Below are 137,477 nucleotides of genomic sequence, written 5' to 3'. Positions count from 1 at the left end.
TGAATAGTAGATATATATATATCTCAAAACACAACAATGAAAAAAAACCAACCCCATTTAAAAAATGGGCAAAAGACTTGAACAGGCACTTCACCAAAGAAGATATACAGATGGCAAGTAAGCACATGCAAAGATGTTCAACATCATTAGTCATTGGGAAAATGCAAATCAAAATCACAATGAGATATCACTACATACCGATTAGAACAGCTAAAATAAAAATAACAGTACCAAGTGTTGGTGAGGATGTGGAACAACTGGAATTGTCATACATTGTTGGTGAAAATGCAAAATGACCCAGCTCACTTTGGAAAACAGTTTGACAGTTTCTTATAAAGGTAAGTGTATGTTTCTGCAATTCTACTCCTAGGTTTTAACTCAAACAAAACCTATGTTCACAGAAAAGCCAGTGTGCAAATCTTTAAAGTGACTTTTTTCATAATTGCCAAAAACTGAAAACAATCAAAATGTCCTTCAACTGGTTAATGGATAAAGAATTGGTAAATATATCCAGACAATAGAATACTACTCAGCAATAAAAAGAAATAAACAATTGATACACTCAATAAAATGGATGACTCTTAAAGGCATCAATTTTGCATCATGTTGGGTGAAACAAACCAGATTTAAAAGGCTACTGATTCTGTTTGCACAACATTCTGAAGAAGCAAAACTTTAGGGAGAGAAAACAGATCAGTGATTGCTAGGATCTAGAAACAGGAGGATGGGTTGACTACAAAGGAGCAGCACATGGGAATTTTGGGGGTGATGCAACTGTTCTATATCTTGATTGTGGTGATAGTTATATGAATGCATATATTTTTTAAAACTCAAAATAATTGTACACCAAAAAAGGTTGAATTTTACAGTATGTAAGTTAGATGTCAACTTTTTTAATCCTAAGAAAAATTGCTTATGTCTAGAAACTATAAGTAAATAAATAGGCCAAGAAAAAATAGAAAACTTGAACTGATGAATAACCATTTTTTTAAACATGGGAATGTTAATCAAAACTCATCCTACCCCAGTCCCCAAAAAAAGACCCAGATGAGTTTTAACTACTTTCAAGGAATCTCTATTTTTTACAAATTGTTCCAGAAAATATAAGAACTGCAAAATCTGTCAAACTCATTTTATGAGAGCATATAACCTTTATACCAAAACTGGGTAAGAATAATTCAAGAAAAACAATTTTAATTCTTAGTTTAGTTTCACTTATGAACATAGATTTGGACAGATAGCTTTCTAAACCTTCCATGTAACATTATCCCGGTATTTCATTTTATTACACTCCTGGGTTAGTTCCAGTTTTTCTGGTATGCCATATCTTCCTGTTTCTTGGTTTTCATTGTCTTTTTGCTAGAGTAAAACCACAAGTAACTTTCTAGACAAGAGGGGAAAGTAAAGTTTCTGAGTAATTGCCTGACTGAAAATGTTTCTTTTTCCTTCACACTGGAGGGACAAAGTGTCCAGGTATAGAATTCTACTATGAATAGTGCATTTTCCCAGAACATTGAAGACATTGTTCCACTGTCCCCTAGCGCTCAGGGTTGCTAATTAGCATTCCTTTGTAAAATAGGCCCCACCCTAAACAAACACACCCAGCTCTCTCCTCCTCCCAAGATTTTTTCTCTTTATCCTTGGGGTTCATGCATTTCATGAAGATGAGTCTTGGCATAGGTCTTCTTTAATTCATCCTGTTACCCAACAGACTCTTTCAATCTCAAGTCTTTCTTGGACTTTGGGGAAATGTCTTCCATTATTTATTTAATAATTGCTCCCCTCCATCATCCCTATTCTCTCCTTCTACATTTACTTTTATTCAAACGTGAGTTCTCCTACATTAGTAAATTGAAATCCCTTATATTTTCTCCCATATTTCTTTTCTCTTTTTATATATTCTCAGATAGTATCTTCATTTTGTCTTCCAGCCCTTATCTTGATTTTGTTTCTGGTAAGCAATGGTATTTTTCATTTCAGAGGGTCCTTGCCCACCCTAATGGCTCCTTTTTAAAAAGCATCCTGTGGTTGTATGCATTGTGGTCTTTTCTAATGCCTGAGGATTCTACACTTGGAGCTGCCTGGGTGCTGCACCCTACCTGACTGGCACAACTATTCCAGATACTTTCAATTTTCCCTATATTTTTAAGATCTCCAAATCACATGCCAACTCCAAGCCCTAAGCCTCTCAAGGATTCCACTGAGAAGATCTGCAACCAGATCTAGTGTATCCCCTCTTGCATGCATGGTAGGAAGCTGATTTCTCTTGTTTTCATTTGTCAACATGTAACTGAGCAAGTCTAAAGCCAATCAATTGCAAGAGGTTCACTGGGGGAAAGGGATTTATTCGATTAGCCAGCGAAATCAGAAGATGGCAGACACATGTCCCAAAGACCATCTTAAACAAGCACATAATCTTGAGACACTTATACAGGGACTAGTAGGCTATCAAGGAGGGGATCAAGAATGTTGACCATCTGGCATCAGTGACTAGAGATGCCACACCAGGTCTTTCAGTTGTCATCAATGATGGATGTCAACACAGATGTTCTCTGAGGAGGTCATCATGTCCTAAGAAACTCAAAAGAACAAGGTTATCATCTATCACTATTGAGAGATACACGTGTCAACCAGGAATTATTTCCCAGAGGGTAGCTATTTATCTCCTAGGCTATATGCAAGGTAAAACATATACAGCTTGGGTGAGTTAGTCAGAGGTTATTCTAAGTTACAACATAGCTTCCCTCACGTCAACTTTGCTTTAGGCCAGTATCAAATACATTTCCATCTGCTCTCCAACTTCCAGTCTTTCATATCGTTCATCCACTGATTGATACCACCCCTGATATCAGCTCCCCTACATTAAACCGAGCAAATATGGGGTTAAAACCAAAAGCACTCATCCCCTTTCCCTGCTTACTGCTAGGCTTGCTGGCACCAGCATCCACTATCCACCACCGAGGCAGACAACCAAGGACACCCACCTGCAGATTCCCTTCTCTCTCAGCCTCCTCCCTGCAAACAGACTCACAAGGGCAAAGGCAGGCTGGTGGGAAAGCACCAACTAGCAAGGCCATGGGCTCCCCCTGCCTACAAGCAGCCACATTCCTCACAACCTTTAAAACACCTAGCTTCCCATTTTCAGGGAGATTAGAGGAATTTGAGAGTTCACTCTTGTCTCCCAGCTGGCATCACCCAAAATAAAAACCCTTTCCTTGCCATAAGCCTGGTGTTCCAGTTTTTATTTGGCCCCTCTTGTGTGGCGGGTAAGTAAGGAGCCTATCTTTCTAGCCAGTAACATGATGACCCCTGCCATTTTTCTCTTTCGTTAGAGGTTTATTTCCATTCCATTCATTTTACGGAAGAGAGACACTATGCCCTCCTGAATCCAAAGACCCAAGCTAGAGATGAAAAAACAACATACACAAAAACTAACAATCTCCAAAGTATGTGACGGCAATAAACCTAAGAGCATAAATTAAGGAGCAGTGGGTGGGTAATGCTAACTCGTGTACAGGGATGAAGAGGGAATAGTGGTGCCTGGGGGAGGTTGAGGCGTTGAGCAACACTGCCAGGGTGTGATGGGAAGAGAACTTGTCAAAGGAAATAGAGAACAGGTAAGCAGAGGAGGCAGACAAAAAGGGCGGGAGACTGAGGGTGTGGGGCGCTCACACACGGATGAGGATAGTTGAGGATAAGCAGGAGGGAGTTGGGGGGGGTTGGGTGATAAGGGGCTGAGAGGAGCGCACGTGCGGAAACGGCTGTCATGGGGTGGGACGCAAGCGCCTAGGGCTGAAGGAGTTAGAAAAAATATTAGTGATGCGGGGTCGGTGAGCCGAGGAGTCGAAAGAAAGATTTCTTAGACTCTTAAGATCTGGCAGTAGTGCTCTTTTATTTAGAGAATAGTATAGAATAGCATGCGGACAGGACCCATGGGCAGTCAGGCTGCTACGTGGGGACAGGGCCCATGGGCAGGAGGAGCCATTGCTGCTGCTGCTGCTTCTGCTGCTGCCTCTGCTGCCCCCGCTGGCATGGGGACAGGACCCATGGGCAGGCAGAGCTGGTGCATGGGGACAGGACCCACAGGCAGTCAGAGTTCCTGCTGCTGCTGCTTCTGCTGCAAAGTTGGGTGGAGAGTAAGGCTAAACTTAAGGCATGGGTATGTGAGTTATCTCTTTACGAGACAAAGAAAAAAAGTTAAAATGGTACCAGTGCCGGTAGGGTCCGGCCATTGGGCGGTCCCACAACTTTTAGATAAGAATCAAACCGGATTGAGTAAATGGCAGAAGTCACCGCTCAAATATTAGCTTCAACTAAAGACAAAGGAGGATTTTGGGGTGGGGGGTCAGTTACATGAGGTTGCCAGACAGTAAACAACTTAAGTTCTTGCCTTCCCCATTAAGAGTTTCCAGAGATAAGGCCATCCCCCCTTCCTCCTGGCGCAGAGAGGGAGGCATGGAGATTTCCTTCACAAATGCAACTGTCTCTGATCAAAGGGCAAGCAAATTCCACTTCTCGGAGCCTGCTTCTTATCTGTAGTTTTAAAATTAACCAGCCTAAAAATCCTCATCATTAGGACCTAACTGCTTCTTATATCTACAGATCTCCCTGTTTCAGCCTCACCTCGCAGAAGTACCAAGTACAATCAATTTCTGAGCCTTTGAGAACTGTCTTTAGCGCCAATCAGTTTTCCGGTTTAGCATTCAACTTTCTCCAGATGCTAAATAAATTCCTCTTCGTCTCCTTTTACGGAGCGCACGCACTGGGGACTGAGGAGGCGGGGCAAACGCTAAGGGTCGGGACGCACTTGCCGGGCCTGAGGAGCAGAGCGCACGCGCACTGGGCTCTCAGGGGGTGGGACGCACGCGCAGGGCATTGCGGGGGGGGCGGGGCGGGGGCGCGCCGGGGATTGAGGAGGGTGAGTACATGCGCCGGGAGCTGCCGGGCGGCTGGCGCGTGGCGGTCCCCGGACAGCCAGCGCCGGGCTGGGTCTTGATTGACGCCTGTGCCGTAGCAGGGAGGAGACTTGGGCTGGTTTCGCCGTTAGGTAAAGGCGTTGCGGGCTGGGAGTGTTGGATGCTGCTCCCGGGCGGTGGCGGTTGTGGCACCGAGGGAGGCGTGAGCGCCTCGTCAAGTTCTTTGGGCAAGACTGCTGCTGCGGTGGTCGCGGAGGAGAGGAGCAGTCGGGCGACAGTCGGCGGACTCTTCGGCTGCAGCTCCTCCCACCCATCCATCGCGTCCTCTCCCCCTTGGGGCACACAGCCCCATCCCCGCCCTGCTGAAGGCCCGAGGTCTAAAGTGGTGTGCAAAAGTTGTGGCTTTGTAAAAGTTCTGGAACGTTTAGGTTGATTTTTGGAATGCTAAGGAAAATTTTAAATAACCCTTTTCCATTTACCCAGTACAGGACTGAAGTGACTTTGTGTCGTATAATTTGATTTCTACATGAAATTATACCGTGTATGTATTGTTTCAGTGTTAACATATAGTTTGTTGGTGCAGTAACTACAAAATAAGTAATTTTATTTTAAACATGTTTAAAATTGAATTTTAAAATGTTTTAAGACTTTAAGGAATCTGGCAGCCTTTAGTTTTTTCCTACTTTTTAGATGCTTTTTGAAAGCCACCATTTTTACTAAAAGACAGATTTTTAATAGTTTCTGAATTAAGCATCTTAAGTATCAAATAGAGAATAAAACCTGTTTGAGAGCCTTACCGTCTTTGTACCTCTAGGACCTAGCATTGTGCCTGGCACATTGTAGACATGTAACAAATGTTTGCAGAATGGGGGGATGGCAGTTTTAAATGGACAGACCAGTTAAATGAAGCCATTTAAACTCATCGTGCCCACTATATCATCTTTAGGACCTGTAGTAGTCAGACTTGCATAGAGAGTTATCTTTAAATACGCCTGTCCAAATTGCACCCCAAGAGCTTCTCTTTCTTGAGATCTGCAGTGGGACCTCAGAATCTGTATTTTTACCAGCCAGGTGATTCTTCTGCACAGCCAAAAGAAAGGATTTATCCCAGAGAAACTGGGATCTCAAGGCTGTATGACCAAAGTTGACCAACCAAGCTTCGAGAATTAGGCTAGCAATGAGAATTTTGTGCACTAAAGCATGGCCAGCCTTTCTCAAGTGCTCTCTGCATGTCAGCTTAATTTCTTCTACATTTAGTCTTTTCTCCCATAGTGGGATGTCGCTGCTGCTGGCTTACAGACTCACATCATCACATTTTACCATCAGAGAGAAGTTTACCCCACTCAAATTAGAAAATGCCTAGGATTCTGACTGACTTTGCTGAGGTCATGAATACACCTACCATTCAATCTGGCACTGGTGGTGGTGGTGGTGGGAGGGTAGAATCTTTTGTAGATACAGTGACTGTTGCATCCTGGATTCCCCAGGACAGCTCTGGTCTGTAGCTCTTGTCCTGACATTTAACAACATGAGTTTGACTGATATTTAAAAGCTTACTAACAAGACTGTGGGCCAAGAAAAAGCTGTTAAGGCACAAGCTAGTTTAGACAAGCTGACAAAATCTTTTCAAATTCCCTTTCCTAACTTTCTCAATTCCATTAATGGTTCCCCAAGTTCAGATCCATGTGGCTGTTTTTTAATCATTCATTTCCCCAGACTGACACTAAATTTTGCCAAGTTTTGGTATAATCTAGTTAAGGGCCTATATGCTTCTGAGTAGTTTAGGTCAAGGATCCAATATTTTTTCTATGGAGGGGACTGCTTTGAATTTGCCTGAAGTTTTATGATTATTGGGGTGAGTGAAAGAGTGAATGTGGCAACAAAGTTATAGTGGGGGCAACTGCTGTGAATTTCTTGAAGCTTGAAATAAGTGGTTGGAGGATGTAACATTAACAGTTGCCTAAGTAAGCCATTGAAATCTTCAAAGCTCCTGAGCAGCCACCGCCAACCTATTAAAGACAAGTTTGGGACTTAGTCTGCCTGAATGGAGTTAGCAAAGCACCTACTTCTCAAGGTCCCAAGGTCCTCATCCTTTTCTTCTAGTAGTTTAGCTTACCACACAGTCCATGATTTGAATTGATTCCATTCACTCATCGTATTCATTGAGCATCTGCTTTGTTTCAGAAGACACGATAGGCATTCAAGGATGAATGTCATCATTCAATGATGAACAAAACAAGCATGATCCAATGGAGTTATCATTCTAGTGGAGGGGGAAGTGGATAGACAAATAAGGTATTATTACTAGTAATTACTACAAGTAATTGTAATTACTAATTATTGCTAATTGTGTGTTACTAATTAAGATAAATGCTATGAATGGAGAAAAACAAGCATGCTAAGAGGAAAACTATCAAAAAAAATGCCTCTGGAAAGGTAGCATTTAAACCAAGAACTAAAGGATGAGAAGATAGCGGCCAGCTAGCAGAGGTTGGGGTGAAGAATGCCTTCCAACTGGAGAGAGTATCATTTCTTCAGCCACTGAGGCTGGAAAAAGATCCATGTGTTTAGATAATCTGGGAAAGTTGGAAAGGTGGGCAGAGGCTCTGTAGGCCTTGATAAGGAGTTTGGATTTTTTAAGACTAATTGTATAATACCTTCAACAAACATTTAGTGGGAACCTGTTGTTAATTGTGCCAAATTTAATGGTAATCTCACATTAGATTATCAACTGGTCCTTATTAACCTCTGAGAGGAAGTGTAATGCAGTGGTAGGGACAAGAGCCAAATTTTATGGGGTTAAATAATAGTTGGATAATGATAAAAATGAAAGAGTAAATGTAGTCATTTTACCCTACTTAACTAGCCTAAAAGAGGTATAACTCTTTTAAAAGCTTTTTTATTGCATTCCCTGTTTACATTATATTTTCAGATCTGAGAGCTACATAATTTAGATACCTCATATAAGTGGAATCATACAGTATTTTTTGTATGACTGGCTTATTTCACTGAGTATAATGTCCTCAAGGTTCATCCATGTTGTAGCATGTCTCAGAATTTCTTTCCTTTTTGAGGCTGAATGATATTCCATTGTACCTAAATACCACATTTTGTTTATCCATTCATCCATCTGCAGACACTTGGGTTGCATCCACCTCTTGGCTGTTGTGACTAATGCTCCTGTGAACATGGGTATGTAAATATCTCTTCAAGATGCTGCTTTTAGTTCTTTGGGTTATATACCCAGAAGTGGGACTGCTGGATTGTATGATAGTTCTATTTTTAATTTTTGGAGGAGCCTCCATACTGTTTTCCATAGTGGCTGCACCATTTTACATTCCCACTAACATTGCACAAGGGTGGAACCCAATGATTTAAGGGATGCATTCTTACTAGAATGTTACCTACTACTTTTAATGTAAACTAGAGAAAGATTTCTTCCCTTCAGGAACAGTAAAGGGAAGCCAAAAAGTTAATTGCAGGGGAAAAAAACACAATCAAAGATAAGTGAGAGAAGCACCTTTTTGCCTTGATACTTTTCCCTGGTGCAAATAGAGGGACACAAAACTGATCTGCACCTCCTTCCAACAGTTCTCCTGTTGCTATCCCTGTGCATTTTTATGGAACACAGAAAATAGGGATGTATAAGATAAATCTGCAAGCAACATTTATATGTTTTTTTTAATTAGGAGCTTTGAATTATTCCCTCTTTTGAATTGACTCTAGCCTTTGCTTTGGTTTGAAAACTACATGTGCCAGGAAATAACCCTCGTTCCACCTTATCCCTCACAAAAAAAGTGTCTCTTTCCCTTTTTCAGGCAGCTCCCTAAAGCATGAGCACCAAGGGATGGTCCATTACCACATGCCTAGCAAGGACCTTACGTGAGGAAAGGTGAGTGTGGTACCAGGCCCTCCTAAAATCATAGAAGGTGTTTGACTTGAGAGTTGGTGGATAATTTAAAACATTCAAATTCAGGCATTTGAGAGATTTCAGTCAAACTTGGCTCCATCAGTGACCATTTCTAGTCTGGAATCTGTTCTTCCCTTTCTTGGATACCTTGTAAAGCCAGTACAGTTTCTCCTTAGCTCTCACCATAGTAGTTTACATGTCTCAGCCTTAAATTGTTTTGGCCTCTTAGGAGTTATTTGTAATTTGAGGGCATAGATAGATGAGTGCTGTATCAGCAGGTGTGAGGTTTAAAATTCGCAGTATCCTGGGAAGCTGACATTAACAGGGGTAGATGGGCAAAACTTTTCCTCTCTAACTGGGATTTATTAGCTTAATAGGGAGTCTCCAGGTCCATCCAAGGTGAGAATAAACAGAGCCTTCTTCCCTCTTCTTCTCTCCATTAATCCAGTATTTTTCCCCACCTGCCCCTTTGAGGGCCTTTAATAACAGTGATTTCTTCTGCTGTCCTGAAGGTATTTAGTATCTTGGAGTCAATCAAAGATGAACATGGATGAGATTATTCTATTAGTCAGATCACACTGAAGCAAGTATTCCTGAGTTTAGGCCAAACAGAAATCAAAAAACTAAACCAAAGTTATGAAGATAATTGAACAGTGGTTCCAACTACCATCTCACCCCTCCTGCCCAGTGTTACCTATAACTGATAACATAGCGACAGCATCTCTAGATGTGTGTACATATGTGTCTTTAGTGTGTGTGTGTGTGTGTGTATGTGTTAGTAAAAAGTGTTCCCTGGGAATAAAACAAATCATTATTTTTAAAGAAGTTTCCTAATAAGTTTATCTTCCATTGTAAGGACTACAGCAAGGACCTATGTGTACAAAAAGCCCTTCAGATGTGTGAGAGACATAAAAGGAGCTGAGATCTTTCAGCAACATCTCTCTAATTTTTATCCCAGAGCCAGCTCCGATGACAGGAAGAAAAAAAAGAAACCTCTGATTTCTGAGGGACAAATACATCAGGTGATCAAAGTCTCTATCATGAGGGACAGCATTTGGAAGTTTAGTATAAGAGCAAAAACAGGGATATTGCTCGCAGAGGACCAAGGCATCTTTATTAAGTTTTCTGGGAGATTGTGATGCACTGTTTTCTTATGGTTTGGGTGACTATCTGCCCATTTTTTAATAACTTCAGTGAGGTGTACTTTATGTATAATTCACTTGCTTTAAGTATACAGATTTATGATTCTTGGTAAATTTGCTGAGTTGTGTACCGTCACCACAATCCAGTTGTACAACATTTTCATCACCTAGTAGGATCCCTCATGTCCATTTACAGTTAGTCCCTTTTCCTACTCCCAGTCAACCACTAGTCTTCTGTCTCTATAGATTTGCCTTTTCTGGACACTTCATATTTAATAGAATCATGTTTTTTTGTGTGTCAGGCTTCTTTTTACTTAGCATAATGTTTGTGAGGTTTATACTAGTTTCCAATTGCTGCTATAACAAATTACAACAAACTTAATGGCTTAAAATAATGCAAATTATCTTATAGTACTGGAGGTCAGAAGTCCAAAAGGGGACTTATGAGGCTAAAATCAAGAAATTGGCAGAGCTGTGTTCCTTTGGGAAGCTCTAGGGGAGAATGCATTCCTTGTTTTTCCAGCTTCTAGAGGCTACCTGCATTCCTTGGCTTGTGGCATACAGCTCTGGCCTTTGCTTCCATTGTCCCTCTTATAAGTACCCATGTGATTACATTGGGTCCACTATAATAATCTCATCTCAAGATCCTTAACATAATCATCTGTAAAGTCCCTTTTGCCATGTAATGTGTTCAGATTCCACAAACTAGGAATAGATATCTTTATCCTGCCTACACCAGGTTCATGCATGTCATAGCATGTATCAGTATTCCATTCTTTTTTATTGCTGAATAATACTCTATTGTATGAATATACCACATTTTGTTTATGCATTCACCACTTAAAGGATATTTGGGTTGTTTGCACTTTTTCGCTATTATGACTAATGCTGCCATCAACATTCACATGCAAGTCTTCTTGTGGACATATGTTTTCATTTCTCTTGAGTATATATCTAAGAATGGAATTGCTGGGTCATATGCTCACAGTTTATTTTATCCTGGTTTAATTACTAATAGTTCCCCCCTTTAGTCTCAAAATTGCCTTAGTTTAGGGCTGGCCCAGTGGCATAGTGGTCAAGTTCACATGCTCTGCTTCAGCAGCCCGGGGTTCGCAGGTTTGGATCCCAGGCACTGACCTACACACTGCTCATCAAGCTATGCTGTGGCAGTGTCCCACACTAAACAGAAGAAGATTGGTACAGATGTTAGCTCAGGGACAATCTTCCTCAATCAAAAGGAGGAAGATTGGCAGCAAATGTTAGCTCAAGGCCAGTCTTCCTCACCAAAATGAACAGACAAAAAATTGCCTTGGTTTGGTAATAAATTATATGGTCACCCTAATTATAGTAGCTTATAGACCAGAAGGCATATCGATCAATATAGTACCCCCTCCTGTCCCCCAAATAGGTGGAGTGAATAACGCTAATTATAAACTTGAGGTAGAAACATGGGTAGTAACACCAGTTCTTAGCTCAGAGGGCTCTCCAAATGTAGAGATATTTTTAAACTAAATGAAAATAAAACAAATAAACAGAAGTGTTGAAGGATGGAGGGCAGGAAAGGAAGGGAAAGCAACCAGCGGTCTGTTTGGTGCTTGGATACTTCAGTCCCCAGACATCTGTGAAATCCCTACCGCAAAAGGCCAGGAGGGCAGCCCAGGGCAGAGAACAGGTAAGTACAAGCAAGAAAGGAGAAAATAAAATCTAGGAAGAATTCAGTAAAAGTAGGTTAAAGGGTTGTAAATTCTGCAACTTTTCTGCAAGTTTTCTGTCCTGTCTTCGTGCTTTCTTTGTGTGAGAGCAGACAAGAATTTAAAGGCATAGACTCCTGGTACATCCTAACTACTGCACAGGGGCAGATGCTAGCCTAGCTGTTCCTAACTTCGCTGTGCACTAGAATCATCTGGGGGCATTTGTTTAAAATGCAGATTCCTGGATTCCAAACTCTGGAGATTCTGATTCAATCAGAGTGGTGGAGAACCCAGGAATCTGCATTTTAACAAGAACCCCCCCCCCCACACACACACACACACACATAATTCTGATGCAAGTATGGCTTTGGGGGGATAAATGGGCTAGGCCTTCCAGGGGATTCTCAAATTAAGGTCTGCAGTTTTAACGCTTAAGAAGTCATTTTTATTCTTAGGAATTTTTTCTGACATGAATACAAAATACCACCAGGTAACAGCATATTTTCAGTCATGTCACCATTCAAACAAGACTTATGCTGAAGCCATAGTGAACAGATGATAAACACATTTTTCCTTCCTTTATTTCACGAAATTTACCAATGTCACGACCTTCTTGTCAAAGTAGCTTTGGCTACTTGAGTCTGAAAATAATTTAAAGAAGACAGACCAGCCAAACTTGCTTGCAAAATTTTAGACTGTATTGATGTCATGAGGTCTAACAGGACATCATAAGAACTAGAGTATGGACATCTAGACTAGCTCCAAAATATCCGTTCTAAATAAGGTGTTAATCCTGAGGTGCTTCCTTTCTGATCTTTGCAATCTCATGACACCAGTGATCTCCACTGCCTTCATATCTCATGTCTGCCCCTGAGGTAAATATCAGACTTACTTAGATCCCACACACAACTACGAGAAAAGGGAAAGCAGAGTTTTTAAGACAAAAGGGATGCGAGTGTTTCTGTTTAATAGGAAATACAGAGATGCAAGAGAAAATGGGAGAATAAAGATTAACTACAGCAGGTTTGACTTCAGATCTTGACCACTTAAGTGAGGTTTTAAAAATTACCAGGCCCCTCAGTTATGATTGAAGCCATCTTAAATATTTATGAATCATAGTTCTCTCCATTAAGGAGCTTAAAATAAAGAAAGACAAGTAAAATGTTGATGATGCTTGAAACTGGCTAATAGTTACACAAATGGGAGTTCATTATATTATCCTTTTAACTTCTGCTCATGTTGGGAAATGCCAATAATGTTTTTTTCTTTAATCTAGTTAAGGGAGATAAAACATGAATGTAAAATTAATTATCAATACAAGGCAGTAAAGTTAAGACAGAGAAGGGAGAAAAAACTCCAGACTAGGGTGGTATTTACCTGGATGGGATTCTGAGAGGAATGGGAAAGGAAGTGCCAACCATCAAAATTATGGATTAGAGAAGCCATGATTAATGCCTCTGGCCCTAACATGGCAAGGTGATGTTCCCAGTTATAAGATCAAACCACTTTCCTGGGATCTGTTTGGCTCCCATGATAGCCTCCTTCCCTTTGACATCCCCCGTACCTCCGTGCATATGCAACCAGCCAATTCCAGCTCAGGGCAAGGACTTGGGCTCCATGGAATCAGATTTGACTCCACATTAGGAAAACTAACAATTAGAGCTTTCCAGCAATGCACTCATGTGGTCTTCCATGTCTACTCTCTTCCAGTCTGCTCAATTCCTCTCCCTGGGGCTTTCAGTGTCTCCTATGCAGAAACAATTTCAAGGACCTCATTTTCTTCTGTAATAAAATGCTAGAGTTCCAGCAGAAACCTGGCATGAGCTGGTAAGGCAACCTGGAGAAAAGTTAAGGTCTTCTGTTGCCTACACCCTTGTTTTTATGCTAGACTGGGCCATGGGCATTATAAAAGAGATTTTTTTTAAACTATATTTAATTAGCAACATTAATGAGTAAGAAGACATAAGCAACCTGGAACCTCATCTTGAGAACCGTCTTCTTCCCTCCCTTTTGTCTTCTTTATTTTTTCTTCTCTTGGCCACCTACTTTCTCCTTCTGTGTCCTCCATTCTCAACTCTTTTACTACTTCCCTTCATTACAGGGGCTTACCACTCCAAGCATTAACTCTTCAAAGGGTATAGGAATTGACAACACAAAATAAAAACTGAAGCTCATAGGTCCAGCCTCCTCCAGCACTATAATTATGTAATTAGCTGAAGAAAAAGCATGAGATGGAAAACACAGCACCTTCCAATACCACACATATATGTTAATAATAGCATTCCATCTCAACTGTTCTCTCTCTCTCTCTCTCTGTCTCTCACACACACACACACACACACACACAGGAGTTAGGTAGGGCAGGATATGATGTGGAAGTGGTAGATCTGTCCACAAGATGGCAGTCCTACTTTGTCCTTTAAAGCTTAATAGGAAATTTTGTGATGCTGTGAAATACTGAATAAAGCTAGGATTTTATTATTTATGTAGCTGACACCATGAATTGTGTTTCAGATCCTACCACAATTTGAAGAGAATTTTTCATTTGAGTCACAGTTATGTTTTGATGTGTGAGTGGTGTTATAACCAAAGAATAAGGGAACATTCTACATAGGGCTGTGTGTGTATGTATGTGTCTGTATCAGACCTAACGTGAACTGTTGGACGATGAAGTTCCAATGACTGGACTCTCAGGGGTGCAGCTAATTTGGAGGTAGTGATTAAAAAGTACTGGAGCTGGAGGTTTGTATGTGATGTTGATGAATTTGAACTCTATCCTGAAAAAGATACGGAATCATTGAAAAATTTTAAGCAGGTGGGTGACTCAATCAGAGCACTGTTTCCCAAACTTCACTCATTGGTATAACACCTTCATTTTTGCCATATCTCCCTATCACCTATAGTTAATTTACTTAACGTTGTTTAAACCAACTAACTTTTATTCTTTTGTAAATGTATTTAAAGAGGAAACATTACTAGCATTGCTTGCCATAATAAACATTTAAAATAAGTATATAACTATTAAAATGAACAATGTTCATTCATGTGCCAACTTAAAATCATCTCCTGCACCACTAATGTAAGTCTACCACACTGTGGGTAACTCTACTGTATGGTATGGATTGTTAGCGTTGCTCCCTGAAGGCACAGAAATTGGGTTGGGTCAGATTCTTAATGACCAGGTCTTAGCTGTCACCTGGAATCCTGTTAAACAGCTGTAGGTGTGGAGCAATTCAGCCACAGGCCAAAGAGGACAGAAATTTGTCTAAGCCTTGTAACATCCACAGCACTAGCCCTTTTGAAACTTTAATGTGCATGTGAATCACCTCGAGATCTCGTAAAGATGCTGATTTTGATCCAATGTGGCACCTGGAGAGTCTGCATTTCTAACAAACTCCTAAATTGTACGGAAGCTGTTGGTTTCTGAACCACGTTAAGTAACAAGGTACGAGACTCTTTAAGTCTCTGAAAGGCAGAGACTACGCCCTAACCTTTAGCATAGTGTCTGGCACAAGACAACTCCTTAGTTAACAGGAGTGAACTCTTCCTCTAGATCGTTAAGACTCTCTCAATAGGCAGTTTTCAGCTCAGAAGTCTTACACTCACACACACACCCTACTATTCAAAACATTTTTTGTCATACGAAAACTATACAGTTTTTATTTTCTACGTAACCCCAACCTAGAAAATAAATTCCATGAGAGGAGAGACCTTAGTCGTGAGAATTCCCTAAGTTTCGGGCTCACGTAAGTGTCCCGGGCCTGTTCTGGAAATTAGAGCAGCGAATTCGTTGGACAAGGCCTCTGCTCTCATGAGGCTAATGATCAAATGAGGACTTCACCAAATAAGAGGCAATCACGCCCGGCTTCGAAGCCTAAGTCTGCAGAACGGGACACGGGGAACACGATCCCAGAGCCTCCCGCTTCCAAGTAGCTGGACGCCCCGCACCTCCAAAGACCGCGGAGGGGAGCGCAGAAAAGGGGCCGTTTCATTGGACTTTCCGGGTTGGGAGAATCCAAAGTGGCGGGGGAGTTGTGATGCGCTGTTGTAGACGTAAAAGAGAATTACAGCGGGGCTATCGGGGCCGGGAAGAGAACCCAGAAACCTAAGTTGTCTCCTGAATATTTACGTATGAAATTATGCGTCTCCCTCCCCTACGTCTTGCAGGAATTGGACTGGTCCAACCGCTTGCAGGGAGCAGTAGAGCGCAGTCCGTATAGAGAGTCCCCCTCACGAAGAGGGCGTGGGAAAGAGTGTCGCGGGGAAAGCTGGGATACTCCCGTCGTCCGCCACCATCTTGCTCTCCTTTAAGCCGGCAGTGAGAGTGGGTCCGAGGAATATTGAGCCATGAAGCTGCTAAGCAGAGCCGGGTCCCTCTCGGTGAGCACAGCCGGCGGGCTTGGGGAAGAGGTGGAGAGCAGTTTGTTAGCAAGGTGATAGGGACCAGAGGTGCCTGGTTTGGGGTCCCGGGGCCTTGGAGTCGGTCTGCCCTTCAGCTGAACCCTTCGGGCCGAGTGAGCAGCTTGCCGGGTGGGTCGGGCATTCGAGGCCCATCTCATGCTGTGAGCAGAAGAGACCTCACCCCAGAAAACCCGAAGAGAGGGAGAGGGCTTGAGAGCGGAGGTGAAGCCTGTCGGCGGAGAGACCGCTGAAGGTCACTGCTGCACTTGGCGTGCCGGAGGAGGAGACCGGACACCTGGGGGCAGGAGGCCGGCGTAGACCTGGCCCCCAACTCTTACCCTATCGGCTGCGGCCTCTGCTTCTTGGTGTATCACCGAGCATCACTTTGCCCAACGGTTAAGTGGGCTTATGAGTAAAAGTATAAGAAAGAAATGAGCTAATGCCTGTATAGCGTTTATTGCTGTGCCTGGCACTTGAGTGTTACTCTGGTGTCGCGCTGTCTAACGTGCGCTTTTCTTGATTTCTCGTTAGAGACTTCCTCTAGGAGGGGCTCTTGGTCGGCCTTCAAGAACTCGTTAAGGCTCCTCCTTCAAGCCCAAGTGAAACAACTGTCATTTGGGGAAAACTTCTCTAGTGTCAGTGTTAGATCACTGTGGAGTGGTAGTTATCGAGGGGGGCAGATGGGAAACACTTTTAAAAATGTCAGCGGGGCCAATTTGTCCCCGGGGGGGTTGGCAATATCTGGGGACATTTTTGGTTGTCACAAGGTGGAGGAGGGTGGTGCTACTGGCATCTAGAGGCCAGGGGTGCTGCTAAACATCCTCAGTGCACAAACACACCCCCCCCACGACAAAGAATTATCCAGTCCCAAATGCCGTGACTACCTGGGTTACTAGGTAACCTGCTAGAGGGAGGTTTGGAAGACCAGGGAATGGAGCTTCCCTATGCTTCATGTTTAAATAGATACACTATGGATTATATAAAAGGCCATAATTTGGGCTGTGATTATCTTACCCTTTCTAGTGTGCCTAGACTAACCAATGATTAATAATTCTTTTAGGGGGCCCAGTTAGACTGGCAAAAGACCCCAAATCTCTCATTCCATTCATCCCCACGTTCCAGTAGAAAAATAATTATAACGCTTATTTTACATAAGAACAAATTTACCCATATTTTGTTATTAAAACAAAATAGTCTAGTAATTGACAGTTACTGGGATTTGAATGGGACAGATTATAGGAAGCACATAACCCACAAAGTGTCACTGTCGAGGCACATTTGAGGAGAAAGCACCTAAATCTCCCTTGGCAGTGGAACTATGGATTATTCATATTTGAACTGCTACGCCCACATATCTTAAATTTTACTTTTTGGAAAATCAAAAGCCAAAATCACAAGTAGGGTTACCTATACCACACCCAGCAAAGGAAATTGATGATGATAAAGCAAAGTTAATTGTAATTTATGATTAAAAAGTACTAGCAGCAAATGAAAACTGGAAACCGCCTTAGTACAGCACTGATGCTGAATACACAACAAACCCTTCTGGACCTCACAGAGTAGGGGCATTGCAGCCTCTGACGAGGGTCCTTGGGGAACTCCAGCAGCGTGTTCATTTGCTCTTGGGAATGCCAAGTTTAATTAATTCTTAACATCGCGACTAATAACCTTGCTTGAACCTTAGGCATAATCAAAGTGAATTCTGTGGCACTGTGTATCATGTGCCTCAATAAACTGAATAAAGTTATACATTTTGGATCTGTTATCTGACATTTAAGAGGACGCCTTTATCCTTTCAGTGGTTGTGTATTATATATCAAGAATCTGCTGTGGGTGAAGCTATTGTTAATCTCAGGATAATATAAATTTGTCTTAGCCAAAGAAGATAAAACCCTTGTTTGTGAAGTCATAGTGTAGCACACAAGAGAGCGAAGATACTATGGGAAATATTGGGGGCTTCCGAAAGTTTTCCTTGCTATACTTTGTCTTTTTTAAAGATTACTAAAATGATTAAGGAGATGAAGTCATTTCACTTGGAAATGGACTAAAAAGATGAGACTCTTTGGGCAGGTAAGGGAAGTAGTAATGCCAAAATCTATAAAAGAGTATGGATGTGGCAGTCACACATTTTTTAAAAAATTCCAAAGCTAGAAAGAATCACTTGAAGCTTTAGTAAGATAGTTGAGAAGTAAAAGAAAATAGGGTAATTCTTTACATAGTGGAAAAAAAAATAGCATGTAGAACTCAATATTTCTTCTGGCTCCACAAATCACAAATAAATAGAAGTTTAAGAATGGCTTGGGTACACTGGTGGATTAATAAGTCCACAATAACTTAATTAGCTAACTGCTCCCATGGAATTCTTTTACCACAGAACACCCTCTATTGCTTGGGCACACTAGGGTACAATGTACTGTTCTCATGAGAAATGTGTATACCTGTCTTTTTTGTGTTTAGAGATTTTATTCTCTCAAAGTTGCTCCCAAAGTTAAAGCCACGGCTGCCCCCGCAGGAGTGCCTCCACATCCTCAGGACCTTGAGGTTAGTCCCACTGAGTTGCTCACTGGAACCCATGCATGCCTTACTGTCCTGTCTAATATAAAGACATTAATCATATCTCTATTTTAAATACAGTTTACCAAATTACCAAATGGTTTAGTGATTGCTTCTCTGGAAAACTATGCTCCTGCCTCAAGAATTGGTTTGTTCATTAAAGCAGGCAGTAGATACGAAGACTCCAACAATTTAGGAACCTCTCATTTGCTTCGTCTTGCATCCAGTTTGGTAAGCATCTTTGCTACCTCAGTATGTTTAGAAATGCTATGGTATCTTGGTCCTACAGAAAAGAAAAACTAAAAGCAATGTCCCTGGGTTAGTTTCCTGGAGCTGTCATAACAGATTACTGCAAACTGGGTGGCTTAAACAACAGAAATGTATCCTCTCACAGTTCCAGAAGCTAGAACTCAAAAGTCAAGGGGTCAGGAGAAAATTTCACCAAACCTGAAGTGGATTTGCTGACCCATCGTACAGCAAGCCAATCTCTAACACTGGGTGTAGTGGAAAACAGTAGGATTTGATTTTATTGCAAAGCACTGAGCAAGGAGAAAGTGCAACTAATGCTATAATCCCAAACTCCCTGAAAAGCTACAAGCAAGGGTTTTTATTTGGGGTTTTAGGGGAGGGGGAGCATGTGACCTTGAGGGCTGAAGTTCTAAGAGTCCTCTGAGCAGGTGGGACTGTCTTTCATAGTTCTTTGTAGGTCACGTGGGCAACTTTGGGGGGTTCTATGGGTTATATGCACTGGTATTTTAGTCTGTGACACCTAAAGTTTAGAATCGGTCATTGTGGCTTCTCAGTGTTCCTGCATGATGTTTAGTCAGGTGGGGGCTTGTGGTTTGGAAACTTTGGTTACTTTTTTTCCCATGTTAACCTTGTGGGTACAAGACAGTTTCACCCTAATCCAGGAAAAATTTTAACTCCTTCATTCTTGGTTTCAGAGTCCTGCTCCTTCTAAAGGCTCTAGGAATAATCTTTCCTTGCCTCTTCCTACCTTCTGGTGGTTTCCAGCAATCCTTGGTGTGCCTTGGTTTGCAGCTGCATCACTCCAATCTCTCTGTTGTCACATGGCCCTCTGTCTGTGTCTCTGTGTCTGAATCTCACTCTTATTGGATTTTCCAGTCCACTTAGATTTAGGACCCACCCTAAGCTAGTATGACCTCATTTTAAATACTTACATCTGCAAAGACCCTATTTTCAAATAAGGTCACGTTCATAGGTTCTAGGTGGACATGAATTTTGGGGCGACACTATTCAACCCAGTACAGTCCCCTAGTCTAATATGAAAAACCACAGAATACTCACCACAGAGAAGCATTAAATTAGTGTCCATTTTAAACATGTGCCTAAAATGAAAGAAAATTAGTCTTTCCTGTATGGAAATCTTTCAGAATAGACTAATGAATCCAGTAAGCTTGTATTTAATAATATAATTTTTACCTGAATGTAATTTATATAAAAATCTATACTTTTGCTTTTTGATAAACTTTCTTTTATAATTTTTTTAAACTAAAAAGCATCCACTATTTAGGTAAAGTTCCTTTTGAATCTAATGACAATCAGACATTAGATTTTGATGTAGTGTGATGTTTGGCAAACTTAGCATTAAAAACTACTAAAAACAATTATTCTTTCTTTTTCAAGACTACAAAAGGAGCTTCATCTTTCAAGATAACCCGTGGAATTGAAGCAGTTGGTGGTACATTAAGGTTTGTTAAAAATAAATAATTGGAAATAAATAGTGAAAACACCAGAAAATATTTGATTGTAAGGGAACTTTTCTCTGTTATCAGGATTGTTAAGGATTCCTTAAACAAGGCACAAGGAGGAAAAGACTGTTGAATTTGACTACATCAAAATGTAAAATGTCTTTATGCCTCAGAGTAAAAATTTAAGTAACTGGAAGTAGATATTTGTAACATACATAACATGGAGAGGTTATTTGGAAAAATAACTACAAATTAAAAAACAACTAAAGAGAAAGTTGGTGGACATAGGATAGGAACAGACTATTCCCAGAAGAGAAAGCCAGAAACAGCAATTTTCACTTAAAATCAACAGTGTGTTACCATTTCACACCCATCGGATTTTTTATATATCCTGTGTTGGCAGTGGTAAGGGAGATACAGAATCTCTTATACTGCTGGTGGGAGTATAAATTGATACGACTACTTAGAAAGGAATCAAGGAATATCTAGTAATATTGAAAATGAGCATATCCTACAACCTGACACTTTTTAATCCACATACAGAAAGGTATTCTTTATCTTTGTAAAGACTGGAAACAATCTAAATGCCATCTTTAGGGAAATGGGTATATAAAGTATGATATAGTCATGTGGATGGGACTACTACACAGCACTTAAGGAATGAACTGTATCTCTATATCAACATGGCAGACTTAAAGACAAAATGTTTTGTGGGAAAATAAGTTTCAAGATTTTTTTAAGTTACGAGGCATTTTTAATATTTTTAAACAAAATAATAATATGTCGTGCTTATGATTATGTTTGTTTCTAGAGTGAGAGAGAGTGAGAGAATTAGCCTGGGAAGGTTACAAAGAGATCTTCAACCTTAGTTGCCTTTTTTTTTAAGTTAGAGTAGAATATACACAACATAAAATTTAGCACTTTTACAGTTCTCTAGCATTAAGTGACATTGAGCAGCCATCACCAGCATCCATCTCCAGAATGTTTTCATCTTCCCCATCTGAGACTCTGTACCTATTAAACACTAACTCCTCATTGTCCTCTTCCCTCAGCCCATGGCAACCACCATTCTATGATTTTGACTACTGTAGGTGCCTCATATAAGTGGAATCATGCACTATTTGTCCTCTTGTGACTAACATGTCATTTAGCATAATGTCTTTAAAGGTTCATCCATGTGTAACGTGTCAGGATTTCCTTCCCTTTTAAAGTTGAATTATTTGGCATTTTCTTATTTAAAATATTTTTTAATTTTTAAATTTTTATTTGATGAATATGTGTATTTTTGTTATATTATTATTTATGCTTTTTATACTTGAAAATATTTTTTTCCAAAAGAATTGGTTGATTTAACAAAGATATAGAGGAAAGCTTATTCTTCCTGTTTAGGTAATTCTCTATAATTTATTTCCGATTCAGTGTGACTTCAACAAGGGAAAACATGGCTTACACTGTGGAGTGCCTGCGGGACGACATGTAAGTACCTGCATTTGTTTAGGACATCTACTTTTTTTTTTAATTGAGGTTATGATAGTTTACAACCTTGTGAAATTTTAATTGTACATTATTATTTGTCAGTCATATTATAGGTGTGCCCCTTCACCCTTTGTGCCCAACCCCAACCCCCTTCCCCCTGGTAACTACTAGTCTGTTCTCTTTGTCCATGTGTTTGTTTATCTCAGGACATCTACTTTTAAAGAAACATGAAGCGGCTCAGTTCTCCTCTTTTTTAGTGTGGCATTATAAACTCTGACTTTAGTTTTGGATTGTTCCTCACAAACTGCTTAGAACACTGTGCTTACCACGAGGCCTAAAGTTTAATACTGAGATCATTACAGTTATATAGAATGAACGTTGATTTTAAATTTTTGACTCAATCTTATCTTGATATCTTCCGTAGTGATATTCTAATGGAGTTCTTGCTCAATGTTACCACGTCACCGGAGTTTCGTCGTTGGGAGGTAGCTGCCCTTCAGTCTCAGCTACGGATTGACAAAGCTGTGGCTTTTCAGAATCCACAGGCTCGTAAGTGTATTTTCAGATTACGTTCGGTTGTTTCTAAGATACTGGGTTTTTGAGAAGATCAATTTGTAGAGGGAGAAAATTGCTGTTGAAATTTTTTTCTTCTTGGGTTTGAAAATGCCTTTTCCAAAAATTTGTCCAGTTTTTTAAATACATTGTTCTTTTGTTTCTAAACATTTATATTGTTGATTATTTTTCATCTTTGATGGTATTTAAATTGTTTATAGAGTCCTAGGTGTTTTTCCTGTCCGTCCCCCACCACCCGTGTTGTTTGTTTTTTTTTAAGATTGGCACCTGAGCTAACATATGTTGCCAATCTCTCTTTTTTTTCCCTTCTTCTCCCCAAAGCCCCCTAGTACATAGTTGTATATTCTAGTTGTAGGTCCTTCTGGTTCTGCTATGTGGGACACCGCCTCAGCATGGCCTGATGAGCGGCGCTAGGTCCACGCCCAGGATCTGAACCAGCAAAACCTGGGCTGCCAAAGCAGAACGCGCGAACTTAACCACTCAGCCACAGGGCTGGCTGCCCCCGGTGTTTTTTTGATGGTTGTTTTGCTTACACCAAATCCAGCTGCAGTTTATTGTTGCTGCTGCTGCTATTATTGTATATGGTTGTGTATTGCTAGTATTGTGTAGCCAACTCACCTTTATTGGGTCTTTGCAAAGCAATCAACTTAGTTTTTAAAAATAAGAACTTTTCATGTATTTCTATTTTTGTCTTTATATAATGTGTATATAATCTTGACAAGTACAACTGGCAAAACAAACCTATAAACAAGCACTCTTGACTCTTGGAAGTCTTACAACTTCTGGGAGGAGCAGAAGTGTGCAGGTAAACCACTCAGGTCTCAGTAGGTGACCAGCTGCAGGGACTCAGCTTGGGGTGGGCTTCACTCGGAATGCAGGCCAGTCAAGAGAGGGGCTCCTGTCAAGTGTGGAAAATAGCAAGTGTTTGGTTCATGTTAGCTAATGTTATTTCATACTGATACTTTGTGTCACAGAGGAGTATGATCTTTGTTACTCTGGACCTCTATCAAAGAAAGGGGTAGAATGGTAGAATTGTAGACAAGATGATTTACATGTCCCAAGTGGCTTCTCCCCCATTAGTAGCAGTGAGGCTCCAGCCCTCATCCCTTCTGCCTCAACAATTAATGTAGTCCCCTGGCTGCTGTCTGCCTCCAGGCTTACATCTTCAATCAGTCTTCCACCTTGCCTTTACAGTGATCCTTCTGACCTGAAAACCTGGTCAAAATCCTCTAAAGGCTTCTTATTATCTACAGGATACAGTCCAAACTCTTCAACTGAGCAGTTATGATAACTTTGATGATCTGGCCCCTGCCTACCTCCCTTGTTTCTTCTTCTACCCCCTTCCCCTCCCAGCTGCTATTCCCCTTTGAATCTCCTGTTGTCATGCTTTATGTCTTTGTCTGTTTCCTCTGCCTGAAATGCCATTCCCAAATCATTCACCTGGGAAACCTACTCATTGTGTAAGACTCATTCCAGATTTGACTTCTGTTAACTCCTTTCCACTTACCACTGCCCTTCCCTTGTGCCCCTGCTACACTTGTGATATACTGCTGACATCGTGCCCATAACACTTTGTTTCAGTTTTTCCTGTCAACATTTTGAGGGCAGGCATGGTGTCTTACTCATCTCTGTATTTCTAGCACCCATCACAGTGCCTGGTATAGGGAGACTGCCCAAATAATGAGCAACTGAAAAGACAATACATCAAGCAAAGGCACTGAAGCTGAAAAGCAGGGCCAGGGCCAGGCACCAGTGAGGAGTGCAATTTGACAGCAGCATTTGACCCCTGAGAGCTACCAACATGACCTAAGACCGACTCTTTCATATCTCCTCTTATCCCAACAACTCCCTTGTTACCTAGAGAGGAAACCTAGAAGTAAGTAAAATTCAGATTAAATGATTTATCCAAGGTCATATGGCAAGTTGGTGGCAGAACTGTAACTAGATTCAGACTTTCTGAAACCCAGGCCCTTATACTTTCCAGATGATACCAGGTGGTTGAAAGGTAGAGAAGCATTTAGGTGGCCTCTGGCTTATAGAAGCTGCTGTCATATAATCTCTTATTTTCTCAGCACATTGGACTGGTAGAATTTTAAGTTGCTAGAGGTTAAATGATAATAAATTTGAAGTTCTCTTAAAACTCGAATGCCATAAGATGACCAAAGTTGTATAGTCTGTTTGCTTTCTAGTTTCTAAAAATGTTGTTGTCTTTATCTAAATTTCATTTCTGTAACTGCTACTTTACATATTTTACAGATGTCATTGAAAATTTGCATGCTGCAGCTTACCGAAATGCCTTGGCTAATTCCTTATATTGTCCTGATTATAGGATTGGAAAAGTGACACCAGATGAGGTACAAATAAAACATATTACATTTTAAAATGTGCTTGTTTTCACATTAAGTTGAATGTTCATCTACCATTTCAGGTTTATTTGCTAATTTTTCTTTTTATCTTTTAACTTAGGAAACTCACTTGCTTTTTTTTTTCCATCAGCTTTTTAACTAAAATTCTATTTGAATAGTTTTTGTGTATCTTTTAACTATTAAAAAGTTTTTATTACAAAATGGACATGTTTACAGAAAATTCAGAAAACAAAGACATGCAAAATGAAGGAAAAGAAAACATCTCACACATCTCACAGCCCTCATTGATAACACCTAGGTATATTTTCTTCTAGACCCTTTTCTGTGATATCTTTTTTAAACAGTATTTAAATGTTTAAATATCATAATTTGGGATTAAAAGTCTTCCTTTAACCCTGCTGAATATGTTGGTAGGAATGAACCCTGCTTCCTTACCTCCCATTCCCTCATCAGCCTGCTCTCTAGCTCATTCACCTTCTCTAGGACATCGGCCTAACTTTGCTGGTGGTACAGATATGTCACGTGTCAACAGCCATGTATATATCATAGAACTTTCTTCCCAAAATGTGAACATTAAGTGTTAAATCTGCAAGTGTAGAGATGTGTATGTAATCTTAATTTCCTACTCCCCACCCACCCCCCAAAAAAAATTTATCAAAAGATATTTGGGGGACTGGCCTGGTAGCATAGTGGTTAAGTTTGCACACTGCTTCAGTGGTCTGGGGTTTGCAGGTCCAGATCCTGGGCATGGACCTACACAGCTCTCATCAAGCCATGCTGTGGCAGCGTCCCACATACAAAATAGAGGATGATTGGCACAGATATTAGCTCAGGGCCAGTATTCTTTACCAAAAAAAAAGATAGGAGGAAAATTGGAAATTATCAACACTTTGAAGGTATACAGTCATGCATAGCTTAATGGTGGGGATATGTTCTGAGAAGTGCAATGTAGGTGATTTCATCATTGCGTGAACATCATAGAGTGTACTTACACAAACCTAGATGGCAAAGCCTACTACACACCGAGGCTGTGTGGTACTGCTTTTATGGGACCATCATTGTATACACGGTCTGTCATTGACCAAATCATTGTTATGCGGAGCATGACTGTCTATGACTTGGAAATTAAGGTTTTTATTCTCATTTCATTTCTGATTAGCCACTACGTAAAAGTGAACTGTATATCCCTTCCCTCTTTTTACTTATCTCCTGGTTAAGAAAACTATCCACTTATCAATCAATAATTTAATGCCCATCATTCATATGGCACTTTTTTAAAAAAATTATAACTGACATCCAACTTGAACAGCCAACATTTTTTGTAAGACTGGCCTCTAAGAAGTTTTGAGGTTTTTCAGAAATCACCTTTGTGAAGATATATTATTGAGGTAGCTAAAAGAATACACATAGCAAAATATTTACCTACAAGGATGTCTATTGTGGCATTGTTTATAATTGTGAAAAATTAGAAACAAGTTAAATATCTAACATTAGGGGACTAAATAGCTTATTAAATATCCATAGAATGGAACACTATTTAACCATTCAAAAATATTAATTGATATGGAAAAATTCCATAGTCAAGTGAAGAAAAGGCAATTTATGAATAGGATATACCAAAGGATTCCATTTTTTAAAATTAAGGTGTGTGTGTATCATAGACAAATACCAAGATGTTAACCATGGTTATCTCAAAGTTATTAGCATTTTTTAAATGTGTACCTAGGCTAAAGGAATTTCTAAAGAAATTGGTGCATTCCTTTGAGCAGTAGCAGCATTCAGTAGAAAAACCTCAATGGAAAAAAAGAATATGACTTTCCAAGGTAACTCCGTAGATGTAGACACCGTTCATTTTAGAGCGCACATTCTGATAACTCGATTAAAAAATTCAGTCTCATTACCTTGGCCTGGTGATTCTCAACATTGTGACCCATCCCCAAGGAGCCATAAGAGCCAATTTTTTGAGGCAATTTTTTCTACCCTCCCCAATGAATTTTTAATACCACAGATACACTATATATCATTTTGTGTACTGTATGTATATTTGTAGTCTGTATATAAAAGGAACAAGATTTTTTTCTTACTCCCAAGAACCAATTTTCACTCCCTTGGGAGCAGTAGTGCTGCTGTTGAGAATGCATGTTTCAGCCCTACTTTTGTATATTAGGTCTAAGGTAATAGTATAAACCGGTGAGTCTCAAATCTCACTGATCCTCAGGTCTCCTGGATGGTTGATTGGATGGGGGCGGGGAGAGGTAGGTGGTTTTAAATAAAGATTCCAAGATTCCACATTGAATTCTACTATTTCACTCTGTAGAGTGGGTCCAGCAATGGGGTGGGGAGGGGAGACAGTGACAGTGTTCATTTTTGTTTTTTTAAACTCCTCAGGTAATTCTGTAATCATCCAGGTTGGAAACCCTGATATAGACAGTAACCTCATAACAAGAAAACCTGCAAAGATGGGTGGGAGGGGTATAGTGATAGGACTTGATTATAGAGTGTTAATGGTGCTTTATTTTTACCAACACCAAGACAAAAGAAACCTGGTGTACTGCTAAAATTACATTATAATAGAAATCGTAAACTTCGTCCCATTATTTCAAGTTCAAGCCAGTGTGTGCCCTAATTTTTCATTCCTTTTTCTCCCCCAGTAACAGCTTTATTGAGATATAATTCACATACAATACAGTTCATCCACTAAAGTGCACAATTCAGTAGTTTTCACTCTATTCACAGAGTTATGTAGCTATCACATTAAGTTCTAGTTCTTTTAAGCAATAGTTTTAAAAATAAAATCTCAGGGGCCAGCCTGGTGGCGTAGTGGTTGGGTTCCTGCACTCCTCTTCAGCAGCCTGGGGTTCACTGGTTCAAATCCTGGGCACAGACCTGCACACTGCTTATCAGGCCATGCTGGGGTGGTGTCCCACATAGAGGAACTAGAAGGACCTACAACTAGGCTATACAACTACGTACTGGGGCTTTGGGGAGGGAAAAAAAAGAAGACTGGCAACAGATGTTAGTTCAGGGCCAATCTTCCTCACCAAAAAATGAAATCTCAGTGTAATTCAGCACTAGTTAGTTCCTTGTAGGTCATTATAGCAGCTTTTAAGCCTGAGTATTTATTTTCTCCTGAACTGCAGTTTTAAGTTTTTACAGCTTTTCCTATTTATACCAGTATAACCTAATAAATGTTTTTAACTTGCTCAGTTACATCACTACGTTCAGAACCATTTTACAAGTGCAAGAATGGCTTTGGTTGGACTTGGTAAGTTGGGAATTGCCTGCATGTCAGTGTGCTTCCTTAAGAGCAGTCTTCAAACTGTGATTATGTGAACACAGGATTGAACAAAATTTGAGAACTGAGTCCTCTGTTTATGTCAGACAGGCAGTATGTGATAGCATTTTAATTGCTAGTCTTTTTTTTCTCCCCCTTGGAAAGCAGAATCCAATTTTTAACTTTGTAAACTACTGGCTTTAAATTCATGACAGTATTTGCAAAACCTATGACACGGGGTAAATTTCTCTAAGCAAAGAGCTTTTACAAGTTTTTTTTTTTTTTTTTTAAAGAGTAGTACAGTTTAATAGAAAAATATGCAATGGGCATGAACAGTTCATGGGGCGCGCGCGTGTGTGTGTGTGTCTGTAGCCAATTATCATTGTAAAAGATAGTTAGCCTCACTAAAAATTAAGAAAATTTTAATCTGTGAGATTGGCACAAATTAAAAGATTGACACTGTTCAGTATTAAGCAGAGTATGGAGTGACAGGCACTCTCAAAAATTGATGGTGGAGTGTAAACTGGCACAACATTTTTGGAAGTCTATTTGAAATATTGAAATTCTAAATGTTTATAATCTTAGACCCAGCAATTTAACCTTTAAGAATTTATCCTACAGAAACACTTGGTCAAGTTTACAAAATAGTTGCATGAGAATATTATTTGCAACATTGAATTTTTTTGTTCATTTGTTTGGTAAGTAACAGCCTAACAGAAATATAATTCACATACAATAAAATTCACCCTTTTAAAGCATACAGTTCCATGGTTTTTAGTATATTCAGAGAGTTGTGCAACTATTAACCACTAGCTAATTTCAGAACATTTTCATCATCCCCAAAAGAAATCCCATACTCATCAGCAGTCACTCCCCATTCCACCTCCTCACCTCTGGCAACCACTGATGTACTTTCTGTCTCTACAGAGTTGACAACTCTGGACATTTCATATAAATGTAATTATATAATATGTACCCTTTTGTAACTGGCTTCTTTCACTTAGCATAATGTTTTCAAAGTCCATCCATATTGTAGTACATAGCAATGTTCCACTCCCTTTTCTGGCTGAAAAATACTCTAACCACATTTTGTTTATCCATTCATCAGTTGGACATTTGGGGTTGTTTCCACCTTTTGGCTATTGTGAATATAAACAGTCATGTGTGAGAATTGTGTTTTGTTAGAACACCTGTTTTTAAATCTTTTGAGTAGATAGCTAGGAGTAGAATTGCCAGGACATATGGTAACTCTCTGTTTAACCATTTGAGGGACTGCTAGACTGTTTTTCAAAGCAGTTGTGCCATTTTACATTCCCACTAACAGTGCTTAAGGTTCGAATTTGTTATTCCCTGTCATTTTGATTATAACCATCCTAGTGGGTGTGAAGTGGTATCTCATTGTGATTTTGATTCACATTTCCCTAATGCCTACTGACATTGAACATCTTTTTTTGTGCTTTTTGGCTATTGGTATATCTTCTTTGAAGAAATGTCTATTCAAGGCGTTTGCCCATTTTTGAATTGGGTTGTTTTTTATTGTTAAGTTGTAAGAGTTCTTTATATGTTCTAGATACTAAATCCTTATCAGATACACGATTTGCAAATTTTTTTTCCATTCTGTGGGTTGTCTTTTCATGCTCTTGAAATGTCCTTTGATACACAATGCACTATCATTTTAATGGCCAACCATTGGAAATATGCTAATGTCCATCAAGAAGGGATTGATTAAATAATGATGGTACATCCATATAATGGAATTCTTTTTAAGTATTAAATGTTTTATGTAGACCATTCACTTAGATGTAAATTACAAAAGACAAGTTAGAGATAATATCAATAGAATTACACCATTTTAAAAATAAAGAAAAGAAAATGAGGATAATATTAATACATGGATAGAAAAAAGTTTTAGATGAATATATAGTAAACTGTAAATTGATATATCTGGGTGAGTGGTGTTATGGGGGGACTCTTGTCTTCTTTATGGTTTATTTCTATAATATTTGAATTGTATAATCATTTTAAAATAGTAATATTTTAAAATAGTAATATTTTACAGTTGTATTTTAGAAATTCTGGTTCTACCTTGGTTTTGTTTCTATTGAAATAGGTGTGAGTCATCCTGTTCTAAAGCAAGTTGCTGAACAGTTTCTCAACATGAGGGGTGGGCTTGGTTTATCTGGTGCAAAGGCCAGATACCGTGGAGGTAAGCATTTTGTTCTAATAGGGTTAATTTATCATAAGGATGTCCCCTCCCCCAATAGCATACAGGAGTGAAATAGGCCTGATTATTTACTAAAAAACAGTCTCAGTGTGGAAGCAAAGAATTAGATTGCTTGGGTATTGTATATTAAACATGTTTTGTGTGTGGGTTGGGGCAAGGGCAGGGAAGAGTACTGGCCACAGAAAAGCTTAATCTTAGTGGGTTAATACTGTGTTGTAGAGAATACTGGAGAATAAAACCAATAGTGACCAAGCTACTTTCTTCTTCACTCTCTCCTTATATGGCCCCAGGTGAAATTCGAGAACAGAATGGAGACAGTCTCGTCCATGCTGCTCTTGTAGCAGAAAGTGCTGCCATAGGAAGTGCAGAAGCAAATGCATTTAGTGTTCTCCAGCATGTCCTCGGTGCTGGACCACATGTCAAGAGGGGCAGCAATGCCACCAACTCTCTATACCAGGCTGTTGCCAAGGGAACTAACCAGCCATTTGATGTGAGTCTGAGCAGTTGATAGCACTCCTTTTAGTTTTCAGAAGCTCATTGTTTACGATGTCCTAATAATCTGCTCTTAATGTTAATTTGCTCTTAAAACTTAAAATGAACATGAAGGCAGTCTTCATAAAATTGAAGAGACAGCAGGCTTGATTTTAGTACCTTACTAGGTCTATCAAAAACTTACTGTCTTTTCAACTATTCTAATATGGAAAGAAGAACTGAATGCTTAAGAAGTCATAACTTCACACTTCAGTTTCCTTTAGAATAAAGTTTTGATATTAAACATTTCCCTAGATTCTAATTTGTCTTTTTTGCTAGATTTTCTTGTGTTCCCTTCTGTTCTTGTGACTACTTCCTGAATTTCATGTTTTCCCACCAAGTGTATAAGATCTACACCAAGAACTTTTATAGACCCACCCCTCCAGCTTGAGATTAAGTTAAAAAATAAAAACTGACATTTAATTCTAGCAAAAAGCCTATGTTACTTTAGAAGACACTTTCTTACGATAGGAAAGTGCTAAAGCTTTCAAAATAATCATGTTCAAATCAAGAGAATGTGAAATGTCAAGCAACAAAGTATTATCAGTGACCATTGTTTGCCCAATTTAATACCTTACATGACCTTCAATGACAGGCCTTAAGGTAACAAATGCACTAAATTGTAGGATTAAGTATTGTTCATAATTTCAGCAACAGTACGTGGCACAGGTGGGTTTATGCTTCAGTAAGTCTTTGGCCATTTGACACAACAGTGGAAAATAAAATCAACCTTCTTTTTTTGTCCCTCTGTTTAATACCTGAGTGGTAGTTTTCAAACTTTTTTTAGCAGAGGAGGTTTTCTTCCCATACAGTTTCCCAAGTGCAATGCCCAACACAGAGTTTTTGCTTTTTAAAGAAGTTTTGAAGGATTTCTTGACAGTAAAACCCTTGGAATCCTCTGTACTGAGCCTTCGGGTTCCCTGGAGCACAGTTTGAAAACCATTACCTTAAATTAGTCCTAAATTAAATTTGGCTGCTGCTTTTAAATTTCTTTCTCTTGGTTCATGGTCTACTCTGTTTTCCTTTCTCCATGTTTTACTCTTCATCATTGAATTTTAATGATGCTTTTGGGTGGCTAGAGGTTAATCCTAACCCAATGACATAATTTAACAGAAATTCCTACCTCAGAATTTGGCCAGAAATTTGGAGTATGAATAGAATAGTCTCAGAATTGTAATTAAACTTCAAGTAATTGAAATGCATTTCTTCTTATGCTTTATGTGGGCTGAACCAGTGGTTCTCAAATTTTAATGTGCATAAGAATCACCTAGAACACTAGTTAAACATGTTGGCTCCCAGACTGCGTCTACAGGGATCTGAGTGAGTAAATCTGTTGCAGGAACCTGAAATCTTTATTTTTAATAACAACTCAGGGAAGAAAGCAAGTTTGTCTAATGCCAAAAGTCCATGATCCATACTGCTCAGCCATACTGTATCTATAATAATAATGTTCACAAATTAATGTTTGCATTAACCTTTAATCATCAAAAGGTTAGAAAAATTCCCAGCAAAAAGGTGAGTGAGCAATCCAATTTAGAAAGATTTAAACCATTATAGTTCTGAAAGAGGTAACCTGTATATAGAACTTCAGTCCATGACAGAACTGGTTAAGTGAAATATTAATTAATTAATCTATTTTGCTTACACTCTGAAGATCCACATTTTGTCTAGACAACCTTAGGGAAATTGTGCCATTTTACCTGGTAGAATGACATACAGCAAAGTTTCGTTATATTTCAGGTTTCTGCTTTTAATGCAAGTTACTCGGATTCTGGACTCTTTGGGTTTTACACGATCTCTCAGTCTGCAGCTGCTGGAGATGTAAGTTGCAAACTCACCAGCTCTCACAAGGTTTTTTTCCCCCATTAACATGTTCTTAGTCAAAATATGGAACATTTGAATGCCATGACTTATCAGAGCTCTGTATAGTGTAATATCATTAGAGTGTATCTAATATCATTAGAGTGAAGGAAACTTAAAAATCTATACTAATGCTTCCAGGAAAGGAGGAAATGCCTCCTTGGTGTTTTCGTTCTGTTTAGACAAGTGGCATTGAGTTGTCTCTGGGACATCTAAATTGAGAACTTAGGCAAAGTCAAGGCCAAGATATATATTTGGGAGTCCTCAATATAGAGATTGTGTTGAATGGTTATGTATGGAAGATGGTAAGAGGAGAAAACTGAAGCTCTGGTTCTGGACAATAACTCCAAGTGACTGAGGAAGAAAGCAGGAAGAAAAAGAAGGCAAACTGGTATATTTGGAGGCCAGGAAAGAGAGAATGATTAGCACCATTTTGATCTACTCTGGATTAACATCCCTTTAGTTACCACAGAGAGATCTGGTAGTTTTAGCAAACTAGGACGTGACTGGTGATATTGCCAGTTTTCACCAGAGTGTAGGAAGTTGAGCTGAAATTTATAGTATTAAGGAATGAATAAGAAGAAAGAAATGCAAGGTTGCTATAGGCAAGTGGAGCTTAGACTTGCAGGGAGGTGGGTGGTAGGTTTAGGAGAATTTACACTGAGAAATTAAGTTGAAAGAGACATTCATACTGAAAGGAAAGAAAGATTGGAGCAGATATAGGAGATAAATTATAAATGGATCAAGTCTGAAAAAGCAAGAGCCAGTTGGGATCCAGAGTACAAGTGGACATTAGCCTTGCACACAAAGGCGGGTGTTGGGAGAAGAGGATATTGGGAAGATGAGGAAGTACATCCTTGGTGAGGTAGGATGCTAAGTCATGTTTTGAGAGTAAGAGAAGGAAGGAGAGTTTCAAGAAAGTAATGAGGTTTGGGACAAATTAATGACTAGATACACACAGAATGGGCATCAGCAGCAGTGTAGATGTCTCCTTGAGATGTGACCACAAATTCATAGTATAGTCAGATCTGTGTTGTAATTTTTCTTCAAAAGTATTCACTAGCCTAATGGAGAAATGGAGGAGGCAGGTGGTAATGTTGATCCCAGGTTGGAATCCAGCAAAGTAGGCAGATCAGAAGTATGAGGAGATGGCAGAGGATTGGGAACACTCGCAAGAGTGATTGAAGAGATGATTCATGGCTCTAGGCTAGATAGAGAAGTGAAGCCAAAAGGACCTGACAGAGTAAGAGAGAGTGATCAAATCAAGGAACTAGAGATCTTGATAAAGTGGAAGAATAAGGATGGCAGGATTAAAGACTTAGGCTGGGGTCTTCGAATTGAGGATTTCAGAGGTAGGGCAAATCTAGATTATGTCCAGGTCTGGAGTGTGGCTATGGAAACAGGTAGCTAAAATGGAGGGGAAATGAAAGTCCTAGAATTTAAGTGATTAGAAGGAACAGTAAGTAGCAGACCCAGAATGGTGCCAAGGTTGGAATGGAGAAAATCCTGGGCCAAGTTTATTAATTTATTTATTCAACAAATATTTGCCAGCACCCATGCACATCACTGGAACTTGATTTTTTCTTGACTCTGGCCTTCCAAGTATGGACAAGCTTTACAAATTGGTTGTGTATGGATTACTACTTTCTTCTTAATGAATATTAAGAGACAGCAGTATTAATTGCATGACACTTTGAGAGTCTGGAGAAATTTTAGAGGTACTTATTCTTTATAGACAATTATAAATCCCTCTGTTTGCTCTTCCTAAACCCTACTGCCATCCTCTGCCCTCTGCCACCTTACTTTTGGAAGAAGCTTGGTTACTTGGATACTCTAAGTTGTACAAACTGCTTTACGGAACACTGGAAGAATAAGGAACACATAGTGACTTAAGAATTCCAGTTGGACACTGTGTGATTCTCTGTAACTAACCTTTCATCTTGTGTTTTTGCCTCAGTAGAGGAGTATCTGATTGCTGTAGGAGACTCTGGCACCCATCAAAGATGACCAGCTTTTACTTGTCTATCCTAGGTTATCAAGGCTGCCTATAACCAAGTAAAAAAGATTGCTCAAGGAAACCTTTCCAGTGCAGATGTCCAGGCTGCCAAGTAAGTTTCTGTATTAACTGTGTTTCATGTTTCAATTATTTGAAAGTTGTATTTTTTCTAGTTCAAACAATATTGTAATATATGTTCGAAAGAATTGAAAGGTACAGAAAAGTATTTAAAAGGAAAGGGAAACTCACCCATATCCTACCACCTAGAGATATAATTGTTAACATTTTCCTTATTTTCTTGACCATTTTTATGCATTTTTAAACATAATTATTAATATTATATATATACCTACATCCTATTTAATAGCATGTTTAGTGTAGAAATTTGAAAATTACAAATACAAAAAAGACAAAAATGATCTTTCATTCCCTACCAATGATTTCTCTTTCTTTTAACATTATAATGGTGTTTCCATTTATTCAGATTACTAGACATTTGTCATCAACAATATTAATTGTTATATCAAAATAGACTTTTTGGACATTTTATGCAGTTGGAAATTATGAACTATAAAGGATACCTTTGGGCTTAGAACATTTTAGTATTTTATATTACTTTCTTGGCATAGATTCCCAACTGGGTCAGGAGTTATAAACATTATAATGAAAGACTCTGTGTTAAAGTGTATGTGTGTATTTATATAATATTTTTATTTTTATATTTTGAAGTCAAACAATACCTCTAACTCAGTAGTTCGGGGAGTTTCTCTAAGTGAAAGTGAAAGAGTTGGAAATCAACTCGCATTTTCGTACAGCAGCTTAGAACATTTAAATTTGACTCCATCCATTTAGGACAACTCAAAATGTGAATCCTGAAACTCAGTCAGTCTTCATGATCTTTTAGTATTGCTCACAAAGGAAGTATGACAGGGTGAATTAACAACCCAGGAGGGAACGACCTTTTAGTCATTTCTGTTCCCGTTAGTATTATTACCTTTGTTATACTGAACACACTAAAACTTGCATCTCTTGCGTAATTACAACACAATTAAGTATTTTATACATGGGACCAAGGATTGATAGGATACAGTTCTATATGATTGCACCTGAAACAAAACATGATGAGAATAAACTGAAACACTGGAACTACTGAAGAAAAATCTATTTCAAATCTAATTTATTTAAGAAAATATTTTCTTAATAAGTGTGGCACAGTTTTTATAAGGTACAGCAACATGTAGAAAATGGAATTTCGGTTATTAAGGTCGATATGTTTGTTTTCTGCTATTTGGATGGAGTTGATACTTTTTCTTGTAAGGTTCTTAGTCTTGCTATAGTGAAAGAGAAAATGAGGTGTCATTGCTGAAGGGAAAACTAATAATCTCTTGGTAAAGTTTACTGCAGGTAAAATCTTTTTTTAATTAAACTGACAGTGTGGCAAAATTGCTGCATTAAAGTGTAATTATGTTTTAATGGAAGTCTTGCTGCAGAGTGCCAAAGGAGGATAGTTTGAGAATTAAATAACTCAAGTGACTTATTGAACATCAGTTTCTTTCTGGGAGAATTATGAATTGGATTTTATTTTATTTCAAATTGATGCTTTTGTGCCCATATTTAAGCTGCTGGGACTTAGAAGACTTATACTGCCCTTCCCTACCTGCCTTCTCCATCCTGCCCTACCCTCACTCGATGAGACAAATCCCAGCATAGAAATGGGGCTGTGGGGCAGGGGGTGATAGGTATAGAATCAGCACATGACATTCTGCTAAGTTGAGGACTTAGTGCATTCTGGACAGTGCCATAAGCGCCCACATAGGTATTTTTCTTTAATAGAAATGCCTAAATTATCACCAAAAAAGTAATCAGGAGGCAAGAGTTACTTCACTAATCAAAACTTCACATTAAAATACTTTTAACTAGATCTAAGTTCTAGTCCAAAATCAAAAGGCAATCTGTTGGATTTTTACTATAATCTTGTATTGATAGCTTTCTAAATGACAATGTAAATAATAAAATAGTTGGTGAAGTGAAGAAATAGGATGGAGGCCTTTAGCACTTGTAAAATTTCAGAACTGTTAATTTACATATTGACTAAAACGTGTTTAAGCATTTGGGGATATACTTTAAAATTGCCTTGCTCTATAAAAGTGGCTTTTTAGTTACACACCTTTTATTGGACAGGAACAAGCTGAAAGCTGGGTACCTAATGTCAGTGGAGTCTTCTGAGGGTTTCCTGGATGAAGTTGGGTCCCAGGCTCTAGCTGCTGGTTCGTACACGCCGCCATCCACGGTCCTTCAGCAGATTGACTCAGTAGCTGATGCTGACATCATAAATGTAAGCAAATGAAAATTTATGATTTAACATCAAATGACTTGACCTTAATGATCAAATTTCAGAAGGAATGCGTAAGCTTTCTTCGTCTGTATGTTATTCTCATGCTGTTGTGTGCCTCTGTAGCTGGTGTGGAGGCAGGAGGGCTCATTACCATCACTTCTGCAAATAGCTTCCTTATCAGCTCAGGGTATGTGTATCTTCCTCATGCAACCCAATTACTATTAGGTTAAACCATTTTAAATTCTTAGAGGTCAAGAAGAGTCGAATATTGCCAATTTCATATGATTCAACCTCAGTTGAGTTTGGTATTTTTCCTCATTACTCCCAAGAAATAAACTCTCTATCCTGCCAATCCTTCATGATCCAGCATCTCAAGATTTTCTTTGGTCTTCTCAGCCTAAGACATTCTCCTGCTCTTGCTATATTATTTTTTTTCACGTATATTATTGTTTCCTACAAAATTGAGTTGTTTTGAGGACAAGGACCATGTCTTAGAATTCTTTGTATTCCCTACCATGCCTAACAAGTATGTGAACTACAGAATAAATCCAGAATCAGCGGGTTTTTCCAGTCCCGTCTATATTAAAAATGCCAACTCCCCTTCCGTTACAGAGGTCTCAACCATCTTCTCACCAACAGGTCTACCTTGTATAGGGACAATGGAGATAGAAAAGACAGACAGGCTATTTTAAGATAGTAACGCTGATTTGATTTCACTTGGCCCCTAAGTTCATCATTATATCTCTTCCAGTGGCTGTCCTCATCTTCTATACTGTCATGTAAGTCCCAGCCCACCTGCCTCCACCGCCATCTCTCCATTTAAAAAGGCTGGCCTGAGATAATGGGGGGGCTGCTACTCATGGTATTACACTTAACCTAAACAATCAGCTTTTGAACTTGAAGTCATGGAATAAGAATACTAGGATATAAAGTTTGACTTTCAAATTAACAATCATTGTATTTTTATTGACTCAGACTATTTGCCATTGTAATACAGAAACAGGAAAGTACAGCCCTGCCCAAGGCCGAACCCTGCCCTATTTTGTAATGTTAGTGAAGTTTTCCTTATCCCCCTCTTTAACAGCGACCCTCATATCTAGAGCAGCACACTTGCTCAGTCACACATATGATGGAACATCCAAAGGAACAGCTGAGCTTTTCCTCCTACATTGTGACAAATTAAAATAATGCACCAGCCCTCTCCTATAGTTTTCCTAAGAGCCTATTATAGAATTGCTGGCTTAGAATGTACTATCCATAAACTCTTGAAATAACAGAATAAATAAGTTTATCTACTTGATAATACATTTTCTTATTTCTGTTAACTTTCTGTCTTTTCTTGTTTGTTTACTTAAAGGCTGCAAAGAAGTTTGTTTCTGGCCAGAAGTCAATGGCAGCAAGTGGAAATTTGGGGCATACGCCTTTCGTTGATGAGTTATAATACTGAAAGACATTGCAAGACAGAGCTGAACACTTTCCCAACCCAGAGCAGCAAACATGAAAGTCAAGTCTCTAATATAATATTTATCTTTTTTTTTTAAGGAGGTGAAATATCTTAAAGCATAAATGCAGGTAATTGTTCCCAGCTGACCTAAAGTCAATAAAACATTCTGTTTAAATGGTTTTTTTGCATTTTTCCCAATCAGTTAATGAATAAGTATTTATTATATGCTGAGACCTTTGTTTCAGATGCTGTAAAGCAGAACGGGAATATAATAATAGAGTACAGAGTATCAGAAACTATTAAAATCAAGGCCAAGTAGCTATCAGAGTAAATATTTCCAGACTATTACTGGTGGCTTTTTAAGATAAAAGGAGTTTAAAAATCTGTCCTTTTGGGTGAGAACAATTAAATGGTCTAAGTTTTACCCCCTTTGCCTTTTTTGCACTAGTTATTTCTAAAACTTGTTTTCCCTATTAGTCATATCCTGTATTTCCGCTGCTTCGTTTTACATGTCTGATTTAGCTTCACTGTGGCAGACTTTTGGTTTCTCTCTCATCTTCTCCCTCTCCCTATGGGTTTCTATCCTGTCTCTTTCAAGTAATTAACTATCAACCCAACATTCAAAGTAAAAGTAGGGCTGAAAAATGAAAAAAAAATCCTAATGTGAACAACTAGCCAAAAAAATATATCTCTATTATTTCTTTTAAGCATGGCACTTGAAGTTTGCAAAACAAGAGAAACTAAATATCTAAATAAAAATGTGGTACTTACCTTAAAAAGTGAAATTCTCTACTATGTTCACACATTCTGATATTGGGTTCCTCTGCTGCATTTTCTAAAAGATGAGACATTCTTCTCAAAAGGAGGGTCTTAATGATCTGAATGATGTTGCTATTTTGAAAATAGCAAAGTTTGTGAAGCCTTTGAGGCCCCAGGGAAGTCTTTGGATATCAGGGTGAAGGAGGTCTCCAACAGCTTTACAACACAGTCATGAAAGGGAGTTGGTAAGTTTGTGCATACTCCTGTAAGTATAGCTGACCTGTACGTGGCAATGCACAAAAATTGAGTATTTTCAAGAGAAATGCACCTCTGAGCACAGATTTGCAAAGTACTGCCTAACCAACTTTTGCACAGGTGGACCCTTGCTCTTTTCAACCTGGGCATAGTCTTCCAGCCAAAATGCATCTGAGGCAGAGGAGGAGGAGGAGGAGCTTTCATTGTCTTGCTTCACCATTGTCCAGTATGGAGAAGGGGCTCTCACTTCCTTCTTGTGATCTCTGTGAATCATCACGTCACAGTTAATGTCCTTTCCTACACTAATAGTACGGTTCTTCTTTTTATATCCATGCCATTCTCTGGAGATAGACATTGGTGTCTTTGCAGTGTGATGTCCAGTGGACCGGGGACCTTTATAATACTTAAATTTTTTATCTAAAACTACATCTTCATTGTCATCACTGCTTTTGAAAGAGTCCTCTTTTGCCTTCTCAGTTTCCTTTGTTGTGCTGAAATGAAAAGACTAGTGAATGAAATGGATTCTTAATGTCTGAACATTCATTGTCTCCTAACAAGATGTCTTATAACCTGCTTTGTCTCCTAAAAGGATACAGTTTAGCTTTAGCACTACCTTTCTCTGTTGAAATTTTTCTCTTTTCTAAAAGTACTTTTATATTTGTTTCCATTCCTAAACATAAGTCAAATTCTGCCTTAAATTCTTTAACATTACTTTTTTTTTTGGTGAGGAAGATTGGCCCTGAGCTAACATCTGTGCCAGTCTTCCTCTATTTTGTATGTGGGATGCCGCCACAGCATGGTTTGATGAGTGGTGTATAGGTACACGCCCAGGATCCAAACCTGTGAACCCTGGGCCACTGGAGCGGAGTGCGTGAACTTAACCACTACAGCACCAGGCCGGCCCTCACATTACTTTAAGAAGCTTTGCACAGACTTAAGCCACACTACTGACCTGAATATTAGCAGGCTTTAAGTGTAGGTTAATTTCACTCCATCCAGAATGACAGGTCAAACTGGGCATCTCCTCCACAGAATTCTGTTCTCATGGGTCACATGGGGTCAGCAATAACAGAGAATATTACCAGTTTCCAGGGGAGCTGGGAAATAGTGGGCCTCAAAGATTTTCAGCATGCTAGTCATTGGTAAATCTTTGTCGTCTTTTTTTCTCCTAAGCATCATTCTTTGCCTCTCCTTTGGGTTTACCAATGTGGATTTGTAGAACACCTTTTACTCAGGTGTATCTCATCATTCACTATTCCACCTCTCTGTTGCTCTTCAAAAGCTTTTAAAGATTTTTTTTGTAACTTGCCCCAACTATTGGCTTTCTTTTTCTTTTTTTTTTTTTTTTGAGGAAGATTATCCCCGAGCTAACATCTGCCACCAATTTTCCCCTTTTTGCTGAGGAAGACTGGCCCTGAGCTAACATCCGTGCCCATCTTCCTCTACCTTATATGTGGGACGCCTGCCACAGCCGTGGCTTGCCAAGCAGTACGTAGGTCTGCACCCGGGGTCTGAACGGGTGAACCCCTGGCCGCTGAAGCGGAATATGTGAACTTAACCACTGCGCCACCAGGCCAGCCCCCCAATTATTGGCTTTCTTGATTGTTGGAACTTGGGTGACGCTTGTCTGCTAGCAATTACAGGCCTCTTGAACTTTCCTAATACCTGCAGTACCTGTGCCTGCTATTCCTTTCCTGAACAAATGCTATCTGTCACCTGCTCCCGCCATCCTGGTGCTGTTGCTCAGCAGATCCAAAACTAGATCTTTGTGATTATGAACCTCTCATACATTCTGTGCTGCTAAAAGGAAATAGGAAGTAGGTTTCTTTCCCACCACCCACCCCCCGAACCTGTCAGACTTGCTAGTATTATCACTAATATCCTTGGAGATCTGCCTATTTTATTTGCTCCCCAAAATTTGAACAGCTTTTCCTAAAGTTGCTCTCTTCTAGTAATATACAATTAGTATTGAGTCATGTTTACTGAGAGCCACTAGTCTTAAATTGTATGATTTTCTGTTATCCTTGATTTAGTGCTGTGCAAGAAGATTCAGAAGATCTCAGGATTAGAACAGTTTGCCTTCAGACATGCTCAGGGTTTCCTGTACAGCATATGAATGGGAAAAAAGTCCAAGGTACTTTTTTTTTCAGATTGCAAAGGGTATCCTTTGTAACTCTGTATTAGGCAACCATAAAGGACAGGTGGCAGGGATAGGTTCTTGTTAAACTGGCATTTAAGGCCACAGGCCAGCAGAGGTCAGGGTTGGCTAGAAACAGTTTTTATACCACTAGGCCTGCCCAGAGCATCATATGGAATATTTTCTCCAGTGTGCACACAGTGCCATTTGCTCCTCAAAAAGGTCATACTAACTTTGTGAAAGAAGCCTTTTCTTCCTCCTTCTACCCCTTCCCTGCCCCCTTCCACATAAGTCACTAAAAAGCCTTAAATATAAGCACTTTGCTTAAGTAAGAAAGAGACTCAAAACGTGCTTGGTATTGTTTGTGGGTTTTAGCCCCCTACTTAAGTTGTACTATTCTGTGTTTCTTTCTTCTGTGCTTTTGAATGGTCAGTCTGCCATCCTTAGATTTTAATATTCTGAATCTCCAAATCTGTGTAATTAAAATGCTTAGAACATAGTTGTTCTACAAGCTAATGATAAGGGCTCAGGCTCGAGGGCTGTGCTCCCCAGTATAGGGTCCACCAGCTACATATGGCTGCTAAATTTAAATTGATTAAACTTGAATAAAATTTAACATTCCTCAGTTGCATTTGGCTAGTGGCTACCATATGGAACAACACAGGTACAGAACATTTCCATCACTGCAAAAAGTTCTTATTCCACATTGCTACTCGAGAGACAGACCTGTGCCACTTAGCCCTGTGATCCCTGGAAAGTTCATACACATTTTTCTTGGCCTCAGTTTTCCATATCTATAAAACGAGGATAATAAAAAGAATTGGCATGAGGATTAAATGGTATGATGCTTGTAAAGCAGAGCCCACCACATAGTGAGCAATGAATAAGTGTTCACTGTTATCATTAACAGCTTTTAATCAAATCAGGATTGGTTTGGTTATTTGGGGGAAAAATTTTCCCCAGTCTGTGCCTGATCTGAAGGGGACAGCTGCTACCCATCTCTAGCCCACTGTCACATGTGGGAATGCAAGTCCATCTTCTGATTTTTCAGGAGAAATCAGAGATGCAGATTTTCCATGAAATCTTAGATTTGTAAATTTGGCAACTAATTCAAATATTTTTCATTTTTTAAATTTTGAAATATACAGAAAAATGCAAAAAACAGTTTAATGAAAAAAATTATGAACAGCTTGGTAGCCACCATTACTGTCCCCTGGAAAAACCCCATGTGTCCTCGTTGCTCTCTGTAGATGACTACTCTTCTGGGTTTTTAAAATGCTGTGGGAGATGAGCAAAGTCCCTTGGGCCACAGGTTGGAATCTCTGAAGTAATGTCTATGCAACATGGGCCATTTTTTAGTCTTGGTAAAGTTCCTAGCCATATTTCTTTGAGCCCATCCCAATAAGCAAAGGCACACAGCAGCAGCAACTAGTGCTCAGGAATCCTATCAGAACTAATAAAGACCACCCTTGCATCAGCAGCCCTGGTGGTCTAGTGGTTAAGATTCACTGCTCTCACTGCCATGGTCTGGGTTTGTTTCCCAGTCAGCGAACCACATCGCCCATTTGTCGGTTGTCATAGTATGGAGGCTGCATGTTGCTGTGATGCTGAAAGCTATGCCACGAGTACTTCAAATACCACCAAAGTCACCCATGGTACACAGGTTGCAGCAGAACTTCCAGACTAAGACAGACTAGGAAGAAAGACCTGGCCACCAACTTCCAAAAAATTGGCATGGAAACCCTGTGAGTAGCAGCAGAGCATTGTCTAATAATAGCACCAGAAGGTAAGAGGATGGCACAAAAAGAACAGCGGGCAGGGTTCCACTTTGCAATACACAGGGTCACTAGGATTTCGAAACAACTCAGTGGCACTAACAACAACAAACTCTTGCACCAGAGCACTGAATCTGTCACTAAAAGAAAAGGATCTCATGTTCTCGTGTCCTATAGAACTTCTTTGCATATCTGATCCTCAGAAGAGTCCCTGGTACTATGTGTGACATAAACAAGCTCTCAGAGATTAGGTGATTTACTTGAGATTTAGAGCTGGATTTTCATTTTCATTCACTGAATAAATGAGCCCTCAACCACACGAAAGTCCTGTGGTAGGTTTAGCAGAACAAGACAGACTTAGTCTCTGCCTTCATAGAGTTTACATTCTCCCAGGGCAACAGAGTAAACAACTGATTAGACATTGTGTCATTGAAATTGGGATAAATGCTATAAAGGAGATACACAGGGTGCTATGAGAGCAAATGACAGGTGGACCTGACAGTGCTAACACTTCCTTTAGGAAGGCCTTCAAGGAAGAGTAATGACAGGGTCCTAGGCATGTTGCAGACAGAAGAGCAGGTGCAAAGGCCCCAGGCAGAGAGCTACGTAAGGTCAAAAAGCTGAAAGCCAAAGTGGACTAGAGAGGGAAGGGAAGAGCAGTATGCGGATACCAGCCAACCAGGATAGCAGAGCCCAGTGTGAGGATTTGGGCATTTATCCTGAGGACAAAAGGTCTTACAAGAGTTTAAGCAGGAACATGTCACGTTCAGATTTGCATTGTAAAAGAATCATTCTGTGTAGAAAATGAATAGAGGACAAGAGTAGATGCACAGAGACCAAATGGTGGCTTTGACTGGGGTGATGGTAGTGGCCAGAGAGAAGGGAACAAACGAGAGATGGTTGGAAGGAAATGACAAGTCTTAGTGATTATTTGGGTGGGAGGGTGTGGGAGACAAGGGAGATGGAGAAATCAAGTACAACCCCTAGATTTCTGATTTGTTAACTAGGCAAGTACTCCTCCAGTAAGATAGGGCCTCTGGAAGCTCAGTGATGAGCTAGCTTTAGATTTTAGGCATAACGGGCTTGAGAAGTTTATGATACATCCAAATGAAGATTTCAAGTCAGAGTTTATATATGCAGGTTTGGAGATAATACAATTTGAAAGTTATTAATGTGTGGATAGTAATGGAAACCACAGGCATCGCTGAGATTGCCCAGAAGAGAAGAGAGCCAAAGATTAAACTCTGAGGAACTCCAAGGTTGGATTTTAAGAGGCAAGTGCCCAGAGGTCATAGGCAAATCTGAGGAGTGTGGTATCACGGGAGCCTGAGGAAGATAATGTTTCAACAAGAGTGAGAGTGGGAGGTTGTAAAGCTTCTAATGCAGCTCGAAGCCAAGCAAAGTGAAGACTGAATCCATTGGAAGCAGCAGCATGAAGGTTGTGAGTGACCCTGGAATGGGAAGAGACCTCTCAGCCAATAACGAAAGCAAGGCCTACAGTAAAGTGGGTTGAGAAGTGCCTGGGAGATGGTGTCTTCTGAGGAAATAGTGATGTCCAATACAACTCTTTTAACAAGTTTGGAGTCAAGGCATAGGACAGTGTCTGGAGGGGGCAGGGAGAGGAGAGTGGAGTTACAGTGGGGTTTGCTAAGATGGTAGGGGCTTTAAAAGGCTTCTTAAGTGTTACTGGGAAGGATCCAGAGAGAGAGAAGTTGAATATGCAGAAGACAAATGAGGAAATGGGATTCGTGGCCCATGTTTAAGGGCTGACTTTGGAAAAGGGGGCACCTTGCAGGTAGGTTTAGAGGCAGAGTTCCCATCAGGTGGTTTGTATTTTCTTTAACTCCAGGTTCAAGGCTCTTGGCTTTGTTATTCTGCCTCATATTAGGTCCTGCACGTTGTCCTTTCCAAAAGGATTTAGAAACCCAGTAAATTATTGTGGTGGTGTCACCAATCCCTCCTACCATGGTCCATTTGATAATTCTCACGTTAAATCAAGACCCTGTGCTTCATAGGCCCTGGGGAATCTGTAGTATAACAAAGATACCCTAAAATGAACTACTTACCATGTTACTGGGAATTTGGTCTCAGGGATTAAATCATGTATTTCTTCCCATTCTTGGGGTATGTCAATAAAATCTCGGTAAACCTTGATTTCTAGCACTGTTCCTATGGTGGTATGTTGCAAAAGCTGTAAAAATTCCCGAAGAGTGTATCCTAATACATTGGCATGGCCAACACTAATCAGAACATCACCTGAAGAGGGAAAAAATTTATCAGTAAAATTAAGGTAATGGTTTAAAGCGATCATACCATTTCTGACTTTATTGTGAGGTGTTTCATTTTATGGGTTCATTTTGTTGGTTCATTTTGAACCAAAACCAGACTTCAGCCTTATTTAACAAAAATAACCATCTCAGTGACATGAGTATCCTTTGCATAATGAAGAATGCATGCAAGATGTTGCATGCTTTTTGCTTTTTTTTTTGTGAAGAAGATTGGCCTTGAGCTAACATCCGTTGCCAATCTTCCTCTTTTTTATTATTTTTTTATTTTTGCATTTGTGAGGAAGAGTGGCCCTGAGCTAACATCTGTGCCAATCTTCCTCCATTTTGTATGTGGGATGCTGCCACAGCATGGCCTAATGAGCAGTGCATAGGTCCACACCTGGGATCTGAACCTGCAAACCCCAGGCCACTGAAGCAGAGCACACAAACTTAATCACTACACCACTGGGCCAACCCCCTCTTCTTTTTTTCCTCAAGGAAGATGAGCCCTGAGCTAATATCTGTGCCAGTCTTCCTCTATTTTTTTGTATGTGGGTTGCTCCCTCAGCATGGCTGATGAGTGGTGTAGGTCCATGCCGGGGATCCAAACCTGCAAACCTGGGCCACTCAAGCAGAGCACACCGAATTTAACCACTACACCATGTGGTCAGCCCCCCAACCAAGATGTTTCTTAATAGCAGTATGATGATTATATCATGTTTTTACAACATTTCACATTTCTGAAGTCTTTGGCATAACAGAGGCTAAAAACCATTTATAATCCAAACCATCCTTTAGAATTCTAAAAACGTGTTTGTTTCCAATAAAATGAATGGCTATTACTGTTAAAGAAAAAACCATTTACACTAAGTGATGAATGAAGGACCTACTTTCTATTATACTTGCCTGGCAATTTCCAGTGCCCTCCACAGTAAGTAGACCATATTAAACTTCAAGCCTTTCATTTTTATTTTCTGCCCTTGCATGGTATTTGTTGAGCAAATAATTCTCAACAAATTGCTAGACAATTATTGCTAATTAATGCTAGACAATTAGCATGCTTTAATTAAGCTTAAGATGTGTCCACAGAGAGTACGTTGGTTCAAAGGGATGTGATAGCTAGGTCCCCTACTTGAGGGCAGTGCTGGACAGGGAGGGAAGCATGATGGTCAGCCATGCAGCTTCTGAGCCCCCAGCAGGTGGGAAGAGAACCACATCTTGACAGCAAGCCCCTGAACCCCTAAATTGGATGCTTAAAAAGACCAATGACTCACTGCACCCGCCTCCTTACCCCCAGCTACGGCATAGACATGTAAACTAGGTCCAGCCATTGGTACTCCCACCAGGGTCGCTGAACCTGGAACTGGAGATGCAGAGGGGTGACAGGAGCACCAGGTTTCCAGGGGTAGTTATTCATGGGCTCTTTGTTCTCTATTTTCCAAGCCTTTCTGGCAATTCTGTCAGACTTGATGTCCTAAATTCAGTGCCTTAACAGAACTGTTTTCTGTTAATTACAATGAAGAACCCTGACTGCTACACAGGCATTCGGCAAGAGAGGAAGGAATACAAAGAAACTGCTTTTCAAGGACAGACTCACATTGGGTAAAATCTTAGTCTTCAGATCTTTCTCATACTAACATCCTGCCGAATAGTACTGGAGACTTCCTAGCTAATATCGGATGAAGTGACTCCAATGAAGAACCAAAGGATGTGTCCACCTCTCTGTGCATGGGAAGCTAGGGACCCCTCAATCACCCTCATTCCAAGACAGCTGAAGCCTCACTCAGAGGAGGAAAGAATCTAGGGGAAATACCTTCTCTAATCCTACACCCCACTGTGCTGTAATCGGGAACTGCTGATCCCAAAGGAAGCCGCCAAGCAAAACCAAGGACAAATTTCCACAGTGCTAGATCCTATCAGAAACAAAAGTTCCCAGTGTTAAAGAAAATGAATACTTAGAAGGGTGCAGAAAACCTACTTTGGTCTTAAGTAGCTGGGGGTAAAGCCAACCATAAACTTCAGAATAAAACTAGGCTGCTCCCAGCTACCTGCAGATCGTGCGGTCTGAAACAGCTGTTCATCCTGCGGAGGTTAATTACAACGGCAAAAAAACCTCACTGAATGAACTTACTTGCCTAATGTTAAAAGGAGTGTTTATGGCTGAAAGCTATGGCTTGGCATTCTGCTTAATTATGTTGTTAAAGGGTGACTTTTGTGAAGAGGGCAGAAAATAAACAGCTTAATTCCCTGACCATTCTGGCTGTAAACCAAACGTGTCAGTGTATGAATGTGACTACTCTGGCAATAGATATTAACATTGCCCTTCATAAAGAAACACCAATTTGGAAGTTATGAATACTAACCTCATAACACGTTTTATTCTGTTTTAATGGGCTGTAGGAACCATATTATATAAACTTTGTCTTGATAACCTATATTAAATCAACTTTGCAAGCAGCCAAGCCATGACTGAAAAATAGACCTTTATTTTTCTCCATCTTTCCCAACTAAGCTGTAACTTTAAGCTCCAAGTGGTTAGAGACCACATCTGTTTGGTTCACCCTGTACCCCAGTGCCTAGCAGGATGCCTGCACAGAGCAGGCATTCAGGAAACAATTACTGAATGAATGTGGCCTGGTAAGGGTGGTGGCCAGTACGTGACTTTTATTTACCTTCAAACTATATTAATTTCTTAACATTCTGGTTATCAGAGTCTGTTAAAGCCATATTGGCCAAAGGGAATTTAAAGTTTAGCCAGAATAAACTAACACTAAACTAAATTAGAAAATCAAGATGAAATCACGTTATGAAACACCAAAAAGGAGAGAAATTTAAAGCACACAGATGAGAAATAATGGGGCTGGGAGGTAATGGGGTCAAAGAAATAGCAGGTTTCTCGGACTGTCACTTCTAAAAATCTCATAATCATTGTCAAAACTGAATTACAGTCTTTGAAACCTAGACCCTGAAGAGAGGTGGCTGACTTGTCACGAAGAGATACGAGGCTCTGGACTTCCTCTGTATTGAAATCTCATTTCTAGTCAAAGGTATGGGCTTTCTAGGCAGGCATGGGTTCAAATCCCAGCTCTAACCACTCACTTAGCTCTGTGTATTGAACACATTACTTCTTCTCTCTAAGCCTCTATATTTGATTATCTATCTTCCAGGAGTGTTGCAGAGATTAAATTAGATAATAGATGTGGAAACATCTTGCACAGTGCCTGGGGCAAATATTCATTTATTAGTCATTTATTAAGCACAGACATCATAAATGTGCCAGTACTGTAGGTAAGTCCTAGATTTAAAAGCTGAATTCAAGACTGCCTCTGACCTCAAGGAGCCCACTAACTGATGCCCCACCAAGAGCTTCTGTTTCCTGTGCATAAAGCATACTCCTCTCCCACTCTAGCGAGTGTGCACGTTGGCTATTAACCAACATCTGTCACCTGACCCCAGAGAAGCTGAGGAGGACAGGCAGACAAGCCCGTGGGGCCTGTCCTGGAGCTCTATTGGTCTGGAAAGTCCAGAACCTTCTTTCTGGCATTTGTTCCCCAGTACCAAGTAGTGATGTGCGGAGAAAATGCTTTGGATGTTAAGGTGAGGTAAACTGTTAGTAATAGCACTATTTATCTACTTTCTTTAATCCACTGCTTCGAACCCTAGCTGCAATTAGAATCACCTTAGGAGCTTTTAAACCATAAACTGCCCTGACCCCAACCCCAAACCAATTGAACCAGAACCTCTGGGGAGATGGGGCCCAGGAATTTTAGTTTTGAAAGCTCCCAGGTGATTCTCATAGGTAACCAGAGTTGCAAACCAGTGGTTTAATCCACTGGGGCTCTAGTACCAGAGTCATTTTTTATTAAAAAAAAAAACAGACAAGTCTAGAGAATCTTTCAGTAAGAACAGCCTAAGAGAAATGATTGCCAATATTTCTATAGTTTTCAAAGCACTTTCATAAAAATTAACTCATCAAATCCTAGCAATCTCTGACAAAGGTGGTATTATCCCAATTTAGAGATGAAGTGACTGTGGCCTGGATGGTTAAGTGACTTTGTCCAAGGTCACAGAACTAGAAAGTGGCAGAGCCTGGGCCTGAATGGTTTTTCCTTCTCACCCCCTTACCATCCCATTGTGCCTCCCTGACTCCTGAGCACAGCACTAGGCCCGGAGCAGGCACTGGGAAAACACATCTTGAACTGGATGGAAATTTCATTCACCCAAAGACAAGAAAAGCAGGACAGTATTGATAAAGCCCTTGGGCTCTGGAATCTAACAGAATTCCAATCCCTGCTCCTTGGTGTGATGATGGGCAAGTTACTAAATGTCTGATTCCTTATCTCTAACGTGGTGTAATGCAGGATCTATCTCAGGGATTGTCAGAGTGGGGTGAAATGGGATCGTCAGAGTGGGGTGAAATGGGATCATGCCTCTAAATGGTGATGATGATGAATACTACCTACGAAAAAGAAATCTTTATCCACAGAGAGCCATAAACTCTGGAGTGACACAGTACCTGTGTTTGTATCCCACTTGCTACATGGGGGTGAACCTGGACAAGGAACTCAATCTCACTGAGCCTCAGTTCCCTCACCTGTAAAAGGAAGGCGATGATAATAATTCCTACTTAGAGGGTTATTGTAAGAATTCAATTAATAAATATGGACAACAGTGAGGGTTATTATATAAGTGACAGCAGCTGGCCCATAGAAAGCTCTCAAACAATGTCATCATCATCATTATGGTTACACCAAAACCTAATAACCCAAGTCTCCTTGAAGGCATATAGAAGGGAGGCAGGGGGTGGAGGGTGGGATGCATGGGAAAAACACAGTCACCTGGCTGGAGTTTTCCATCCCTGGCTGCAGCCCCCTTCTTGATGAGATGGATGATTTGGAGGAAGGGCCCATGCTGGATGACGATCAGGCCTAAACCGAGGCTGCTCACAGTGAGTTTGGTCTCCTTAGTTTTGCTCAACTTGTGTTCAGATGTCTTGATTTTGAGACTGATTTGTTTTTCTGATAAAAAGAGGAAGATTTGTTTTCATCCTTCACCTAGACAGCAGCATTTATTTATATATTGATGCAGGCAGTGTGCTAGGAAAGTGTTTCTTGCTTTCATAGATCTTCCAGCCTAGTGGAGGACACAATATCAGCTATGTAAATATATGTTGAATAACAAACTGTAACACACGCAATGAAGGAAAAGTACAGAATGCTCTGAGGGTGACCAACAGGAGGCCCAGTAAAATTTGAGTTGAGGTCAAAAGGACCAATAGAAAATATCTAGGCAAAGGAGGGTGGGAGGGAGCAAATTGGATCAAGGTTCTAAGTGGAAAGAACATAAAGGAGACCAGTAGGGGGCAGGCAGGAGGAGCAAAGGCAGAGCAGACAGGGGCTGCTTCCCAAGTTGACCTTGCTGGAAAAGCTTAGAAGTGATTTAAGCAGGACACATAAGATTTGCTTTTTTTTTTTCAACCCTCTGGCTGCTGTATGGATTGTGGGGTCGGGAGTGGAAGTGGGAAACAAAAGGGTTACTGCAGTCACCCAAGCAAGTCATGGCAATGACAGTGAAAAGGGACAGTAGGAAAACAGCATTTGGGAGGAAAATCTGGGACAACAGGTAATGGAAGGAGTTGAAATATGTTTTCTACAAAACTAAATCTCACAAGAAATGTTCCAAAGACTAAAGAGTGATTTAAGACAAGTTATTTTCCCAAGAGGAAGCTTCTGAGGAGATTTGTTTTCAGCACACTTTTCAGCATTTCACACACACACACCACTTTTCCTTAAGGACAAGTAACAAACTGCTACTTGCCAAGCCTTTGCCAAATCCATGTGACTGTGGTGTTTTGGGGGCTCAGGAGTCCTCCCGACTGCTGAGGGATGGGCCCTCCCCTGCTCCCCACCCCAGCTGTGGGGAGCTGGCTGGGTTCAGGCCCTTTCCTCCAAGTAAGTGTCCTTGCCTATCTCCAACCTCACCTTCCCCAAAACCACAGATGCTCTCTGTCTGGAAAATAAATAACCTAGTGTAAAGAAGTTACCGTCTTTAGAGACAAGGCTCCTTGAGCCTCCAGTTCCTGGGCACACAGAGAAGTGGCATGTTAGGCAGGGTCTGAGTTCCAGCCCCAACCTGCAAATTACATGTGCTTATGATACAACCCCCTATGAAGCCCGGTCTCAAAAGGCAGCAGAGTTAAGTGAAGGAAGCCAGACTCAAAAGACTCCACATTATATGCTTCCGTATTTATGACATTCTCTGTGGAAAGGGCAAAACTATAGACAACAGATCGGGAGTATCAGGAGCTGTGGTGGGAGAAGGGGTTGGCTGAAAACAGGTAGCACAAGGTAATTTTGGGGATGGTGGAACTGTTCCACATCTTGATTGCAGTAGTGGTTAAACATGGGTATACGTTTGTCAAAACTCAGAGCTGTGCACCAAAAAGGGGGGCTCTTACTGTCTGTAAATTATAGTTCGGTAAACAAATGATGGAGAGAGGCTAACTCCCAGGCCAAGAGTGTCACATTCCCATTTTACAGAGAAGGAAAAGTGAGGAAGGCTTGGTCCCCAGGGCATCACTCTCTTCCCCACTCCCCAGTTACCTTTTCTGCTTTTGGCGGAGGCCTTCTTCATGGCCCCGGGAAGGCAGGCCGCTCAGCAGGGCCTCCCGGAGCGGAAGCTGGAGTCGGTCCAACTCCCAACTGTCTGGAACCCTCGAGGAGCGAGGAGCTGGCACACTGGCGCAAAACGGGGACCTCAGGCGGGGAGACCTCGGGCACCGCCCCTCGGGCTGACCCCCAGGGGGCGCTGCGACGACGCCCAGAAGTTGGGCAGCAGTGCGGTCACCAAAAGGACCCACCTCAATGGACCCTGGAAAATGGAGTGTGTGAAAATTTTCGTGGAAAAAAAAACGAAACACCTGCGGGGACTAGCACAGTGCCTGGCTCACAATGGGTTCGTCATTCATTCTTGGGAAACTATTGAAATGGGGAGGGTGGGGGGAGCACAGAGGAGGGTGTGTCCAAGATGTGAAATGGTCTACAGAGGAAGATCATAGCTAGATGACCATGGAAGAGCACAGAATCCCCTGCTGTGCTCCCAATAATGGTATTTTTAATATTGTTGCATCAACAGTTCCCACTGCTGAGAAACTGCACTTTTTTCATGAATGTTTTGAATGAGAAAAGGCCAAGGGTGGCCAAAAAATGAGTCACGATTAGGAGAGGAATTAATTATTCCTTTTTTCCAAAATAATTCTTCCTCCCACACACACATTCACTCATACAAATATTTACTGGAATCCCATTCTGGTTTGTGCTGATGCTGGGGACACAACAGTAGACAAGACAAACAAGGGCTCTATCCTCTTGGAATTCGGGTTTAAAAAACAGATGAATTGGACAATTTTAGGAAAATATAAATTATCAAAAATAAATTCTAGGGGCTGGCCCCGTGGCCGAGTGGTTAAGTTCGCGCGCTCTGCTGCAGGCAGCCCAGTGTTTCATTGGTTCAAATCCTGGGCGCAGACATGGCACTGCTTCTCAAACCACGCTGAGGCAGCGTCCCACATACCACAACTAGAAAGACCCACAACGAAGAATATACAACTATGTGCCGGGGGGCTTTGGGGAGAAAAAGGAAAAATAAAATCTTTAAATAAATAAATAAATAAATAAATTCTAGAAGAAATAGAAAGCAATGTAATGAGGTAGGTCCTGTTGTCATCCCCACTCTGATGAAACTGAGAGCTAAGCATCTCAACATTCGTGCCTTCAACAAAGAGTAATAGAGCACCGTGCAAAGATGTTCATGGTAAACCCAGGCAGGTCCCAGCTTATTTGGCTGTTTCTGTGACTCTACGCAGACAATAAACCAGGGCAGATTTCTTGTTGGATAAATCCTGTGTCACAGAGGCTGATACAAAAGGAAATGAACAGAGTCGTCCTGTTCCCGCTACTCTCAACCTCAAGGAGTCTCCTGCAGGTGGCTTCTGTGATAGATCACCTGTTTCCTCCTCCAAACAGTCTGGCAAAGCGTCTGTCCAGATACCAAATTAATTCTATCATAAAATGCATCCTTTTCCTCCATTTTCCTATCAGAAGGGGAATGCAGAGAGTTTGTGGGAATAAAGCATGTCAGCATTCGAGGTTCTGTAAGGGCAGCATCAGCGGCTCGTGGCACACAGGGGCTCCACCGCTTTCCCTCCATCCCAGGCTGAAAACTCTCTTTAAAGTGGATGCCAAGATCACACTGATTGGCGGAACTGCAAGATACAAACTGTCGTGGATGCTGTGCTATGCTGCCTGGGTCCCCCTTCAGGGCTGAAGGACTTAGTCCTCCCCTCCACTCCACCCCTGCAATAGCTGAAGACAGCCCTCTCCCCAAGATCACACCTTTCCAGAGCAGGTAGCATCTGGTGACTGGTAAAAAACACTTGGCTCCCTTGTCCAACTCAAACAATTCTGGAGAGCCATCCCAGCTTCAGAGCTCCTACAGGGTCCACTGAGGTCCTCCTGTGGCTGCACTGCAACCTAACTTCCTCCTCTGCCAGGTCCTATTTCCTTCCCTCCCCCCACAGGTGTGGGTCCCAAGAGCTCCCCAATAAACTCCCTGCAACTCAGAGTGTGTTTCCTAGAGAACCCAACCCGCAACAGCTAGTTCCAGGGATGGTCTGAAAGAGGAGAAGCCAAGATGGGATTCTGTAGCTGGATGACCCACTGCCCAGGTAATAATGAAGACCCATTCCCAGTAAAGGAGGATTGTACATAGCCTCAGGCACAGGGAAGCACTGATTGTTCAATTTTTCACCAGTAGTAAGATGGAATGGCTTGGCACCCACATGATCCAGCTGGGTGTCTCATAGTACTCCCTTGTCCTATTTTGCCAGTAAATAGACAAATATATCAGCCACAGCCTGAGAAGTACGTGGCAACCAGAGGCTCAAACCCCTCAGGGCGGGGCAGTCTGAGCCACCTCACCACATAAGCCACCTAGACCATCAAAGGTGCTAGCAGAGGGTGAAAGGAATCTAGGATGGATAGGAGAGGATGGAAATGATGAGTGTGTCAGTTATGCCTCGAGATGAGCTGCTGCTGCAGCAGAAGCTGCAGTCTGTCCCACTAACCTTCCTCTTCTTAGTTTCCCACAGGAAAAGATGCCCACAGGGTCCTGAGGGTGCTGCTCTCGGAACTGAAAAGAAGCAAGTGGATCTGCGGAGCACAATGTATGCACTGTTGCAAATGCTGCACTGTGCTGCCTGGTCCCTGTTCAGGACTGAAGCGCCTAGTGCCCAGCTACTGGGAAGGTTGTAGGTAGACAGGTCTCGGCTGTTGCCCTCCCAAGGAATTGTCCTTGGCTGAAGAGCCACCTTACCAAAAGTTATGCCCCATTCCTGGGGTAACTAGCATCCACTGGCTGGTCCATGCAGGGATACAAAGGCTTGGCCCCTTTACCCCCAACTCAGAACAACTCTGAATAGCCATCCCAGCTTCAGAGCTCCCTGCAGGGTCTGCCAAAGCCTGCTGGACTGTACCACAGCCGTACTGCCCCCTCTGCCCAACCCTGCTTCCTTCCCTTCCCCCACAGCAGTTGATCCTGAGAGCACTCCCTAATAAAGCTCCTGCGCACTATTCAATAATCTCTTCTCTCCGGGTCAGCTCCAAGGGAACCCAGTCCATGAGACTACATGAGATTTGAGCCCAAGGCACCAATCATTAACCTCTGGATTTAGCTTTTTTGTTTTAACTAATCCCAGAAACCCAAGGGGCACATGTGTGCTGCAACCACCACGCTGTTGGCCTGCACAATAAACTTGACCCTCAGGGAGTCCGTGTGTTCTTTATCCTGTCAGGCTAAAGATACTCCTTAAAGAGTGGAGTGATTGCACACTCCCCTCCACAGCTTTCCCCGAGGCCCCATCTGGACTCAGCCTCTGCTGGGCCGAGGCCTACCATCCATCACGATAAAGCACACCGTGCTCACATTCCTTTAACAGCCACAGGATGGCTATTTATGACTTCAGGCTGCCAGCACAGCTCCCTCCTGGGGGCCTTCTATGTTCTTCTAGGTCCCCAAGGATTTTCTGCCTTAAGGAGCCTCATGGCTCATCCTCTCTCGGAATAGAAAAGTCCCAGCTGCTTTGCTTAAGGTTGAGTGAGAGGATGAGGAGGTCCTATCGCTGGAGCAGAGTGCCTGACTCTGGGAGTCTGTTAGGTCAGACGGGAGAAGGAGGCCCAGAGAGGTAATGTGACTTTCCCAAGTTCAAGTCGATAGTAGGGGTGGGACTAGAATATGGTTCTGTATTCTTTTTACTCCATCACACCACCGCTCCCTAACCCCTAGGGTTTGCCTGTACTAAAATCCAGACTGAGATATAGAGAAAAATGGAACTGATCTGTCCCATAGATCTCACAGACGCCTGGGACTTTGAAACACCAGGTTTGTTGGAAGGCAAGAATGAGATGTGGGGCTAAAAAGAGGATTAATGGGAAATCTGTAAGCAGTCTTTGGTCCCTGCCCACCCATTGCACCCCGATCCTGGTTGGTAAGAAGGGATGGGATAGATGACTGTTGTTTGTAGTGATATGTGGCCATTCATTTGGTAAAAAATGTTTAAAAATTATTTAATTCTATACTAGTTGTTTTTATGCTTTAATCTTAGATCTAGAACCTTTTGTGGAGGAGCAGAAGCAGGAGGGACTGAGAAGTGCTGCCTGGGTAGAAGGAGGAATTTATACTTGCATTTTTAAAAATTATTATTTGTTTTTTTGCTTTTTGGTGAGGAAGACTGGCCCTGAGCGAACATCTGTTGCCAATCTTCCTCTTTTTTTTCCTCCTCCTCAAAGCTCCATAGTTGTAAGTCATTCTAGTTCTTCTGTGTGGGATGCCACCACAGCATGGCTTGATGAACGGTATCCAGGTCCATGCCCAGCATCCTAAGTAGTGAACCCCGGGCCACCAAAGCAAAGCACATGAACTTAACCACTTGGCCACAGGGCCAGCCCTATACTTGCATTTTTTCTTTTTTTTTTTTGAGAAAGAGGAGCCCTAAGCTAACATCTATTGCCAATCCTCCTCTTTTTTTGCTGAGGAAGACTGGCCCTGAGCTAACAGCCGTGCCCATCTTCCTCTACTTTATATGTGGGACTCCTGACACAGCATGGCTTGACAAGTGGTGCGTAGGTCCGCACTGGGGCTTTGAACCAGCAAACCCCAGGCCGCCAAAGCAGAACGTGCAAGCTTAACTGCTGTGCCACTGGGCTGGCCCCTATACTTGCATTTTTTAAACACAAGAATCAAGTCAGCATTATTCCACTCAGTTAGAGTTAGAATAGGCAAACCATTCCAACATTTCACCCTAGGACTCTCATCCACTGCCCAATAGTGAACATCAGTGGACATTATTTGAGAATTCAGAACTGTATAGTCGGAGTTATATTACTGGGCAATAGAAGCACTGCACCAGAAGCCAAGAATATGACTCCATCAAACTTCTCCAGTACTTAGAATGAAGACCTCCTAAAGTAATGTGATACACATATCTGAATCCCTGGAATATACAAATCAGCTTGTGCCAGTTTCTGTGGCAAAGGAAAAATAGATGACATCATAATAATTTTTTAAAAATCCTCCCCCCTCAAGAGACCAATGTTTGGACAGGAAAGTCGACAGACTGGCAATCAAACCCCTCCTTATCTTTTTATACACAGTTTTTATACACTTTTTATACACAGTTATCTCTGTGGTGACACTGATAACTCTGTGCATTTCTGCAAGGCTGTTGGATTTGGTGGAATTTGAAACTTGCTGAGTTTTGTGGACATGTAGGCATTCCAAAAATAGAGACAGATGTCACTCTTCTAGGTCTTTCTAATGATGACCTAGGTGGCATTTAAGGAGAAAATGAGTGTCTCATCTCCTGTTTGCTGCATGGGGGACTATCCGAGAAAGAGCTGGATCCAAAGTCAGGGTTAATGGTGATTCGGCCCGCGAGCCATGAAAAAAAAGGAAGCCTCCACTAGATAGCAAAATTGTAGGAGGATAGATAGATCATCTGTATTGCTAACAAACTATGCCAGTGTCATGTTTTTCTATTTATCCAAACCTAAGCCTCTCCTCAGGCCCAACTTAGTAAGAATTATCAACAAACACCTGGTTACTCAGGCCAAAAACTTAGAAGTCATTCAGTCCTCTCTTTCAACCCCTCCCCCCATTATCAGCTAGTCGGTCCCTCTGCCTACAAAACATCCAGATCTGTCCATTTTTCTCCATCTTCACTACTCTCATTCCAGCCAAAGCCACATCTCTCTCTATCTTTCCTGCACTCCTTGCCTCTTAACTGGTATCTCTGCTTTCATTCTTGCCCCTTCCCCAGTCTACACTGCCTTTACTGATTAAATAGGATCTTGTCACTCTCCTGCTGAAAACCCTCCAGCGCCTTCCCGTTGCACTAGAACAAAATCTAAGCTCTTTATTGTGGTTCCCAAAGCTCATCTGGCCTCTGCCTGCCTCTCTGTCTTTTCGTACTACTCTCCAGCCACACAGGCCGTTTGCAGTTCCTTGAACAGGCCACCTTCTTGCCTGCCCCCTCCCCTAATGCTCTACGCACTTGCTTTTCCCTGTTTGGAGGAGTCCTGCCCAGATCTTCACAGGTCAGGTCTTCAGGATCTTGGCAGTCGGTGTAACCTTCTCTGCCCGTCTTAAGTATCCCCGCTGTCCCCTGCTCCCCGCCATCAGACCGACCCCCAATTTAATTCGTGGATCAACACCTGAAATTATCTTTATTTTAAAGAGACGTTTTTAACGTGTTTCTGTCTCCTCCCCACCAGCAGGCAAGCTTCAAGAGAGCGGGAGCCCGGCCTCTCCTGTCCCCTCCAGCATCCCCAGGGCCCGACGCACAGTAGGGGTCGTACTTCCTAAATGGGGCAGACCCGGAGCTGACACAGAAGGGGCAATGACAGTACAAAGTGATAAGGGCTGTGTGGCCCCCAAGTCACTCGGCGGAGTCAGGGCCTGCCTCCTGCTTGAAAACGGGCGCTCCCCCGCCCCCCATCCAGTCTCCCTTTTGAAAGCCTGAAGACTGAGGGACGTTTTGTAACCAAAGAGTAACAACGACGACAATATTATTATCATCGGCAAGAGAGCCAAGAGGCGGAGTGGCGGGCCCGAAGAAACCGGGAGTGGGACAGGGGCCTGGGGCAGCGTCCTGGTCGGGGCAGCGAGGCGGGCGGCACAGGAGAGGCGGGCGGAGTGGAGCGCGGCCCCGGGCGGCGGCGGCCGGGGAGCCGGAGCCGGCCTCGCCAGCCTCGCCAGCGCCGCAGCTTCGCTTCCGGGTGAGGGGCGGGCGGGCCGAGCAGTTCCGGGGCGGGCGGCGGTTCCGGCTGTGCGGGCCGCGCCGCGGCTGCTGGTCCCGGGCGCGCGGAGGGCGCGGGCGGCGCGCGGGGGCCGAGGGGGCGCGAGGCGGCGGCGCGGGGACTCCGGGCCCCGGCGGCGGCCCATGGGGCGGGAGGCGTGAGGCCGCGGCCTGCCCGGGGCTCGGGGGGTGGGGGGGAGCGGGGCGGGGAGATGGATAAACTGACCATCATCTCAGGATGTCTCTTTCTGGCCGCCGATATCTTCGCCATCGCCAGCATCGCCAACCCGGACTGGATCAACACCGGGGAGTCGGCGGGTGAGCGCGGCGCGCGGGCCGGGCGGGGGACTGGCTGAGGGCGAGGGGAGGGGAGGGAGACCCGGCTGAGGGGAGAACGCGGCTGGAGCGGGCGAGGCGGAGGCCGGCCTGTGGCGAAAGGGGGCGGAGGGCGACCCGGGCCCCCCGGGCGGCCGAGGGGCTCAGGGAGAGAGGGGCTGGAGGAGAAGACGCGCTGGTCGCTGGCGGGACCCTCAGGCTGAGTGAAGAGGGGCGAGGAGACCCGGGCTGGGCTGGCGGGTCCCGGACTTTGGAAGGGGGGTGAGGGGAGCCAGCCGCCCGACCTGAGCGACCCCGGAGGAACGAGCTTCGTCCTGGATTTAAAAAAAGTCAGAGGGGGAAACGGGAGGAAAGCGACTTGGAGGAAACTGAGGCGTCTGTGAAGGAATTAGAAACCAGGCGGGGAGGCTGGGGCGGGGAGCGAGGCAGCCTGTAGGGCAGTGCGCGAGCCCCGAGAGGGCTGACGGGGGGGGGGGGGGGGGGGGGGGGGGGGGGCCCCCCCGGGGGGGGGGGGGCGGGGGGGGGGGGGGCCCGAGGGGGGGGGGTTGGGGTGCGGCGGGGGGGGCGGGGGGGGGGGGGCGCCGGATGGGAGCCCCCCTGCCCGCGCCCCCGCCCCCGCCCATCCCCTGCCCACTTGGCAGTGTTTGAGACTCAAGTGGCTTCCGATTTTCCCTTTGAAGTCTCTGTGGTTATAATTTTGCTTTATTTTAGGCCCGGGAGCTATAATAATACTAATAATAAACTTCATTTTATGGAGCATCTTTCATTCCAGCGCATCACAAAAAACGCTTTAGAGATCTTAATAGTAGTTACAAAATTAAATAACACATTAGAGTTGCAGGCGGCCCCGCAGCAGTGGCAGTGCCTGCTCTGACACCACGGAGCTGTAGGCAGCAGAGACGAGGTGGTGCCCTCAGGAAGAGGAAGGCATCTTTCTGAAGGGTATCCCAGGTGAATGCCCTTGCAGGATTTTTCTCAGCTTGGGCCACCACCACCACACACACATACAGACCTGTGAGACCAAACCTTTAATTAATGTAACAGCTGTCAGGAGAGCTGTCGGAGTTAAGGAATGAGCTTGTTTTCTAACTGCTTGTTCAGTGCAGGTGAAGGGAATATTGGGGGTTGGGAATGTCAAGCTCCCTCCATGAATAATTTGTTATAAAAATGTATCACTATGCTGTCAAACTTACTTCTTAAGTATTACTTATGCTTCTGTATTTATCCTGCAGTATTTTTAGCTCTTCAAAAAGGCTGTAGCTGGGACATTTGTTGCTTCCTCCTCCCTCCTTCCTCTCTTCCATCTAGACCTAGTAACACAAAATCACGCTGTCAGATTTACTGGTTATTAAAATAACACTCTTAAAAAATTCAGCTCCTTTTGTTGCCTGTGCAGTTTTAGCAGAGCTCTTAATTGTAAAGCATCTATGGTTATTATGTGACTTCATAGAGAAGTTAGCTGATGCTACCCTGGTAATCATATTGTAATACGTAAATGTATCAGATCAACACCTTGTACGCCTTAAACATACACAGTGTTATATGTCAGTTACAGCTCCATTTTATTAAAATTGTAAAGCATATAAAGGAAATATCAGAGTGGTTTCGAATTTGGTGAAACTGGGCTTTTTTTCTGAAAATGTTAGTGATGTCAGCATTGCTACTAATTTGTACGGTTGTGTGTGTGACATCCAGTTCATGACTGTTGTTGTTTTTATCCTAATTATATGTGGAGTGACTCCTTTTACAAGACTTTCTTAGGGGCAAAGAGGTTTCACTGTTCTGGCAGAAAAGGTCCTTTCTGCAAAGAAGGTTCAGGTGGAATCCCAATGTGTAAAATAGACTAAATGCCCATAGGAAAGATATAGTTGAGAGAGGGAACTGTTACTTGCACAGGAGAAGAAAGAAACGAGTAATACCGTAACCTTCCTGAAAAGATGGAAAAGGACAGCATTCAAAGCATTGGAAAAGGGATAGCTCCTCTATTATATTAGAAAGAAAGGAAGGATAGGATGAGTATAACTCCTTCAGATTAGTAGGCAAAGTCTTTGGCTGTGAGTTGCTATGGAGGTAGGAAGGACTGAAGTCCAAGGTTTAAAGAAAGTAGAAAATGTTCGAAATAAGTAGCTATAGAGAGAGCATACCAACGGGTGACACAGTAGGATTGTCCAGCAGCGTGGAAGCCTCATTGAAGTCAGTGGTCATGAACACAGACTGGGTAACCCATCTGCCTTGTTGACCTTCTCTAGTAGTACTCAGCTACTTTGGTACTAGTGTGTGGTGAAAGCCAGTAGAAGGCTTCATTCAGGGTTGGGGTTTGCCAGCTACATGCAACAAAATGAGAGAGGAGCAAAGGTGTTTACAGTATTGGTCAAAATATTGTAACGATGGCTCATGGAATCTCAGCTGGATAAAGAGTCAAAGTGAATAAAAGAAAGAGCTGTCATTACACTGATTGGTCAGTGAACAGCAGATGGTATATGGTCAGTGGAATAGTGGACCCAATAGAATGGAAGACCTGACTGGAAGTGATTGATCCAGCAAATTGGAAGGACAGGGCATTGTAGGCACAAGGTCCAGAGTGTGACAGTGGGGATGTGTGGCTGAAGTGGGGTTGAGGAGGTGATTTTTTCCCAGCAGTTTCCCTTGCCATCTCAGGATACCCTTCAGTTAAATATTCTGTAGCTAGAAAGAGGAATAAGAGGAGGTAGTAGGAACAGTAGAAAATTTCTCAAAATCATATCTAACCCCTAGTTTTTACCTTAGATATGTCAGACAATAGGCCCCCCCAAACTTTAATGGGGTCATATGTTCCTTTGTTCACTCTTGTGCTCTTGCACTGTGATACGATGCAGCTGAACTCTGCCTGGTGTTTGAGCTTGTATGCCCACTGTACGCTTTTACCTGAGCAGACAGATCCAGTTGAGTTAAAAAAAAATCAGTGCAGAGTTACACCTTCCAAACCAATGAAACATTTATAGGAAATTCAAATAAGATCTCAGAGGTGACAGGATTAGCTTTATTCTAAGATCTGCACAAAATTGACTTAACCTGGCAGCAAAAAGTTAGTGCATTGATTTCCTTCAGTGCATTATATACAGTGTATAAAAGTTTGGATTGTGATGTTTTTACTGCAGTTTTGTAAATGGACAAAATATATTTTGAACGTAGAATTCCTGGAGCCAAAAGGTTCGGCAGAATGTAGTTTGAAAACCACTGCAGTGAACGACTAAGGAAAAGTTTCGGGATTCAAATGCAAACTTCATCACTTAGAAACTCTGAGACTTTGGGCAAGTTCCTTAGCTTCTCTCTCTACAGTTCCTCCTCTGTAAAATAGGGATAATAATAGTACCCTTCTCACTGGGTTATTGTGATGATTGAGTTAATCCAGGTAAAACGTTTAGAACAGTGCCTGACACACAGTAAGTGCTCAATAAAAGTTAGATCTTGTTGCATTGCTGTTCCAGTTTATAGTGACAGGTGTCAGAATCCCAGTTTCAAAATTAAAGCTTAGAACTTGTTACTGTGAGAACTGACCCCTTTTCTTTATTAGATGTTCTTGGAAACAAGGAAACACCAAGAATAACAGGGTCAGGCTTAGCACAAGTTAAATAAATTTGTCTTCCCTCTTGGCTTTGGGCCTTCTCCATCGTGTCCATACTGTTCTTCCTCTTTCAGTCTCTCGTCTCCATATTCTAGTCTCTCTACTGCTCAGATTCTACTTGAACTGCCACAAGAGGAAAGGAAATATACAAAAACAACTGAATAGAATAACTTCCTGAAATCCCAACTAATAAACTGTATTCCCATAGGTTACGGACCATGCTTCATACTGGCAGAATTTTGGGTTTTTTTTATTGTATCGGTCCAGATACAGTACAGAGAATGTACATTCCTTTTATTTTCATCTGTGTGTGATAGCATTTCCTGAGCGTATTCTCATAGCTTGTGGATTATGCACAATATAATTTGAAAATATAATGAAACAGAAATAGATATTATATGTATGGGGAAAATGCATGATGGGGGGACACTTTGGTCCTTCCTTAGCAGTTTCTATTAATGTAATCAAAAATACTAAATCAGAGGTGAATATGATGGCAAAATTATGTAATTCTGCTATATTGGAGTCAAATTTCTGCTGGTTACTGGAGCTCAACATCAATAACACTATCTTTCAGTTTATATGGTACTTTATAGTTTTTGAAGCACTTTCACATCCATGACTTGATTTGATTCCTTGGGCTTTTTATATTTAGCTAATGTAAAATAGTCATTTCTACATTTTTTCCCAGGTCAATGCTTTGCACAAGAGATTTGAATTTTAGTGTTGCAAAGACTCCCTTCAAGAAAACTCGTCATTGAAGTATTACCTATATCTTATTTATGCACACCTTGTGTTTCCTTAAAAGAGGTTAAATTCTTCAGTGGCTGAAATTTTTGCCAGATTACAGAAGAGCGAAGGAGGGAGATTTGGGTTTCAGGTTTAAAGTGACGTCCTTTGCTTTGTATAAGTCCCTTGACCTCAGTCACTGCTTTCTCACCCCTACAGAAACAAACTTTTTGTGAAAAAGTAGTTTTATTGAGTTAATTTCAACAAGATCAGCAATTAAGCAAAGCTGCTTCTGATAAATATAAAGGATCTGGAGATCCCTTTATTGAGACATCATCCTTTTACAACAACGATTTCATTGACCACTTAAGGTTATACCATCCTAAATCATCCTAGATGGATTTGCTTAATGTTCTTTATGAAGATTTCCAAATGTTTTCCAGAAGTGTCTTCCAGTAAATAAAGGAACTTCTCTTTTATGCCTAATCAAAATTTCTCTCTCTAGAATTGGTTATCATATTCACATTATAGTCATACTTAGTGTATTTATCCCTGAAAATTTCATTCTTGTTCAAGAACTTTCATTCTTGTTCTTTCTGAAATTGCTTAGATTGGATGTTAGAGTGTTTAAGGAGTCTCAAGAAGTGCTTGTATTCTGAACTAATTGAGGGAACAAAAGAGTAAGATAATTAGGAGCCAAAATAGTGTTTTATTGCTGATAAAGAGGATAGTCGTGAATGTGGCTTGTATCTGTGGACGAGCAATTTCCTCCAAATTGGACAGATGTAACTATCAGTCCCAGGCAGTACTGGGGGACCTGCCCTCTAAGACTTCCAGCATAAAAGAACAGAGAAGATGAGTGTTCCATATGGGCAACTTGCTCCCAAGAGCAAAAAGTTGGACCACGTATGCCCAGTTTTCTCTCCTAAACTGCCAGTCAAATGAAGTCATTCCTCCTGACCTGGGAAGGATTGAGTGAGGGACACAGATAAGCTACGAGTATTATTCTAACAGTCCCCCCATCCCCACTCTGCATGGGTAGAAACATCAGAAATGGGGAGAAAGCCTTACCTGTTTGAAACCCAGGAGATGGCTGACATTTTATGAGGAAAAATTTTCTTTTTCCTCAAGTATGAAGACTGTCAGGTGCTTGGGGAAGAGAAGGGCGGTTGAGGGATGGGCAAGTCATTTCCCACTCTGCTACCTACTACCCCCTCCACAGGAAATCCTGGTAAACCTTAGATAGGGGACTGTGGTGCATCTATCACATGAGAGTTCAAGATCTACAGGTATATCCTGGCCTACAAATCGGGGGTCCTTGGTTTAAAACATTGAAATTACAAGCTGCCCAAGTGGACCTATTTATTAAATACGAGAAAATTATTAAAAAGCCCTTTCCCCTGAAGCGTGACAACTTCACTGATCACAAAAGTGCTTTGGCATGAAGGAGCTCTGTAACTAAGTTGTTAAACCAACCCTTCCAGAACTTTGTTTCGTTAATCACTTTGGACATGACTTGTAGAAAAGGGCAGAATTTGGTTACCTAAGAGGGCAGAAGTCTTGAGATTGTGTTCTCCTTTAATTTAAAAAGCGTTAACAAAATTTCTTCAATGACCTTTTGGTTCTTTTTCCGGTAAATTTTCTTCTTTTAAAACAACTTTATTGAGATACGATTCACATAACCATAAAACTCACCCATTTAAAGTATGCAATTCAATGGCTTTTAGTATATTCATGGAGTTATGCCACCATCACCACAATCAATTTTAGAACATTTTTAATACCCCAGAAAGAAACTCCATATCCTTCAGCTGTTACCCCCAACCTCCTAGTTTTAGGCAACCACCAATCTACTTTCTGTCTCTGTAGATTTCCCTGTTCTGGACATTTCATATAAATGAAATCATACAATGTGTGGTCCTTTGTGACTGGCTTCATTCACTTAGCATAATGTTTTCAAGGTTCATATTATAACAATTATCAGTACTTCATTTCATTTTATTGCCAAATAGTATGGTATATTTGGATACACCACATTTCATTTATCCATTCGTCAGATGATGGATATTTGGGCCAATAAACTTCTTTTACATCCGAGAATAGCACTTCTCCAAAGATATTTTTTTAATTTGTTTTTTAAAAAGTGACATTATGGGCATTATTTATTTCAGCATATCAAATAATAAGAACTGTGAATAAAAATTCAAAGATTTGTCTTCTAACAGTGTTCACAGGACATACTTAAAACTTGAAATCGCTTATGATACTGTTAATTTCACATTGTAGGCCAGATGTTCCAGTGTAAGTTTAGATTTCTTGAACAAAGCATTTATTTCCTTTACAACCTTAGTTCCAGAAGTCATCTCTTTTTACCATTATCAACAGAAATGTAGCCCTTCAGGATGAAAGGTGTGTAAGCTTAAAAGTTTTGGAGAAGAGGAATTTAGGACCAAGAGCCTGGACGGAAGTGAATGGAAATCACTGGAAGGAAGGAAATGCAGACAAAGAAATTACAGAGTGATGACTGCTGTTGCATTCATTAGACTGACCAGAGTTGTTGAATTCCTTGTCCCTTGGCTGCCAGAGGCCCTTTTAAGGCTGACTATTGTAATAGTCAGTCCTCCACTATTCAGCTTAGTATGACCTAAAACAGTATTGTTTAACCTTTTACCTGGTACATACTGGGTTTGTGCTGGAGTTGCAATATCTTAAAATGGTCCTGTGGGATTTGGAGTCAGCCATATCTAGATTTGATTCTCAGATTCCTTTTTATGAGCTTTATGATTTGGGGCATGTAATTTGGTTTCTCAGCTATAAAATGGGGATGGTATATTTATCTCAAGGGATGGTTGTGAGCAAATAAAATATGGTGTATAAGGAGGTAACACATGGTCTAGTACATAGTAAATGCTCAAATGTTAGTCATAATTATTATATAAAAGATCAAAACATCTGAATTTTTAAACATTTCCCTTTTGTATTATCTGTTTTATTTATTTATGTATATCTTGCCTTGTTCTAAAAAGAGATTTAAGGAAACATGGTATGTCAGTATTTGAATATTCCTGAAACCCAGCTGGGTCCAATTTGGGAAGAGAGACTGCAAAGTCAGTTGTTGTGGTAATATAAACTTAACGGGACACATATAAATACCAAAACCAAGGAATGCATTGGGTTCGTGTGTTTCTGGAACAGACTGAAGAGGTTTGCTAAGTGAAAGGCAGCCTAGCGTAGTGGAAAGGGCACACAGGCTTTGGGGCAAAGCAACATGTAGTCCAATCCCAGTCCCGCTATTTACTAGCCATGTAATTGATCTTAGACAAGCTGTAGTTGAGGGTTTTTTATTAATAAAAATTATATCATTCAGACTTGACCAATACCTCTTTCAGTACTTCAATTGTTATGCAGGTTCAGACCCCTGTTCCCCTATAGGTTAAAGAGTAATAACCACAGTGAGTTGTGAAATCACTTAGTTCAGAAGTTATTTTTAAAGGAATATGTCTAAGAGCAAGTAGTCTGTAAAGTGTTACAGTTGGAGTATCGAGAGTCAATTAGTCTCACTTCAACGGCTGAAAATAAGTTTGAAATATATGAGATAGTTATTTCTTTATAGAAACCTGGCAAATAGTACAACTGAAAATTTAGTTTTGTTTATAGAATAAAATTTCTTCTACTTTCATTAGCTTCTGTAATGCAACTATCAGTATTTTTTTTTGTACCCTATTTCAGTGTTTCCTTAAGTGGTGAGCCAGATTGTGTAATCTTATAGGGGAAATTTAGACACATAGTGAAGTATTGCTGTTTATGAAATTGTTATTGTTGAATTATAATAGCTTAATCATGCATCCTGAATGGATAATTATGTGATGACCTTGTTTTATATTCTCTAACCCAGAAGATTAAGTTGGACAGTGGAAGCAGTGACAATATATAGGTATAAATTTCATATTTACAGCTTTACCTGTTTATGATGATTTATGTAAACATGCCATTCATATCTTTTGGGTTGTCAGAATGTTTTATTTTCAAGCCCTGAAGCTACACATTTTTTCCCAAGTACTTTCTAGAATTCTCTGCCCAATTAGCAACTAGCTGCTAGAAAGTTCAGTACATTACTTACGAAACCTGGTCCAGTTGATAACAACAGATTGAGTGTAGTGGCTACATTATTTCATTCTTATTGACTATAGACTGATGGGAAAGTAATATTTAGCAAAGCTATTACAGAAATACTAGAGAGGTTAGTTAAGAGCCATGAGGAAACCTGAAGACCTTTGAATGTCAAGGTACCTAAAAATAGGTATCTGGATCAAAATCATTTTTACTAACATACCTCTGTAAACTTTACTATGTATTCTCTTGTTACCTGTAAATTACAAGGAGGAGAACCCTTACCAAATATGCCGTGAGCAAGTAGAGTGTGATGTTCCTTTGGAATTTATTGCTTTAGAGTTGACAAAATAAAGAAGCATATAGATTCGGGTGCTACTATCAGTAATACTTACATGTATTTGTGAGTAAATATCAACCAACGTGTACATTTTGCTTACATGAAGTTTCAATGTATGACTCCAATACAGTTTTGAAGCAAACTATTTCTTTGAATCGTTGCTCTATTTTTTTTTTAATTAGAAAGAAAAGGCTGCACTTTTTTGTGTGCCTCTTTATACTAGCTTTGCTATAAATAAAAGGTCACATTTGGAATTTTGACACTTGCTGTCGTGTATAATGAACAAAAAAGCAGCTGTTGACTTTTAATATAGATCTGTTCAACTAGGGACCATATACTGCTATCGGTAGAGATTAAACGAGTAAAGAAAAATGCATTTTGGTCAAGTAAGAAAATGGGAGAACAGAATTTCCCTAGGTCTCCACATTTGCAGTGTATTCACAGTAAATTATTCACCTGGAACATTTTTGGGTCCACTTTTAGCTATAATAACAGAAGTTCTTTTCAAAAATAAATGGACTGTGTTCAGATTAGTTCTCCTGACCAGACCACTAACTTCAAAGTCAAAGATCTCTAGGGCCATTTCATTTATGACCATTTCATTTGTAAAGTACCATCCGTTTTCATAAAATAAATCTTTAATTTACTATGAGTATTCCTTAAATCTTCCCGTAAGTATTCCCTGTACCACTGGACTTTGTTGCAGACAGTCTTGCTGCAACAAATGCATATTGAAGTATGTGTGGTCTGTAAGGAACTGTACTCAATATTCAGAGAGATTGCATTAAAGCAAATGAAGAAGTATTTTATCCCTGAGAAACCTGTGCTATATTTGGGAAGATAAAATTCTATACACATGAGATAATTGTCAAGTATGTGATGAAACTACTTTCTGCCCAAGTGGTTGAGGAAGAGGTAGAATTTGAGCTTAACAGATGATACACTTAATAATGAGTACACTTCCTAATTTGAAAAAAATTAAGACCTGTGGAGTACTTGTGCTTAAAGGTGGAATGGCATGAGTAACGGTGGGTAAAAGGCAGGAAATTTTGAGGGCCACCTCGTGGCTGAGCGGTTAAGTTTCCATGCTCTGCTTTAGCAGCCCAGGGTTTCACTGGTTCGGATCCCGGGTGCAGACCTAATACCACTCATCAGGCCATGCTGAGGTAGCGTCCCACATAGCACAACTAGAAGAACTTGCAACTATGTACTGGGCGGGGGCTCAAGGGAGAAGAAGGAAAAAAAGGCAGGAAGTTTTCCATTTCAGTTCATTTGTATACCTTGCTGCTAAATTTATCTTTCTAAAGAATAAATAAATAGCAAGTACTTATATAGATCTTATTTTGTGACAGATGCTTTTCTTTCTTTCTTTCTTTTTTTTTTTTGAGGAAGATTAGCCCTGAGCTAACTACTGCCAATCCTCCTCTTTTTGCTGAGGAAGACTGGCCCTGAGCTAACATCCATGCCCATCTTCCTCTACTTTATACATGGGATGCCTACCACAGCCTGGCTTTTGCCAAGCAGTGCCATGTCCGCACCAGGGATCTGAACTGGCGAACCCCAGGCCACCGAGAAGCAGAATGTGCGAACTTAACCGCTGTGCCACCGGGCTGGCCCCTTGACAGATACTTTTCTACACACTTATATTAACTAATTTAATCCTCATAACATCTCTATATAAATGCTGTTATTAGTCTCACAGAGATACAGAGAAGTTAAGTAACTTCCCCAGGTTCACACAGCTGATAAGTGGAAGAGCTGAGATTTGAATCCAGGAAGTCTGGCTCCAGAGTCCTCCTCTTAACCCCTGCGTGTGCGTGTACCAGAACCCTGCAGTGACTCTTCCTCTTCCACAGAACAGAAGGCGCTCGAGGATCTTCACAATATGACTCTAACTTACCTTTCCAACTTTAGATCCTACTTTTTTCCTACATGGATCTACTTTCTAGCCCTTTATTATTACTCTAGTGTCTAAATACAGTCTTTGTTCTTGTCTCTAAATGTTTCTTAAATCTTCCCATAAGTATTCCCTGTACCACTGGACTTTGTTCCAGACAATCTTGCTATGTTGTTCATTCTCAGCCTGAAAGGACCACTCACTCTTCCCAGTCCCTGACTTATCAGTGTCCTACCCATCTCACAAGCATATTTCAACTGCCATTTTCATAAAAACCTATTTTGATTCCCTTTCCTAAAGTGATTTTCCCTCCTTGGTAACACCTTACGTCTTTCTCATGGTAGTATATCTGTATCATGATTATTTGTGTGTTACTTGTCCTATTTTCTAGTGTAGTTTTTTAAGGTCCTTACGAACAGGGATATGATTTATTGATCTTTGTACCTTAGGTAGTGCTCAGTCCAAACTTGCATATGGTAGGAAAGAGGAACTGTTATGGTTAACGCTAAGATTTTTAATCTAGAGTAGGGAATTGAATTGGGAATTTTGGAGAATGAGACGATTTATGGTAAAAGTGATGAGTTTGGTTTAGACATGTTATGGTGAAGTGAGATTATCCAAGCAGAAAGGGACTAGAGCCCAGGAAAGAACAATATTTGGCGTTCTTTCTCATTTTCACAAGTATGATACTTAGGTTGTTACATATATGAAATTATTGTTTTGTAGCTGTATATCCACAGAATCCAGTCTTGATTGTTTTAACATGTTATCAGTTGGTTTTCATTTTGGAAAGTAAGGTCCAGCTACCACGTAGTCATTCCCAACTTTGAAAAAATAGAAGATGAAAGTTAATTTGTAGGTTGATTGGTTAATTCTCTGGATGAATACAGGAGTTAGATTCCTAGGCTAGCCCATAAGACCATGTTGTAGCTGAAATATTTAGTTCTGCAACAAAAAGATAATAGAAAGCAGTACAGTTGCATTACTAATCAATAGCATGTAAAAAGATAAAAAGAAATAAAGGGTAGGTTATTCCTCTGATTCTTTAATTTGACTTTAAAGCTTATGACATTTCTTCTGTGTGATATAGATGATTCGCTGAGATTCTTCTTATATTTCTCAACAATATTTTGGGTCATTTTTTGACTTATAAATTGCCCTATCAGAGAAAGAAAAGAGAGGATTTACAGAAAATGTATGTTTAAGAGATTTCCTGAGGTAAAATAACCTGAGATAGAGAAAACTCAGTAGAGGAAGGTGTATTTGAGTGCGTGAATGTGCATGTGATGTGTGTGGTGTGTTACGGTGGAAAGTGGACATGGGGAGATGAGGAACTTGTAAGTGATCTCTCCTATGGGGAACCAAGGTGATGCGGAAGAGATTGGATCTGGTGCTCCTTATTCCAGCCCTTGGGAGGAGCCATTAGCCCTGGCTAGTATGCATACTCTTTGTTGGGGGGTCCCCGTGGATGGATGGAGGAAGGAAGGAGAAAAACATCAATTTATATGCTAATTAGGGTATGAAACAGTGCAAATTAAGTATTTAACTTGAAGAGTACCTATATTGAAACTTCTATATTGAAATTTGAGACTTTATTTTTCCCAACTGAAAAATATTTCTGTATTCCTCCTCCATCTCTTGATTTAAAATAAAATTGGGTGTATATGATAAGTTGAATTCTTAGAAAATTTTTTATTAAGAAAGTTAAACTGAAGAGAGTATGAGGGTTGAAGTCAGAACTCAGCTCAAATTCTGGCTGTGCCATTCACCAGCTGTGTGGCTTTGGATGTGTTACTTGGCCTCTGAGCTTGAGTTTTCCCATCTATAAATGGAAATAATACCTTGCAAGGTAGCTGTAAGAACTAAAGGTAATACATCTGAAACTCCTATCACAGTGGGTATATATATGTTGAATTCCTAGAAAATTCTTAGTATAGGCACTTATGGTAGCTGTTGTTGTGAAGCAGCTAAATGGAGTAATCTCTTATCACATTGGATGAATAGAATATAATGTTGCACTTGATTATTTACCCATCGGGTAGTCACCAAAACCAATAGGATTTTTTTTAAACTAGGATGTATCACTGTGTTAGACCTGGTTCCCCATATCATTTTTACATACACACTGTACCGAGTACTTACCTGGATTGCTGCCTTCTTCCACCTTAGTGCACTAAGAGAAGGGAGTACCAGGCAGCCTATCCAAACACTTATATGCAAGTGCTGTTCTCTGTATCAAAGGTAATATGTATTTGGGGATTTTCCAGTAAGGATGACAAATTATACTAAGCAGTTAACATTCTGTCAACCTTCTTACTCTAGCAAATGTTTGCTAAGTGGGTTATGGATGTAGTCTTTGGCCCTAGAGTAGGTTTCTCCCGCAACTGGCTAAGTATATAAACCATGACCCTGACCTTATTAGTTGAAATCAGTACTGAGTATAGAGAGAGTTCTAAAAGTAAAGGATGATTGATAATCACAGGTAGCCTGTAAGATATTTTGTTATAGTCCTATTCATTTGCTTATTATGAAACATAAAATGAGAAACTTTTAATATTGTTATCCTGTAGATAAAATAATTACTTTGAGAATTTAATTTAAATTTAAAAAATCATTAATTGCATCACTTAAAAACCATAACAATGAATCTTAGTTAAAACTGATGTAGACAGATATCAGCGTGTTAGATCACCTTTAGGAGTCCCACTCTCAATAAGATTTACTGGGTTAGGATCAGAAAACAAACTCTTGTCTGTTGAAACGTTGCTAACAGACTAATCCCAGGAACTTTCGGGGACTATTTCTAGTATCTGCCTACTTAGCATCCAGGAGGTGGCTATCGTCCAGTAACCATTCAGAATCACACCAGTAGCTAGCAAGATGTCTGCTTTAAGTGGACCACCCTGGATTTAAGGGATTATCCTTTATTGTGAATATCTTCACGGTTATCAGGGAGGTTGGGGACATTATGGGTTTTTGCTACTGTGCTATATATATATGCACTTTTTTTTTTTTTTTTTTGCCTAAGTTGTTGGCCAGTGCTTTTGTACTTTCTTTGTTAGCCTAGAGCTAGAATATTGTTTCCCTTGTACATTGCCTCCTACTGCCCTCTGCCCTCCCTTTTTAGGAGCCTGTGTGGTAAATCCCGAACCTGACCATTCAAGCAGTTCATACCCAGATGAAAAAGGCTGAGGTGCACATGTCAGCTATTCCGAATGGTCAGGAACCCTGATGCAGTTCCCACTGACTTTTCTTGTATCTCTTTAGGTACCACCCACAGCCCTCTGCTCAGCTCCTATTTCTTTGAGCTAGGGGTTTTTTATGAGAATCCATCCAATTCTCTAACGAGGAAGAGGACTGTCTTTTAACTGTATTGTTTTAGGCTACAGAGGCACTTACTCCTTTTCTGTGAACCTGTTCTCTCTTTTATACATTGCAGAAATTCTTTAGTGATTTTGCTTTGTTGTTGATATCCTTGTCATTTTTCAATGCTGTTAATAGAATTTTTTTTTAATTTATATTCTGTTGGTTATTTCATTAGGATCTGGAGAAGAAAGGAGAGTAAATTGACTCACTTTACCTCCCAAGGGTGTTTAATAAATGTTAATTGAATGAGAGAAATCAATGGATGGGAGTTGCAGTTGATTTGGTCTAAATAATACTTATAAATATCTTTAAGAGATTTAGTTCATATTTGCTTATTATCTTTTAAATTTTTATTGGTAATGGGAAAGTTATGATACAGTAATTTTCTTTAGGTCACACATTTTTTAGGTAAGCCAGAAAAGGTTTAAATTCTATAGTCCCTGTATGGCAGGAACGTATGTGCGATCAGTTAGAATGCTGGAGACATTATAGTTAAGTAGCTAACAGCACGGCCTCTGGAGTCTGAATTCAGATTCTACCTATGCCACTTACTAGAAGCATGATCTTGGCCAACATACTTCAGAGGTTTGTTTGAAGGTTAAAGCATTTGTGTATATAAAATACTTAAAGTGCTTGGCAAATAGCGCTATGTACATGTCAACTAAAATTAATGGGACTGACTTTTGAAGATTCTTAACTATAATCTTTTCATTAGCAATAGGCAGCTATCTTAAAGTTGACCATAAATATTATGTAGTTTTAGGTCGTAGATTTAAATGTCTCCATACTGGAATTCTAGCCCATGGACAAGTGGCCAAAATTTTTGCCTCATATAAAGAATAGTACCACTACTGTAATGAAGTGGGAAGAATAGGTTTTGCTTGAACCAAACATCTGTTTTACATATTCAAAAAATTTAAAGTGTTGGGAAGACGTGGGGCCGGCCTGGTAGCGTTAAGTTCGCACACTCCGATTCAGCAGTCCGGGGGTTCGCCAGTTCAGGTCCAGGCGCGAACCTACGCACTGCTTATGCTGTGGCAGGCTTCCCACACATAAAGTAGAGGAAGATGGATGTGGATTTTAGCTCAGGGCCAGTCCTCCTCAGCAAAAAGAGGAGGATTGGGTGCGCATGTTAGCTCAGGGGTAATCTTCCTCAAAAAAAAGTGATGGGAAGAAAGCAAATCCTAATATTGTGTACAAATTAAAACCAATGAGCTTTTCAAATTGATAAGGTAATTACCAAGGAAAAAAGAATTAAGTAACTTTTGGACCTAGTACTCTGACTGTGCTCCCTTAGTGGGATATGGCCTAAGGACGAAAAGAACAGCAAGGGAATATCGAACTCAGTAGGTAGCAAACCCCCTACGATAGTGCTTCCCAAGAAATGTTATTCCTGTTTTGCTGATGAAGAAGCGTATTCAGAGGGGAATGGTTTGCCAGGCATCATTTAATTAAGTGGTGGAGCTGGATTCAAAATCCCATGCTCTGTTCTTTGTACCACGCTGCTTTTTTTATTTTTGTAGTGTGCTGTTTAGATGAGTCCCTGTGGTACCATCCTGGTTTCTTTAGTACCTCTCTTTCTTTTATTGGCATCATCTGTAATTATTAGTTAGAACCACATTTTCAAGAGCTTTCTAACCTCTTGAATCTCCTTTGCTTCAGGAATTTCATTTCATGCAATCATGCCTACCTTTTTGAATTCTGCCTTCCTAAATTAAAGGATATGTGACGTGTGTGTGTGTGTGTGTGTGTGTGTGTGTGAGGAAGATTGGCCCTGAGCTAACATCTGTGCCAGTCTTCCTCTATTTTGTATGTGGGATGCTGCCACAGCATGGCTTAATGAGCAGTGTGTAGGTCGGTGCCCAGGATCCAAACCAGCAAACCCTGGGCCATCAAAGCAGAGCAGGTGAACTTAACCACTATGCAGCTGGGCTGGCCCCAGGTATGTAACTCTTGTCACCCTTTTCTTTCTGAATTCTAAGGTGACCTGACAGATTTTTCTCTTAATTGTCATTCCTCCTACTTCATCAGTAACTAGTTTCCTGAATTATGGCTAGTGTCAAAGTCATGATAACTTATGGATATATTCTGTATTGATAATTAAGCCTGGAAGTTGTACATGAGAGGCTGCATTCTTAAAAGACATTCATCTATTTGTAATTTAAGATATCTTATGGTGATTTGGTGCTGAGAAATGTAGGGGGAGAGTGATAAAGATTGCAGTGTTGGACCCACGTTTTTTACATGAGAGATAGTAGAAACAAGTATTACTTTATAAACTGTGATTTTTAAATGATTCATTCATTAAAGAAGGCAAATAAAAATAGCAGTGAAACAAAGACATAATAACTGGTTGTTAAATGAACTCTGTGTCCTTTGAAAAGGGGATGATTAAGGGCGAAAATATGTAAATAACTTGAGTACACAAGCTGCTATTTGAGATTCTGCTGAGTAAAAATGATGGGAGGAATTAAACTGTACAAGAATTTAGTTGGATCTTGCTTAAAGTACTTCGTGTAGTAAATCTCCAAGCGTATTTTTTAAATTGCAGCATCTTGAAGAACCTCTTCTTGAATTAGCAGAATCAAAATGGAATTCTATTTTTTTTAATCACTTCTGAACTATCTTTAAAGTGTGTGGCTTTAAAATGTAATTTTATGTAATATGTCGGAGAAATTGTCCAGAAGATCTAGGCCCAGAATTTCAGTATACTCTTAAAAGGAAGTAAGGTTGACAATCAGATTAATTTGAAAAATTGCTGTTTATCAGAATGAAGAATATAAAATAGTGTTATAGTCTTTTATTAGATTTACTGAGTTTCTAAACACCTGGAGAAAATTATTTTAGTATTTCCTGTCCAAAATAGCTGTTGGTCGGGAATGTACCACTTGTCTGTGGAAATCAGTGTTTATGAGACCTCTTTGCTGATGTTTCTAAGGTTTTAACTCTCTGGACAAACATTCAGGAAAAACTGTTCTGCAAAAATATTCCTAAATAGTAAACTTTGAGCACAGCTGTCAAATCAGCCCTGGTTCATATCCTAACTCCAGCTTTTTCTAGCTGGTCCCTAGTCATTTAGCCTGTTCTTCAGTTTCCTCATTGGATTGTTTTGAGAATTAGATGAGTATATGTAAGCCCTCAATACTGTGACTGGCACTAAGTGAGCACCTGGAATATAGTGGCAGCTCTTACTGTTTATCCTTTTACCTCCTCCAGATTGATGAGTGATGGGGAAAGAAAATTTATTATGAGTGCCCTTTATTTTAATGTCAAGGTTTTGAAGTAGAGGTTAAGACAAAACTAGATTTTTCTGAACCCACACACTTGATATTCTGTTTGGAAGTGAGAAAGAAAGCTGCGGAATACCTACTGTACTTGTGCAGTGGCAAGAAGATTGAATTTTTCATTTGTTTCCTGCCCCTGGCCCTTGCCTTCAGTTCCTCTGCCTCAATATGAAAGTTTATGTATTCCTGTGGAGATTCTTGCCTGACTGAAACACAGAGAACAATTTCCAGGAGTTTTCTTATGGCTGACTAACCATAACCTTTTGGAAGAACATCTGGATGCAGTTTCAGTTTTTAAAGTCTATAATTTTTTTAGGTCATTAAATTTCTATAGTTCTAAATTATTGTTTTCAATTCTTTTTCTGGGTTGTGCCCATCCATTTTAAGAGCTGTTAAGTCTTTTATCCCAAAAATATAATGTATACAGTTGACAATCAATAAAAATCGTCATAATCAAACTACTGGATTTTTCCCTTCAAGTTTTCAGAATGTGATCATTACACCAAACACATACATGCATATGTATATACACACCCATACATACAAATGCAGTTTTCCTTTATTGTAACTACTCAGTTGCATTAAGTAGTCAAAGTTATGATATTTGTTTGATTATAATCATTTCAGCAATATCATAGATAGGCTGCTGGACCCTGGAATTTAAAGAGAGAGGATCCTAACATTGGAAGCACATAATTAATACTCTGTAAATATCTGAAGGGTGTTTTAAACCTATTTCTAAAACCACCTTTTCGTTTTTTAACTTACCTTTTACTATACTTAACCTCTTTCTTTTAGGAATTGTTATACATACTCAGTCATATTTAATTTTTCTCTTTCTAAAATCTTATTTTCCCAAAGGTGATATAAATTATATTTTCGTGTCCTGCAATTACACTCCACTTTGCAGTCCTTCACTCCCATGTATGTGAATGAGTGCATACGTCAGAGCCTTGTTTCCTTTACCCTTTCTGCAATGTTCATGTTTTTAAATTCGTAAAAGGCAGATTATTTAATGTTCGTTTCTAGCATTTTAAATGCCTCCAAGTTTGAAAGTTCTTTTTCTCTAGGCTGTTAGATACGTGTATGATTCCTAACATGAAACAGGGTTACCTGTTCTTTCTTGAGTTGACATTTATAGTCTTCTGGACTTATCTGTCTAGGGAATAAAAGCTAACATACTTTAATGTCATACACATTATTATAGATCTTACGGCCTGAGAAAATCTCTTTCCTTTTCTTCATTCTCCTTTCCTGTTTTAAAAGCTCTTGGGGCCGGCCCTGTGGCCGAGTGGTTAAGTTGGCGCGCTCCACTTCGCTGGCCCAGAGTTTCACCGGTTCGGATCCTGGGTGCAGGCATGGCACCGCTCATCAGGCCACGTTGAGGCAGTGTCCCACATGCCACAACTAGAAGGACCCACAACTAAAATATACAACTATATACTGGGAGGATTCGGGGAGAAAAAAGCAGGAAAAAAAAAAGATTGGCAACGGTTGTTAGCTCAGGTGCCGATCTTAAAAAAAATTTAAAAAAAGCTCTTACCTCTCCTTTCATTGCGTCACCAAAATGTAGTTTGGCAGTCGATTGGCTTAGCACTTTAGACACTTAAATCTTCCAGACAGAAAATGCTGTTGCATTCTTAAAGGCTTTTAAGCAATTACCTGAACCTCTTGTAGAAATTTCTAAATTACTAGATTGCTGAACAACTTCACACAAAAATTAATGATAATCTAAAAAAGACTATTTTCTCAGATTCTCCCCCCCATAAACCCATGTTTCTCCACCCCACTCCTCCAGATTCTGAAAGTTTCCTGACAAAATTGCTTATGAAGTCCATTCTTAAGTTGGAAAAAATCTATATAATGGGCATCACCGTGTTATTGTAGACTCTGGACGGAATCTATCCTGTCCCACCTTCACTGCAATTCACAATTGAAAAGAATGCACTGAGCCTTAGTGCTCTCTTGGGTCTATTATCTTGCAGACTTGACTGTAGACAGGTGTTCGCTGGGATTCAGAACCTATCATGCATCACTGCAGCAAAAGATTCAAATACGAAGTATTTGAAAACTAAAACTGTGTTTTCCAAACAGGTTAAGCATGTGTGTGTCTGCACAAAGCTTCACCGGTTAAGGCAGGTCACTATTTTTCCATTTAAAAACTTGCTTAGGGTGTCAACATTAAGTGCTTCATACATATTTCATATATATACATACATCCATACATAGGCAAATTGTGCATGAGTGCTTTTCTCTTTACAATTAAATATTTCCGGCAGTTTGGGATTTTTTTGTGTGTGTTCTTTTGAGCTGACAAATGATCACAAAAGTGATTCTGACTTATGATTATCTCATTCTTTGAAAAGTATTTTTTACCTACTCTAGGGCAAGGTGCAATAAATAAGACCCAGTTTTAGTAAGAGCTACAAACAGTTAATTGGAATTCAGTAAGAAGAGTGCTAAAATAGTAGTAAGTGCATATTATTGTGGGAGCACGTTGGAGTGCCTCTAATTCAGGCTTGGAAGGTTAGAAACGGCTGCACGGAGAAATGACATCTCAGCTCTGGTCCAAAGAACGAATAGGAATTGACCAAAGAAGGGAGGGATATAAGAATGTTCCAGGTAGAAGGAAAAGCAAATTTAAAAGCTTAGAGGCTTAAAAAACTGTTATGTGTAGGGAACCTGAAAGTGTGCTGATAACAGCAGTTTGAAGGAGTGGCATCAGGTGACTGGATCGTTAAATGGGGACTAGATCATGAAGAGGTTATTTTTCCATCCCCTGCCCTCCCCTTTTTAAATTGAGTTCATAATAGTTTACATCATTGTGAAGTTTCACTTGTACATTATTTCTTGTCCGTCCCCATATAAGTGCTCCCCTTCACCCCCTGTGCCCACCCCCATCCCCCTTCCCCTGGTAACCACTGACCTGTTTTCTTTGTGTGTTTGTTTATATTCCACCTGTGAGTGAAATCACACGGTGTTCATCTTTCTCAGTCTGGCTTATTTCGCTTAACATAATACCCTCCAGGTCCATCCGTGTTGTTGCAAATGGGATGATTTTGTCTTTTTTATGGCTGAATAGTATTCCATTGTATGTATATACCACATCTTCTTTATCCAGTCATCAGTCCGTGGGCACTTGGATTGCTTCCATGTCTTGACCATTGTGAATAGTGCTGCAGTGACCATAGGGGTACACAGGTGACTTTGGATTGTTGATTTCAAGTTGTTTGGATAGATACTCAGTAGTGGGAGAGCTGGGTCATATGGTATTTCTATTTTTAGTTTTTTGAGGAGTCTCCATACTGTTTTCCATAGTGGCTGCACCAGTTTGCATTTTTACCAGCAGTGAATGAGGGTTCCCTTTTCTCCACGACCTCTCCAACATTTGTTGTTTTTAGTCTTAGTGATTATAGCCATTTTAACAGGCATAAGGTGGTATCTTAATATAGTTTTGATTTGCATTTCCCTGATGATTAGTGATGTTGATCATTTCACATGTTTATGGGCGATCTGTATATCTTCTTTGGAAAAATGTCTGTTCATCTCCTCTGCCCATTTTTTCATTGGGCTGTTTTTTGTTGTTGTTGTTCAGTTGTGTGAGTTCTTGATATATTATGGAGATTAACGCCTTGTTGGATATATGGTTTGAAAATATTTTCTCCCAATTGGTGGGTTGTCTTTTTGGTTTTGTTTTTTTTAAAAAAAAGATTGGCACCTGAGCTAACAACTGTTGCCAATCTTCTGGGGGTTTTTTCTGGTTTTTCTCCCCAAATGCCCCCAGTACATAGTTGTATATTTTAGTTGTGGGTCCTTCTAGTTGTGGCTTGTGGGACGCTGCCTCAGTGTGGCTTGATGAGCAGTACTATGTCTGTGCCCAGGATCCGAACCAGCGAAACCCTGGGCTGCTGAAGCAGAGCACGCGAACTTGACCACTCGGCCACGAGGCTGGCTCCTGTCTTTTTGTTTTTTTTTTTTAAAGATTTTATTATTTCCTTTTTCTCCCCAAAGCCCCCTGGTACATAGTTGTATATTCTTCCTTGTGGGTTCTTCTAGTTGTGGCATGTGGGACGCTGCCTCAGCGTGGTCTGATGAGCAGTGCCGTGTCTGCGCCCAGGATTCGAACCAACGAAACACTGGGCTGCCTGCAGCGGAGCGCGCGAACTTAACCACTCGGCCACGGGGCCAGCCCCTCCTGTCTTTTTGTTTTGATCCTAGTTTCTTTTGCCTTGCAGAGGCTCTTTAGTCTGATAAAGTCCTGCTTGTTTATTTTTTTCTTTTGTTTCCATTGTCTGAGAAGACATGGTATTCCCTCCCACTTTTTTAAACAGATTTATTGCACTATAATTCACATGCCGTACAGTTCATCCCTTCGAAACGTATACAATTCATTGGTTTTTAGTATATCCACAGAGTCGTACAACCATCATCACAATCAATTTTAGAACATTTTCATCATCTCAAAAAGAAACTCTGTACCCTTTAGTTGTCACCCCCCCCCAACTATCCCAGCCCTAAGCAACTACCAATCTACTTTCTGTCTCTATATATTTACCTGTTTTGCAGATCTCATATAAATGGAGTCATACGTAGTCTTCTGTGACTGGCGTATTTCACTTGGCGTAATGTTTTCAAGCTTCATCCATGTTGTAGCGTGTATCAGTTCTTCATTTCTTTTTATTGCCGAATAATATTCCATTGTATGGATAAACTTCATTTTATTCATCCACTCATCAATTGGTGGACATTTGGGTGGTTTCTACCTTTTGTAGCTATTATGGATAATGCTACTATGAACATTTATGTACACATTTTTGTGTGAACATATATTTTCATTTCTCTTGCATTTCTAGGAGTGAAATTGCTGGATCATATCTTTAACTTTTTATGGAACTGACATACTGTTTTCCAAAGTGGTTGCACCATTTTACATTCCCACCAGCAATATATGAGGATTCCAGTTTCTCCACATCCTTGTCAACAGTTGTTTTTATCTGTGTTTTTGATTATCACTGTCCTAGTGGATGTAGAGTAGTTTCTTATTGTGGTTTTGATTTGCATTTCCCTGGTGACTAATAATGTTCAGCATCTTTTCATATGCTTTTGGCCATTTCTATATGTTTGGAGAAATGTCTGTTTGACTCTCAGCCCACTTTTAAATTGAATTATTTGCCTTTTTATTATTGAGTTGTAAGAGCTAAGTCATTGTCAGACATATGATTTGCACATATTTTCTCCCATCCTATGGATTGTCTTTTCACTTTTTTTTTTTCTTAAGGTTTGGCACCTGAGCTAACAGCTGTTGCCAATCTTGTTTTTTTTCCTTCTCCTCCTCCCCAAACCCTCCTAGTACATAGTTGTATATTCTAGTTGTGAGTACCTCTGGTTGTGCTCTGTGGGACGCCACCTCAGCATGACCTGATGAGCGGTGCCATATCCGTGCCCAGGATCCGAACCAGCGAAACCCTGGGCTGCCAAAGCAGAGCACGCGAACTTAACCGCTCAGCCCTGGGGCTGGCACCATCTTTTCACTTTTTTTTATGGTATCTTTTGATATACAAAGTTTTTAAATTTGAAGTCCAGGTTTTCTGTCATTTCTTTTGTTGCTTGTGCTTTTGGTGTCATATCTAAGAAACTATTGCCAGTGTCACTAAGATTTTTTTTTCCTAAGTTACCTCTTAGATTTAGATGTCTCGCCCATTTTGAGTTAATTTTTGTAAATGGTGTGAAGTAAGGGTCCAGATCTATTCTTTCACATGTGAATATCCAGTTGTCCCACCACCACTTGTTGAAAAGACCGAACTCTCCCAATTGAATAGTCTTGGCACCCTTGTTGAAAATCAATTGACCGTAAATGTGAGGGTTTATTTTCAGACTCTTATCCATATGTCTATCCTTATGCCACTGCTACACCATCTTGATTACTGTAGCTTTGTAGTAGGTTTTGAAGTTAAGAAGTGTGTCCTCTAGCTTTGTTCTTTTTCGAGATTTTTATGGATATTCTGAGTCCTTTGCATTTCCACATGAATTTTAGGATCAAGTTGTCAATTTCTGCAACAATAACAACATCCCAGCTGGGTTTTTAATAAGGATCACATTGAATCTGTAGATCAATTTGGAGAGTATTGCCTAAGTGTTCCAATCTGTGAATATAAGAGCCTTAGCATTTATTTAAATGTTCATTAATTTCAACAACATTTTGTAGTGTTCAGTGTACATGTGTTGTACTTTTTAAAAAGTTTTTTTAGTAGTTGACCTTGAGTTTGCAGCTAATTTATAGCTAATCCAAATCCTCCTTTATATAACACTGCACCATTTCACACATAGTGCAACTGCCTTATAACAGAGTATTACTCAATTCCTGATTCTTTCCTACCATTCCTGATAACATTGCTGTCATTCATTTCACTTATCCATAAACTGTAATCACTGAATACACTGTTGCTATTATTATTTTGAACAAACTGTTATCTCTTAGATCAATTATGAATAAGAAAAATAAAAGATTTTACTTTGCCTTGATTATTCCTTCGCTAATGCTCTTTCTTTATGTAGACCAAAATTTCTGACCTATATCATTTTCCTTCTTTCTGAAGAATTCCTTTTAATATTTCTCACAAAGCAGGTCTGCTGGTAAAAACTTACTCAATTTTTGTCTGAGAAAGCCTTTATTTCTCCTTTACTTCTGAAGGATAATTTCACTGGATACAGAATTTTGGGTTGGTGGGGTTTTTTCTTTTGACACTTTAAATGTTTCACCCCACTCTCTTCTTGCATGGTGTATGATGTAATTCTTATCCTTGCTGCTCTACAGGTAAGGTCTTTTTTGCTCTGGCTTCTTTCGAGGTTTCTTTTTGTCTTTCCTTTTGTTCAGTTTGAATATGATATACCTTTGTGTATATTTTTTCTGCTTGGTGTTCTGAGCTTCCTGGATCTGTGCTTGGTGCCCATTATTAATTTTGGAAAATTCTCAGTCCTTATTGCTTTAAATATTTCTTCCATTTCTTTTTCTCTCTTCTTCTGGTATTCCCATTACACTATGTTGTACCTTTTGTAATTGTCCCACAGTTCTCAGATATTCTTTTTTCTCTTTGCATTTCAGTTTTGGAAGTTTCTATTGACATTTCTTCGAACTTACTGATTCTTTCTTCAACTGTGTCCAGTGTATTGAGCCCATTGAAGACATTCTTCCTTTCTGTTAACAGTGTTTTTGACTTCTAGCATTTTCTTTGATTCTTAGAGTTTCTGTCTCTCTGCTTACATTGCCCATCTGTTTTTGCATGTTGTTAACTTGTTCCATTAGAACCCTTAGCATATTAATCATAGTTATTTTAAATTCCCAGTCTGACAATTCCAATGTCTCTGCCATATCTGAATCTGCTTCTGATGCTTGCTTTCTCTCTTCAAACTGTGTTTTTTATCTTTTTAGTATGTCTTGTAATTTTTTTCTTGAAAGCTGGACATACTACATTGGATAAAAGGAACTGATATAAATAGGCCTTTAGTGTGAGAATTTATGTTTATCTGGCTAGAGGCTAGGCTGTTTTTACTGTTTGTTGTAGCTGTAGTGTCAGTGGCTAAAATTTCCTTTAGTGTCTTTTTTTTTTTTTTTTTTTTGGTCTCCCTTGCTATCTTTGTGGTTCTCTAGAGACTTCTTAAATAAGATCTGATACATGCAGTTCTTTGAGTTGTATTCTCCTTTTCTGATACAGAAGCCCTATTTATGTCAGGATGAGATATGTAGAAAGGGAAAGCATTCTCCAGTTCTATGATTAGGTCTTAGTCTTTAAGTGAGCCCTGTGCCCCTGGGCCGTGACCTTCACAAGTGTTTCTCAGTGCCCCTACCCTCCTTAGGTGAGACATGAAGGCTAAAGAGGGCTGGAGTTGGCTATTTCTCTTTCTTTAGTTCCATTAGGCTCTGGTGAATCCCCAATCAGGCTCTGGTGAAATAGTTTCTTTTGAGGCCAAGGCACGTTAAGAACAAAATGTTCTAGGCTTATTTCAAAATAGCTGTTTTCCCCTTTCCCCTGCCAGAAGCACAGGGAATTTTTCTCCTATCTTTGCTGTGAGAACTTGGTAGAGCTTCTAGAATTAACACTCACAAGAGTGTGAGGGACCCCCTAAGACTGGGTCCCCCTGGAATTTTTAACTTTCAAACTTGACCACACTGAGTCTCCAAGAATTCGTCACAGTTTAGGTTTTCCTCCTCTGGTACTGGTTCCCGTTCCAGTGAGTTGTGGTTCTCTGTATCTGCCTGTTTGTCTCTCCAGTTTTGCAGACAGTGCTTTGCCCTGTGTCCTCGGTTCTCTGATGGATCTAAGAAGAGCTGCTGATAGTCATTTTGTTCAGCATTTTTCTTGTTCTGTGGGTGAGAATGACAACTTCTAAGCTCCTTACATGCTGGACCAGAAACCAGAAGTTCTCACTATTTTGTTAAATTTATTCCTGGGTATTTTATTCTTTTTGCTGTTATTGTAAATGTATTACCTTCTTAATTTTCAGATTGCTCATTACTAGTGTGTGGAAATACAATTAATTTTTGTATATTGATCTTATATCCTGCAACCTTTTTAAAGTCATTTGTTAGCTCTAATAGTGTTCCAGTGGATTTCTTTTTCTTGCCTAATTGCCTTGACTAGAACCTTCAGAACAATTTTGAATAAAAGTGGCAGGAGCAGACATCCCTCGTCTTATTCGTGATCTTAGGGGGAATGCATTTGGTCCTTCTCCATTAAGTATGTTAGCTGTGGGGTTTTTGTATATACTGTTTATTAGGTTGAGGAAGTTCATTTCTCTTCCTAGCCACAGTGGTAACATTTTTGTAAAACTATAATGTAATATCACAACCCAGGTTTTGACATTGATACATTCTGCAGATATTATTCACATTTCCTTACTTTTACTTGTACTCACTTGTGTTTGTGTATTAATAAGTTCTACACAGTTTTATCATCTGTGTAGTTTTATGTGTCCACTGCCATAATCAGGATCAGACATCCAGGTATGTGTGTCAATAGTTCATTCCTTTTTATTGCTGAGTAATATTCCGTGGCATAAATGTACCAGAATTTGCTTCACCATTCACCTGGTAAAGTATATCTGGGCTGTTTCCAGTTTTAGGCTATTACAAATAAAGCTGCTATGAACATTTGTATACAGGTTTTTGTATGAACCTAAGTTTTCTTTTCTCTGGGATGTACACCCAGAAGTGCAACTGCTGGATCATATAGTAGTTGCATGTTTAGTTTTTTGAGAAACTGCCAAAATGTTTTCTAAAGAACCTTTTAAGGTATGTTAAGAATTTGTACTTGATTTTAATATTAATCTCAATTTTAATATTTTGAATTTGAAGAGGTAAACAACCAGAGAGTATGCCTGGTAAATGTATGAATCTGAAACTCATAAATCAGACTTAGAGTGAAGATACAGAATAATCATCAGCATATGATTGATTTTAAATGCTATGGGTAGGGATGATATTTCCCAGGGAGAGAGGGGAAAAAAGAGAACAGAACCTGGGCCAGAACCCTGAAGATCACCATCATTTTTAGGAGGCTGAGCAAGAGCTAGACTTAAGAAGAAAACCAAAAATAAAATTTGATATTGTGGCAGCCATGGGGAGAAACTGTTTTCAAGAAGAAAGAAGTGGTCAGCAATGTTACCAAAGAGGAAGTAACGTGAAATTGAAAAGTACGTTGGTTTTAAAGAGATTGTTAATAACTCTGGTGAGAGAAGTTTTAGTCAAGTGGTAGAGTAGGAGCCTCATTCATGGTGGGTTGAGAGATGACTGGTAGGTGAAGTAAGATAGCAATGGAGATGGAAGGGAGAGGGAGGTTAGTTAACTGGAGAAGAATGTGGGGTCCCAGGGTAGGTAGTTTTTAGATAGAGAAGAGGGGCTTATCTGATGGTAATAATGAGAGGGAGGGGTTGATAGTGCACAAAAGAGAAGGAATTCTTGATTGAGCAAGGATCCTGATGATACCCAACAGAATGGTAGACAGAGCACAGCAGAGGGATAAACTTCAGGAGGCAAGATACATTTTCCTTTGTTACAAAAGAGGGAAGGAATGAATGAAGAATGGAGCAGGTAAGTAAGTTTATAGATATGGTGGTAGAAAGTTGAGAGTTTACTTCTGATGGCTTATTTTTTTCCCTCTGAGATAACAGAAAGGGTCATTTGTTAGGAGTGAAAAGGGGATGATAGGAAGTTTGAGGAGAGTGGAAAAAGTTCAGATAGCTATTAAAGAGAGTGGTAGAGAGAGAGCTGGCTAGAAAAATAGAATGATTTCTAGGTTGAAATGAGGGCCTAGTTGGGCATGTAGGGCATAAATTTTTTAATGATCCCAGTCTTATGGTTATGTATTTTGTCCAGCAGAGTTCAGCAGCCTGGCTGGAGATGTGTGAAAAGGAGACCATTGTGTTGATCCAGAGTTGGAGTTTGTCCACGTGACATAGGAGAAAGAGGCACTGAATGAACAAACATAATGGTCTAATAGACTCTGAAGTCAAGACAGGTCTGTTTTAACCCTCTCCCGACCACTTAGTGTTAGGCAGATTCCTTAACCTCCTCTTTCAGTTTCCTGATAACAATCACACCTAATCATAGCAGCTTTCTAATCATAGTAATACCTGTCTTTTTCTGTGATGAGGATTAAGTGAGAAAACAAGGAAGTCCCTTAACACATAGTTTGGCACATAATAAATGTTAATAAATAGTAGCTTTTATTATTATTTGTGGCCCAATCCTGTCACTTGTTAGCTGAGTGACCTTAGGCAACTTTCCTTCCTTTTTATCTTTAAAAAGGAAATTATAATACATGTTGAGAGTATTCAGTTTGGTGTCTTTTACAGGAAAAAAACGCTAAGCACTATGCCTGACACGTCCTTTTCACCACTTAGTGAATGTGAGTTGAAGCAGAATCTCTAGGGGATTTGTAGAAAATTAAATTGGAAAGTTAGATGGGGATTTTGGCCTTTATTTGCTAATTAGTAGATAGCCTTTAAAAGTTCATGAGCAGAGAGAGAACATAAGCGGTGTTTTAGGACTATTAATTTATCAGTAGTGTGATGGGATTTATGATCTCAGCTAGATACCACCTCTTCAAAGAGGCCTTCCCTAATCACCCTGAGAATCTGAGATAGTGCTTCCTCCTCCTCTCTAACACCTTACCCTGTATCATTTTCCTCATGACGTTTGTGCCTATCTGCAGTTACCATGTTTATTAAGTTGTTTACTTTTTTCCCCATCTCCCTCCACTAGAATATATGCTTCATGAGAAAAGGGATGTTGTCTGTCTTACTGCTGTATCTCTGCAGCCCGAACAGTGCCTAGCACATAGGAGGCGTTCAGTAAATATGTGTTGAATGAATGAAATATAAGGAGGGACTGGAAGGAGAGAGACTAGTTAAGAAATTATTAGAGGGGCTGGCCCGGTTGCCAAGTGGTTAAGTTCGTGCACTCCGCTGCAGGCGGCCCAGTGTTTCGTTGTTTCGAATCCTGGGTACGGACATGGCACTGCTCATCAAACCACACTGAGGCAGCGTCCCACATGCCACAACTAGAATGACCCACAACAAAGAATATACAACTATGTGGGGGGGGGGGGGGGGCTTTGGGGAGAAAAAGGAAGAAATGAAATCTTTAAAAAACAAAACAAAACAAAAATTATTAGAATAATTTCAACATTAGGATATGAAGATCTGAACAGAGATAATAGTGTAAATGGAAGGAAGGAACAAATAAGAAAAATTACAAAGAAAGAATGGTTTTTAACATTAGAAGGGACAAAATGAAGGAAGCAACAAGGTTATTCCAAGATTTCCAAACTGGGTGATTGAAGCAGTGACAGTACCATTATTGAAGGCGTGTGCCTTCATCTCCTTTTATAACTTTTTATGTCCAATACTTAGAACAGTCCCTAACACGTAGTGATGGGCAGTAAATATTTGAATGAATGAAAGAAAATAGGAGAAATCAGAAGGTTACATCGTGTGTTTAAAATAACAATAGGACACCCAAGCAGGTGGAGGATGAGGCTAACATTGTGGAAAGAATAAAAGACTTTGGGATTTATGGTATTTAAAGGGAAAGAACGAACTAACAGAAGAAGCAGCCTCTGAGGTAGGAGAAGAACAACAGTAGTGTGGTTTCAAGACAGCAGAGACAGAGCTAGTTCCAGGAAGGAGGAGGTAACCAATGTTACATCCTTCAGAAAAGCCGAAGAAAATAAGCACTGGAGAAAATCTTTGGATTTAGAGACTGAGAGGACAAGAGTGATCTTAGAACAACTTACACGGAGCAGTGAAGTAAAAGTCAAATTACAAAGGGTGTGAGGAATTGAGTGGATCATGAGATATTTTTCCCTCATAGAGCTAAAGGAAGGGAGGCAACATGGTAATCTGAGATAGTCATTTAAAGGAAGTATAGTTTGCTTCGTTTTGTTTTTTTATATAAAGACCTAAGCGTATTTTGTGGAGAGAGAGAAGAAAGATCCATAATCTAAAAGAATTGTCAAATTTTAGTGTGCACAAGAATAACAAGAGGATTTTATTAAATGCAGGTTGCTGGCACCATTTACAGAGAATCTGATTCAGTAGGTCGGGGGACCAGATAGCAGCCTTTTTTAGCAAGTAACCCCCACGCCACAACACACACGCACACACATATCCAAAAGATTCTGAGGTAAATACTAAGATCACACTCTAACACTGGTCCAAGGAGTAGAAAAGAAAAGGGTGAGAAGGGAATTTGATTTTACAAAATGAAGGGTAAAGGTTAAGCTTTGGGAAGGAGAAGGAGTTCATCTTTAAAACAAACAGGAAGAGATGGTACGGAGAAATTTTGAGATGGTGAACTTCAAGGAGGTTTTCAGGGTGCAAGAAGGGCAATGAGGTTGCTTCATTTGCTTGACCTTTCTTTTTTCCGTTAAGTGGGAAGAAAGGTTATCTACTCTGGGCAGGCATGATTTGAGGAGTGTGGAAAGGTCTGAAACAGCTGGTGTGGGGGGCGCAGCAGAGTCAACAGAGGAGGAACAGAAGCAGTGCTGAGCAGCCTTGGGCTCTGTTAAGTTAGGTGGCATGGCTGGTGGCCCAGTCAGCAGTTCCCTAACATTTTTCAAAGTGAGGAAAAGTCCTGAAAACATTTCTTCTCCAGGTAACTCATTGTGGCTTCATCTTCTGTAGATTTACTTATGCCTTTTTTGATGCTTTCAGCCTGTCCCACTTCACTGAATAATAAACTTCATATATTTTCTATACAAGATATAAAGTATCTAAAATTTACCTGACTTTCAACTCAAAAGAGGCTTGTAGTGATTTGCTAGAATATATTTACATTCGTTCTGTCTGTGGATTTTGATCACAGTTCATGTGAAGCTTGCCATCATTTTACAGATTGCTATTTCTAATGCCAGCCCTGTGGAGGGCATTTATTTTCACCTGGGCACTGAATGTTACCACCAAGTGAATGCCGGGCCCTGGGTGTAGGGCAAAGGAAACCAACCTGCTTAGTTTTCTCCAGGTTTGGATAAGTAAGAGTCACTTGGAACTAAGTGAAGAGGAACACCTAGGTACTGTCCTGTTTATCCTACACTTATCTTACTTGATACTTTCAACGTTTCTAGGGTAGATATTAGAATATCTCCTTTACAAATGAGGAAACTGAGGCTCAGATGCTTAGATTGCCCAAGGTCACAGAGCAAGGAAGCTGGACAGCTGGAAGTCAAACCCACATCTCTTATTCTACACCCTGTACTCCTTATACCATGCTGCCTTGGGTAGGATATAGTCCAGCCAGTTAGGTTCTTTATGCATAAAATAAAATAACGGTAGTACTATTGACTAATTAGTAATTTCTAATTGGAAGCAACTTATTGCCCAGTATGGATCAGTAATTAAAGAAATGCAGCCTTGGGAATTAATTAAATGGGAAATTTTTCATCTGTTCCTATAGTCTTTTCTTCTGACTCCCTTAGGCCTTTAGGTTCCTAGTATGACACATAGAACTGCATATTTTTCATGAGGACAAATAAGGGTTATGCATAGTAGGAATTTAAGGTTTTCTGTTTTATTTTCAGGGAACTGGGATGGTACCCAGCATTTTTGTCTTTTAGCCACGGCAATACATTTGCATTCCTGGCTTAACTATTATCTGATATACGTAAGAGGGATTATTTTTCCTTAAATATATATCTTTACATTGCTCACATGGATGCTTATCTGAGACTGTTCACACACTCTTGCTTCATCTTCCTTTATTTTATCGATGAATATTTACAAAGCACTTTTTTTATTCCAGCCATTATGCTAGATATCCCAGGAGTTACCCAGGAAAGCCTGTTTTCTGAAAATTGGGATTTATTAATTAAAAAATAGGACCAACATGCATTACTTCTGCTATTCCATCCAGAGAAATGCATAATTATGTCTTGATTCAAAGCCGGTTTGTCCCTCCCAGCATAGAGTAAGCTGGCTTGGTTGGTGGTTGTTTTTAGGTCTTAGGTGTAGAATGTGATGAAAGTCTAGATGGTTATGTATACTCACAATTGAACTTAGAATCAAGGAGACTTGCCTCAAATATGTGATCAATTTAGCTAAGTTTGAGAAATTCTGAGACGTCAATTATATAAAAATATTATAGAAAACAGTTGTATGGAATACAACCCATTGAAGGAATACGTGATTGTTTAATTACCTGTTCCCCAAGTTAGATAGCCTGAAGTATTTTGTTTGTATTGCTAATACAACACTCTCTCAATATTAATAATAACTAATTTATTAAGTACTTCTGTGTGCCAGGCATTGTTCTAAGCTTTTTGCAAGAATAAACTCATTTAATCTTCTCAACAACCTTGTGAGGTAGGTACTGTTTATTATCCCCATTTTACAGATGCCAAAAGTGAGGCACACAGAGGATAAGCAACTTGCCCAGGGTTACAGAGCTAGTAAGTGGCAGAGACCCGGGTGGACTTGCTTTATAGCTTGCTATGCTCTTAACCATTATTCTGTGCTGCCTTTCACTGGCCCTCATGTTAAGGATAGCTTTTCAAACAGCTGGGCACGTTAGTCTGCATTATCTGAGGAGCTTATGTTTAATACTAATGATATAACTGAGTGAAAGGAAAGAATTAGCCCTGCTCTTTGGTCTGTTATACACGGTCAAGAATCTAACGTGTTTGTAGTTAATTCAGTGTGAAGTTTGGGCTTTTTGGAAAAATGCTACATGTTTTCTGGTGTTATTTTACCAGAGTGGGAAAGACATAAGAAGGGCAGTATTTGGGCTAGATCTCCATAGTCCTTATAAATAAAATGTATTGAGTTCTCTAATGTTGGCTGTGGGCCTTGGTGGGTAGCAAAATGTTAGGGAAACTGATAAAAATGATTAGTAGTTGGATCCTGAAAATAAAAATTTGCTCTTTGCATTTCTTAAAAAGATTTCCTATGCTAAAAGGATGACAGTAAATTTAAAAGGACTTTAGTTAGTATTTAAAAATTTTTTTTATAATAGAAATTTCAAGTACTCAGTAGCCACATGTGGCTGGTGGCTATCATGTTAGTGCAGGTCCAGGCTGTCGAAGGGATCATTTATGGAATAAAATCTTGTCTTTTTGGATGAACCCCGGTGTCGTTCGTTCTGAGTTCTTTAATTCTTTTAGGGGCCTTGTGAAGAGAAATCTGAGTTAAGAAAAGTTCAAACAACTGTGTCATCACCATGAAAAGCAGGAAGCTGAGGGATGTGCGATTTGAGTGCACAGGAGAGCTAAAAGGACACTTTAACCCCTAGTGATGACTTCAGTGCTCTGTGTTTAAAGAACTCTGGCTGACATAGCTCTTGCTCTTTTCTTTTTTTAAATTTTAATGATACTCTTGATTCTTATGTGGTAGTTATGTTCTATAAATTCACTGTGAATGCTGGATTAGTAAATACTGGATCATTGCCTCTAGGAGATATAAGAGGTTAGGTTCCTGTGAGCCTTTGGTCACATGTCCCCAGCCAATCCATACATAACCTAGTTTTATGTGTGTTTCTGTTTAAAGACACCTGTTTAATATGTATTGTTGATTCATTAACATTGAATTCAAAAAACATGCCATAAAGAGACCACGGAAATGACACTTGCTTACTGTAGGAGGGCTGAAAGAAGGCAGAACATCCACCAATTCAACTTCAGCTGGAAGTGTCTGTCAAGCGACTAACATTTTTTGCCACTCTGCACATGTGTTATGTCCACAAATGACCATGAAAGTGCCACAACTATTGATTTGAGGATTACAAATAACTTTTAGTGAGTGGGCATATTTGCAAGTATGGAATCTGGAAATAGCGAGGATCAAATGTATGAATGTATTTTAAATTTTAAAATGAAACGTAAAAATAAAAAACTTTCTTGTCCATCTCTACTGTTCCCATCCCCCACTCCATCTTTCCTTTCTAGAATAACCACTCTCAGTTTCCAGTGCATTTACATATATGTGTACTTACAGAATTATGTGTATATATTTTAATAAATATATCTCATGATACATACTATTCTGTGGTTTGCTTTTTTCTCATGATGTCTTAGAGATCCGTCCACATCAATATGCACAGAATTATCTCATTCTTTTTAGTATTCTATGGTGTGTATGCACTATATTTAACCATTCCTCTATTGATAAGTATTTAGGTTTTTTCACTATTATAAAAAATATTGCAGTAAAAATATTTGTACCTGTTTCTTTTTCCATATCTGGAGGTTTTTCTCTGGATTACCTATGTAAAAATGAAATTCCTGAGCAGAAGGGCATATGCAGTTTAAATTTTGTTAGAAAGGCAGTTGTGTCAGTTGCATCCTCTAGGAAACAGACACTGAGAAGGAATTAGAGCTGCAAGCAGTGTTTGAGAGTTAACGCATGTGAAAGACAGGGAGCAGAAGCTAAAGGATAAGAAAAGTAGTCAGATCCTGATACAGGTCTTGCAGAGTCTCAGCCAACTCAGTGGGGCATTCTGGAGTGCAGATTGCCTCTAAGAGGAGTGGTACTGTGTACTGCCATGGACAGACATGGCTAGGCCCTAGAACTCCCTCATGCTCGGTATGGACCAAGGGCTGCCTGGGAAGAAAGCCGCTTGATCTTGAAAGATGAGTCAAATCTTAAAGGTACTAACAGCGGGAGGCTCACTGCACCCTTTGGAGCTAAACCACCAGATGTCTTCAAGAGAGATCGCAGCAGTGTACTTCTGTGGCTGCCACTGCAGTATAGTATAGCATAGTGGATAATAGCAGAGTCTAGAGCCAGACTCCCTAAGTTCAACATCTTTGTATAAGATGTTACTCCCCGTCTACGTGTCACAGTTTCTTCATCTATAAACTGGAGAAATAATAGTACATACCTCATAGTGTTGTAAAGAGATGAAGTGGGCTAGTATGTCTCCCTAAAGCACTTAGGATAATACCTGAGACGTGTTAGCACTAGATAAGCGTTAACTGATGCTGCTGCGTTACTATTATTCCAGATTGTTCTCCCAGGCTGTATCAATTTTTCTTCCCACCATCCTAACAATGTGTAAAATAATATTCATTTCTTCATACCTTTTTAAGTATTGGATAGTATAAATCTTCTTAGTTTTTGCCAATTTAATGACCAAAAAATGATATTTTGTCTTAATTGGCGTTTGTTATGAGATTGAACATCTTTTCATAATGTTGGCCACTTATATTTTTAGCTTGTTTGTATACTCGAGGTTTTAATTTTTTCTTATTCATTTGTAGTACCTCTTCGTATATTCCAGATATTAAACTGTTATATAGTTGTAAATATTTCCTTCCAATCTCCCATTGTTTTTAAAATTTATTTTTCAGTACTATTGTTTATAGTTTCTTTTATCGTAAAGAAAGAGGTTTAAAATTTTAAGTATCAGTTTTTTTCTGTATGGGTTTAGGGTTTTGTGTCTTTGAAAGGACTTTCTTGCTCCAAGTCTATAGTTTTGGGGTTTTTTTTTTACGTTTAGCCTTGTAAAACCTCTTAAAGTAATTTTTATCCATAATTTAAAATAATTAGCTTTATTTCTCCCATCTATAACCAGTTGCCCCAGTGCTATTCATTGACTAGCATATTTTTTTCCTGATGCTTTGAAATGGCACCTTTACATATTCTAAATTTCTATACATATTAGAATGGAGAATATAGACATTTTTAAAGGTTTTAACATGTGTTGCCAAATTACCCTGAGGAATACATTTAGAAATTTATTCTGCCAGAGAATGTTTTGCTGTACCCCATCCCAACCCTGTTTCTGTTTTTATATTTTTAGCTTTTGCCAAGTTAGAAGCCAAAAAATGGGAATGTTGTTTTGTTTGGCATTTCTTTAATTACTAGAAAGAGAGAACTTGTAAAAAATATATACTCTGATGTTCTGTATGCCATCTTCTTTTTTTTATTCTTTTCCCCAAAGCTCCCCAGTACATAGTTGTATATTTTAGTTGTAGATCGATCTGGTTGTGCTATGTGGCACACCACCTCAGCACGGCCTGATGAGCGGTGCCATGTCCGCTCCCAGGATCCAAACTGGCAAAACCCTAGGCCGCTGAAGCAGAGCACATGAACTTAACCACTTGGCCATGGGGCCGTCCCCTGTATGGCTTCTTATCGTGAATAGTTTGTTCACATTCTTTATCCATTTTTCAATTTTGCTGTTTGATTTCACATTGATTTGTAAGGATTCATTATATATAAAGAATATTATCCCTTCATGTGTATTGCACACAGGTTATTGTTTACCTTTAAATTACAATCATGGTCTTTTTCTTTATAGAGTCTGACTTTGCATATATAGACAGAAAGGTCTTCCCCATTCCAGAGACCACAGTCAACTAGAATATTTTCCTTTCTTTTTATTTTATGGTTTTAATTTTTATATCCATATGTTGTCTTATTTTGGTGCATGGTATTAAGTAGAAATCTATCTTAATTCTTTTCTAAATGGTAGGCCAATTATCCAAAACAATTTACTAAATAATCCATTCTTTCCATTGTTTTCTACTGCCATCTTATCTATACTTGGCCTGTTGAGATGTGTTTGATTCTGTTTTATTGATTGAAATATCTGTTTTGCAGCTAGAGAGTTCACTTTGGAAGTAAGCACTCTGTAGAAGTTTTGTTTTCAAACACTGACTTTAATTTTGGAAGTTAAAAGGAAAACCCCTGTTAAGCTAGAGTAAATGAAGTGGATTGAATTGGGTTCTGCTTGGGTGCCTTCTGTCACCGTTCTGCCTTGTGGTCTTTAAACAGCATACTTCATTTGTTCTCTGGGACAAGGTAATAGGTGCTCTTAAGCTATTATAAAGCTAGAGAGAGAACTATCCAAGAGAAATACCAGCACCAGACGCTTTACTTGATGATTTAAAATATTAAACTCCAGAAGAAAATAGTTTCAGTGTTTAAGAAACACCTTTCTTGCCAAACATAATTGGATGTTACTCTTTAGGTCTGATCATCTCTGTGTTTAGAAGTAATTTTATTTATCTTTTTTTTCCCCCTGAGGAAGATTAGCCCTGAACTAACATCTGTTGCCAATCTTCCTCTTTTTTTGCTTGATGAAGATTAACTCTGAGCTAACATCTCTGCCAGTCCTCCTCTGCTTTATTTTATATGTGAGTTGCCACCACAGCATGGCTGATGAGTGATATCCAAACCTGGGAACCCAGGCTGCAGAAGCAGAGCACACCGAACTTAACCACTACACCATGGGGCCAGCCCAAGAAACAAATACTATTGAAGGTAAACCTGTCTCTAAAGCAGGAGTTCTCAAAATATCTATAGCTCAAATCACAGACAGATGGCTAATTTCTTTAATATTTAAAGAGCCCTCACATTTCAGTAAGGGAAATACCAACAACTCAATTAAAAAAACAAAAGATATGAACAGATAGTTATAAAGATTCTACAAATGACCCTTAAAGTTGTTCAGCCTATCTGGTAAGAGAAATACAAATTAAAACTATAGTGAGATACCATTTTTCAATCATATTTGCAGAGATCAAAAAATTTGGTAAATATTTTATTGGTGAGGATGTGATGAACTAGGAATTAATTGCTAGTTGAGGGTAAATTAATATAATTTCCACGGAGAACAATTTGGCAATATCTAACAAAATTTTAAATGCGTATGTTCTTTAACCCATAAATTTAATTTCTAGGAATTTATTCTACAGATATAGTCTCATATGTGAAATGCATTTTGGAGTAAATATAAGAGGCTATTCTTGCAGTATTGTTTGAAAGAGCAAAAGGCTGGAAATAATCTAATAAAGGGAAATACTGGAGTGTTCCCTCAGTAGAAAACTGTATAAATAAAGTATGTCATATCCATATGCTAGAATACTATAAAGTCCTTTAAAAAGAGTATGGCAGCTCTATTTATACTCATGTGTAAAGTTCTCCATAATATGTTATTAAGTAAAACAGCAAAGTGCAGACAATATCAGGTGTTGGCAAGAATATAGAGCAACTGGAACACACATACTGCTGGTGGAAAAGTGAATTGGTACAACCTCTTTGGAAAACAATTTGGTATTATCTAGTAAATTTGAAGATGCATATGCCTTATGGCCTAGCAATTTTACTTGTTAATAGGTTCTAGAGGAAGTCTTGCTCATTTGCCCAGGAGACATGTAAAAAAATGTTCATGGTACCATTTATAATCATGAAAACCAAATAACAGCAACAGCCTACTAGAAACAACTCAATTGTCTAGAGTAGAATAAATAAATTGTGGAGTACTATACAGCAATGAAAATGAATTATAGCTACATATAACAATTAGAATGAATTTTAAACAGTCATGTTGGGCAAGAAAAGTCATAAAAGAATACATAAAATGTTCTGTTCATATGAAGTTCAGAAACACAAAATTAAACAATTTGTTGTCTAGGCAAAAAAAATTGTAAGACTACAGGCAAGGGAATTAATAAGCAAAAAATCAAAGACAGTAATTACCTCAAGGGAGAGGAAAGGAATTAGGGAGAGCACATGGGCGATTGAAAAAGTAATGATAATTTTTTTTCTTAAACTGGCATGTGGGTACATGAGTGTTTGTTATGTCATGGGTTTTTTAACCTTATGTATATTTTATAAATATTCTTTTATACTTACTAATTATTTAATAAAAATAATTGTGGAAAAGCAAGATGTAGAACATTATATATAATTTGTTTCCATAACTGTATGGATCTTTTTTTAAATAAAGAATACACACTTGTGTGTATGCATGCTTTATTCCTATAAAGATACGCAAGAAACTGGTAGCTGTGGTTGTTGCTTCAAGGGAAGGGAACTGGGTAATTGGAGGCCAGTCGTTGAAGAGAAGTTTACTTATCGCTCTACACCACACCCTCCTGTACCTTTTGAATTTTTGTAGCAAATGTATATTGTAATGTATTCAAATCTTTGTTTAAAAAACAATGTGCCCAGGAAAAAAGAAGGAAAGTTATTTATCATTTATGAGAGATGGCTGGAGAAATTCTAGTATTTCTAACCTTGGTGACTTTGCAAGTTTTGCCAAACCATATATGAAATCAAAGGAATACACATTTTTGTTGACTAGGTACTTCACCTCTCATGCCAGTTTTTCCTTAAAGGTTAAATTCCATGGAATATGGATAAATGCTATTCTACTCTTAGCCCTTATCCAAAGCCTCACTAACTTTACTTTTCTTTGTATTGCTTAGTGAAGAATCTCTGAAGTTTTCCTCAAGTGTTTTTAACATCTTTTTTAATTCCCTTCGTATCTCAACTCTTAGTAAACACTACCTGCGCTTATATTAGAATAGTGCTATGCAGTTTGGATACATATATAGCTCACCAAAATGTCTATTCAGGCCCTGCCTTTGATAGGAAGCAAAAGTCAAACTTTGTATTCCTACCTTGAGTAATTTAGAAATAGAATCTACTAATTGAACACTTCTCTTTTTTTTCAAGACTGTTCACAAGTATTTTTTCCACATGTTTTAGGGGAATAATTTGGGTCTTATTATTTAATTAAAATTACTTAAACATGGGGGCTGGCCCGCTTGCCTAGTGGTTAAGTTCATGTGCTCCAGTTCGATGGCCCAGGGTTCGCTGGTTTGGATCCTTGGCGCAAAACTATACACTGCTCATCAAGTCATGTTGTGGTGGCCTCTTACATACAAAATGGAGGAAGATGGGCACAGATGTTAGCTCAGGGACGATCTTCCTCAAGCAAAAAGAGGAAGATTGGCAACAGATGTTAGCTCAGGGCTAATCTTCCTCACCAAAAACGAAAAAATTATTTGTCAAACATGTCAAAGGCATTTATCTTCATTAAATGCTAAATCCGTTCTATTTCATAAAGATGCATTCGTTATCTCTAGCATAAGTGATTAAAGCTGTACAAATGTACCTGTATTTAGCAGACTCATACATTCTCTTACCAAATATAAGACGCCAGCCTTCTGAAAAGTCTCACCTTCTCCTTGATTGTTTTTGAGACAGAACAAGTCTGGTTGGCCTCTGTACAACATCCTATTTTAGTGTAGTACTAGTGGGTACTGCCAGGCATTGATGCTATTTCCACTGGGTAGCATGACATCTGTTGGTCACTTTAGTCAACATCACTGCTGCTTCTGAGTACTGCTGCTCCACCAGGCACCACTACTGCATCCTCTAAGTTAAATGTTGACATACTGGTATTCTCCAAATGATGGGGTATTGAGTTAGATACATTGTGTTCTACTGAAATGGGAGAATTATTTCCATTTTATGTTACATCCTGACTAGAGCAGTACCACAACAGTATTGCCACTTCCACCAGTATCTTAGGGACTTTTAATAGAACTGGCTCTATTTTTTTCCCCATAACCTTTGCATCCTCCTTGGGCTTAGATACAAATCCACTAGAGGCAAATACAAGGGGCACATGCATTACTCAGAATCACTCCTCTGTGATGCGTGTTAAAGGCTTTATTACCAGATTAGATTTGCCTCGTAGACTTTTTCTTCTGTTAGAGTAAATTCTATCCCACAACAATCCTCAGTCTTTAATGCAAATAAACTTCTTGAAGAAGAGTGCCCCTTGGAACTCAAATCACAAAATTTCCATCCTCTATCAGGTCTTATAATGAAAAATGAGTCAGTAGGTATTAATCATAGCAGAAGTTGAAAATTGTACTCACCTTAACCTTTAGCCAGCACTTCAGGGTGGAAAAGAAATGACTTGCTGTCATGACTTTCTTATATGCCTACATCTTTCACCCGAGGAGGAGGAGTTAGGCTGCCTTACTGAATTGAACATTACGCAGCATGGCATTGGATCATACCAAACCCTGATGCTGTTTGCAGATTTCTCCACACCGTAGTCCAAAAAGAGCAGTAAACCTAAAGGAATTAAATTTGGTTCTTTGGGAATTTGGGATGGTATCCCTTCTTTCATAGAGGTGACAAAAGTAAGGCTGTGTACTCTGTGCTAGACGTTGTAGCTTTGCCTGGGAGCCCTCTCCTCTTGGGGAGTAGGCTTGGCTAGTCCCGTTTCTAAAGCCTTTATTTTCACAAATGTAGCCCATTTTCTGGGACATTACCTACATTAGCACCTGCAACTGAGGCCCGAGTGCAGACATTATCAATTCTGTAGTCTTTTTTTCTTCTTCAAATCTCTGTTGCTGCTTCCTTCTCCTCCTTTCAAATTAGACAGACAAAAAATTTTGAGGGTCTCTATATTTACATTTCGCTATAAATGTCCCAGGAACCAGTATATTCCCCAAGACACATCTCAGCTAACAGTTGACCAGATATGGTAAAAATACATTTCTGATTCTATTGTAGGGATATCTTTGGGCCGTGAAGTAAATGAGAACATTATCAGGATTTCTAATTATTATCTGGATATGTCACTAAAATGTAACATATTTTGCTGGCTTATTGAAATAAATATTTCTATTTTCTCCTGTTTCCTCTTAAGTAGAGAATTAACTAGTGTCAGTGGTCTAGGAACACTACTGTTTAAATGATCCCTACCTTAAAATGAAAAATAATTAACTACTCCCTAATTCATCTTATATTTTGGAGGAAGAGAATAATGTGATAAAATGTGGCTTATTAAACCATAAGCACAAAAATTATATGGAACAGTTGATTCACTATTCATTCAATTAATATTTACTGAGGGCATTTCCCTGATGATTGTTTATGTGGAGCACCTTTTCATGTACCTGTTAGCCATTTGTATGTCTTCTCTGGAAGAATATCTATTCAGATCCTTTGCCCCCTCCCCCTTTTTTGGTAGCACACTCTTTGACTTTGCCCATTTTTTAATTAGATTGTTTAGTTTTTCGCTGTTGAGTTGTATGAGTTCCTTATATATTTTAGATATTAACCCCTTATCAGATAGATGGTTTACAAATATTTTCTCCCATTCCATAGGTTGCCTTTTCATTTTTTGATGGTTTCCTTTGCTGTGCAGAGGCTTTTTAGTTTGACATAGTCCCACTTGTTTTTGTTTTTGTTGCCTGTGCTTTGGTGTCATATCTAAAAAATCATTAAGACCAATGTCAAGGAGCTTTTTCACTGTTTTCTGCTTGGAGTTTTGCAGTTTCAGATCTTTAAGTCGTTAATCCATTTTGAGTTAATTTTTGAGAGTGGTGTAAGATAGGAGTCCAGTTTCATTCTTTTGCATGTGGTGATCCAGTTTTCCCAGCATCATTTATTGAAGAGACTGTCCTTTCCCCCATTGTATGTTCTAGGTGCCCTTGTCAAAGATTAGTTGCATGAGTTTATTTCTGGGCTCCTGATTCTGTTCTATTAGTCTATGTGTCTCTTTTATGCCAGTACCATTCTGTTTTGATAACTGTAGCTTTGCAATATAGTTTGAAATCAGGAAGTGTGATGCCTCCAGCTTTGTTTTTTCTCAAGATTGCTTTCTCTATTGGGGTCTTTTGTGGTTTCACATGAATTTTAGGATTTTTTTTCTATTTATGTGAAAAATGCCATTAGAATTTTGGTACAGATTGCATTAAATCTGTAGGTCACTTTGGATTGTAGAGAAATTTGAACAATATTAATTCTTCCTAATCATCAGGGAAATGCAAATCAAAACCACAATGAGATAGACATCACCTCACGCTTGTTAGGACAGCTGTTATCAAAAAGATGAGATAAATGTTGGAGAGGATGTAGAGAAAAAGGAAGCCTTGTACACTCTTGGTGAGAATGTAAAATGCTATAGCCTCCATGTAGATTCCTCAAAAAATTAAAAATAGAGCTATCATATGATCTGGTAATCCCACCTCTGATTGTATATCCAAAGGAAATGAAATCAGTATTTTGAAGAATTAGCTGCACACTCATGTTCATTGCAGCATTATTCACAATAGCCAAGATATGGAAACAACGTGAGGGTCCATCAACAGATAAATGGTTAAAGAAAATGTGATGTGTATGTACAATGGAGTATTATTCAGTCATAAAAAAAGAAGGAAATACTGGCATTTGGGATAAGACAGATGAACCTGGGGGATGTTATGCTATGTAAAATAAGCCAGACAGAGAAAAACAAATACTATCTGGTGTCACTTATATGTGGAATCTTTAAAAAAAAAAAAAAAAAAGTTGAACTCATAGAAACCAAGCAGAATGCTGATTGCCAGGAGCTGGGGGTGGTGAAAATGGGGAGATGTTGATCAAAGGGTACAAATTTTCGTTTGTAAGATGAATAAGTTCTGAAGATCTAATGTACAGCATGGTGACTATGGTTTATAATACTTGAGATTTGCTAAGAGAGTAGATCTTAAGCATTCTCACCATACACAAAAAATGTTAATTATGTGAGGTGACCAATGTGGTAATTAACTTGATTGTGATAATCATTTCACAATATATATATATGTCAGATCATCACATTTTACACTTTAAATATGTACAATTTTATTTGTCAGTCATACCTTAATAGAGCTGGAAAAAAATATATTGAGGACACATTATATGTAAGGTACTATGCTAAGCATTGGCTATATATCGGTAAATAACATAGACACAGACCACACACTGAGCTTAGAGTCTAGCAGGTAAAAGAGACAATAAACAAAGAAATCATGAAAATAAACATAATTTTCATAAGTGCTGTGAAAGGAGAAGTGTAGTTTACTGTGGGCCTATAAAAGGAAGAAAGTACTAGGGAAATCTTCCCTAAGAAAATGATGCTTAAACTAAGATGAAAGGAACTGCAAGAGTTAGCAAGAAATGATGCTGCGTGCAGTGCATACAAAAGGAATAACGTGCAAAGGCCTGAAGTAGGAAAAAGTCCAGTGCACTTAGGAACTAAAGAAAATCAGTGGGGCTAAGTATCAAGCAAGAGAAGAGACTGAGAAGAGAGATACACCTGAAGAAACAGGCATAGTCCAGGTCCTAGAGGACCTGGTAGGCCATGTGAGGGATTTTGGTCTTCATCCTAAGAATGCTGAGAAGCCATTTAAGGGTTTAAGACAGTGTGACAAAAATCAGATTTGCATTTTAAAAACAGATACTCTGCATTGCAAAGAAGAAAGGATCGAAAGGGACAAGAATTGAGTGATGAGAATTGATAATGACTTAGATTGGAATGTTGCAGGTAGAGATGGAAAGAAGAGGATAGATTTTTATGCTTAGCAGGTAGATTCCACTTGGCTTAGTGATTTTGGGGTGGAGAGTTCTAGGAATTAGAAGAGGAAGGAGGTTAAGAATGGTTTGAGCAGGTGTATGAGTAGTGGTGACATTGAGTAGGACACCAGAGAAAGCCAGTTTGGGAGGGAAGATGAATTCATTTTTGTGTTTGTTGAGCTCAAGATGCCTGTGAGGCATCTAAGTGGAAATACTAAGTAAGCAGTAATATATAGGAATCTGGAGCTTAAAAGAGATACCTTAGGGGCCGGCCCCATGTAGGCCTAGGGGTTAAGTTCAGCGCACTCTGCCTCAGCAACCAGGGTCTGCAGGTTTGGACCCTGGGCATGGACCTATGCCACCCATCAGCCATGCTGTGGTGGCAACCCACTTATAAAGTGGAGGAAGATTGGCAACAGATGTTAGCTCAGGGCTAATCTTCCTCAGCAAAAGAGAAAAAGCAATGTCTTAGCTAGAGATAAATTTGTGAGTCATTGGCTTATAGGTGATAAGTGAATCTGTGAACCTAGTTGAGATTGCCTAGAAAGAATTTGGAGTGAGATGAAAGAGGTGGTTTGAGAATAAACTTGAAGAACTCATTGGTGATGTTCTGTATAATTTTTGTTATGACAGGCTTTGGTTTTATAAGAATTGTACTTCGTAATAACTTTTGTTGTTTTAACTGAGGCTTTCTGTTGTGAAATAGTAACCTTTCTCTTGCCAGAAAGATTTGTCATCTCTTTATTATTGTTTGTATATTATCTATTATTTATTCAGACAGTGAATAGACTTTGCAATTAATTGATCTTTTAAAGGTAATGCAGTTGATATCGTCTAAGCATCTGGGTTAGACAGTGAGCTTTGTCTAAATAAGGAACGAAGAACTATTCTTACTGTATATTTGTCTTTTAAATGGTTGAGGTGATATGATTTTTAGCTGTCTTCCCAGACATAATAAGGAAAATTGAATACTCCTTGGCAGTCTTTTTCTGTGAGCCATGGGGTATCTCCTTATAGAGAGCTTTAAAAATAAAATGTATTACTCTGGTAACCCGTCTGATGTAGTATCTGGTTGCCTTGGTCTCAGCTTGGTTTAGGATGGTGGGGTGTATGCCCCCTCTGCCTCTAGTCACAGAAGGCAGGATAAGAAATTGATAAGTTGGATTCTGCCAAAATTTAAAACATTCGTCCTTCAAAAGCCATTGTTAAGAAAATTTAAAGGCAAGACTGAAGGAGAAATATCTGTAAAACACATGTCAGATAATGGACTTGTATTCAGAATATATACAGAGCTCTTATAAGACAAAGAACTTGATTTTTTAAAAGTAGGCAAAAGATGAGAACAGACCAAAGATGGCAAATAAGCACATGAAAATATTTTCTACATCATTACATAGGAAAGGACAAATTAAAACCGCAATAAGAGACCTCTACATACCCACCTCTGCATTTTAGATTGACTAAAACTAAAAAGACTGATAATACGAAGTGTTGGTGAGTATGGGGAGCAGCTGGAATTTTCATATATTGCTCGTGGGAAGGCAAAATGGTACAGCCACTTTAGAAAAGAGTTTGGTATTTTCTTAAAGACTTAAACATACACTTATCATATGACCTAGCATTTTCACTCCTAGGTATTAACACAGGAAGAATGAAAGTGTGTTATATTAGTCAGGATTCTCTAGATTATGGAAGCTAAGAAGTCCCATGATCTGCTTTCTGCAGGCTTGGAGATCCAGGAAAACCAGTGATGTAATTCAGTCCGAGTCTAAAGGTCTGAGAACCAGGGGATGTGATGGTGTAAATTTCAATCCGAGGGCAGAAGAATAGGACCTGAGATATCCAGCTCAAGCAGTGAGGCAGGAGAAAAAGGGGTGAATTTCTCCTCCCTCTGCCTATTCTATTCAGGCTCTCAACGGACTGGATAATGCCCACCTGCACCATCACACAGGTCTACGTGAAATCCTGTACACAAGTGTTTATAGCAGCTTTATTCATAATGGCAAACAGTATGTGATTCTATTTATATGAAATTCTACAAGAAGCAAAACTATAGTAATAGCAGGTCTGTCTGGGGAGCTTGGGGAGGAATTGATCGCAAAGGAATATGGGGGAATGTTTTGTAGTGGTGTGCATATTTTGTATCATGACTGAGATGGCTGTACACATATGTCAAAACTCATTGAATTGTACACATGATGATGAATTTTGGGGCGGCCGGGTGGTACAGTGGTTAAGTGCGCACGTTCCACTTCAGCGTCCCAGGGTTCGCTGGTTCGGATGCCGGGTGCAGACATGGCACCACTTGGCAAAAGCCATGCTGTGGTTGGTGTCCCACGTATAAACTAGGGGAAGATGGGCAGGGATGTTAGCTCAGGGCCAGGATTCCTCAGAAAAGAGGATTGGCAGTAGTTAGCTCAAGGCTAATCTTCCTTAAAAAAAAAAAAAATGAATTTTATTGTATCTAAATTATACCTCAGTAAAGCTAATTTAAACAATTGTAAAGAGTTATCAGGAACCCTTTAGGAAATACTTCATTTGTAAAATGGGGCAAGAGACCTAAAGAAGTGAAGTTTCTTGCTCAAAATTATGTGATTAATGTGCCTGTGGATAGAGTACCTATCTCCAGATTCCTAGTCTTGTGAGGTTGCCCAGTTCTCTTGGGATTAAATCACATCCTGGTGTGTATTGTGCTTTTAAATGTTCTGTGAGTGTGCATCTTGGCTCTGGAAATACACAGACCATGTGTATGTATATATTATAAGCTATGGAAATATAGCAATGATGTCTGTGTTCTTCTTCATACTTCCCACAATGTATTGCACAGAACGTGTGCTCAGTATTTGCTGTGAATGAAAGTTTAGCGTAGCACGCCGTGGCTACCAAGACTTGGACAGAAAAGTCAGGATTATCTCTTGGCATAGTGCCAGGCTTCTCGAGTTCAGCAGAGACCGTCTCTAATGTATGGATTTCCTAGACCACCATCTCTTTGCTTAGGAGATCACAGCTACGATAAATGTCAGCTAATTAATGGGAGATTGATTATATTGTATATTTGTATATTGTATATTGTATATTGTATATTGTATATTTCTGCGAAAGCTCAGATAGTGTTTTCTGATGTTGAAAATTGGGGGAGATATCACCTTACATTTTCAAACTGAAACCAAAAATAACTACAGTAGGAACACAAGCTCCCCTTAAAGATTAAATGGAAGAGCAGTTGTCAGAATCAGAACTTTTGTCTTTCTTCAAAGCTCTCCACTCTTAAATCCATCCTATTCTGTAATTGAGGGACCATGCTAATGGCAGAGAATACTCATCTCAATCTTAAACTTCTTTCCTCACATTTGCAAGACTCTAAACTTTTGATTCATTTTTAAATAATGCAATAGATCTACATAAAATGAATACAGATTTATGATTTTTTTTCATCTAAGCCCAAGAAAGCAAGGAACTGAAAGGTACCATGAGAGAACAATAAATTTAAGAGGAAGATGGAATCCCACGGATTGGGTTTCCTTTCTTAAAGTACATACCTCTAGTGAAATAGCAGTATATCATTTAATAATGTTTAATATTTGTCAAGTTCTTACTGTGTAGCAGGCATTCGTTGTAGGTGCTTTACATACATTCCCTAATTGAAACCCTGGGTTTTAGTCCCAGCACTGCTAGTTGCTTTGTATCCTTGGATTTATCACTTAACTTCTCCCGGCCTCAGTATTCTCCAAACCCTAACTTGGGGAGGTTAGGACAGATGATCTCTGAGATCCCTTCTAGTTCTAAATTCCCTATTTTATGACTACTTTTGGGCAGGAGTTTTACATGATTGAGAACCATTCTGTCTGCTGCATTGCTTGTTTACTTCTTGATCATTGTCCATTGGTTTTTTTCTTTAATTGGGTTCATAATAGTTTACAACATTGTGAAATTTCAGTTGTGCATTGTCGCTTGCCAACACCATATAAATGCTCCTTTTCAACCCTTTTCCCAACCCCCAGTCCCCTTCCCTCGGTAACCACTGATCTGTTCTCTTTGTCCGTATGTTTATCTTCCACATATAGGTGAAATCATCTGGTTTTTGTCTTTGTCCATCTGGCTTATTGCACTTAACATAATACTCTCCAGGTCCATCCAAGTTGTTGTGAAGGGGAGGATTTTGTCCTTTTTTATGGCTGTGTAGTATTCCATTGTATATATATACCACATCTTCTTTATCCAGTCATTAGTCGAAGGGCACTTGGGTTGCCTCCGTGTCTTGGCTATTGTGAATAATGCTACAATATATATAGGGGTGCATAAGTCACTTTGAGTTGTTGATTTCAAGTTCTTTGGATAGATACCCAGTAGTGGGATAGCTGGGTCATAGGGTGTTTCTATTTTTAGTTTTTTGAAGAATCTCCATACTGTTTTCCATAGTGGCTGCACCAGTTTGCATTCCCGCCAGCAGTGTACAAGGGTTCCCTTTTCTCCACAACTTCTCCAACATTTGTTATTTTTTGTGTTAGTGATTATAGCCATTTTAACGGATGTAAGGTGGTATCTTAGTAGTTTTGATTTGCATTTCCCTGGTGATTAGTGATGTTGAACATCTTTCCATATGCCTGTTGGCCATCTGTATATCTTCTTTGGAGAAATGTCTGTTCGTTTCCTCTCATTGGCAAACCTTTTCAGCGATTTGAAGGCTGTGGAGTTGTTATTAATGTTCAGCCTTTTCATCAAAATCTTTTGCAAATTATTCTGCAGTACTTTTTTGGCCACAAAAACTACTTGATGTACAAAATTTGTTTGATTTTATTCCATTTACCAGTATCACCTGTCTTATACCAGCTCATTTCTACATGTAAAACATGGAGACTATTAGGTGAAATAAATGTTAAGATGTTAAACTTGGTTTCTTCTGCCAAATCAATCAGGGAAAAAACAGTAAGTATCCCAATATGATCTATTGAATTCCTCCATGGGAGTTTCTCATGATACTGAATTGAATTGAAATGGAATAGAAAATATAGACATAGTAATTTAAATTCCATTTTAGTTCTCTACCTGATTTACTTTAATCTCTTTTGCATTCTCTAATTTCTTTTAGATCCAGAGCATGTGCTTAAATTCATACATGATTGAAAGATTTCACAGCGGGTAATATAAATGCAATTAATACATTTTATTTAAATTTAATGTATAATACTCCATAAACATTTTGGAATTTTAAAATAGAAAGCAAATGTTTTCTGGGTTTTTTAAGGTCAGAATTGTATGAATTTATCTACATTCAGATAAGGTAGAATAAAAAGTACAAGGGTTCTCAACCGCAATCTACCTCCAATCCTACTTAGTCAGATTAGGCCATTCTTAGCACTGTGACAAATATTCTTCCACATATTTTTCATACATTGTATGGAGAGTTTAAACATTGTGGTGAGCTTTTTTGTTATGACTTCCTTGCACATTATATGTTAAGAGCATCAGTGATTGGGAGAGTAGTAGTGAGAACAGATTCTGGTACCGTATTGTACTTGTCAAGTACAGCTGACTTTAAAATAGAAATTCACTGCTAGTTTATGTTTAACATCTTTATAGAATTAGATCCAAGGCCAGTTTATAGAGCAAGAGCTGATAGAATAAGCTAAAATGAGAGGACAGTGTTGGGTATCTCAGTGTTGGGTATGATTTAGTCAACTATAAAATGAGACATGATCTCTGAACTACAGTCCTACTTAGAAACAGCTGGTAATAGTTGTATTTTAAATTGTGATAGAACAGCCAATAGGGAAAAGAAAATCAAACTAAAAAAGAAGCTTAATGATCATTTTTTATTTACTTTGTATCTAACAAAACCTTTTGTGATTTCATTCTATTAGCAAAGCATTCTCAATCCCAATGTTCCCAGCATTGCTGTTCCTATAAGATCTGTTCCCAGAGCTCTTATTTCAATGTCATTCAATCATTGGCTGACTACTTAACTAACGGAACAGAGACTTCAGAGGCCACACGCAGTAACAAATACAAACCTTATAGCACTATTTCGGGAAAGTCAGTAAACAAACAGTAACAACAAACCCTGGGAAAGGGAGGAATATGATTTCCATAGTTGTCACATTGTATTGTTTTAAGCTTCCAATTTGCAACTAAAACTTACAAGACATAAAGAAACAGGGAAGTATGGCCTATAGAAGAGAAAAATACACACAGTAGAAACTGCCCCCGAGGAAGCCCAGACATTGGGTTTATTAGACAAAAAGTTTAATTCAGCTATTACAAATATGTTCCAAAAAGTAAAGGATGTATAAAGGATGTGTAAAAAAATAAACCATCTATAAAGAATTAAATGAAAGTAAGAAAACAATGTCTCGCTACGTAGAGAATATCTAAAAAGAGAAATTGTAAAAAGAAAGCAGAAATTCTAGGGTTGAAAAGTACAATAACTGAAATTAGTTAAAAATTAGTAATAGAAATAAGAATTGGCAGAAGAAAGTATCAACTGACTTGAAGCCCGGTCCATTGAAATTAGCTAATCTGAAGAACACACAGAAAAAATAAAAATGAACAGAGCATGAGAGACCCGTGGGATGTGATCAGGTATTTCAACATACACATAATGGCAGTCCCAGAAGGAGACGAGAGAAAGGAGCAAAAAGAACATTTGAACAAATGACTGAAATCTCTCCAAATATGATGAAAAACTTTAATCTGCATGTTGAAGAATCTCACATTCCAAGTAGGATAGATTCGATCCATACCTAGACACATCATAGCCCAACAGTCAAAAACCAAAGACATAAAAAGAATCTTTTTTTTTTTTCCCCAAGGAAGATTAGCCCTGAGCTAACATCTGCTGCCAATCCTCCTCTTTTTGCTGAGGAAGACTGACCCTGAGCTAACATCCGTGCCCATCCTCCTCTACTTTATATGTGGGATGCCTACCACAGCGTAGCTTGCCAAGCGGTGCCATGTCCACACCCAGGATCCAAACCGGCAAACCCTGGGCCGCTGAAGTGGAACGTAAGCATTTAACTGCTCTGCCACCTCACTGGCCCCATAAAGAGAATCTTAAAACAGCAGGAAAAAAGTGAATCCTCGTGTATGTAGGATCCTCAATGCTATTAACAACTGACTTCTCATCAGAATCCGTGAGGCCAGTGAGCGGTGGGATGAAATATTCCAAATGCTGCAAGAAATGGACTATCAACCAGGAATTCTGTATCCAGCAAAACTATCCTTTAGAGACAAAGGAGAAATTAAGACTTTCTAAGATAAACAAAAGCTGAGATAAATCTGTCACTAAGAAATACTGAAAGGCTCTTCAGACTGAAATAAGAATGCTAGGCAGTATTTCAAATCCACACAAAGAATTAGAGCACCAGTAAAGGTAACTACATAGGTGAATATAAAAGTCAGTAAACATGTATCTTTGTTTGTAGCTCTTTTGTCTTTTAAATAAAGCAGTAATTATAAAACTGTGTTGATGGGCTTATAATGTATAAAGATGTAATTTGCACGATAATAGTACAAAAGGAAGGGAGGGAATGGAGGGATAGTGGAGCAAAGTTTTGGTATACTATTGAAATTAAATTGGTAAGTCTAACCTGTTGAGTTTCTTTTGAGATAAAATTCATAATTTTTTAAAGTCTACAGTTCAGTGAGTTTTCGTATATTCACCATGTTGTGCAACCATCACCAATATCTAGTTCCAGAATATTTGGAAAAGAAAGAAAAACCCCATACTTCCCAAATCCTCCTCCACATTCCCTGGCATCCACTAATCTTTCTGTCTCTGGATTTACCTATTCTGGATATTTCATATAAATGGAATAATACAATATGTAGCCTTTTGTATCTGGCTTCTTTCACTTAGCATAGTGTTTTCAAGGTTCATCTGTGTTGTAGTGTATACCAGTACTACTTTTTTTTTTTTTTTTTTTCACTGAGAAAGATTTGCCCTCAGCTCACATCTGTTGCTAATCTTCTTTTCGCTTGAGGAAGATTCGCCCTGAGCTAACATCTATGCCAGTCTTCCTCTGTTTTGTATGTAGGTTGCTGCCACAGCATGGCCACCAACAAGTGGGTAGGTCTATGCCTGGGAACTGAACCCAGGCTGCCGAAGTAGAGCACACTGAACTTAACCATTAGGCCACGTGGCTGGCCCCCTACTTCATTTTTTTAAATTCCTGAATACTATTCCATTGTCTGGATTGTGGTTATCAATAGATGGACATTTGGATTTCCACTTTTTTGCTATTATGAATAATGCTGCTATGAACATTCATGTACAAGCTTTTGTGTAAAGATATGTATTCTGTTTCAACCCCAACTGAGTGTACTGTATTACAGTTCAATTCTGACACTAATCACCTGCAGTTAGCACAGACCCCACAAGTTAAGGGCTCAGTCCTTCACAAGACTGACCCTAATTCAGACACTGCCACAATTTCAAGAGGGCCCCCAGGCTACCCACACTTCTGACCAACTGGCTGCAAATTTTGGGGTTCCCATGACCCCCTCATGTTCAATAAAGAGAATTGCAGTGCTTTGATAGGAGCCGTGGAAGCACAGAGGACAAGCACTCAACCCAGAATGGGGGGGGTAAGAGCTTGTCAAGGAAGACTTCCCCAAAGTAACCTCTAAGCTGTGAATGGAATTTTGAGTCATGGGTAGAGCCAGGAGAAGTTTGGAAAAGTAGGTTAGCCTGAGGGAACAGCATATATAAAGGCCTGATTTGTGTGTATGTTATGTATATATGGAGAGGTATATATACGATATAAGAATTTGAGCATCAGGTATGAAAAGTAAAAAGAAAAAGCAGAAGCAATATCATCCAGACCTTTGTAGGCCGTTTGGAATTAGAGGAGACTGTGTGTAGAAGAAAAATCAGATCCAATAAAGATCCCTAAAGAACAATAAATTTTAATGAATGACAGAGAAAAAAGTGTGGGAAAAGAAGGAGAAACTAAGAAGCATAAGGAAAATGAATAGAACATGGAAGGAGTCACCAAAACCAAAGGAAATGTGTTTGAAGAAGTTCTATCAGATGCTGCTAAAATGTTAAGAAAAGGACTTAGAAATATCCATTAGAGTCAGCAATGTGGAGTGGGTGAGCCGGGCAAGAGCTGTTTCAGGGGGTTGGTTGGGGCAAATGTCAAGCTGCAGTAGACTGCAGAGTGAATGAGACTCAGGAAGTGGAGACAGGAAATCTTGACAAGGCTAGGGGGCAGCGGAGGCTAGGCAGAGCAGACAAGCACAAGCAGGAGGGAGGATGACTTGGCATAGTAGGATCGTTTTGTTATGATAGGGGAGACGTAAGCACATTCAAACAATTTTACAATCCAGAAGAGAAAGAAAATGGTAAATTAGGCAAAATCCAAAAAAAAGTGAGAGGGAATAGGATCCCAAACACAGGAAGGAGGATCAATAGGATGAAAGAATGAATGTGTGCAGAAAAGTTCGTAAGTTTTAATGGTGGACAATTGAGAAGTTGCTGTTTGGCGGCCTGTTTTTTTCTGAGAAGTAGTAGACGTGGGCACCTGCTGACTCTCAGAGACGTGGTGGTTGGTTCTCTGTTTAAGGAGAGTGCAACAGACTTGGGATAGCCACAGCAGAGAATGGGGAAGCGCTGAAGTAGGGAAACCTAATTGGTTTCTGGATGGTGGTGATTTGTCCTGAGATTGAAACTTAGAAATTTGCAGTGGCACAGGGGCACTCTGATAGATAATTTTCTGTATCCGTATTCAGCAGCTTGGAGGTAACTATAGGAAGGGAGAAATTTATATTGAATCAGGGTTATGGTCTTTGCCAGGTGAGTGCAATGAAAGGCTAGAAGTTAGGTGGTAATATGATGGATCAAGGACTCTAGGCTGGATAGGGAAAGCAGGGAGGACAATAGGAAGGTGATGGATTGGGAGAAAATAGGGGTCAGTGACAGGAAGTGCTGTGGAGTTTTAGAGCAGGTAGAAGTAATGGGAGGGGACACTCGCTATAGTGGACACTAGTGACTGGCCTAAACCTATTATGTTACTCAGGTTTTCAGACACTGTCCATGTGTGGTTCATTAAGGTTCCTTGTTTTATCTGTTCACTCCTTTTGGCCAGTTCACTATTTATAAGCACCTATGTTTTAAGGTAGAACCCAGAAATCATAGCTGATAAAAATCATCACCACTATCAGTGCTTCTGGAGGAAAAAATTAAATATGTAAAGTTTTTAAGTTACCTATAGGCTATTCTTTTCTGTGCTTGTGTTTTTACTCATTTAAAGTATGAGCTGCCAGGTATGACTTACACAGGGAGATATGCATCACTGCCTACATTAGAACCCTCTTCCCATCCCCTCCTATCCTCCATCCCTCCGAATTCTCCTAAATTTCCTCAGCCAACCTGTCACTAAAACATGATACTCCATAATTTCAGTTAAGTTGGAATATTGTCCCTTGCTTAAATACAGATACTCTTGGGAGGGGCAATATTAATATGTTAAGCCTTTATCAATCATTAAGACATTTGTGGTAAAGCGTTTGGTCTGTATTACCAGTAAGCTACTTTGCTAAGATGAGATTTCTACATCCCCAGGGAGGAAGTAGAGTAAGAGATCCATGTCACTGGTGGGGATTGGGCAGGCCAGATCACAATACCTAGAGCTGACAGGAGAGTCCCATGAGAGGAAGAGAACATTGTGAGTAGGAAGAAAATTTAACTGGGAGATGGGAGAAGGCAATAGCAAATGTTAATTTCACCATTTTTGCTGAGGTTCAACCCTGTATAGGAAAATCCTCTCTATGGCCAAGTTGCCAGCACTTCACATGATTTCCTCTGACAGATTCTGGTAGGCGTGTATGCCCCTCTGCTTTACCTCCCTGTGTTTCAGATTTTCTGTGACACAGCTTTTACATCCTCATTGTGGCAGCAGATATGCTCAGACTGGCTGTGCTAAATCATTTCAACAGTGTCTGGATCTGTAGATGATGAGTGTCAAAAGCCTTTTAGTTAAAATCCTCCAGTTAATGGGGTAAGACTCATTATAACTTCCTTTTGTGTGTTATGATGCACAGGTGAGATACTGAGAGGCATGTGGGATGCTATAGTTCCTAGTTTGATTTCCTTTTTCCTATTGTGTCTGTCTTTTATTTGGGTGGATTGGTTACCTAGGAGACCGCTGCAGGGTAAAGATGGATTGGGTGTTTGGGGAATGGAATTACAGGCCCCTTCTAGAAGCAGAAGACCTGTTGGATAAAACAAAAATTAGTGAATGGCTGAGCTTGCGCTTAATTAGTGTGCTTCAGGGAGATCACACTGAGTAAGACACTACAGGAGAACCTATTTAATGCAGCGTGATTTTAAATTTAGCTTGTTTCTAATTCATTTAAATTCACCAAATACTTATTAATTTGTGCTTTGTGCCTACTGCTGCAGGCCATTCTGGGGGTTTCCAATGAAGTAGAAGGTTCAGTTCCCTCCTGAAAAGCTCATTTTCTGTTTGGGGTAAAAAGAATCTACCTTAAAATCAAGTGGACGATTGTGTGATACACAACTATAGGTATTCAGAGAATGTGGAGGATGTAAAAGATCTTGGCTAGTTGATGTGAGTGATGGATTTGAACCTATAGGTAGGAGATAATTCTTTGAGGTAAAAGAGGAAATTTAAAGACCTGGTGAAAGTTTGTACTAACAGTACCTGAATTTACAAGATTTAATAGTAGCAGTACAATTACCTTTTCAGATCTCTCTCCCCAGACAGCTTATAGAAAATGTGTGACTATGATATAAATTGTTGACCTAGACTCTTACTCAAAACATGGATTTTAGCAAAAATGTTGACCAACCACTGTTTGCACTAGCCCTTGTATAATTTTCTTCTTCTTCTTCTTGCCAAAGACCCCCTAGAACTTAGTTGTGTATTCTAGTTGCAAGTGCCTCTAGTTGAGGCATGTGGGATGCCGCCTCAGCATGGCTTGATCAGCGGTGCCATGTCCACGCCCAGGATCTGAACCAGTGAAACTCTGGGCCACCGAAGCGGAGTGGGCAAACATAACCACTCAGCCATGGGGCCAGCCCCCCTTGTATAGTTTTTTTAAGGAAAGTCTGTTTTCACTGAAAGTGACAGAGTATTAGTTTTGGAATCTCTGACCACTACAATGCTGAGCATACAAGAGACATTCAATAAAATATATGTGAATTGATTTTCTTATATACAGTGTACCTTCTGGTTGTCAGTTAACATAAGCTTTCTTTTCTTCCAGAATATAACTGCTGAATATTTGGTCTTGATTTGTGGTGATAAAGACTTTTGTAAATATAGGAGCATAACTCTTCTTTTAAAGCTGCACATCTGTCAGGTTATTTCCAAATGTCAGGTTTACAGAAAGTATAGCTATAGTTTTCATTTTCTTACTGGTTCTATTTGTATTTATTTGGTGTGCTATGCCAGTCAGGAGAGGAGGAAAAAGCAATCCTACTCAGAAAGCTTAACAATCTACAGTCACAGAAGGTTAAGTTAAATTTGAGTCCTAATGCTCCTTGCTATGTCCATAAACGGAAAGCAAGAAAGGCAACCTAAGGATACTCAGAAATATTTTGGAGAGATATTTTAGTTATGATTTACTGAACCTACAGTTTTAAATACTTGCCAGCAAAAAAAAATAATAATAATTCTCAAATGTAAGTCTAAGTCCACTAGCTATATAGAATTACCAGTGAAACTTTGTATTTTAAATTAAGTCATGAGGAAAGTTGCTGCTATAATCAGAATGCACAATATTGCATTTTGTCAGATGGTCTTTCATTGCCTGTTGTCTGTTCTTATTGCAGTTACAGCTTGTATAAATGGGATAGTGACTACAGAGGGTAATTTGTTAGAGGTCTTTTGCTGAATGATGAGGAGTAGTTTCCTGTTAGACGTTCTTGAGCATTGCTGTGAATGCCTTCTTTATTTCCAAACTTATAATAAAATGCCTTATCGTTATAAAACATCCCTCTTCCCCAAGTTTTCTCTCCAAGGAAGCTTTTTAGTGTTTCAAATTAAGAACAATTATGTAACTCCGTAGTGTCTACTTACCCCTACCCTCTCCCCTTTTCTGGTTTCAAGCAATTACCATGATACTTTAAAGGTTAGCAGTTGAGTGTCCAAAACTTTGAACTGATTTACTTTTCTTTGGCCTGTGAAATCACTCAGCTCCAAGCAGCAGCTAGAAGGAGGGATAGTGTGTGGCCTTATTGTGAAGGTTTGCTTGCTTTCTGTCCCTCTCCCATCCCCCATCTGCCTCCATTCTGCTGAGGATGATTCCATAATTATAATGCTGTTTGCACCTATATGGAGATCACAAGATGGGCCTAATTATTAGATGATTCAATAGAAAAAGGTACACCTTGTTTATCTGAGTTTTCTTCTTCCACTCTACCTAAAGAGTTATCGTCAGGGTTAGCATTAAAGCAAACAATGACTTGATTTTGAGAGAACTAATTTTTCGCTTCAATTTCTAAAAATGCATCAATGGCTAGACACAAGTTGCAGGAAAGCCCCCTCTCTCCAACTGCCCCCCCTACCCACACATACATCCATATACACAGACCCAGCCCTGGTCTGTCTCTCCCACCAAGGCACAGCTTCCCAGAATGCCCCGAGGAATTTCAGTGACTGTCCTCAGAAAAGGCGCTGATGTTCACGGCGAGTGCTGTGATTTTGAGGTTAATGTCTTGTTGTTGTTGTTCATACTGAGACAATGATTAAGACCAAAAAAAGATGCAGAAATATATTGTCTTTTAAGTGGCTCCAGAAATTTCTTTTCTTGTACTTTTGGCAACTGTTTTCCATTTGCAGGTGCTCTTAAAGAGGGAAACAAGTTTTTATTCAAAGTAACATTTTAATTGTTCTTCTTAGTAGGGAAGAGGATAAAACAATTAGTCTTTCACCTTCCTTATCTAGGTTTTCTCTACCACATACGATATAGGGGTTCCTTGGGTTTGACATAAAAGCATGTTTATGTAAAAATAGCACTTGATGTTTTACAAAAATTACTTTTATAGTATTTAAATGGGAGAGGGGGCACTTTAAAAATTACCACTAATGCCTTCATGCTCCTCTGCTGAAGCATGCTAGTGATGGTTTGGCAATGTAAACACTTGTACATTGTACAAAAATTGAGCTTACCAAATGGGGGGAACCTACTATTTTTTCCAACATTTTCTTGATTTTAATGGCAAAGTACCTATATTGTAATATTCTCAGAGATTTTAACTTTAATCAAATATATTGGTTCTAGTATTTAATCCATTATTTAATGTTATTTATATATTATGATTAGACATATTTCAAGTTTGCCTCAATTTCCTGAAAAATGTTTTTCGATTCTGCCAAAATAAAATAATATATGTTGAGTCTTAGATCTGGGAAGAGAAAACTTCCAGTTCTTTCTGCTGGTATGTAAGCTCAGCAAGAGCAGGAACTTCATCTATCTTGTTCACTGTTACTTCCCTGGAGTCTAGAACAGTGCCTGACACAAGTACTCAGATAGTATCTGTTTAATGAATGAACTGCCTTTCATGGCTTTTGTGGGTTTTGTTTGTTTTTTTTTTAAACAAGTTCACTTTGTATGTTGAGCCGAGTATTATTACATTGTGACTACGGCAGAATGCTGAGGAGTAGGACTCAGTGGAATTAAGTGCTTGAATGACCCACACGGAGAGAAATAAGATTTAAGGACGAAAGGGGTTTGGTAGGAATATTCCCTGGGTACGCCAAACCCACTAAAATAGTCCCACCTTTCATCCCCGCAGGAGCACTCACTGTGGGCCTTGTGCGACAGTGTCAAACAATCCATGGACGAGACCGGACGTGCATCCCACCTCGGCTTCCCCCAGAGTGGGTCACCACACTGTTTTTTATCATCATGGGAATCATTTCATTGACTGTCACATGTGGTTTGCTGGTGGCTTCCCACTGGCGAAGAGAAGCTACAAAATATGCTCGATGGATAGCATTCACTGGAAGTAAGTAACCTGTGCTTACTAAATTTATAGAGAAGGCACGCACACTGGTATTTTTATGAAGATAATCAAGAATCGGTAATAAGGACTCCATAATCACCAAAGAGCACCACTTGCGTACGGCCGTCAGACTCTAGGCAGTCCCATCAGCTCTTCAGAATTCTCACCACAAGACCAGGACATCCAAACCCTTAATTCCTTTGTATGAAATGCTGTTTTAATGAATTTTGTTTTTGCTCACATTGTGACATAAGTGTTCCAGGTCTGTGACTCAGAGCTACAACTAACTTGAGTCTTTTTTCTTCTTGAAGGTGTTCATATCTTCTATCAAATAAAGATAAATCTAGAAGAAAATATACAGAAATATAACTTAGATTAAGGTGGTGATTTGCTTTTCAATATCCCAGATTTTGAGTTTCTGCTGTGAGTCGTTGTGTGACCATTGAAAAATCAACACATTTGGTTATTTAATGATTGTTTATCAACACTTTTTACTCCATTAAGCTATGCCAAAGGGTATGATATATTTATATATCACACATTCTCTTGTCCTTTGCAAAATTGATTTAATTTCAGAACACATCAGAGGCTTTTCCCAAGTTAAAAGCAACAAAAATGCACAGAGGAAAGATTTTCTGTAATTCTGCTTTCTTACTTCTTTCTCTCTCAAGTGATTTTGCCCCCCAGGGGACATTTGTCAATGTCTGGAAATATTGCTGATTATCACAACTAAGGGGATGCTACTGGCATCTAGTGAGTAGAGGCCAGAGATTCTGCTAAACATCCTACAATGCACAGGACAGTCCCCCACAACAAAGACTTACCTGACCCAAAATGGCAATAGGGCCCTGTTGAGAAACCGTGCTCTAAAGAACAGGATAACGATACCTATGCCAAATACTATGGGATTTAACTTCTAATTCAATGCCTTATCATCATCTCAGGTTCGCATAAGTTTTAAAAAATGAATATTATAACAGCGCTTACTTTCACTTGATATTTTCATTTAGAACTTGTATGATAGGGGTAAGGCATAATCCCACCTATCTGTATTAATGTCAAAACTCAATTTATCCTTAAAGACCATAGGATAGGGATGTAGTTCGTGAGTCTCTGTTTCTCCCTATCTCTCTGTGAAACTCTTTCTCTTGAATGTATATGTTTTTGTCCCTGTTGTTTTAATTTTGTCTCTATATCTCCCTTAATTTTAAAATTTAGAGCAAATTGCCTATGAAATAAAAAGTCTTCCTTTCTTGTTAAGAAATGTGAAACAAGTTGATGATCTTGTTTGAGGTCAAACAGACCTCCCAATACATTTCTTTTCTAAATAGTAGGCCCCAGAGGCAGTTGTAGAGACTGTGCCACTAAATTAAAGGGTATTGATGAGGAATTTAAAGAGAATCTTTACTCACAGATAAAGTTACTTATCCAGATAGAATTCTCTCTTTCAGAAGTAAAAGAAAGTCAAAGAAGAACGATTTAGTTGAAATTTGGGAATGCATATGTTCTGAATGCCAAAAATCTAAAATATAATATAGCAAAGTAGTATGAGTCAAAGAAAGTATTAATATGCTTACATGAGCCATTGGTTCTGGTGACCCAATAAAGGGAAAGTACTAGGATTACCTTGTTTCTCATTTCTCTTCAGAGAATATTTAAGTGTATGTAACTACTTTCAAACGCAATGTGTTTTTCCTTTATTTTTTAGTTAAATAATTTAACTTTAAAAAATAATATGTACATGTGATACATAATTCAAAGCCTATGAAAGGATTACCAAGTGAAAAGTAAGTCTAATTTGTGGTCCTGTCACCCAGCCATCCAATCCCTCTTTCCTGGAAGCAACCATTATTACTAATTTCTGGGATCCCTATCAGAGGTATTCTATGCATAAAACATATATGTATATGTGTGAGTGCTGTATAAATTTGTATTTATTCTATTCTTTACCTTGTTTTTTTTAGCTCCACAGTATCTTGGAGTTAATGTCATCTAAGTAAGCATAGAGGTGCATTACTCTTCTTAGCTTCCTTAACTGCATTATTTTTGTTACAGGAGCTAGTTGGCTGGGGTGGCAGTCCTGAGAGGGATTGGGCTCCCCCTAGTGTTTCCATTCAGCTTTTGAAAATGTACTTCAACTCTATTGTATTAATTTCTATTCCAGTTAAGCTGTAGTTTTGGTAAGAATGTAAGGGCAACATTTTCTGATGAGTTTACCCAGTGGGGAAATAGCTCTCAGAGGAGAGCCACACGTGATGGGGCTTTCCTATGGGGACAAGTGTAACAAAAGATGTTCTTTTTCTTCAAGTCTGACCATTGTCCTTTCCTCTGTCGCCCTAATTTACATCCTCATCCACAAGAACACCCAATATCTGAGTCTCACCACTGAGAAATCTGTGCCATGGAGGATATGAAGTTATGTCTTTACAGGCTTATTTAGGACCTAGAACTTAATTGTCAAAAGTTGATAGATATTGTCAGCATTAATTATATTTTAAGATCTAAAGTAACGTCACAAGTCTCAATAGCTTAGAAGAAAACTCATTCACCTATACTAAATCTTCCCAGGAAATATAGAGAACCTAATTCCTTGGATTAGAAACCAAGATTAGATTGAATAGGAGTTCATTGCTTCCTTAAAATTTGATTAAGCCTTTCTTAACCAATTTAGAAAATATTTAACTCATAAAATATTAAACTCTACTTTAAATATAGTCATTAAATGATTACTCTGTTTAAAGGATAGATTTTTATTTTACAATAGAAAATAGGAAAGGATAAGAATAAAGTTGGCACATCAATTAACAGAATGAACGACTGTAATATCTGCATATTTCTGAAGCACTTGTAAATTATTTTAGTATTTCTTGAGATTAGATTAGTCAACATTAAGAAACAAACTATTTTTAAAACAATAGTCTTGTCACATTGTTTTTTATTAGATCATGTATAGCTACTTAGATTATAGTTTCATTTTATTTACCAAACCATATTAAGACATAAGAACCATTAGAAATTGGTAGCAGATAACACTGATAAGTGGGCATTGACAGCACTAATAAAGTTATTTACTACTGACTATACAACAGAAAGGCCAAAAAACCTAATACTTAATAACTAAATTTTTCATTTGTTCTATAGTAGGTATCCAAGAGAATCCAAATGCATTCATGTAGCATTATTTGGTTTGGTCGTTTGCCCAAAATGAAATAGGTTCTGTGTCTGTATAATATAAAATAATCCACTGAAATGGTGCAAAGCACGCAAGTGTCAATGTTTTTCTTAAGCTAGTGTATTACTTAAGAAAATGTTACCTTTCAATACATTTCTGGAGCTATTCCTTCCAGGAAAAGATTCCTAATTGGCTTTTAAGGACTCTTCTATTCAACTTTGTTGCTGGATTAACACAAAAATAATTTAGGACAAGTGTCAACTGACATGTTTATCCAGAACTCGGGCAGTATTCCTGGGGATAGGTTTAACTTGGAAAAGGTTTCTCGTTCAGTTAATAAGGGAAAGCTTCAACTCTTCATATGCAGTGCCTGTAGTAATCTATCTTCACATTACACTGAAGAAATGTTTATGCTTCCAAAGAAATTTGAAGGACTATGAACATTTGACGAATGTGCTTTCAAAAAGCATAAGATAGGTTCTTGGAAAAGCTAGCCTATGCATAGGTTACTTTGTGTTCGCTAAGAAGAGCACAGGGGAGCATGCTGTTTTAGCAAACAGCGGACTCTGGAATTACTTCTACCCAGACACTGGGTTTTCTGATATCTTCCTAGAAACATTTTAGCAAATAATATATTTCATTGTGTTTGTATACAATAATCAAAGAACATTTCCCCATCCTTCCCCACTTCAACCTCTGGGTATCCAGAAACTAACAGAGATTTTTATTTTTTTGAACATTGAGCATGATGAGAGAACCACTCTGACAATTTGCTAATCATCCTACAAGTCTGAGGTTCTTTCCACTAGCTGATTTTAAATCAAAGATAAATGGTACCTATGTTTGTTTGTACCTTTCCCCCAATCCCTTCTAAGTAATACTAACTGAGAGGAACAGAGAATTAGCAAAATAATAACTATGATGATAGTCTGCAACATTTATTTAGCACTTACCATTAATTTGGCAGTGTGCCAGGGACTTGACGTTGTTTTGTTTATCCTTCTAGTATTTGCCCCATTTTCTGAAGGGAACCAGAAGCCTAAAATTGCACAGCTAGTAAGTAGCAGTAGAGCCAGAACTTAGCCCCTATCTGATTCTAGCCAGAGCCCTTAATCACTACTTTAAATGGTCAAAAATAGCAGATGCGGGCCCTGAGTAGGTTTGGAGGCCCTTCTTACTGCTCATGTTCGAAAGTGTCCTACCAGTTATCTAAAAGGCTAACCCAGCTTTTACTGTATTTAATTGTTAGGCTTTGGGGACATTATGTGATCTGTAGTAGATACAAATCTTTTGACAAGTGGTCCAATGTTTTAACAGGTTTGACCATGTTATCAATCCACAACCCTTCCTACAAAATTCCTTTGTGCCAAATTTTCATTGTTTTCTGAATCACCAAACCGTGTTACTAATGTTGTGTTTTGGTTTGTTTTACAGTGATCCTTTTCTGTATGGCTGCCCTAATATTTCCGATAGGATTTTACATCAATGAAGTCGGAGGTCAACCTTATAAATTACCCAACAACACAGTAGTTGGGTCATCATATGTACTTTTTGTCTTATCAATTTTCTTTACAATAGTAGGACTTCTATTTGCTGGCAAAGTTTGTTTACCAGGCTGATGAATGTCTAAATTGCTTGACTCTTTTATTATTTTTTATTTTATTTTATTTTTTTATTTTTGGAGAGTTGGGAGGACAAAAGCAAGGCATCTGAGAAGTCCTCTCGGAGGAAGATGCTTAGATGAAACTGATGGTGAAAGAAAAAAAAATGCTTTGATTTGTTCTCACTATGCACTTTGGATTTAAAAACAAAAAGTGAGGCGAGCCTTTTCCGTAACCAAATACAGACAATATTGACTAATCTCCTGAGCATATTCAGGCAGTTAGGTCTGCACTGTGATAGCAACCTAGTGAAGGAGAATGCTTTATACTGAAAGCATGTGGCCCTTTGTGATTCTGTTGTTCTGTTTTTAATGTCTAATGATTCATTTGAGAAAAACAAGTCTAATTATTTATGAATCATGGTGGACCAGAGGGATGCAAGAGAAGTTCATGTGGGGCTGGCCTCACCTCCTAAGAAATTAGTGTTCACAGCTTCATTGTAATGGTATGAGCCTTTGGCACCAGAATGGATTGCCGTTGCATTACTGCACCAAGAAGCCAATAGATCAAAACTTGTTTGCTAAAATGTATGTAAAAATTCTGAAATTCCCTATTCTCTGTGTACAAAAAAAAAAAAATCGAACACTAAGAAATATGTTGTTGGGGTGGGTGGGTGGGGGAAATGTTCCTTATATTTATATAAATATATATATATAATATATATATTTTGCTGATGCAGTATACAGTGTGTATATAGTGTGTGTGTGTGTGTGTGTAAATTTATATACACACACATGCAAATAGTTCCTGGAAGAGAACTCTGAATGCTTTGCTAGCAAAACACTGTGGTGTGCAAACCTAGAACTCAATAGAAAAAAAGCCATTTATCTGAAGGCTGCATAGTGGAGAGAGTCTTCAGTTTACCTCATTCTTTGTAGCGGCCCTTGATTTTAACAGGTTTTTGTAATAGGTACAAATACTCCCATACGTTTCTAGGTGCAATTTTAAGTTAAGCTAAAATTCTTTGTAGGGTTAATTTATTTGTATATGATGGTAGAAGGTAAGATCATGTCAAACCTTATAAATTGGGGAATCTGACACTATTTAAATTATTGGCAACTGTTGTCTGTTGTACAGAGGTTCTCTTTTTCTACTGGCTCGGTCTGTTACATTGATAACACATTTTATATGTTCAAGCACACAATTTTACATAAATACAGAGTTCACTAGTAATATCAATTTACAATATTTTGGCTATTTACAACACTAACTTCACTCTGCTATAAAAAATTATGTTCTTTTCATTTGCAAGCATTATTAATACATCTCCTTTACCAAAAACCTGAGCAATACAATATTTTCTTTATATGCTGTATGCTTTTGTTTGCTAAAAGCTAACATTTTTGCATTTACTTTAAAAGGGCTGTACTAAACCCACAGCTTTACAGTTTTCCTAAAAGAAGCATTTCAGCTAACCCTCAAACCCGCAAATAGTTTTGGAATACAGTGTTTCTCTTCTCCACGTTTCCATGCCTTCATGTCAGTGCTTAGTTGTTTCTCCAGGTGAACAATACAGATAATCTCCTGTTTGAAATGTGGTGCAGGAGAGTCTTTCATGACAGTGGAACTAAGTTTTTCTTCTTTATAGTAAAACGGCAACCCAAATGTCCCTATCAGGTAGAGTTAGAGTCCCGTGTAGTCCATATTTCGCACAGAAATGAATGCACTGTTTTTAAAAAACTACATTATAAATTACAGAATGATTACTTTGGAGATGGGGCTGCCTCCTCAGATATTCAACGTATGAAATGGAAGCGCCTGATGTGTTTCACACTGGCTTGTTTGACATTCATATATTTTACTGTTAATCCAGCAGTGTTTTATTGAGAGAGAAAACCCCCAGTGTTTCAGCTCGCTCAGGAGTTGGGGTAAGAGGAGGACCACCACTGCAGTGCATTCCTTGAGTGTGCTGGGGACTGTCACACCTTTCCTTCCCAGGGTCAAAGAAACCTTTGGGGAATGCCCAGGGGAGGCTGTTTTTCCCCGAGTATTATGATATCTAGTCAGTTCTGAGCATACCACTGGATGTGTTCCATGGACATTTGGGATTGCAGTTCCCATAGTGATTTGATTGGTCCTCAGTCAGATGGATCACTTTGAAGGAAAGCTTTGGTTGTCACCATTATACCACTGAAATAGTGTTAGCAAAGTATGGTTCAAATTAATTTATGATATGACCAAGAGCTTTTCTCTTCCAAAAGACAAATTTTATTGTAAATAGTTTCTCAAAATATTTTTAACTGGATCATAAGCATGGGGAGAGAAAGTTTCTCAGCTGCTAAGAATTTCCCCACTGTTTACTTCTTTCACTTACAGTGGTATTGCATATAAGATTGCAAAATTTAAGGTTTTATTTGTATCTATTACCCAAACCATTAAATTGTCTTTAATTTCATCACTGTCTTGGAGGTGCAGTGCATAAAGGGCTGATAGGGGAAAACTCCCTCTAACCAGTCAGCACTCTAACCCAGGATTAAAACCGTCCCATCAAGTAGTATGTGAAGTTAAATCTTTGTACTCTTCCAGACCAAACATTGAAATGGACTTATTCATATAAAAATTCTATAAATCCTGTAAGTGAAAAGATAGACAACTGTCAGCAGTTGCTTTTAAAAAGGTCACTATAATAAGTACTATATAGTACAGTATTAATTTATAGCAGGAAATCATATCTTGTAAACTGTATATAAAACACTGTTTTATGGTGCAATCATTTGTCAAATGTTTGTCTGTTACATTGTTTTTAGAGTGTGTGCATTCTTCCCATACCTAAGAACATCACTGTAAAATCTGCTGAAAACTATTTATAGGTTTTATTTGCACAAGACTTAATTAGTTTGAAATTTTTGGAAGCTCCTATTGAACATGCCTAAACATCTGTAAACATGAAAAATCTTCAATTCATTAAAAGCAAACCTTTCAGTATGATTCTTTCCAAAGGTAATCCATGTTCTATGTTGTTAATGTGTGTATGTAATTTTTCTGACTCTTCTTATAAATCTATTTTCTCTTCCATTTGTTTTGTTTTGAAGGATGGTTTTTTTTTTCTTTTTAATGTTCTAGATGACCAAAACACTTCATTGGTTTTTACCCTTTTGCCTAAAGCTTTGATATCCCCACCCGATGTTCTGTGAATTCACTGTTTAATCTCTTAAGTAAAATAATAAATAGTCCTGGTGACATACAATCTATTGATTTAGAGGAAAGTCCCTGAAAAAGTATTGGAAACTAACTTTGGATATATTCTTACCTATCATTTTGCATCATGAGCTTCATGGGAAGAACATGTTGCATTTATTTTGTCTTTATTAAAAGACTACTAACCACAAGTTACTCTGATTGTAGTAACTGTTTTATCAGCCCACTTTGGTCTTCTTTTAAAAATTTACATTCACAATTCAAAACAGTAAGCTGTCTTTCAGAACTAATTTTTGAAGGATGAAAATATATGAAGGAAAAAAGTGGCCTGTGTAGGTTGGATTCCCTACACAGGACTTCTTAGTTGTATCACCTCAAGAGATTTTCAAGTTTGTGATCAAGGTCTGTATATTACCCCAAACTTTATTAAGAATTGTTTTCTAATTGGTTATAACATTTTTCAATTAATAGTTTCAAAACAAATTGTTAATACAAACTGTATAAAATGAACATAATTTTCTTCACTTGTATTTTTGTTATTGAGCAAGTTTATCAAAATAAATTGTCTACTAAAGAAACTAAAAAGGCTTCTATTCTATTACTTTGAAATAAGCTTTGATTTTTAAAATTTCTTTCTTATAGAGGTTTCACATACTCACACAGTGACACTTCATGCCTCTGGTTTTGGTTCTGTCGTTAGCGTCATGCTGAGGGAAGGACAGCCCTCTCTCCTCTCACTCCCATCCTAGCTTCCCCTAGGGGAGAGATGCCCTTAATATTCCAGAACATGGATTAGGCCATGTTTACCAATAGGAAGAGTCTCTCAGCAGTAAAAGACCACACACATGTGGTTCTCTCTTCTGCATCTTGTTTCCTCAGGCTGGGAGAGAGATAGCGAGCCAAGGCCCCCAAAGCCAGCCGTCTTCCTTCCCTTCCTTCCATGCACAAAGACCTAAGCCCCTTCGTCTTTGCGTCAGTCTTCTGTTTCTACTTTATTGCAGGCCAAAGGAACTTATCTTCTAAGATTCTAGAATTTGGGTTGAAGGAACAATATAGATGCCCTTGGTCTCTAGACTCGTCCATGTGCTCCATCACACCTTTACTGTAACTCTTTTCGGGGTATCAGGATTAGCCCGGCCTAATAATAACTAATGATCAAACAAAACACTGTTCATCCTTTGCTGCTGTTTCTTCTTTATGTGGCCTCTTCAGGAGCCTTATGGAGAGTTGGGACAAGGTAGGATTTGGATGTTCTTGGATCCAGGATCTTAAGGGCATCTTAGGGTGACAACCATCCCAGTTTGCCTGAGACTGAGGGGCTTCCCAGGACATGAGACTTCTAGTGCTATAACTGGGAAAGTTTCAGACAAACAGGGATGAGTTGATCGCTCTGTCTTTACATCATCCAAATCCTGCCCTGATTTGTAACACATATTAGAGGAATTTGAAGGGTTTTTTCTATGAACATTAAAAAATAGGTCAATTGGAAATTGTCATGGTAAACTTCTACTGAACTTCTAAGAGAGGAGGGGCACTTTTTCTTTCTCTTTGGTATTACCATAGGAAAAAGGCAACAGATTGGCTTTAAAAACAACAACATGTGTTTAAAAATACGTTTTTTTGACTTAGTCTTCCATCAACTCTATTCTAACCACTGTTTGGGAAGATTATAGGAAAAACACCAAGACTAGAGGTTTGTGGGTTCTTCTTATGCAAAGTCAACTCTTGTGGGTCACAGTTACCCAGCAACAAAAGTAGTTATTTATAAATGATATTAAAGATAGAAAGCATAATGCTGTATTGTTTTTCCAGAATTTTTCCAGCAGAAGAAAACACTAGGATGATATTTGCACGTACTTTCAAGGTTTCTACAAATCAGCCCCAGTTCCACAGACTAAGACTACCCAACCTTAAATTTCAAGAAGAAATTTTTCATGAGACACATAAAATTTCAGAGCTGAATGAAATCTCAGACAGCATGTCCAGTGTTTCCAGGTTTTAGATGAAGAAATCAAGGACTCAGAAAGGCTTATTGACTATCCCAAAGTCACACAACTAGGTCTCAGTGGAGCACTCAACATAGAAAAGAATGTCTTAGAGGCTGCCCAGTGGCCTAGTGGTTAAGTTCACGTGCTCTGCTTTGGCAGCCTGGGATTGGCCAGATCGGATCCCGGGCGAGGACCTACACACCACTCATCAAGCCATGCTGTGGCAGGTGTCCCACATATAAGGTAGAGGAAGATGGGCATGGATGTTAGCTCAGGGCCAGTCTTCCTCAGTAAAAAGAGGAGGATTGGCAGCAGATGTTAGCTCAGGGCTAATCTTCCTCAAAGAAATAAAAAGAGAAAAGAATGTCTATGACAAATAGACCTTAGACAGTTGTTGACCTAGAACAATTCAAATTCTGTAGCCATTTGAACCAGTCTTCTTTCATCTAATCTCTGTCTACTTCAATCCATCCAAATCATTCCTGCCACAATAATCTTAACACAAAGATTTTTATTTCCTTATTTGAGTTCTTCTCATTCCCGCTGTCTACAGAATGAAGTCCAAACTTCTTTAGCATAGCATTGAAAATCCTTCGTGATCTGGCTTTAGGCTCTCTCTTCAGTCTTATTTCCCACCCCTCTCTCTCTCCACTTTTTACTAACAAACCAGCCTACTCATTCTTTCACTACACCTGCTTTCTGTCTTGGCTGTGTCTGTAATACCTCCTGCATGCAGTTTTTCCTAATCCCTCCCATATTTGAAATATATCTAATTTTTGTGCTTTGTTTCCCTTTTTCTTACACTTCTGTAACAGAACTTACTAGAGGGAAATAGACTGCCTGGATTCAAGTCTCAGTTCCACAATTCTAGCTGTGTGACCCTTAATAAATCACTTGACCTCTGTGAGTCTTGGTTTTCTCATGTGTAGAACGATGCTAATAACACCTACCTCATAGAGTTGTTGTTGTTTTAAATGAGATAAAGCATGGAAAGTGCTTGGCACATAGTAAGCATTCAAATGTTAGTTGCTGCTGTTATTATTAAACACTTCTCTAACTAGATTGTAAACTCAAATGCAAGGAATGTGGCTTTCTCATATTCCCTAGAGACCTGGCACAATGCTTTACACATGAATTGAATTATAATTAAATTTGGGGCTAGGTTATAAAGAAAAATTATGAAACTATGTTTCCAGGAGATTTGAAAGACCCAGTCACCCATCTGCCAGGATCATTTCAGTGAAATCCTTCCTGACAGCAGAGGCTTGCCTAGATCGCCCTTTATAAGTAAGTGTGGTGACTTTATTATTTCTTTATTCGTAAGCAGTTGACTGTATAATATGCCAGTTTCGTTGACCTCCTTAGGATTTTTCTGTGGACTCAAGACTGTTACTGAACTCACAGTGCTCTAATATTGATACTTATGCAAAGAGGACCAGGAGGATGCAAGCACCCTGTTGATCCTGAGAGCTCTGGAGGCTTCTTCAGGCTTGTGGGTTCTCCACCCTCTTGAAGCCATACATTTGGTATGTTTTGCAAAGACTTCATTCTGCCAAGATAGTTTTAATTATTTCTGCTAAAAGGAACGAACCTAAGGATTTGATCTCACTTTAGATGTGGTCATCCCCAACTGCCCATTTTATAGCATATTGCCAACGTATTTGGTCACTATTAAATCAATCCCTATTTCTTATCTGTCAGGGCAAGTCAGTAAAATAAACGCTATATCCTGACTCTGGCACTCTTTTCAGGCTGTTTACATATTTAATTTAGTCTAAGACAATTCAACTATTTTCTTTAATAACAAAATAAAAACTCATTCTTTTACATTGCTTTGTTCTCTGTAGCAAAATGCAAATACAGTTGGCGAACCAAAGAAAATCCTTTCCATCATCCATAATAAATTGCTCTAGGGGAAAAAAATAATCCACATATCTAAGAAAGCTTTCGACTACGTCATCTTCTACATATTTCACTAATGTGGTTAGTGAGTAGCAAAATGGACTCGTGTTGCTGTCCCACCCTCACTCACACACACCACTCATACTTTACCTCATTTCTGTTTTCAGGGTCATCCAAACTTTTTCTTGTCCTAAGTGCTATTGTGGAGAATAAAGTTACCATGACCCTAAACTGGGACCAAAGGATATTTTTTTTCCGGTGACACGTCTGTAAAATATTTTTAAAATTGAGTATAGAGGGAGCCAGCCCTGTGGATGAGTGGTTAAGTTCACGCACTCTGCTTTGGCGGCCCAGGGTTTTGCCGGTTTGGATCCTGGGCACGGACATGGCACCACTCGTCAGGCCATGCTGAGGAGGCGTCCCACATAGCACAGCCAGAAGGACCTACAACTAGAGGACACAACTGCGTACTGAGGGGGGCCTAAGGGAGAAGAAGAAAAAAAAAGATTGGCAACAGATGTTAGCTCAGGTACCAATTTAAAAAAAAATAAAAGAAAAAGTATAGAACATTAAAAGCTCCCTCCTCCACAATCCACCTTCCAGAGATTACCACTGTTAACAGTTTATTAGGTATTCTTCCATTTTGCTGTTTTTACAATATATGTATATCAGGTGTGTATGTATATATGTATATATATATGATGGCTGTGTCCTATTCAGTTATTTTAACAAAAGCAAGATCATATTATACATATTTGCCACTATTTTCTTTTTAAACTTAATTTATGACATAACTTTTTGTGTCCATAAATAAAGATCTTCCTCATTTTTAATGGCTCATACACACAGTCATGTACCTGCATAAAGATGGTCAATGATGGGGGCTGGCCCCGTGGCCGAGTGGTTAAGTTCGTGCGCTCCGCTGCAGGCGGCCCAGTGTTTCGTTGGTTCGAATCCTGGGCGCGGACATGGCACTGCTCATCAAACCACGCTGAGGCAGCGTCCCACATGCCACAACTAGAAGGACCCACAACGAAGAATATACAACTATGTACCGGGGGGCTTTGGGGAGAAAAAAGGAAAAAAAATAAAATCTTTAAAAAAAAAAAAAAGATGGTCAATGATGGACCACATATATGATGATGATCCCATAAGATTAGTACCATATAGGCTAGGTGTGTGATAGGGTACACCATCTAGGTTTGCATAAGTACACTCTATGATGTTCACACAATGAAAAAATTGCCTAATGATGTTTTCTTAGAATGTATTTTCATTGTTAAGCGACACCTGACTCTCTCTGTATATTTATCTCTTTCCTTGTTGTTGTACATTTAGGTTGTTTCCCAGTTTTTGCTACTACAAATAATGCTGCTATGAACTTAGGCCTTAGATAACAGAAACTTCCCAAATATTATAACAACCTGACATCCAACTGAAGCATACCAACTAACTCTGTTAAGGCAATTTGTATATTTAAAAATACTGGCTAAGAAATAGTGGCATTCAACAAAAGTTTGGAGAAAGGAACTAACATTAAATTCATGTTATGTGTTTTTCCATATGTTGTCTTAATTAATCCTTGTAAGGTGAAGTGGAGTTGGTTTTTTATAGACTAGAAAACTATGGATCAGAAGGGTGAAAAATTTACCCAAGGTTCTATAACTGGTAATCAGAGAAGCTGGGTTTCAAACCTGGGTTCCCTGACTTCAAATCCAGCACTACTTCTGCTGTCCTGCATTGCCAGTTTGGCTAGTCTAAGGGAAATAAAAATAGCTTGTCCCAGTTGCATTATTCCTTGGCTCAAGACATGAGCAGCTAAATCTATGTATGGTTTGCTTCTTCTGGATGTGGAATGCAAACCATAAAAGGCAGTCCCTACTTAGAAACAACCTGTGGATATTATATATTTTGTTGAAAGGGAAAAAAAGGTACGTAAGTTTAATAATTTAAGTTGTTGGTGTTTAATCTTCCATCATTGCCCTCTCATTGTCACCTTCCTCTCTGCAATCGTCACTAAGTGGTATTTATTTTTTTAAGATTTTATTTTATTTTCCTTTTTCTCCCTAAAGCCCCCCAGTACATAGTTGTATATTCTTCGTTGTGGGTCCTTCTAGTTGTGGCATGTGGGACGCTGCCTCAGCGTGGTTTGATGAGCAGTGCCATGTCCACGCCCAGGATTCGAACCAACGAAACACTGGGCTGCCTGCAGCGGAGCGCGCAAACTTGACCACTCGGCCTCGGGGCCAGCCCCACTAAGTGGTATTTTTTAGTGCTAACATCAGTGATTGGTGAACTAGATGATGCCACTCATTGATTTTATTGGGATCCAGGGAAATTTTCCCAAACAGGCCTATCCCCCAATCCCCTCTATAGCGCTTTAAAAAAAAAAAAAAAAATCAGCTAGATGCCTTCTCCCTTGTTGATCGGAAATCTCTTGGTTATTGAGTAGCCTAGGATTGTGCAGAGGTGCGTGACTCCAACATTAGGAAGGCCCCTCCAGTTGTCTGTTATCTGTCTACACTTGTTACAGCTGAGACATCAGCTGTCCCAGGCTGAATGGTGCAGTAGTTCTGTGTGCATCTGATGCTTGAGCATGGGAAACTTCAGTGAGCTAGAAACCCTGCGCCTGTAGACTTTCTCCCTGGATATCTCCAGGACACATTTCTCCTGAGGTCTTGCCATCTCACCAAGGTGTTGCTACCAAACGCTGAGCAGATCCCTACTCCCTCTGATTTTCAGATCCGATTTCCCGACCCCTGTAGGGGCCATCCTCTCCCCTTTGGCTTCCCTGAGAGGCATGTTTGCCTAGTACCCATGTCCCCTTCTTTAGTAAAAACAAATAAACAAACAAACAAACAAAATCCAGCTCTTTTCTTTTGGAAAACTGCCCGTTTCCCAACCTCAGGCCATGTGGTTTCTCTGGCTCCAGGGCTGGACGCAGAAGCCAGGTCTGGGTGATTGGTTCAGGAATGGGCATGTCATGTGACAAAGCCAAACCTGGGACTTCGCTGGAACTCCTGGGAAAGAGGTGTTCTTCTATGGTTGCTAAGTTGTGGGGAGAAAAGCTAAGCTGCTGGTGGCCAAGTTTGCCAACCACTCATGAAGAGCCTGCCTAGGAATACAGCCATCACAGAGAAAAGGAAGCTGAGAAATGGAGATAGATTTCCATTAACATCATTTTAGCCTTTGGATCAAGCCATGCCTGAAGCTAGCGCTATCCCTGGAATTTTCTGTTATTTGAGTAAATAAATTCCCTTTTTTCCTTACGCCAGTTTGAGTTGGGCTTCTGTCTTTTAACTGAAAGAATCTTGATACACTCCCACTTTCCTCTTGACATTAAACACATCCCTCACCTTCCGCGTTTTGGCATGTCACTTTAATCTTTCAGTTAGCTTAGGCTTTTACAATAGACAGAAAAAAACTGTTGACTTCAGGCTACTTCTCAACCCAACAAAAAGCACCTCTTACTGGCTTGAAATGGAGGTAAGAAATAAACAAAGCAAAATACAAAGTAATATCTAAAAAAATATATCACACAATAATATTGTGTTAGTCTGTTTGGGCTGCTCTAACAAAATACCATAGACTACGTGGCTTATAAAAAGCAAATGAGCTTGCTGTGAACTTAAGAAATACTTTCAGTTTGTAGGGCCTTTTACTTCTAAAATAAAGTCCCTAGATTCACACATTTTACTTTTGTGTCTTTACCTTACAGAAACAAAATCTCACAGCACGCAAAGATGTAAAACAATGTACATTGAAACATCACTTTAAAATAATTTATTTCTCATAGTTCTGGAGGCCAGAAGTTCAAGATCAGGGCGCCAGCATGGTTGGGTAAGGTCCCTCTTCTGGGATGCCGACTTCTTGTCATATCCTCACATGGCAGAAGGGGGCTAGGGAGCTCTGTCGGCCCTCTTTTATAAGGGCACTAATCCCATTCAGGAGGGCTCTGCCTTCATGACCTAATCGCCTCCCACAGCCCCCACCTCCTTGTACCATTACATTAGAGGTTAGGTTTTCAACATATATGAATTTTGGAGGGACACCTTCAGAACATAGCAAATATATTTTGGGCAATGGGACCAGGTTAGAGCTCCTAAATAAAGACCAGAGATGAGGTGACCCTGATCAGGTTCCAAGAACCTACGGTAAGAGAAAGAGAAATTCCTATTGTGCTCCGATCCCATACATGGGTCTAATCATGAGCTACATAGAGTCTGAGGAGAGCTGAGAAAGATGGCACCTGCACATAGCCTTCCTCTTGGCTGGTCATACAGCCTGAAAATCCTACTCTGCTTTATCCATCTGGCACAGATACACCCAGAATGTGTGTGTCATGTCAGCTCAAGCAGAAAAAAGAAGTAACAATGACTTCTCAATGTTGGATTTTACCTCTTGTAAATATTAAAAACCCATGTATCCAGGAGCAAAGGAAGTTGGGAGGATGGTAAACCATCTTGGGACGTCATGTCTCCAAAAACTGTGTCTCAGAGCTATCCAGCCCCTTCTACCCAGGATTTCTAGGAAGGTGGGCACAAGGACTGCCACCTCTCATTCACGGAGTAGCCATTGGTTGGTTGCTTTCAGCCTCTTGTGACTCTTACCTCTTCTGACTTCCTTGCCTCTTTACGATCTCCCTCCTCTCCTGCCTTGTTGGTGTTGACCAAACGCCTTGGATTTACACATGCTACTCACAACCCATGACTATTCTGCCCGGAGTGACTGGTGGTCGGTAAACAGTTTATTTTGAGGGGTTCTATTGTTTCTGATCGTCCTATAGGAGCCACTCCTGGGGTCAACATTCTCTACCATATGATCACTACCACAAGTCATATGTGTTCTAAACTATAAAATTAAAGGTTCAGAAGGTGAAGACAGTGATTTGTGAAATGACCTGGATAAGAAAAATTAAGTGCAGATCCCTTAGCCACTTATAAGCTGGTTGACATTGGGTACATCATTTCTCTTAACTTCCATAAAAGAAGGATTTGAAGAGGTCCCCAACTATAGGCCAAGGGCTGGTTACATCATAATCACCTGGGGCCATTGTTAAAGATTCATGTTCCCACACTTTACCTCAGTTCTGTCTCAAGCTCCCAGATAGGAATGTATGTATGTTTTCTTAACAAACAACCCAGATGGTTCTGATGGGCATCTGGGTTTGGGAACCACTGCAGTAAATGATCTCTTCCGATGCTAAGAGGTCACTGAGCCTACTGCTACACTAGCCAGGTTTGAGTGGGGCCGAACCTGGGGAGGGCGGTGAGGGGCTGTCAGACATCTCCCAGGGATTGTGTTTGGGGGACCCCAGGGAATCTGAGGAGGAAGAGAAGGTTATCACCTTCCACTCCTGTCACAGGTTCTCTGCTACCTTTCTTCAGTTCCTACCAAAGGAAGGTAGCAGGCACCAGGCCTCTACTGGCCTAAACCATAGTTCTCTGCTGACCCAGAGGTTCTAAAAATAGAAAAGAGGTCCAAATCCTGCTTCCAGGTTTTTGTGGGGGTGGAGAAAAGCAGAGAGGCCTGGGAGAGGTTGTTATCAACAACAAAGTGGTAATTTCTTCCCTGGGGGAAAGAAGGTTTTTCCCTGTCCCTGCCACAAGCTGCAATGGTGCAGTCTGTTACCTTGGAGACCAGCTAACACTTCCCAGCAGGGCAAGCTTCACTGTTGAGTTGCTTAGAGGAACTAGAAGTGGGAACCAGGAAAAGCAGGGTTGTGGGATGACCGGGACCCTTCTCCTAAAGAAGGAGAAATAAATGGAGAAATGCAGGTGAGGTGAGTATCACAAGGGTTGACAGGGTGGTAAGAGAGAGGGTGGGGGAGGCCCAGATGTTAGCCTATGGACTGAGGGAGAAAGATTTAGGGAGCCTGGGGTCTTAAGCATCTACTCCCTACATGCCAGGCATTGTGGTAGGTGCTGGGGGCCCAACAGTAGACAAGGAAGTAATGGGGCTGCTCCAGAGAAGGACCATGATGACTTGGTCTGAGACAGCCAGAAGGCAGCAAGAGGAGGAAACGATTTCCTCCATGGGGGTTGGGGGCCAGCAAATGGGGTTCAGGAAAGACTTTCTGGGTTTTCTTGTCAAACAAAAAGGACAAAGGGCATTTCTAGAAGTATGTCCAACTTGAGCAAAGAAGGGTATGAAATAGCAAGGTGTGTGTCAGTAGGGGTTGCCAGGGACTGTAGAAGGATGCAAGATGGGGTCGAGAGGTAAGCAAAGAACAGATCCTGAAGGAATGATAACCCTTGTGAAGAAGGTTTGACATGCTTATCCATAGCACTGAGGAGCCATGGCAGGGTCTGAAACAGGTAGCAATAAGAACAACTCTGCATATTGGAAAAATCCCTGTAGCAGCAGAACGTAAAGTGGATTGGATGGGGGCAAGACTAGAGGTTGTTTAGCAGTTAAAAATACAAACCCTGGGGATGGCTTTATCCTGGATAAATATTTAGGAGAATCCTAGGTCCAGCTGTTAGCAAACCAGGAAGTTAGCTGAAGGTTTTCTTGTAGCCATTACTCAGGGCGACCTGTCTCCCTTTGGCCAAGATGCCGTCTCGCAAGGACTGGTTTTCATGTTCTCTTCCCCTCCCGAGACCACTCCCCCGGGGAATGTGGCCCACCTTTGTCTATTCTCTCGAGCTTCCCTAAGTACATTTATTCAACACATGCTTTTTAAGCAGCTACTGTGTTCTAGGCACTGATTACACAAAAGGGTTCTAGCCGTGAATGTAACTAAGTCCCTGCCCACATGGATCTTGCTTCTGGTGGGTTGATGGGTGAGAGAGAAAGGGGGAGAGGCAGATAATAAATAAGTATGCGGAACGTCAGATGATGAAATGTGCTATGGAGAAAACAAAGCAGGCTAGAGGGAGGACTATGGGAGGAATCGAAGAAGACCTCTCTAATAAGGTTTGATTTGAGCAAAGGCTGCATCCTGTTCCTCTCTGCCTCCCCAGGACCAGCTCTCTCTGGTACCCAGTAGGTACTCTATAAACTTTCAGGGATGAATGATTGCTTAAGCGTCCTATGCTGAAGTGCTTGAAGATGCAGCCCAGGGGCCAGCCCCATGGCCGAGTGGTTAAGTTCCCGCACTCCACTTCAGTGTCCCAGGGTTTTGCTGGTTCGGATCCTGGGGGCAGATGTGGTGCTGCTCGTCAGGTCATGCTGAGGCGGCGTCCCACAAGCCACAACTAGAAGGACCCACAATTAAATAATATACAAATATGTACTGGGGGGATTTGGGGAGAAAAAGCAGAAAAAAAAAAAGAAGAAGATTGACGACAGTTGTTAGCTCAGGCGCCAATCATTAAAAAAGAAAAAAAAGATGCAGCCCATTTTTTAAATGGTATCCTCCATTTCTATAGTACCTCCTCCATCGGCCCACACAAGTCATCCCAAAG

The 137,477-nt window shown here is 39.7% G+C and overlaps 4 protein-coding genes and 1 long non-coding RNA gene across 8 annotated transcripts in view; 4 read left to right on the top strand and 1 right to left on the bottom strand.

The window, feature by feature from the left end:
- Positions 1 to 15,885: 15,885 nt before the first annotated feature.
- On the top strand, positions 15,886 to 38,579 carry LOC124242536 (cytochrome b-c1 complex subunit 2, mitochondrial). The gene is made up of 14 exons (XM_046667664.1): positions 15,886 to 16,039; positions 18,518 to 18,601; positions 18,695 to 18,844; positions 20,261 to 20,325; positions 21,745 to 21,801; positions 22,226 to 22,350; positions 24,631 to 24,728; positions 27,948 to 28,005; positions 30,125 to 30,220; positions 30,529 to 30,728; positions 32,510 to 32,590; positions 34,661 to 34,737; positions 36,807 to 36,960; positions 38,318 to 38,579. Exons 1-14 carry the CDS (start codon positions 16,007 to 16,009, stop codon positions 38,399 to 38,401), a joined length of 1,362 nt encoding a protein of 453 aa, XP_046523620.1. The 5' UTR covers positions 15,886 to 16,006; the 3' UTR covers positions 38,402 to 38,579.
- A 792-nt stretch (positions 38,580 to 39,371) lies between these two features.
- On the bottom strand, positions 39,372 to 52,297 carry PDZD9 (PDZ domain containing 9). The gene is made up of 4 exons (XM_046667665.1): positions 52,200 to 52,297; positions 50,436 to 50,615; positions 45,397 to 45,586; positions 39,372 to 39,909 (listed from the first exon to the last, which is right to left on the bottom strand). Exons 1-4 carry the CDS (start codon positions 52,228 to 52,230, stop codon positions 39,477 to 39,479), a joined length of 834 nt encoding a protein of 277 aa, XP_046523621.1. The 5' UTR covers positions 52,231 to 52,297; the 3' UTR covers positions 39,372 to 39,476.
- Positions 52,298 to 59,131: 6,834 nt separating this feature from the next.
- Positions 59,132 to 123,624, top strand: MOSMO (modulator of smoothened). The gene is made up of 3 exons (XM_046668289.1): positions 59,132 to 59,266; positions 117,998 to 118,210; positions 122,814 to 123,624. The coding sequence occupies exons 1-3, from the start codon at positions 59,161 to 59,163 to the stop codon at positions 122,996 to 122,998; spliced, it is 504 nt and encodes a 167-aa protein (XP_046524245.1). The 5' UTR covers positions 59,132 to 59,160; the 3' UTR covers positions 122,999 to 123,624.
- On the top strand, positions 84,235 to 93,089 carry LOC124242884 (uncharacterized). The gene is made up of 4 exons (XR_006889536.1): positions 84,235 to 84,843; positions 86,166 to 86,304; positions 86,990 to 87,128; positions 92,268 to 93,089. It is a non-coding gene; the product is annotated as an uncharacterized LOC124242884 (long non-coding RNA).
- Positions 123,625 to 135,729: 12,105 nt separating the features above from the next.
- VWA3A (von Willebrand factor A domain containing 3A) overlaps positions 135,730 to 137,477 on the top strand; it is a 55,967-nt gene continuing 54,219 nt past the window's right edge. For 2 of the 4 annotated variants that reach the window (XM_046665649.1, XM_046665646.1), the window contains exon 1: positions 135,735 to 135,850. Coding sequence is in view for 1 of the 4 variants with exons in the window: in XM_046665648.1 (XP_046521604.1) it covers positions 135,840 to 135,850 (11 nt within the window). In the remaining 3 variants the exon portion in view is untranslated. Of the gene's footprint in view, positions 135,851 to 137,477 lie in introns of all 4 variants that reach the window. The other 2 variants (XM_046665648.1, XM_046665647.1) reach the window with 2 other exon arrangements.

This window comes from Equus quagga, chromosome 7 (genome assembly GCF_021613505.1).
Source record: "Equus quagga isolate Etosha38 chromosome 7, UCLA_HA_Equagga_1.0, whole genome shotgun sequence".
NCBI classification, from domain to species: Eukaryota; Metazoa; Chordata; class Mammalia; order Perissodactyla; family Equidae; genus Equus; species Equus quagga.
This window is presented reverse-complemented; position numbering and strand designations above follow the sequence as displayed.

What these genes read in the sequence shown, in the direction of transcription:
- MOSMO (XM_046668289.1), top strand. Translation starts at nt 59,161, where the DNA reads ATGGATAAACTGACCATCATCTCAGGATGTCTCTTTCTGGCCGCCGAT. An exon ending in CAACACCGGGGAGTCGGCGG is followed by an intron (nt 59,267 to 117,997) that starts GTGAGCGCGGCG and finishes TCATCCCCGCAG; the next exon opens with GAGCACTCACTGTGGGCCTT. An exon ending in ATGGATAGCATTCACTGGAA is followed by an intron (nt 118,211 to 122,813) that starts GTAAGTAACCTG and finishes TTTGTTTTACAG; the next exon opens with TGATCCTTTTCTGTATGGCT.
- LOC124242536 (XM_046667664.1), top strand. Translation starts at nt 16,007, where the DNA reads ATGAAGCTGCTAAGCAGAGCCGGGTCCCTCTCG. An exon ending in TTTTCAGAATCCACAGGCTC is followed by an intron (nt 22,351 to 24,630) that starts GTAAGTGTATTT and finishes CATATTTTACAG; the next exon opens with ATGTCATTGAAAATTTGCAT. An exon ending in GAACTAACCAGCCATTTGAT is followed by an intron (nt 30,729 to 32,509) that starts GTGAGTCTGAGC and finishes GTTATATTTCAG; the next exon opens with GTTTCTGCTTTTAATGCAAG.
- PDZD9 (XM_046667665.1), bottom strand. Translation starts at nt 52,230, where the DNA reads ATGAAGAAGGCCTCCGCCAAAAGCAGAAAAG. An exon ending in CTCCGCCAAAAGCAGAAAAG is followed by an intron (nt 50,616 to 52,199) that starts GTAACTGGGGAG and finishes TCTTTTTATCAG; the next exon opens with AAAAACAAATCAGTCTCAAA. An exon ending in GGATGGAAAACTCCAGCCAG is followed by an intron (nt 45,587 to 50,435) that starts GTGACTGTGTTT and finishes TTCCCTCTTCAG; the next exon opens with GTGATGTTCTGATTAGTGTT.